The sequence below is a fragment of the Phyllobates terribilis genome, unplaced genomic scaffold, assembly GCF_046119375.1.
Source record: "Phyllobates terribilis strain yellow unplaced genomic scaffold, ASM4611937v1 Scaffold_75__1_contigs__length_6962009, whole genome shotgun sequence".
Taxonomy (NCBI): Eukaryota; Metazoa; Chordata; class Amphibia; order Anura; family Dendrobatidae; genus Phyllobates; species Phyllobates terribilis.
Window position 1 is genome coordinate 6,360,613 of NW_027362835.1, and position 144,179 is coordinate 6,504,791.

The following is a 144,179-nucleotide window of genomic DNA, read 5'->3' on the forward strand; positions in this document are numbered from 1 at the left end:
GTCGTCATGGCAATGGTGATGTCATAATGGTCGTCATGGCAACGTCATAATGGTCGTCATGGCAACGGTGATGTCATAATGGTCGTCATGGCAACGGTGATGTCATAATGGTCGTCATGGCAACGGTGATGTCATAATGGTCGTCATGGCAACGGTGATGTCATATTGGTCGTCATGGCAACAATGATGTCATAATGGTCGTCATGGCGACGTCATAATGGTCGTCATGGCAACGGTGATGTCATAATGGTCGTCATGGCATCGGTGATGTCATAATGGTCGTCATGGCAACGGTGATGTCATGGCAACGGTGATGTCATATTGGTCGTCATGGCAATGGTGATGTCATAATGGTCGTCATGGCGACGTCATAATGATCGTCATGGCAACGGTGATGTCATATTGGTCGTCATGGCAATGGTGATGTCATAATGGTCGTCATGGCAACGGTGATGTCATAATGGTCGTCATGGCAACGGTGATGTCATAATGGTCGTCATGGCAACGGTGATGTCATAATGTTCATCATGGCAACGGTGATGTCATAATGGTCGTCATGGCAACGGCGACGTCATTTTGGTCGTCATGGCAACGGTGATGTCATATTGGTCATCATGGCAACGGTGATGTCATATTGGTCGTCATGGCAACGGTGATGTCATATTGGTCGTCGTGGCAACGGTGATGTCATAATGGATGTCGTGGCAACGGTGATGTCATAATGGTCGTCATGGCAACGGTGATGTCATATTGGTCGTCATGGCAATGGTGATGTCATAATGGTCGTCATGGCGACGTCATAATGGTCGTCATGGCGACGTCATTATGGTCGTCATGGCAACGGTGATGTCATATTGGTCATCATGGCAATGGTGATGTCATAATGGTCGTCATGGCGACGTCATAATGGTCGTCATGGCAACGGTGATGTCATAATGGTCGTCATGGCAACAATGATGTCATAATGGATGTCATGGCAACGTCATAATGGTCGTCATGGCAACGGTGATGTCATAATGGTCGTCATGGCAACAATGATGTCATAATGGTCGTCATAGCAACGTTGATGTCATAATGGTCGTCATGGCAACGGTGATGTCATAATGGTCGTCATGGCAACGGTGATGTCATAATGGTCGTCATGGCAACGGTGATGGCATAATGGTCGTCATGGCAACGGTGATGTCATAATGGTCGTCATGGCGACGCCATAATGGTCGTCATGGCAACGGCGACGTCATAATGGTCGTCATGGCAACGGCGACGTCATAATGGTCGTCATGGCAACGGCGACGTCATAATGGTCGTCATGGCAACGACGACGTCATAATGGTCGTCATGGCAACGGCGACGTCATAATGGTCGTCATGGCAACGGCGACGTCATAATGGTCGTCATGGCAACGGCGACGTCATAATGGTCGTCATGGCAACGGCGATGTCATAATGGTCGTCATGGCAACGGTGATCTCATAATGGTCGTCATGTCAACGGTGATGTCATAATAGTCGTCATGGCAACAATGATGCCATAATGGTCGTCATGGCAACAATGATGCCATAATGGTCGTCATGGCAACGGTGATGTCATAATGGTCGTCATGGCAACGGTGATGTTATAATGGTCGTCATGGCAACGGTGATGTCATAATGGTCGTCATGGCAACAATGATGCCATAATGGTCGTCATGGCGACGTCATAATGGTCGTCATGGCAACGGTGATGTCATATTGGTCGTCATGGCAATGGTGATGTCATAATGGTCGTCATGGCGACGTCATAATGGTCGTCATAGCAACGGTGATGTCATAATGGTCGTCATGGCAACAATGATGTCATAATGGACGTCATGGCAACGTCATAATGGTCGTCATGGCAACGATGATGTCATATTGGTTGTCATGGCAATGGTGATGTCATAATGGTCGTCATGGCGACGTCATAATGGTCGTCATGGCAACGGTGATGTCATAATGGTCGTCATGGCAACAATGATGTCATAATGGACGTCATGGCAACGTCATAATGGTCGTCATGGCAACGGTGATGTCATAATGGTTGTCATGGCAACAATGATGTCATAATGGTCGTCATGGCAACGGTAATGCCATAATGGTCGTCATGGCAACGGTGATGCCATAATGGTCGTCATGGCAACGGTGATGCCATAATGGTCGTCATGGCAACGGTGATGCCATAATGGTCGTCATGGCAACGGTGATGCCATAATGGTCGTCATGGCAACGGTGATGCCATAATGGTCGTCATGGCAACGGTGATGCCATAATGGTCGTCATGGCAACGGTGATGCCATAATGGTCGTCATGGCAACGGTGATGCCATAATGGTCGTCATGGCAACGGTGATGCCATAATGGTCGTCATGGCAACGGTGATGCCATAATGGTCGTCATGGCAACGGTGATGCCATAATGGTCGTCATGGCAACGGTGATGCCATAATGGTCGTCATGGCAACGGTGATGCCATAATGGTCGTCATGGCAACGGTGATGTCATAATGGTCGTCATGGCAACGGTGATGTCATATTGGTCGTCAAGGCAACGATGATGCCATAATGGTCGTCATGGCGACGTCATAATGGTCGTCATGGCAACGGTGATGTCATAATGGTCGTCATGGCAACAATGATGCCATAATGGACGTCATGGCAACGTCATAATGGTCGTCATGGCAACGGTGATGTCATAATGGTCGTCATGGCAACGGTGATGTCATAATGGTCGTCATGGCAACGGTGATGTCATAATGGTCGTCATGGCAACGGTGATGTCATAATGGTCGTCATGGCAACGGTGATGTCATAATGGTCGTCATGGCAACGGTGATGTCATAATGGTCGTCATGGCAACGTCATAATGGTCGTCATGGCAACGGTGATGTCATATTGGTCATCATGGCAACGGTGATGTCATATTGGTCGTCATGGCAACGGTGATGTCATATTGGTCGTCATGGCAACGGTGATGTCATAATGGACGTCGTGGCAACGGTGATGTCATAATGGACATCGTGGCAACGGTGATGTCATAATCGTCGTCATGGCAACGGTGATGTCATAATGGTCGTCATGGCAACAATGATGTCATAATGGACGTCATGGCAACGTCATAATGGTCGTCATGGCAACGGTGATGTCATAATGGTCGTCATGGCAACAATGATGTCATAATGGTCGTCATAGCAACGGTGATGTCATAATGGTCGTCATGGCAACGGTGATGTCATAATGGTCGTCATGGCAACGGTGATGTCATAATGGTCGTCATGGCAACGGTGATGTCATAATGGTCGTCATGGCGACGCCATAATGGTCGTCATGGCAACGGCGACGCCATAATGGTCGTCATGGCAACGGCGGCGTCATAATGGTCGTCATGGCAACGGCGACGTCATAATGGTCGTCATGGCAACGGCGACGTCATAATGGTCGTCATGGCAACGGCGACGTCATAATGGTCGTCATGGCAACGGCGACGTCATAATGGTCGTCATGGCAACGGTGATGTCATAATGGTCGTCATGGCAACGGTGATGTCATAATGGTCGTCATGGCAACAATGATGCCATAATGGTCGTCATGGCAACAATGATGTCATAATGGTCGTCATGGCAACGGTGATGTCATAATGGTCGTCATGGCAACGGTGATGTCATAATGGTCGTCATGGCAACGGTGATGTCATAATGGTCGTCATGGCAACGGTGATGTCATATTGGTCGTCATGGCAATGGTGATGTCATAATGGTCGTCATGGCGACGTCATAATGGTCGTCATGGCGACGTCATTATGGTCGTCATGGCAACGGTGATGTCATATTGGTCATCATGGCAATGGTGATGTCATAATGGTCGTCATGGCGACGTCATAATGGTCGTCATGGCAACGGTGATGTCATAATGGTCGTCATGGCAACAATGATGTCATAATGGATGTCATGGCAACGTCATAATGGTCGTCATGGCAACGGTGATGTCATAATGGTCGTCATGGCAACAATGATGTCATAATGGTCGTCATAGCAACGTTGATGTCATAATGGTCGTCATGGCAACGGTGATGTCATAATGGTCGTCATGGCAACGGTGATGTCATAATGGTCGTCATGGCAACGGTGATGTCATAATGGTCGTCATGGCAACGGTGATGTCATAATGGTCGTCATGGCGACGCCATAATGGTCGTCATGGCAACGGCGACGTCATAATGGTCGTCATGGCAACGGCGACGTCATAATGGTCGTCATGGCAACGGCGACGTCATAATGGTCGTCATGGCAACGACGACGTCATAATGGTCGTCATGGCAACGGCGACGTCATAATGGTCGTCATGGCAACGGCGACGTCATAATGGTCGTCATGGCAACGGCGACGTCATAATGGTCGTCATGGCAACGGCGATGTCATAATGGTCGTCATGGCAACGGTGATCTCATAATGGTCGTCATGTCAACGGTGATGTCATAATAGTCGTCATGGCAACAATGATGCCATAATGGTCGTCATGGCAACAATGATGCCATAATGGTCGTCATGGCAACGGTGATGTCATAATGGTCGTCATGGCAACGGTGATGTTATAATGGTCGTCATGGCAACGGTGATGTCATAATGGTCGTCATGGCAACAATGATGCCATAATGGTCGTCATGGCGACGTCATAATGGTCGTCATGGCAACGGTGATGTCATATTGGTCGTCATGGCAATGGTGATGTCATAATGGTCGTCATGGCGACGTCATAATGGTCGTCATAGCAACGGTGATGTCATAATGGTCGTCATGGCAACAATGATGTCATAATGGACGTCATGGCAACGTCATAATGGTCGTCATGGCAACGATGATGTCATATTGGTTGTCATGGCAATGGTGATGTCATAATGGTCGTCATGGCGACGTCATAATGGTCGTCATGGCAACGGTGATGTCATAATGGTCGTCATGGCAACAATGATGTCATAATGGACGTCATGGCAACGTCATAATGGTCGTCATGGCAACGGTGATGTCATAATGGTTGTCATGGCAACAATGATGCCATAATGGTCGTCATGGCAACGGTGATGCCATAATGGTCGTCATGGCAACGGTGATGCCATAATGGTCGTCATGGCAACGGTGATGCCATAATGGTCGTCATGGCAACGGTGATGCCATAATGGTCGTCATGGCAACGGTGATGCCATAATGGTCGTCATGGCAACGGTGATGCCATAATGGTCGTCATGGCAACGGTGATGCCATAATGGTCGTCATGGCAACGGTGATGCCATAATGGTCGTCATGGCAACGGTGATGCCATAATGGTCGTCATGGCAACGGTGATGCCATAATGGTCGTCATGGCAACGGTGATGCCATAATGGTCGTCATGGCAACGGTGATGCCATAATGGTCGTCATGGCAACGGTGATGCCATAATGGTCGTCATGGCAACGGTGATGCCATAATGGTCGTCATGGCAACGGTGATGTCATAATGGTCGTCATGGCAACGGTGATGTCATATTGGTCGTCAAGGCAACGATGATGCCATAATGGTCGTCATGGCGACGTCATAATGGTCGTCATGGCAACGGTGATGTCATAATGGTCGTCATGGCAACAATGATGCCATAATGGACGTCATGGCAACGTCATAATGGTCGTCATGGCAACGGTGATGTCATAATGGTCGTCATGGCAACGGTGATGTCATAATGGTCGTCATGGCAACGGTGATGTCATAATGGTCGTCATGGCAACGGTGATGTCATAATGGTCGTCATGGCAACGTCATAATGGTCGTCATGGCAACGGTGATGTCATATTGGTCATCATGGCAACGGTGATGTCATATTGGTCGTCATGGCAACGGTGATGTCATATTGGTCGTCATGGCAACGGTGATGTCATAATGGACGTCGTGGCAACGGTGATGTCATAATGGACATCGTGGCAACGGTGATGTCATAATCGTCGTCATGGCAACGGTGATGTCATAATGGTCGTCATGGCAACAATGATGTCATAATGGACGTCATGGCAACGTCATAATGGTCGTCATGGCAACGGTGATGTCATAATGGTCGTCATGGCAACAATGATGTCATAATGGTCGTCATAGCAACGGTGATGTCATAATGGTCGTCATGGCAACGGTGATGTCATAATGGTCGTCATGGCAACGGTGATGTCATAATGGTCGTCATGGCAACGGTGATGTCATAATGGTCGTCATGGCGACGCCATAATGGTCGTCATGGCAACGGCGACGCCATAATGGTCGTCATGGCAACGGCGGCGTCATAATGGTCGTCATGGCAACGGCGACGTCATAATGGTCGTCATGGCAACGGTGATGTCATAATGGTCGTCATGGCAACAATGATGCCATAATGGTCGTCATGGCAACAATGATGTCATAATGGTCGTCATGGCAACGGTGATGTCATAATGGTCGTCATGGCAACGGTGATGTCATAATGGTCGTCATGGCAACGGTGATGTCATAATGGACGTCATGGCAACGGTGATGTCATAATGGTCGTCATGGCAACGGTGATGTCATAATGGTCGTCATGGCAACGTCATAATGGTCGTCATGTCAACGGTGATGTCATATTGGTCGTCATGGCAATGGTGATGTCATAATGGTCGTCATGGCAACGGTGATGTCATAATGGACGTCATGGCAACGGTGATGTCATAATGGTCGTCATGGCAACGGTGATGTCATAATGGTCGTCATGGCAACGTCATAATGGTCGTCATGTCAACGGTGATGTCATAATGGTCGTCATGGCGACGTCATAATGGTCGTCATGGCAACGGTGATGTCATAATGGTCGTCATGGCAACAATGATGTCATAATGGACGTCATGGCAACGTCATAATGGTCGTCATGGCAACGGTGATGTCATATTGGTTGTCATGGCAATGGTGATGTCATAATGGTCGTCATGGCGACGTCATAATGGTCGTCATGGCAACGGTGATGTCATAATGGTCGTCATGGCAACAATGATGTCATAATGGACGTCATGGCAACGTCATAATGGTCGTCATGGCAACGGTGATGTCATAATGGTTGTCATGGCAACAATGATGTCATAATGGTCGTCATGGCAAAGGTGATGCCATAATGGTCGTCATGGCAACGGTGATGTCATAATGGTCGTCATGGCAACGGTGATGTCATAATGGTCGTCATGGCAACAATGATGCCATAATGGTCGTCATGGCAACAATGATGCCATAATGGTCGTCATGGCGACGTCATATTGGTCGTCATGGCAACGGTGATGTCATAATGGACGTCATGGCAACAATGATGGTCGTCATGGCAACGGTGATGCCATTATGGTCGTCATGGCAACGGTGATGCCATTATGGTCGTCATGGCAACGATGATGTCAAAATGGTCATCATGGCGACGTCATAATGGTCATCATGGCGATGTCATAATGGTCATCATGGCGACGTCATAATGGTCATCATGGCGACGTCATAATGGTCATCATGGCGACGTCATAATGGTCATCATGGCGACGTCATAATGGTCGTCATGGCAATTGTGATGTCATAATGGTCGTCATGGCAACGTCATAATGGTCGTCATGGCAACGGTGATGTCATAATGGTCGTCATGGCAACGGTGATGTCATAATGGTCGTCATGGCAACGGTGATGTCATAATGGTCGTCATGGCAACGGTGATGTCATAATGGTCGTCATGGCGACGTCATAATGGTCGTCATGGCAACGGTGATGTCATAATGGTCGTCATGGCAACGGTGATGTCATAATGGTCGTCATAGCAACGGTGATGTCATGGCAACGGTGATGTCATATTGGTCGTCATGGCGACGTCATAATGATCGTCATGGCAACGGTGATGTCATATTGGTCGTCATGGCAATGGTGATGTCATAATGGTCGTCATGGCAACGGTGATGTCATAATGGTCGTCATGGCAACGGTGATGTCATAATGGTCGTCATGGCAACGGTGATGTCATAATGGTCATCATGGCAACGGTGATGTCATAATGGTCGTCATGGCAACGTCATAATGGTCGTCATGGCAACGGCGACGTCATTTTGGTCGTCATGGCAACGGTGATGTCATATTGGTCATCATGGCAACGGTGATGTCATATTGGTCGTCATGGCAACGGTGATGTCATATTGGTCGTCGTGGCAACGGTGATGTCATAATGGATGTCGTGGCAACGGTGATGTCATAATGGTCGTCATGTCAACGGTGATGTCATATTGGTCGTCATGGCGACGCCATAATGGTCGTCATGGCAACGGCGACGTCATAATGGTCGTCATGGCAACGGCGACGTCATAATGCTCGTCATGGCAACGGCGACGTAATAATGGTCGTCATGGCAACGGCGACGTCATAATGGTCGTCATGGCAACGGCGACGTCATAATGGTAGTCATGGCAACGGCGACGTCATAATGGTCGTCATGGCAACGGCGACGTCATAATGGTCGTCATGGCAACGGCGACGTCATAATGGTCGTCATGGCAACGGCGATGTCATAATGGTCATCATGGCAACGGTGATGTCATAATGGTCGTCATGTCAACGGTGATGTCATAATGGTCGTCATGGCAACAATGATGCCATAATGGTCGTCATGGCAACAATGATGCCATAATGGTCGTCATGGCAACAATGATGCCATAATGGTCGTCATGGCAACAATGATGCCATAATGGTCGTCATGGCAACAATGATGCCATAATGGTCGTCATGGCAACAATGATGCCATAATGGTCGTCATGGCAACGGTGATGTCATAATGGTCGTCATGGCAACGGTGATGTTATAATGGTCGTCATGGCAACGGTGATGTCATAATGGACGTCATGGCAACGGTGATGTCATAATGGTCGTCATGGCAACAATGATGCCATAATGGTCGTCATGGCGACGTCATAATGGTCGTCATGGCAACGGTGATGTCATATTGGTCGTCATGGCAATGGTGATGTCATAATGGTCGTCATGGCGACGTCATAATGGTCGTCATGGCAACGGTGATGTCATAATGGTCGTCATGGCAACAATGATGTCATAATGGACGTCATGGCAACGTCATAATGGTCGTCATGGCAACGGTGATGTCATATTGGTTGTCATGGCAATGGTGATGTCATAATGGTCGTCATGGCAACGGTGATGTCATAATGGTCGTCATGGCAACAATGATGTCATAATGGTCGTCATAGCAACGTTGATGTCATAATGGTCGTCATGGCAACGGCGACGTCATAATGGTCGTCATGGCAACGGCGACGTCATAATGGTCGTCATGGCAACGGCGACGTCATAATGGTCGTCATGGCAACGGCGACGTCATAATGGTCGTCATGGCAACGGCGATGTCATAATGGTCGTCATGGCAACGGCGATGTCATAATGGTCGTCATGGCAACGGTGATCTCATAATGGTCGTCACGTCAACGGTGATGTCATAATAGTCGTCATGGCAACAATGATGCCATAATGGTCGTCATGGCAACAATGATGCCATAATGGTCGTCATGGCAACGGTGATGTCATAATGGTCGTCATGGCAACGGTGATGTTATAATGGACGTCATGGCAACGGTGATGTCATAATGGTCGTCATGGCAACAATGATGCCATAATGGTCGTCATGGCGACGTCATAATGGTCGTCATGGCAACGGTGATGTCATATTGGTCGTCATGGCAATGGTGATGTCATAATGGTCGTCATGGCGACGTCATAATGGTCATCATGGCAACGGTGATGTCATAATGGTCGTCATGGCAACAATGATGTCATAATGGACGTCATGGCAACGTCATAATGGTCGTCATGGCAACGGTGATGTCATATTGGTTGTCATGGCAATGGTGATGTCATAATGGTCGTCATGGCGACGTCATAATGGTCGTCATGGCAACGGTGATGTCATAATGGTCGTCATGGCAACAATGATGTCATAATGGACGTCATGGCAACGTCATAATGGTCGTCATGGCAACGGTGATGTCATAATGGTTGTCATGGCAACAATGATGTCATAATGGTCGTCATGGCAACGGTGATGCCATAATGGTCGTCATGGCAACGGTGATGCCATAATGGTCGTCATGGCAACGGTGATGCCATAATGGTCGTCATGGCAACGGTGATGCCATAATGGTCGTCATGGCAACGGTGATGCCATAATGGTCGTCATGGCAACGGTGATGCCATAATGGTCGTCATGGCAACGGTGATGCCATAATGGTCGTCATGGCAACGGTGATGCCATAATGGTCGTCATGGCAACGGTGATGCCATAATGGTCGTCATGGCAACGGTGATGCCATAATGGTCGTCATGGCAACGGTGATGCCATAATGGTCGTCATGGCAACGGTGATGCCATAATGGTCGTCATGGCAACGGTGATGCCATAATGGTCGTCATGGCAACGGTGATGCCATAATGGTCGTCATGGCAACGGTGATGTCATAATGGTCGTCATGGCAACGGTGATGTCATATTGGTCGTCAAGGCAACGATGATGCCATAATGGTCGTCATGGCGACGTCATAATGGTCGTCATGGCAACGGTGATGTCATAATGGTCGTCATGGCAACAATGATGCCATAATGGACGTCATGGCAACGTCATAATGGTCGTCATGGCAACGGTGATGTCATAATGGTCGTCATGGCAACGGTGATGTCATATTGGTCGTCATGGCAATAGTAATGTCATAATGGTCGTCATGGCAACGGTGATGTCATAATGGTCGTCATGGCAACGGTGATGTCATAATGGTCGTCATGGCAACGGTGATGTCATAATGGTCGTCATGGCAACGTCATAATGGTCGTCATGGCAACGGTGATGTCATATTGGTCATCATGGCAACGGTGATGTCATATTGGTCGTCATGGCAACGGTGATGTCATATTGGTCGTCATGGAAACGGTGATGTCATAATGGACGTCGTGGCAACGGTGATGTCATAATGGACATCGTGGCAACGGTGATGTCATAATCGTCGTCATGGCAACGGTGATGTCATAATGGTCGTCATGGCAACAATGATGTCATAATGGACGTCATGGCAACGTCATAATGGTCGTCATGGCAACGGTGATGTCATAATGGTCGTCATGGCAACAATGATGTCATAATGGTCGTCATAGCAACGGTGATGTCATAATGGTCGTCATGGCAACGGTGATGTCATAATGGTCGTCATGGCAACGGTGATGTCATAATGGTCGTCATGGCAACGGTGATGTCATAATGGTCGTCATGGCAACGGTGATGTCATAGTGGTCGTCATGGCGACGCCATAATGGTCGTCATGGCAACGGCGACGCCATAATGGTCGTCATGGCAACGGCGGCGTCATAATGGTCGTCATGGCAACGGCGACGTCATAATGGTCGTCATGGCAACGGCGACGTCATAATGGTCGTCATGGCAACGGCGACGTCATAATGGTCGTCATGGCAACGGCGACGTCATAATGGTCGTCATGGCAACGGTGATGTCATAATGGTCGTCATGGCAACGGTGATGTCATAATGGTCGTCATGGCAACAATGATGCCATAATGGTCGTCATGGCAACAATGATGTCATAATGGTCGTCATGGCAACGGTGATGTCATAATGGTCGTCATGGCAACGGTGATGTCATAATGGTCGTCATGGCAACGGTGATGTCATAATGGTCGTCATGGCAACGGTGATGTCATAATGGTCGTCATGGCAACGGTGATGTCATAATGGTCGTCATGGCGACGTCATAATGGTCGTCATGGCAACGGTGATGTCATATTGGTCGTCATGGCAATGGTGTTGTCATAATGGTCGTCATGGCGACGTCATAATGGTCGTCATGGCAACGGTGATGTCATAATGGTCGTCATGGCAACAATGATGTCATAATGGACGTCATGGCAACGTCATAATGGTCGTCATGGCAACGGTGATGTCATAATGGTTGTCATGGCAACAATGATGTCATAATGGTCGTCATGGCAACGGTGATGCCATAATGGTCGTCATGGCAACGGTGATGTCATAATGGTCGTCATGGCAACGGTGATGTCATAATGGTCGTCATGGCAACAATGATGCCATAATGGTCGTCATGGCAACAATGATGCCATAATGGTCGTCATGGCGACGTCATATTGGTCGTCATGGCAACGGTGATGTCATAATGGACGTCATGGCAACAATGATGGTCGTCATGGCAACGGTGATGCCATTATGGTCGTCATGGCAACGATGATGTCAAAATTGTCATCATGGCGACGTCATAATGGTCATCATGGCGATGTCATAATGGTCATCATGGCGACGTCATAATGGTCATCATGGCGACGTCATAATGGTCATCATGGCGACGTCATAATGGTCATCATGGCGACGTCATAATGGTCGTCATGGCAATGGTGATGTCATAATGGTCGTCATGGCAACGTCATAATGGTCGTCATGGCAACGGTGATGTCATAATGGTCGTCATGGCAACGGTGATGTCATAATGGTCGTCATGGCAACGGTGATGTCATAATGGTCGTCATGGCAACGGTGATGTCATAATGGTCGTCATGGTGACGTCATAATGGTCGTCATGGCAACGGTGATGTCATAATGGTCGTCATGGCAACGGTGATGTCATAATGGTCGTCATAGCAACGGTGATGTCATGGCAACGGTGATGTCATATTGGTCGTCATGGCAATGGTGATGTCATAATGGTCGTCATGGCAACGGTGATGTCATAATGGTCGTCATGGCAACGGTGATGTCATAATGGTCGTCATGGCAACGGTGATGTCATAATGGTCATCATGGCAACGGTGATGTCATAATGGTCGTCATGGCAACGTCATAATGGTCGTCATGGCAACGGCGACGTCATTTTGGTCGTCATGGCAACGGTGATGTCATATTGGTCATCATGGCAACGGTGATGTCATATTGGTCGTCATGGCAACGGTAATGTCATATTGGTCGTCGTGGCAACGGTGATGTCATAATGGATGTCGTGGCAACGGTGATGTCATAATGGTCGTCATGTCAACGGTGATGTCATATTGGTCGTCATGGCGACGCCATAATGGTCGTCATGGCAACGGCGACGTCATAATGGTCGTCATGGCAACGGCGACGTCATAATGGTCGTCATGGCAACGGCGACGTCATAATGGTCGTCATGGCAACGGCGACGTCATAATGGTCGTCATGGCAATGGCGACGTCATAATGGTAGTCATGGCAACGGCGACGTCATAATGGTCGTCATGGCAACGGCGACGTCATAATGGTCGTCATGGCAACGGCGACGTCATAATGGTCGTCATGGCAACGGCGATGTCATAATGGTCGTCATGGCAACGGTGATGTCATAATGGTCGTCATGTCAACGGTGATGTCATAATGGTCGTCATGGCAACAATGATGCCATAATGGTCGTCATGGCAACAATGATGCCATAATGGTCGTCATGGCAACAATGATGCCATAATGGTCGTCATGGCAACAATGATGCCATAATGGTCGTCATGGCAACGGTGATGTCATAATGGTCGTCATGGCAACGGTGATGTTATAATGGTCGTCATGGCAACGGTGATGTCATAATGGACGTCATGGCAACGGTGATGTCATAATGGTCGTCATGGCAACAATGATGCCATAATGGTCGTCATGGCGACGTCATAATGGTCGTCATGGCAACGGTGATGTCATATTGGTCGTCATGGCAATGGTGATGTCATAATGGTCGTCATGGCGACGTCATAATGGTCGTCATGGCAACGGTGATGTCATAATGGGCGTCATGGCAACAATGATGTCATAATGGACGTCATGGCAACGTCATAATGGTCGTCATGGCAACGGTGATGTCATATTGGTTGTCATGGCAATGGTGATGTCATAATGGTCGTCATGGCGACGTCATAATGGTCGTCATGGCAACGGTGATGTCATAATGGTCGTCATGGCAACAATGATGTCATAATGGACGTCATGGCAACGTCATAATGGTCGTCATGGCAACGGTGATGTCATAATGGTTGTCATGGCAACAATGATGTCATAATGGTCGTCATGGCAACGGTGATGCCATAATGGTCGTCATGGCAACGGTGATGCCATAATGGTCGTCATGGCGACGGTGATGCCATAATGGTCGTCATGGCAACGGTGATGCCATAATGGTCGTCATGGCAACGGTGATGCCATAATGGTCGTCATGGCAACGGTGATGTCATAATGGTCGTCATGGCAACGGTGATGTCATATTGGTCGTCATGGCAATAGTAATGTCATAATGGTCGTCATGGCAACGGTGATGTCATAATGGTCGTCATGGCAACGGTGATGTCATAATGGTCGTCATGGCAACGGTGATGTCATAATGGTCGTCATGGCAACGTCATAATGGTCGTCATGGCAACGGTGATGTCATATTGGTCATCATGGCAACGGTGATGTCATATTGGTCGTCATGGCAACGGTGATGTCATATTGGTCGTCATGGCAACGGTGATGTCATAATGGACGTCGTGGCAACGGTGATGTCATAATGGACATCGTGGCAACGGTGATGTCATAATGGTCGTCATGGCAACGGTGATGTCATAATGGTCGTCATGGCAACAATGATGTCATAATGGACGTCATGGCAACGTCATAATGGTCGTCATGGCAATGGTGATGTCATAATGGTCGTCATGGCAACAATGATGTCATAATGGTCGTCATAGCAACGGTGATGTCATAATGGTCGTCATGGCAACGGTGATGTCATAATGGTCGTCATGGCAACGGTGATGTCATAATGGTCGTCATGGAAACGGTGATGTCATAATGGTCGTCATGGCGACGCCATAATGGTCGTCATGGCAACGGCGACGCCATAATGGTCGTCATGGCAACGGCGGCGTCATAATGGTCGTCATGGCAACGGCGATGTCATAATGGTCGTCATGGCAACGGCGACGTCATAATGGTCGTCATGGCAACGGCGACGTCATAATGGTCGTCATGGCAACGGCGATGTCATAATGGTCGTCATGGCAACGGTGATGTCATAATGGTCGTCATGGCAACGGTGATGTCATAATGGTCGTCATGGCAACAATGATGCCATAATGGTCGTCATGGCAACAATGATGTCATAATGGTCGTCATGGCAACGGTGATGTCATAATGGTCGTCATGGCAACGGTGATGTCATAATGGTCGTCATGGCAACGGTGATGTCATAATGGACGTCATGGCAACGGTGATGTCATAATGGTCGTCATGGCAACGGTGATGTCATAATGGTCGTCATGGCAACAATGATGTCATAATGGACGTCATGGCAACGTCATAATGGTCGTCATGGCAACGGTGATGTCATAATGGTTGTCATGGCAACAATGATGTCATAATGGTCGTCATGGCAACGGTGATGCCATAATGGTCGTCATGGCAACGGTGATGCCATAATGGTCGTCATGGCAACGGTGATGCCATAATGGTCGTCATGGCAACGGTGATGCCATAATGGTCGTCATGGCAACGGTGATGCCATAATGGTCGTCATGGCAACGGTGATGCCATAATGGTCGTCATGGCAACGGTGATGCCATAATGGTCGTCATGGCAACGGTGATGCCATAATGGTCGTCATGGCAACGGTGATGCCATAATGGTCGTCATGGCAACGGTGATGCCATAATGGTCGTCATGGCAACGGTGATGCCATAATGGTCGTCATGGCAACGGTGATGCCATAATGGTCGTCATGGCAACGGTGGTGCCATAATGGTCGTCATGGCAACGGTGATGCCATAATGGTCGTCATGGCAACGGTGATGTCATAATGGTCGTCATGGCAACGGTGATGTCATATTGGTCGTCAAGGCAACGATGATGCCATAATGGTCGTCATGGCGACGTCATAATGGTCGTCATGGCAACGGTGATGTCATAATGGTCGTCATGGCAACAATGATGCCATAATGGACGTCATGGCAACGTCATAATGGTCGTCATGGCAACGGTGATGTCATAATGGTCGTCATGGCAACGGTGATGTCATATTGGTCGTCATGGCAATAGTAATGTCATAATGGTCGTCATGGCAACGGTGATGTCATAATGGTCGTCATGGCAACGGTGATGTCATAATGGTCGTCATGGCAACGGTGATGTCATAATGGTCGTCATGGCAACGTCATAATGGTCGTCATGGCAACGGTGATGTCATATTGGTCATCATGGCAACGGTGATGTCATATTGGTCGTCATGGCAACGGTGATGTCATATTGGTCGTCATGGAAACGGTGATGTCATAATGGACGTCGTGGCAACGGTGATGTCATAATGGACATCGTGGCAACGGTGATGTCATAATCGTCGTCATGGCAACGGTGATGTCATAATGGTCGTCATGGCAACAATGATGTCATAATGGACGTCATGGCAACGTCATAATGGTCGTCATGGCAACGGTGATGTCATAATGGTCGTCATGGCAACAATGATGTCATAATGGTCGTCATAGCAACGGTGATGTCATAATGGTCGTCATGGCAACGGTGATGTCATAATGGTCGTCATGGCAACGGTGATGTCATAATGGTCGTCATGGCAACGGTGATGTCATAATGGTCGTCATGGCAACGGTGATGTCATAATGGTCGTCATGGCGACGCCATAATGGTCGTCATGGCAACGGCGACGCCATAATGGTCGTCATGGCAACGGCGGCGTCATAATGGTCGTCATGGCAACGGCGACGTCATAATGGTCGTCATGGCAACGGCGACGTCATAATGGTCGTCATGGCAACGGCGACGTCATAATGGTCGTCATGGCAACGGCGACGTCATAATGGTCGTCATGGCAACGGTGATGTCATAATGGTCGTCATGGCAACGGTGATGTCATAATGGTCGTCATGGCAACAATGATGCCATAATGGTCGTCATGGCAACAATGATGTCATAATGGTCGTCATGGCAACGGTGATGTCATAATGGTCGTCATGGCAACGGTGATGTCATAATGGTCGTCATGGCAACGGTGATGTCATAATGGTCGTCATGGCAACGGTGATGTCATAATGGTCGTCATGGCAACGGTGATGTCATAATGGTCGTCATGGCAACAATGATGTCATAATGGACGTCATGGCAACGTCATAATGGTCGTCATGGCAACGGTGATGTCATAATGGTTGTCATGGCAACAATGATGTCATAATGGTCGTCATGGCAACGGTGATGCCATAATGGTCGTCATGGCAACGGTGATGCCATAATGGTCGTCATGGCAACGGTGATGCCATAATGGTCGTCATGGCAACGGTGATGCCATAATGGTCGTCATGGCAACGGTGATGCCATAATGGTCGTCATGGCAACGGTGATGCCATAATGGTCGTCATGGCAACGGTGATGCCATAATGGTCGTCATGGCAACGGTGATGCCATAATGGTCGTCATGGCAACGGTGATGCCATAATGGTCGTCATGGCAACGGTGATGCCATAATGGTCGTCATGGCAACGGTGATGCCATAATGGTCGTCATGGCAACGGTGATGCCATAATGGTCGTCATGGCAACGGTGATGCCATAATGGTCGTCATGGCAACGGTGATGCCATAATGGTCGTCATGGCAACGGTGATGCCATAATGGTCGTCATGGCAACGGTGATGCCATAATGGTCGTCATGGCAACGGTGATGCCATAATGGTCGTCATGGCAACGGTGATGTCATAATGGTCGTCATGGCAACAATGATGTCATAATGGTCGTCATGGCAACAATGATGCCATAATGGTCGTCATGGCAACAATGATGCCATAATGGTCGTCATGGCGACGTCATATTGGTCGTCATGGCAACGGTGATGTCATAATGGACGTCATGGCAACAATGATGGTCGTCATGGCAACGGTGATGCCATTATGGTCGTCATGGCAACGGTGATGCCATTATGGTCGTCATGGCAACGATGATGTCATAATGGTCATCATGGCGACATCATAATGGTCATCATGGCGACGTCATAATGGTCATCATGGCGACGTCATAATGGTCATCATGGCGACGTCATAATGGTCATCATGGCGACGTCATAATGGTCGTCATGGCAATGGTGATGTCATAATGGTCGTCATGGCAACGTCATAATGGTCGTCATGGCAACGGTGATGTCATAATGGTCGTCATGGCAACGGTGATGTCATAATGGTCGTCATGGCAACGGTGATGTCATAATGGTCGTCATGGCAACGGTGATGTCATATTGGTCGTCATGGCAACAATGATGTCATAATGGTCGTCATGGCGACGTCATAATGGTCGTCATGGCAACGGTGATGTCATAATGGTCGTCATGGCATCGGTGATGTCATAATGGTCGTCATGGCAACGGTGATGTCATGGCAACGGTGATGTCATATTGGTCGTCATGGCAATGGTGATGTCATAATGGTCGTCATGGCGACGTCATAATGATCGTCATGGCAACGGTGATGTCATATTGGTCGTCATGGCAATGGTGATGTCATAATGGTCGTCATGGCAACGGTGATGTCATAATGGTCGTCATGGCAACGGTGATGTCATAATGGTCGTCATGGCAACGGTGATGTCATAATGTTCATCATGGCAACGGTGATGTCATAATGGTCGTCATGGCAACGGCGACGTCATTTTGGTCGTCATGGCAACGGTGATGTCATATTGGTCATCATGGCAACGGTGATGTCATATTGGTCGTCATGGCAACGGTGATGTCATATTGGTCGTCGTGGCAACGGTGATGTCATAATGGATGTCGTGGCAACGGTGATGTCATAATGGTCGTCATGGCAACGGTGATGTCATATTGGTCGTCATGGCAATGGTGATGTCATAATGGTCGTCATGGCGACGTCATAATGGTCGTCATGGCGACGTCATTATGGTCGTCATGGCAACGGTGATGTCATATTGGTCATCATGGCAATGGTGATGTCATAATGGTCGTCATGGCGACGTCATAATGGTCGTCATGGCAACGGTGATGTCATAATGGTCGTCATGGCAACAATGATGTCATAATGGATGTCATGGCAACGTCATAATGGTCGTCATGGCAACGGTGATGTCATAATGGTCGTCATGGCAACAATGATGTCATAATGGTCGTCATAGCAACGTTGATGTCATAATGGTCGTCATGGCAACGGTGATGTCATAATGGTCGTCATGGCAACGGTGATGTCATAATGGTCGTCATGGCAACGGTGATGTCATAATGGTCGTCATGGCAACGGTGATGTCATAATGGTCGTCATGGCGACGCCATAATGGTCGTCATGGCAACGGCGACGTCATAATGGTCGTCATGGCAACGGCGACGTCATAATGGTCGTCATGGCAACGGCGACGTCATAATGGTCGTCATGGCAACGACGACGTCATAATGGTCGTCATGGCAACGGCGACGTCATAATGGTCGTCATGGCAACGGCGACGTCATAATGGTCGTCATGGCAACGGCGACGTCATAATGGTCGTCATGGCAACGGCGATGTCATAATGGTCGTCATGGCAACGGTGATCTCATAATGGTCGTCATGTCAACGGTGATGTCATAATAGTCGTCATGGCAACAATGATGCCATAATGGTCGTCATGGCAACAATGATGCCATAATGGTCGTCATGGCAACGGTGATGTCATAATGGTCGTCATGGCAACGGTGATGTTATAATGGTCGTCATGGCAACGGTGATGTCATAATGGTCGTCATGGCAACAATGATGCCATAATGGTCGTCATGGCGACGTCATAATGGTCGTCATGGCAACGGTGATGTCATATTGGTCGTCATGGCAATGGTGATGTCATAATGGTCGTCATGGCGACGTCATAATGGTCGTCATAGCAACGGTGATGTCATAATGGTCGTCATGGCAACAATGATGTCATAATGGACGTCATGGCAACGTCATAATGGTCGTCATGGCAACGATGATGTCATATTGGTTGTCATGGCAATGGTGATGTCATAATGGTCGTCATGGCGACGTCATAATGGTCGTCATGGCAACGGTGATGTCATAATGGTCGTCATGGCAACAATGATGTCATAATGGACGTCATGGCAACGTCATAATGGTCGTCATGGCAACGGTGATGTCATAATGGTTGTCATGGCAACAATGATGTCATAATGGTCGTCATGGCAACGGTAATGCCATAATGGTCGTCATGGCAACGGTGATGCCATAATGGTCGTCATGGCAACGGTGATGCCATAATGGTCGTCATGGCAACGGTGATGCCATAATGGTCGTCATGGCAACGGTGATGCCATAATGGTCGTCATGGCAACGGTGATGCCATAATGGTCGTCATGGCAACGGTGATGCCATAATGGTCGTCATGGCAACGGTGATGCCATAATGGTCGTCATGGCAACGGTGATGCCATAATGGTCGTCATGGCAACGGTGATGCCATAATGGTCGTCATGGCAACGGTGATGCCATAATGGTCGTCATGGCAACGGTGATGCCATAATGGTCGTCATGGCAACGGTGATGCCATAATGGTCGTCATGGCAACGGTGATGCCATAATGGTCGTCATGGCAACGGTGATGTCATAATGGTCGTCATGGCAACGGTGATGTCATATTGGTCGTCAAGGCAACGATGATGCCATAATGGTCGTCATGGCGACGTCATAATGGTCGTCATGGCAACGGTGATGTCATAATGGTCGTCATGGCAACAATGATGCCATAATGGACGTCATGGCAACGTCATAATGGTCGTCATGGCAACGGTGATGTCATAATGGTCGTCATGGCAACGGTGATGTCATAATGGTCGTCATGGCAACGGTGATGTCATAATGGTCGTCATGGCAACGGTGATGTCATAATGGTCGTCATGGCAACGGTGATGTCATAATGGTCGTCATGGCAACGGTGATGTCATAATGGTCGTCATGGCAACGTCATAATGGTCGTCATGGCAACGGTGATGTCATATTGGTCATCATGGCAACGGTGATGTCATATTGGTCGTCATGGCAACGGTGATGTCATATTGGTCGTCATGGCAACGGTGATGTCATAATGGACGTCGTGGCAACGGTGATGTCATAATGGACATCGTGGCAACGGTGATGTCATAATCGTCGTCATGGCAACGGTGATGTCATAATGGTCGTCATGGCAACAATGATGTCATAATGGACGTCATGGCAACGTCATAATGGTCGTCATGGCAACGGTGATGTCATAATGGTCGTCATGGCAACAATGATGTCATAATGGTCGTCATAGCAACGGTGATGTCATAATGGTCGTCATGGCAACGGTGATGTCATAATGGTCGTCATGGCAACGGTGATGTCATAATGGTCGTCATGGCAACGGTGATGTCATAATGGTCGTCATGGCGACGCCATAATGGTCGTCATGGCAACGGCGGCGCCATAATGGTCGTCATGGCAACGGCGGCGTCATAATGGTCGTCATGGCAACGGCGACGTCATAATGGTCGTCATGGCAACGGCGACGTCATAATGGTCGTCATGGCAACGGCGACGTCATAATGGTCGTCATGGCAACGGCGACGTCATAATGGTCGTCATGGCAACGGTGATGTCATAATGGTCGTCATGGCAACGGTGATGTCATAATGGTCGTCATGGCAACAATGATGCCATAATGGTCGTCATGGCAACAATGATGTCATAATGGTCGTCATGGCAACGGTGATGTCATAATGGTCGTCATGGCAACGGTGATGTCATAATGGTCGTCATGGCAACGGTGATGTCATAATGGTCGTCATGGCAACGGTGATGTCATATTGGTCGTCATGGCAATGGTGATGTCATAATGGTCGTCATGGCGACGTCATAATGGTCGTCATGGCGACATCATTATGGTCGTCATGGCAACGGTGATGTCATATTGGTCATCATGGCAATGGTGATGTCATAATGGTCGTCATGGCGACGTCATAATGGTCGTCATGGCAACGGTGATGTCATAATGGTCGTCATGGCAACAATGATGTCATAATGGATGTCATGGCAACGTCATAATGGTCGTCATGGCAACGGTGATGTCATAATGGTCGTCATGGCAACAATGATGTCATAATGGTCGTCATAGCAACGTTGATGTCATAATGGTCGTCATGGCAACGGTGATGTCATAATGGTCGTCATGGCAACGGTGATGTCATAATGGTCGTCATGGCAACGGTGATGTCATAATGGTCGTCATGGCAACGGTGATGTCATAATGGTCGTCATGGCGACGCCATAATGGTCGTCATGGCAACGGCGACGTCATAATGGTCGTCATGGCAACGGCGACGTCATAATGGTCGTCATGGCAACGGCGACGTCATAATGGTCGTCATGGCAACGACGACGTCATAATGGTCGTCATGGCAACGGCGACGTCATAATGGTCGTCATGGCAACGGCGACGTCATAATGGTCGTCATGGCAACGGCGACGTCATAATGGTCGTCATGGCAACGGCGATGTCATAATGGTCGTCATGGCAACGGTGATCTCATAATGGTCGTCATGTCAACGGTGATGTCATAATAGTCGTCATGGCAACAATGATGCCATAATGGTCGTCATGGCAACAATGATGCCATAATGGTCGTCATGGCAACGGTGATGTCATAATGGTCGTCATGGCAACGGTGATGTTATAATGGTCGTCATGGCAACGGTGATGTCATAATGGTCGTCATGGCAACAATGATGCCATAATGGTCGTCATGGCGACGTCATAATGGTCGTCATGGCAACGGTGATGTCATATTGGTCGTCATGGCAATGGTGATGTCATAATGGTCGTCATGGCGACGTCATAATGGTCGTCATAGCAACGGTGATGTCATAATGGTCGTCATGGCAACAATGATGTCATAATGGACGTCATGGCAACGTCATAATGGTCGTCATGGCAACGATGATGTCATATTGGTTGTCATGGCAATGGTGATGTCATAATGGTCGTCATGGCGACGTCATAATGGTCGTCATGGCAACGGTGATGTCATAATGGTCGTCATGGCAACAATGATGTCATAATGGACGTCATGGCAACGTCATAATGGTCGTCATGGCAACGGTGATGTCATAATGGTTGTCATGGCAACAATGATGCCATAATGGTCGTCATGGCAACGGTGATGCCATAATGGTCGTCATGGCAACGGTGATGCCATAATGGTCGTCATGGCAACGGTGATGCCATAATGGTCGTCATGGCAACGGTGATGCCATAATGGTCGTCATGGCAACGGTGATGCCATAATGGTCGTCATGGCAACGGTGATGCCATAATGGTCGTCATGGCAACGGTGATGCCATAATGGTCGTCATGGCAACGGTGATGCCATAATGGTCGTCATGGCAACGGTGATGCCATAATGGTCGTCATGGCAACGGTGATGCCATAATGGTCGTCATGGCAACGGTGATGCCATAATGGTCGTCATGGCAACGGTGATGCCATAATGGTCGTCATGGCAACGGTGATGCCATAATGGTCGTCATGGCAACGGTGATGCCATAATGGTCGTCATGGCAACGGTGATGTCATAATGGTCGTCATGGCAACGGTGATGTCATATTGGTCGTCAAGGCAACGATGATGCCATAATGGTCGTCATGGCGACGTCATAATGGTCGTCATGGCAACGGTGATGTCATAATGGTCGTCATGGCAACAATGATGCCATAATGGACGTCATGGCAACGTCATAATGGTCGTCATGGCAACGGTGATGTCATAATGGTCGTCATGGCAACGGTGATGTCATAATGGTCGTCATGGCAACGGTGATGTCATAATGGTCGTCATGGCAACGGTGATGTCATAATGGTCGTCATGGCAACGTCATAATGGTCGTCATGGCAACGGTGATGTCATATTGGTCATCATGGCAACGGTGATGTCATATTGGTCGTCATGGCAACGGTGATGTCATATTGGTCGTCATGGCAACGGTGATGTCATAATGGACGTCGTGGCAACGGTGATGTCATAATGGACATCGTGGCAACGGTGATGTCATAATCGTCGTCATGGCAACGGTGATGTCATAATGGTCGTCATGGCAACAATGATGTCATAATGGACGTCATGGCAACGTCATAATGGTCGTCATGGCAACGGTGATGTCATAATGGTCGTCATGGCAACAATGATGTCATAATGGTCGTCATAGCAACGGTGATGTCATAATGGTCGTCATGGCAACGGTGATGTCATAATGGTCGTCATGGCAACGGTGATGTCATAATGGTCGTCATGGCAACGGTGATGTCATAATGGTCGTCATGGCGACGCCATAATGGTCGTCATGGCAACGGCGACGCCATAATGGTCGTCATGGCAACGGCGGCGTCATAATGGTCGTCATGGCAACGGCGACGTCATAATGGTCGTCATGGCAACGGCGACGTCATAATGGTCGTCATGGCAACGGCGACGTCATAATGGTCGTCATGGCAACGGCGACGTCATAATGGTCGTCATGGCAACGGTGATGTCATAATGGTCGTCATGGCAACGGTGATGTCATAATGGTCGTCATGGCAACAATGATGCCATAATGGTCGTCATGGCAACAATGATGTCATAATGGTCGTCATGGCAACGGTGATGTCATAATGGTCGTCATGGCAACGGTGATGTCATAATGGTCGTCATGGCAACGGTGATGTCATAATGGACGTCATGGCAACGGTGATGTCATAATGGTCGTCATGGCAACGGTGATGTCATAATGGTCGTCATGGCAACGTCATAATGGTCGTCATGTCAACGGTGATGTCATATTGGTCGTCATGGCAATGGTGATGTCATAATGGTCGTCATGGCAACGGTGATGTCATAATGGACGTCATGGCAACGGTGATGTCATAATGGTCGTCATGGCAACGGTGATGTCATAATGGTCGTCATGGCAACGTCATAATGGTCGTCATGTCAACGGTGATGTCATAATGGTCGTCATGGCGACGTCATAATGGTCGTCATGGCAACGGTGATGTCATAATGGTCGTCATGGCAACAATGATGTCATAATGGACGTCATGGCAACGTCATAATGGTCGTCATGGCAACGGTGATGTCATATTGGTTGTCATGGCAATGGTGATGTCATAATGGTCGTCATGGCGACGTCATAATGGTCGTCATGGCAACGGTGATGTCATAATGGTCGTCATGGCAACAATGATGTCATAATGGACGTCATGGCAACGTCATAATGGTCGTCATGGCAACGGTGATGTCATAATGGTTGTCATGGCAACAATGATGTCATAATGGTCGTCATGGCAAAGGTGATGCCATAATGGTCGTCATGGCAACGGTGATGTCATAATGGTCGTCATGGCAACGGTGATGTCATAATGGTCGTCATGGCAACAATGATGCCATAATGGTCGTCATGGCAACAATGATGCCATAATGGTCGTCATGGCGACGTCATATTGGTCGTCATGGCAACGGTGATGTCATAATGGACGTCATGGCAACAATGATGGTCGTCATGGCAACGGTGATGCCATTATGGTCGTCATGGCAACGGTGATGCCATTATGGTCGTCATGGCAACGATGATGTCAAAATGGTCATCATGGCGACGTCATAATGGTCATCATGGCGATGTCATAATGGTCATCATGGCGACGTCATAATGGTCATCATGGCGACGTCATAATGGTCATCATGGCGACGTCATAATGGTCATCATGGCGACGTCATAATGGTCGTCATGGCAATGGTGATGTCATAATGGTCGTCATGGCAACGTCATAATGGTCGTCATGGCAACGGTGATGTCATAATGGTCGTCATGGCAACGGTGATGTCATAATGGTCGTCATGGCAACGGTGATGTCATAATGGTCGTCATGGCAACGGTGATGTCATAATGGTCGTCATGGCAACGTCATAATGGTCGTCATGGCAACGGTGATGTCATAATGGTCGTCATGGCAACGGTGATGTCATAATGGTCGTCATAGCAACGGTGATGTCATGGCAACGGTGATGTCATATTGGTCGTCATGGCGACGTCATAATGATCGTCATGGCAACGGTGATGTCATATTGGTCGTCATGGCAATGGTGATGTCATAATGGTCGTCATGGCAACGGTGATGTCATAATGGTCGTCATGGCAACGGTGATGTCATAATGGTCGTCATGGCAACGGTGATGTCATAATGGTCATCATGGCAACGGTGATGTCATAATGGTCGTCATGGCAACGTCATAATGGTCGTCATGGCAACGGCGACGTCATTTTGGTCGTCATGGCAACGGTGATGTCATATTGGTCATCATGGCAACGGTGATGTCATATTGGTCGTCATGGCAACGGTGATGTCATATTGGTCGTCGTGGCAACGGTGATGTCATAATGGATGTCGTGGCAACGGTGATGTCATAATGGTCGTCATGTCAACGGTGATGTCATATTGGTCGTCATGGCGACGCCATAATGGTCGTCATGGCAACGGCGACGTCATAATGGTCGTCATGGCAACGGCGACGTCATAATGCTCGTCATGGCAACGGCGACGTAATAATGGTCGTCATGGCAACGGCGACGTCATAATGGTCGTCATGGCAACGGCGACGTCATAATGGTAGTCATGGCAACGGCGACGTCATAATGGTCGTCATGGCAACGGCGACGTCATAATGGTCGTCATGGCAACGGCGACGTCATAATGGTCGTCATGGCAACGGCGATGTCATAATGGTCATCATGGCAACGGTGATGTCATAATGGTCGTCATGTCAACGGTGATGTCATAATGGTCGTCATGGCAACAATGATGCCATAATGGTCGTCATGGCAACAATGATGCCATAATGGTCGTCATGGCAACAATGATGCCATAATGGTCGTCATGGCAACAATGATGCCATAATGGTCGTCATGGCAACAATGATGCCATAATGGTCGTCATGGCAACAATGATGCCATAATGGTCGTCATGGCAACGGTGATGTCATAATGGTCGTCATGGCAACGGTGATGTTATAATGGTCGTCATGGCAACGGTGATGTCATAATGGACGTCATGGCAACGGTGATGTCATAATGGTCGTCATGGCAACAATGATGCCATAATGGTCGTCATGGCGACGTCATAATGGTCGTCATGGCAACGGTGATGTCATATTGGTCGTCATGGCAATGGTGATGTCATAATGGTCGTCATGGCGACGTCATAATGGTCGTCATGGCAACGGTGATGTCATAATGGTCGTCATGGCAACAATGATGTCATAATGGACGTCATGGCAACGTCATAATGGTCGTCATGGCAACGGTGATGTCATATTGGTTGTCATGGCAATGGTGATGTCATAATGGTCGTCATGGCAACGGTGATGTCATAATGGTCGTCATGGCAACAATGATGTCATAATGGTCGTCATAGCAACGTTGATGTCATAATGGTCGTCATGGCAACGGTGATGTCATAATGGTCGTCATGGCAACGGTGATGTCATAATGGTCGTCATGGCAACGGTGATGTCATAATGGTCGTCATGGCAACGGTGATGTCATAATGGTCGTCATGGCGACGCCATAATGGTCGTCATGGCAACGGCGACGTCATAATGGTCGTCATGGCAACGGCGACGTCATAATGGTCGTCATGGCAACGACGACGTCATAATGGTCGTCATGGCAACGGCGACGTCATAATGGTCGTCATGGCAACGGCGACGTCATAATGGTCGTCATGGCAACGGCGACGTCATAATGGTCGTCATGGCAACGGCGACGTCATAATGGTCGTCATGGCAACGGCGATGTCATAATGGTCGTCATGGCAACGGCGATGTCATAATGGTCGTCATGGCAACGGTGATCTCATAATGGTCGTCACGTCAACGGTGATGTCATAATAGTCGTCATGGCAACAATGATGCCATAATGGTCGTCATGGCAACAATGATGCCATAATGGTCGTCATGGCAACGGTGATGTCATAATGGTCGTCATGGCAACGGTGATGTTATAATGGACGTCATGGCAACGGTGATGTCATAATGGTCGTCATGGCAACAATGATGCCATAATGGTCGTCATGGCGACGTCATAATGGTCGTCATGGCAACGGTGATGTCATATTGGTCGTCATGGCAATGGTGATGTCATAATGGTCGTCATGGCGACGTCATAATGGTCATCATGGCAACGGTGATGTCATAATGGTCGTCATGGCAACAATGATGTCATAATGGACGTCATGGCAACGTCATAATGGTCGTCATGGCAACGGTGATGTCATATTGGTTGTCATGGCAATGGTGATGTCATAATGGTCGTCATGGCGACGTCATAATGGTCGTCATGGCAACGGTGATGTCATAATGGTCGTCATGGCAACAATGATGTCATAATGGACGTCATGGCAACGTCATAATGGTCGTCATGGCAACGGTGATGTCATAATGGTTGTCATGGCAACAATGATGTCATAATGGTCGTCATGGCAACGGTGATGCCATAATGGTCGTCATGGCAACGGTGATGCCATAATGGTCGTCATGGCAACGGTGATGCCATAATGGTCGTCATGGCAACGGTGATGCCATAATGGTCGTCATGGCAACGGTGATGCCATAATGGTCGTCATGGCAACGGTGATGCCATAATGGTCGTCATGGCAACGGTGATGCCATAATGGTCGTCATGGCAACGGTGATGCCATAATGGTCGTCATGGCAACGGTGATGCCATAATGGTCGTCATGGCAACGGTGATGCCATAATGGTCGTCATGGCAACGGTGATGCCATAATGGTCGTCATGGCAACGGTGATGCCATAATGGTCGTCATGGCAACGGTGATGCCATAATGGTCGTCATGGCAACGGTGATGCCATAATGGTCGTCATGGCAACGGTGATGTCATAATGGTCGTCATGGCAACGGTGATGTCATATTGGTCGTCAAGGCAACGATGATGCCATAATGGTCGTCATGGCGACGTCATAATGGTCGTCATGGCAACGGTGATGTCATAATGGTCGTCATGGCAACAATGATGCCATAATGGACGTCATGGCAACGTCATAATGGTCGTCATGGCAACGGTGATGTCATAATGGTCGTCATGGCAACGGTGATGTCATATTGGTCGTCATGGCAATAGTAATGTCATAATGGTCGTCATGGCAACGGTGATGTCATAATGGTCGTCATGGCAACGGTGATGTCATAATGGTCGTCATGGCAACGGTGATGTCATAATGGTCGTCATGGCAACGTCATAATGGTCGTCATGGCAACGGTGATGTCATATTGGTCATCATGGCAACGGTGATGTCATATTGGTCGTCATGGCAACGGTGATGTCATATTGGTCGTCATGGAAACGGTGATGTCATAATGGACGTCGTGGCAACGGTGATGTCATAATGGACATCGTGGCAACGGTGATGTCATAATCGTCGTCATGGCAACGGTGATGTCATAATGGTCGTCATGGCAACAATGATGTCATAATGGACGTCATGGCAACGTCATAATGGTCGTCATGGCAACGGTGATGTCATAATGGTCGTCATGGCAACAATGATGTCATAATGGTCGTCATAGCAACGGTGATGTCATAATGGTCGTCATGGCAACGGTGATGTCATAATGGTCGTCATGGCAACGGTGATGTCATAATGGTCGTCATGGCAACGGTGATGTCATAATGGTCGTCATGGCAACGGTGATGTCATAGTGGTCGTCATGGCGACGCCATAATGGTCGTCATGGCAACGGCGACGCCATAATGGTCGTCATGGCAACGGCGGCGTCATAATGGTCGTCATGGCAACGGCGACGTCATAATGGTCGTCATGGCAACGGCGACGTCATAATGGTCGTCATGGCAACGGCGACGTCATAATGGTCGTCATGGCAACGGCGACGTCATAATGGTCGTCATGGCAACGGTGATGTCATAATGGTCGTCATGGCAACGGTGATGTCATAATGGTCGTCATGGCAACAATGATGCCATAATGGTCGTCATGGCAACAATGATGTCATAATGGTCGTCATGGCAACGGTGATGTCATAATGGTCGTCATGGCAACGGTGATGTCATAATGGTCGTCATGGCAACGGTGATGTCATAATGGTCGTCATGGCAACGGTGATGTCATAATGGTCGTCATGGCAACGGTGATGTCATAATGGTCGTCATGGCGACGTCATAATGGTCGTCATGGCAACGGTGATGTCATATTGGTCGTCATGGCAATGGTGTTGTCATAATGGTCGTCATGGCGACGTCATAATGGTCGTCATGGCAACGGTGATGTCATAATGGTCGTCATGGCAACAATGATGTCATAATGGACGTCATGGCAACGTCATAATGGTCGTCATGGCAACGGTGATGTCATAATGGTTGTCATGGCAACAATGATGTCATAATGGTCGTCATGGCAACGGTGATGCCATAATGGTCGTCATGGCAACGGTGATGTCATAATGGTCGTCATGGCAACGGTGATGTCATAATGGTCGTCATGGCAACAATGATGCCATAATGGTCGTCATGGCAACAATGATGCCATAATGGTCGTCATGGCGACGTCATATTGGTCGTCATGGCAACGGTGATGTCATAATGGACGTCATGGCAACAATGATGGTCGTCATGGCAACGGTGATGCCATTATGGTCGTCATGGCAACGATGATGTCAAAATTGTCATCATGGCGACGTCATAATGGTCATCATGGCGATGTCATAATGGTCATCATGGCGACGTCATAATGGTCATCATGGCGACGTCATAATGGTCATCATGGCGACGTCATAATGGTCATCATGGCGACGTCATAATGGTCGTCATGGCAATGGTGATGTCATAATGGTCGTCATGGCAACGTCATAATGGTCGTCATGGCAACGGTGATGTCATAATGGTCGTCATGGCAACGGTGATGTCATAATGGTCGTCATGGCAACGGTGATGTCATAATGGTCGTCATGGCAACGGTGATGTCATAATGGTCGTCATGGTGACGTCATAATGGTCGTCATGGCAACGGTGATGTCATAATGGTCGTCATGGCAACGGTGATGTCATAATGGTCGTCATAGCAACGGTGATGTCATGGCAACGGTGATGTCATATTGGTCGTCATGGCAATGGTGATGTCATAATGGTCGTCATGGCAACGGTGATGTCATAATGGTCGTCATGGCAACGGTGATGTCATAATGGTCGTCATGGCAACGGTGATGTCATAATGGTCATCATGGCAACGGTGATGTCATAATGGTCGTCATGGCAACGTCATAATGGTCGTCATGGCAACGGCGACGTCATTTTGGTCGTCATGGCAACGGTGATGTCATATTGGTCATCATGGCAACGGTGATGTCATATTGGTCGTCATGGCAACGGTAATGTCATATTGGTCGTCGTGGCAACGGTGATGTCATAATGGATGTCGTGGCAACGGTGATGTCATAATGGTCGTCATGTCAACGGTGATGTCATATTGGTCGTCATGGCGACGCCATAATGGTCGTCATGGCAACGGCGACGTCATAATGGTCGTCATGGCAACGGCGACGTCATAATGGTCGTCATGGCAACGGCGACGTCATAATGGTCGTCATGGCAACGGCGACGTCATAATGGTCGTCATGGCAATGGCGACGTCATAATGGTAGTCATGGCAACGGCGACGTCATAATGGTCGTCATGGCAACGGCGACGTCATAATGGTCGTCATGGCAACGGCGACGTCATAATGGTCGTCATGGCAACGGCGATGTCATAATGGTCGTCATGGCAACGGTGATGTCATAATGGTCGTCATGTCAACGGTGATGTCATAATGGTCGTCATGGCAACAATGATGCCATAATGGTCGTCATGGCAACAATGATGCCATAATGGTCGTCATGGCAACAATGATGCCATAATGGTCGTCATGGCAACAATGATGCCATAATGGTCGTCATGGCAACAATGATGCCATAATGGTCGTCATGGCAACAATGATGCCATAATGGTCGTCATGGCAACGGTGATGTCATAATGGTCGTCATGGCAACGGTGATGTTATAATGGTCGTCATGGCAACGGTGATGTCATAATGGACGTCATGGCAACGGTGATGTCATAATGGTCGTCATGGCAACAATGATGCCATAATGGTCGTCATGGCGACGTCATAATGGTCGTCATGGCAACGGTGATGTCATATTGGTCGTCATGGCAATGGTGATGTCATAATGGTCGTCATGGCGACGTCATAATGGTCGTCATGGCAACGGTGATGTCATAATGGGCGTCATGGCAACAATGATGTCATAATGGACGTCATGGCAACGTCATAATGGTCGTCATGGCAACGGTGATGTCATATTGGTTGTCATGGCAATGGTGATGTCATAATGGTCGTCATGGCGACGTCATAATGGTCGTCATGGCAACGGTGATGTCATAATGGTCGTCATGGCAACAATGATGTCATAATGGACGTCATGGCAACGTCATAATGGTCGTCATGGCAACGGTGATGTCATAATGGTTGTCATGGCAACAATGATGTCATAATGGTCGTCATGGCAACGGTGATGCCATAATGGTCGTCATGGCAACGGTGATGCCATAATGGTCGTCATGGCGACGGTGATGCCATAATGGTCGTCATGGCAACGGTGATGCCATAATGGTCGTCATGGCAACGGTGATGCCATAATGGTCGTCATGGCAACGGTGATGTCATAATGGTCGTCATGGCAACGGTGATGTCATATTGGTCGTCATGGCAATAGTAATGTCATAATGGTCGTCATGGCAACGGTGATGTCATAATGGTCGTCATGGCAACGGTGATGTCATAATGGTCGTCATGGCAACGGTGATGTCATAATGGTCGTCATGGCAACGTCATAATGGTCGTCATGGCAACGGTGATGTCATATTGGTCATCATGGCAACGGTGATGTCATATTGGTCGTCATGGCAACGGTGATGTCATATTGGTCGTCATGGCAACGGTGATGTCATAATGGACGTCGTGGCAACGGTGATGTCATAATGGACATCGTGGCAACGGTGATGTCATAATGGTCGTCATGGCAACGGTGATGTCATAATGGTCGTCATGGCAACAATGATGTCATAATGGACGTCATGGCAACGTCATAATGGTCGTCATGGCAATGGTGATGTCATAATGGTCGTCATGGCAACAATGATGTCATAATGGTCGTCATAGCAACGGTGATGTCATAATGGTCGTCATGGCAACGGTGATGTCATAATGGTCGTCATGGCAACGGTGATGTCATAATGGTCGTCATGGAAACGGTGATGTCATAATGGTCGTCATGGCGACGCCATAATGGTCGTCATGGCAACGGCGACGCCATAATGGTCGTCATGGCAACGGCGGCGTCATAATGGTCGTCATGGCAACGGCGATGTCATAATGGTCGTCATGGCAACGGCGACGTCATAATGGTCGTCATGGCAACGGCGACGTCATAATGGTCGTCATGGCAACGGCGATGTCATAATGGTCGTCATGGCAACGGTGATGTCATAATGGTCGTCATGGCAACGGTGATGTCATAATGGTCGTCATGGCAACAATGATGCCATAATGGTCGTCATGGCAACAATGATGTCATAATGGTCGTCATGGCAACGGTGATGTCATAATGGTCGTCATGGCAACGGTGATGTCATAATGGTCGTCATGGCAACGGTGATGTCATAATGGACGTCATGGCAACGGTGATGTCATAATGGTCGTCATGGCAACGGTGATGTCATAATGGTCGTCATGGCAACAATGATGTCATAATGGACGTCATGGCAACGTCATAATGGTCGTCATAGCAACGGTGATGTCATAATGGTTGTCATGGCAACAATGATGTCATAATGGTCGTCATGGCAACGGTGATGCCATAATGGTCGTCATGGCAACGGTGATGCCATAATGGTCGTCATGGCAACGGTGATGCCATAATGGTCGTCATGGCAACGGTGATGCCATAATGGTCGTCATGGCAACGGTGATGCCATAATGGTCGTCATGGCAACGGTGATGCCATAATGGTCGTCATGGCAACGGTGATGCCATAATGGTCGTCATGGCAACGGTGATGCCATAATGGTCGTCATGGCAACGGTGATGCCATAATGGTCGTCATGGCAACGGTGATGCCATAATGGTCGTCATGGCAACGGTGATGCCATAATGGTCGTCATGGCAACGGTGATGCCATAATGGTCGTCATGGCAACGGTGGTGCCATAATGGTCGTCATGGCAACGGTGATGCCATAATGGTCGTCATGGCAACGGTGATGTCATAATGGTCGTCATGGCAACGGTGATGTCATATTGGTCGTCAAGGCAACGATGATGCCATAATGGTCGTCATGGCGACGTCATAATGGTCGTCATGGCAACGGTGATGTCATAATGGTCGTCATGGCAACAATGATGCCATAATGGACGTCATGGCAACGTCATAATGGTCGTCATGGCAACGGTGATGTCATAATGGTCGTCATGGCAACGGTGATGTCATATTGGTCGTCATGGCAATAGTAATGTCATAATGGTCGTCATGGCAACGGTGATGTCATAATGGTCGTCATGGCAACGGTGATGTCATAATGGTCGTCATGGCAACGGTGATGTCATAATGGTCGTCATGGCAACGTCATAATGGTCGTCATGGCAACGGTGATGTCATATTGGTCATCATGGCAACGGTGATGTCATATTGGTCGTCATGGCAACGGTGATGTCATATTGGTCGTCATGGAAACGGTGATGTCATAATGGACGTCGTGGCAACGGTGATGTCATAATGGACATCGTGGCAACGGTGATGTCATAATCGTCGTCATGGCAACGGTGATGTCATAATGGTCGTCATGGCAACAATGATGTCATAATGGACGTCATGGCAACGTCATAATGGTCGTCATGGCAACGGTGATGTCATAATGGTCGTCATGGCAACAATGATGTCATAATGGTCGTCATAGCAACGGTGATGTCATAATGGTCGTCATGGCAACGGTGATGTCATAATGGTCGTCATGGCAACGGTGATGTCATAATGGTCGTCATGGCAACGGTGATGTCATAATGGTCGTCATGGCAACGGTGATGTCATAATGGTCGTCATGGCGACGCCATAATGGTCGTCATGGCAACGGCGACGCCATAATGGTCGTCATGGCAACGGCGGCGTCATAATGGTCGTCATGGCAACGGCGACGTCATAATGGTCGTCATGGCAACGGCGACGTCATAATGGTCGTCATGGCAACGGCGACGTCATAATGGTCGTCATGGCAACGGCGACGTCATAATGGTCGTCATGGCAACGGTGATGTCATAATGGTCGTCATGGCAACGGTGATGTCATAATGGTCGTCATGGCAACAATGATGCCATAATGGTCGTCATGGCAACAATGATGTCATAATGGTCGTCATGGCAACGGTGATGTCATAATGGTCGTCATGGCAACGGTGATGTCATAATGGTCGTCATGGCAACGGTGATGTCATAATGGTCGTCATGGCAACGGTGATGTCATAATGGTCGTCATGGCAACGGTGATGTCATAATGGTCGTCATGGCGACGTCATAATGGTCGTCATGGCAACGGTGATGTCATATTGGTCGTCATGGCAATGGTGTTGTCATAATGGTCGTCATGGCGACGTCATAATGGTCGTCATGGCAACGGTGATGTCATAATGGTCGTCATGGCAACAATGATGTCATAATGGACGTCATGGCAACGTCATAATGGTCGTCATGGCAACGGTGATGTCATAATGGTTGTCATGGCAACAATGATGTCATAATGGTCGTCATGGCAACGGTGATGCCATAATGGTCGTCATGGCAACGGTGATGTCATAATGGTCGTCATGGCAACGGTGATGTCATAATGGTCGTCATGGCAACAATGATGCCATAATGGTCGTCATGGCAACAATGATGCCATAATGGTCGTCATGGCGACGTCATATTGGTCGTCATGGCAACGGTGATGTCATAATGGACGTCATGGCAACAATGATGGTCGTCATGGCAACGGTGATGCCATTATGGTCGTCATGGCAACGATGATGTCAAAATTGTCATCATGGCGACGTCATAATGGTCATCATGGCGATGTCATAATGGTCATCATGGCGACGTCATAATGGTCATCATGGCGACGTCATAATGGTCATCATGGCGACGTCATAATGGTCATCATGGCGACGTCATAATGGTCGTCATGGCAATGGTGATGTCATAATGGTCGTCATGGCAACGTCATAATGGTCGTCATGGCAACGGTGATGTCATAATGGTCGTCATGGCAACGGTGATGTCATAATGGTCGTCATGGCAACGGTGATGTCATAATGGTCGTCATGGCAACGGTGATGTCATAATGGTCGTCATGGTGACGTCATAATGGTCGTCATGGCAACGGTGATGTCATAATGGTCGTCATGGCAACGGTGATGTCATAATGGTCGTCATAGCAACGGTGATGTCATGGCAACGGTGATGTCATATTGGTCGTCATGGCAATGGTGATGTCATAATGGTCGTCATGGCAACGGTGATGTCATAATGGTCGTCATGGCAACGGTGATGTCATAATGGTCGTCATGGCAACGGTGATGTCATAATGGTCATCATGGCAACGGTGATGTCATAATGGTCGTCATGGCAACGTCATAATGGTCGTCATGGCAACGGCGACGTCATTTTGGTCGTCATGGCAACGGTGATGTCATATTGGTCATCATGGCAACGGTGATGTCATATTGGTCGTCATGGCAACGGTAATGTCATATTGGTCGTCGTGGCAACGGTGATGTCATAATGGATGTCGTGGCAACGGTGATGTCATAATGGTCGTCATGTCAACGGTGATGTCATATTGGTCGTCATGGCGACGCCATAATGGTCGTCATGGCAACGGCGACGTCATAATGGTCGTCATGGCAACGGCGACGTCATAATGGTCGTCATGGCAACGGCGACGTCATAATGGTCGTCATGGCAACGGCGACGTCATAATGGTCGTCATGGCAACGGCGACGTCATAATGGTAGTCATGGCAACGGCGACGTCATAATGGTCGTCATGGCAACGGCGACGTCATAATGGTCGTCATGGCAACGGCGACGTCATAATGGTCGTCATGGCAACGGCGATGTCATAATGGTCGTCATGGCAACGGTGATGTCATAATGGTCGTCATGTCAACGGTGATGTCATAATGGTCGTCATGGCAACAATGATGCCATAATGGTCGTCATGGCAACAATGATGCCATAATGGTCGTCATGGCAACAATGATGCCATAATGGTCGTCATGGCAACAATGATGCCATAATGGTCGTCATGGCAACAATGATGCCATAATGGTCGTCATGGCAACAATGATGCCATAATGGTCGTCATGGCAACGGTGATGTCATAATGGTCGTCATGGCAACGGTGATGTTATAATGGTCGTCATGGCAACGGTGATGTCATAATGGACGTCATGGCAACGGTGATGTCATAATGGTCGTCATGGCAACAATGATGCCATAATGGTCGTCATGGCGACGTCATAATGGTCGTCATGGCAACGGTGATGTCATATTGGTCGTCATGGCAATGGTGATGTCATAATGGTCGTCATGGCGACGTCATAATGGTCGTCATGGCAACGGTGATGTCATAATGGGCGTCATGGCAACAATGATGTCATAATGGACGTCATGGCAACGTCATAATGGTCGTCATGGCAACGGTGATGTCATATTGGTTGTCATGGCAATGGTGATGTCATAATGGTCGTCATGGCGACGTCATAATGGTCGTCATGGCAACGGTGATGTCATAATGGTCGTCATGGCAACAATGATGTCATAATGGACGTCATGGCAACGTCATAATGGTCGTCATGGCAACGGTGATGTCATAATGGTTGTCATGGCAACAATGATGTCATAATGGTCGTCATGGCAACGGTGATGCCATAATGGTCGTCATGGCAACGGTGATGCCATAATGGTCGTCATGGCGACGGTGATGCCATAATGGTCGTCATGGCAACGGTGATGCCATAATGGTCGTCATGGCAACGGTGATGCCATAATGGTCGTCATGGCAACGGTGATGTCATAATGGTCGTCATGGCAACGGTGATGTCATATTGGTCGTCATGGCAATAGTAATGTCATAATGGTCGTCATGGCAACGGTGATGTCATAATGGTCGTCATGGCAACGGTGATGTCATAATGGTCGTCATGGCAACGGTGATGTCATAATGGTCGTCATGGCAACGTCATAATGGTCGTCATGGCAACGGTGATGTCATATTGGTCATCATGGCAACGGTGATGTCATATTGGTCGTCATGGCAACGGTGATGTCATATTGGTCGTCATGGCAACGGTGATGTCATAATGGACGTCGTGGCAACGGTGATGTCATAATGGACATCGTGGCAACGGTGATGTCATAATGGTCGTCATGGCAACGGTGATGTCATAATGGTCGTCATGGCAACAATGATGTCATAATGGACGTCATGGCAACGTCATAATGGTCGTCATGGCAACGGTGATGTCATAATGGTCGTCATGGCAACAATGATGTCATAATGGTCGTCATAGCAACGGTGATGTCATAATGGTCGTCATGGCAACGGTGATGTCATAATGGTCGTCATGGCAACGGTGATGTCATAATGGTCGTCATGGAAACGGTGATGTCATAATGGTCGTCATGGCGACGCCATAATGGTCGTCATGGCAACGGCGACGCCATAATGGTCGTCATGGCAACGGCGGCGTCATAATGGTCGTCATGGCAACGGCGATGTCATAATGGTCGTCATGGCAACGGCGACGTCATAATGGTCGTCATGGCAACGGCGACGTCATAATGGTCGTCATGGCAACGGCGACGTCATAATGGTCGTCATGGCAACGGTGATGTCATAATGGTCGTCATGGCAACGGTGATGTCATAATGGTCGTCATGGCAACAATGATGCCATAATGGTCGTCAAGGCAACAATGATGTCATAATGGTCGTCATGGCAACGGTGATGTCATAATGGTCGTCATGGCAACGGTGATGTCATAATGGTCGTCATGGCAACGGTGATGTCATAATGGACGTCATGGCAACGGTGATGTCATAATGGTCGTCATGGCAACGGTGATGTCATAATGGTCGTCATGGCGACGTCATAATGGTCGTCATGGCAACGGTGATGTCATATTGGTCGTCATGGCAATGGTGATGTCATAATGGTCGTCATGGCGACGTCATAATGGTCGTCATGGCAACGGTGATGTCATAATGGTCGTCATGGCAACAATGATGTCATAATGGACGTAATGGCAACGTCATAATGGTCGTCATGGCAACGGTGATGTCATATTGGTTGTCATGGCAATGGTGATGTCATAATGGTCGTCATGGCGACGTCATAATGGTCGTCATGGCAACGGTGATGTCATAATGGTCGTCATGGCAACAATGATGTCATAATGGACGTCATGGCAACGTCATAATGGTCGTCATGGCAACGGTGATGTCATAATGGTTGTCATGGCAACAATGATGTCATAATGGTCGTCATGGCAACGGTGATGCCATAATGGTCGTCATGGCAACGGTGATGCCATAATGGTCGTCATGGCAACGGTGATGCCATAATGGTCGTCATGGCAACGGTGATGCCATAATGGTCGTCATGGCAACGGTGATGCCATAATGGTCGTCATGGCAACGGTGATGCCATAATGGTCGTCATGGCAACGGTGATGCCATAATGGTCGTCATGGCAACGGTGATGCCATAATGGTCGTCATGGCAACGGTGATGCCATAATGGTCGTCATGGCAACGGTGATGCCATCATGGTCGTCATGGCAACGGTGATGCCATCATGGTCGTCATGGCATCGGTGATGCCATCATGGTCGTCATGGCATCGGTGATGCCATCATGGTCGTCATGGCAACGGTGATGCCATCATGGTCGTCATGGCGACGTCATAATGGTCGTCATGGTGACGTCATAATGGACGTCATGGCGACGTCATAATGGACGTCATGGCGACGTCATAATGGACGTCATGGCGACGTCATAATGGACGTCATGGCGACGTCATAATGGACGTCATGGCGACGTCATAATGGACGTCATGGCAACGGTGATGTCATAATGGACGTCATGGTAACGTCATAATGGTAGTCATGGCAACGGTGATGTCATAATGGTAGTCATGGCAACGGTGATGTCATAATGGTAGTCATGGCGACGTCATAATGGTAGTCATGGCAACGGTGATGTCATAATGGTAGTCATGGCAACATCATAATGGTCGTCATGGCAACGGTGATGTCATAATGGTCGTCATGGCAACGTCATAATGGTCGTCATGGCAACGGTGATGTCATAATGGTCGTCATGGCAACGGTGATGTCATAATGGTCGTCATGGCAACGGTGATGTCATAATGGTCGTCATGGCAACGGTGATGTCATAATGGTCGTCATGGCAACGGTGATGTCATAATGGTCGTCATGGCAACGGTGATGTCATAATGGTCGTCATGGCAACAATGATGTCATAATGGTCGTCATGGCAACGATGATGCCATAATGGTCGTCATGGCGACGTCATAATGGTCGTCATGGCAATGGTGATGTCATAATGGTCGTCATGGCAACAATGATGCCATAATGGACGTCATGGCAACGTCATAATGGTCGTCATGGCAACGGTGATGTCATAATGGTCGTCATGGCAACGGTGATGTCATAATGGTCGTCATGGCAACGGTGATGTCATAATGGTCGTCATGGCAACGGTGATGTCATAATGGTCGTCATGGCAACAATGATGTCATAATGGACGTCATGGCAACGTCATAATGGTCGTCATGGCATCGGTGATGTCATAATGGTTGTCATGGCAACAATGATGTCATAATGGTCGTCATGGCAACGGTGATGCCATAATGGTCGTCATGGCAACGGTGATGCCATAATGGTCGTCATGGCAACGGTGATGCCATAATGGTCGTCATGGCAACGGTGATGCCATAATGGTCGTCATGGCAACGGTGATGCCATAATGGTCGTCATGGCAACGGTGATGCCATAATGGTCGTCATGGCAACGGTGATGCCATAATGGTCGTCATGGCAACGGTGATGCCATAATGGTCGTCATGGCAACGGTGATGCCATAATGGTCGTCATGGCAACGGTGATGCCATAATGGTCGTCATGGCAACGGTGATGCCATAATGGTCGTCATGGCAACGGTGATGCCATAATGGTCGTCATGGCAACGGTGATGCCATAATGGTCGTCATGGCAACGGTGATGCCATAATGGTCGTCATGGCAACGGTGATGCCATAATGGTCGTCATGGCAACGGTGATGCCATAATGGTCGTCATGGCAACGGTGATGTCATAATGGTCGTCATGGCAACAATGATGTCATAATGGTCGTCATGGCAACAATGATGCCATAATGGTCGTCATGGCAACAATGATGCCATAATGGTCGTCATGGCGACGTCAAATTGGTCGTCATGGCAACGGTGATGTCATAATGGACGTCATGGCAACAATGATGGTCGTCATGGCAACGGTGATGCCATTATGGTCGTCATGGCAACGGTGATGCCATTATGGTCGTCATGGCAACGATGATGTCATAATGGTCATCATGGCGACGTCATAATGGTCATCATGGCGACGTCATAATGGTCATCATGGCGACGTCATAATGGTCATCATGGCGACGTCATAATGGTCATCATGGCGACGTCATAATGGTCGTCATGGCAATGGTGATGTCATAATGGTCGTCATGGCAACGTCATAATGGTCGTCATGGCAACGGTGATGTCATAATGGTCGTCATGGCAACGGTGATGTCATAATGGTCGTCATGGCAACGGTGATGTCATAATGGTCGTCATGGCAACGGTGATGTCATATTGGTCGTCATGGCAACAATGATGTCATAATGGTCGTCATGGCGACGTCATAATGGTCGTCATGGCAACGGTGATGTCATAATGGTCGTCATGGCATCGGTGATGTCATAATGGTCGTCATGGCAACGGTGATGTCATGGCAACGGTGATGTCATATTGGTCGTCATGGCAATGGTGATGTCATAATGGTCGTCATGGCGACGTCATAATGATCGTCATGGCAACGGTGATGTCATATTGGTCGTCATGGCAATGGTGATGTCATAATGGTCGTCATGGCAACGGTGATGTCATAATGGTCGTCATGGCAACGGTGATGTCATAATGGTCGTCATGGCAACGGTAATGTCATAATGTTCATCATGGCAACGGTGATGTCATAATGGTCGTCATGGCAACGGCGACGTCATTTTGGTCGTCATGGCAACGGTGATGTCATATTGGTCATCATGGCAACGGTGATGTCATATTGGTCGTCATGGCAACGGTGATGTCATATTGGTCGTCGTGGCAACGGTGATGTCATAATGGATGTCGTGGCAACGGTGATGTCATAATGGTCGTCATGGCAACGGTGATGTCATATTGGTCGTCATGGCAATGGTGATGTCATAATGGTCGTCATGGCGACGTCATAATGGTCGTCATGGCGACGTCATTATGGTCGTCATGGCAACGGTGATGTCATATTGGTCATCATGGCAATGGTGATGTCATAATGGTCGTCATGGCGACGTCATAATGGTCGTCATGGCAACGGTGATGTCATAATGGTCGTCATGGCAACAATGATGTCATAATGGACGTCATGGCAACGTCATAATGGTCGTCATGGCAACGGTGATGTCATAATGGTCGTCATGGCAACAATGATGTCATAATGGTCGTCATAGCAACGTTGATGTCATAATGGTCGTCATGGCAACGGTGATGTCATAATGGTCGTCATGGCAACGGTGATGTCATAATGGTCGTCATGGCAACGGTGATGTCATAATGGTCGTCATGGCAACGGTGATGTCATAATGGTCGTCATGGCAACGGTGATGTCATAATGGTCGTCTTGGCGACGCCATAATGGTCGTCATGGCAACGGCGACGCCATAATGGTCGTCATGGCAACGGCGACGTCATAATGGTCGTCATGGCAACGGCGACGTCATAATGGTCGTCATGGCAACGACGACGTCATAATGGTCGTCATGGCAACGGCGACGTCATAATGGTCGTCATGGCAACGGCGACGTCATAATGGTCGTCATGACAACGGCGACGTCATAATGGTCGTCATGGCAACGGCGACGTCATAATGGTCGTCATGGCAACGGCGATGTCATAATGGTCGTCATGGCAACGGTGATCTCATAATGGTCGTCATGTCAACGGTGATGTCATAATAGTCGTCATGGCAACAATGATGCCATAATGGTCGTCATGGCAACAATGATGCCATAATGGTCGTCATGGCAACGGTGATGTCATAATGGTCGTCATGGCAACGGTGATGTTATAATGGTCGTCATGGCAACGGTGATGTCATAATGGACGTCATGGCAACGGTGATGTCATAATGGTCGTCATGGCAACAATGATGCCATAATGGTCGTCATGGCGACGTCATAATGGTCGTCATGGCAACGGTGATGTCATATTGGTCGTCATGGCAATGGTGATGTCATAATGGTCGTCATGGCGACGTCATAATGGTCGTCATGGCAACGGTGATGTCATAATGGTCGTCATGGCAACAATGATGTCATAATGGACGTCATGGCAACGTCATAATGGTCGTCATGGCAACGGTGATGTCATATTGGTTGTCATGGCAATGGTGATGTCATAATGGTCGTCATGGCGACGTCATAATGGTCGTCATGGCAACGGTGATGTCATAATGGTCGTCATGGCAACAATGATGTCATAATGGACGTCATGGCAACGTCATAATGGTCGTCATGGCAACGGTGATGTCATAATGGTTGTCATGGCAACAATGATGTCATAATGGTCGTCATGGCAACGGTAATGCCATAATGGTCGTCATGGCAACGGTGATGCCATAATGGTCGTCATGGCAACGGTGATGCCATAATGGTCGTCATGGCAACGGTGATGCCATAATGGTCGTCATGGCAACGGTGATGCCATAATGGTCGTCATGGCAACGGTGATGCCATAATGGTCGTCATGGCAACGGTGATGCCATAATGGTCGTCATGGCAACGGTGATGCCATAATGGTCGTCATGGCAACGGTGATGCCATAATGGTCGTCATGGCAACGGTGATGCCATAATGGTCGTCATGGCAACGGTGATGCCATAATGGTCGTCATGGCAACGGTGATGCCATAATGGTCGTCATGGCAACGGTGATGCCATAATGGTCGTCATGGCAACGGTGATGCCATAATGGTCGTCATGGCAACGGTGATGCCATAATGGTCGTCATGGCAACGGTGATGTCATAATGGTCGTCATGGCAACGGTGATGTCATATTGGTCGTCAAGGCAACGATGATGCCATAATGGTCGTCATGGCGACGTCATAATGGTCGTCATGGCAACAGTGATGTCATAATGGTCGTCATGGCAACAATGATGCCATAATGGACGTCATGGCAACGTCATAATGGTCGTCATGGCAACGGTGATGTCATAATGGTCGTCATGGCAACGGTGATGTCATATTGGTCGTCATGGCAATAGTAATGTCATAATGGTCGTCATGGCAACCGTGATGTCATAATGGTCGTCATGGCAACGGTGATGTCATAATGGTCGTCATGGCAACGGTGATGTCATAATGGTCGTCATGGCAACGTCATAATGGTCGTCATGGCAACGGTGATGTCATATTGGTCATCATGGCAACGGTGATGTCATATTGGTCGTCATGGCAACGGTGATGTCATATTGGTCGTCATGGCAACGGTGATGTCATAATGGACGTCGTGGCAACGGTGATGTCATAATGGACATCGTGGCAACGGTGATGTCATAATCGTCGTCATGGCAACGGTGATGTCATAATGGTCGTCATGGCAACAATGATGTCATAATGGACGTCATGGCAACGTCATAATGCTCGTCATGGCAACGGTGATGTCATAATGGTCGTCATGGCAACAATGATGTCATAATGGTCGTCATAGCAACGGTGATGTCATAATGGTCGTCATGGCAACGGTGATGTCATAATGGTCGTCATGGCAACGGTGATGTCATAATGGTCGTCATGGCAACGTCATAATGGTCGTCATGGCAACGGTGATGTCATATTGGTCATCATGGCAACGGTGATGTCATATTGGTCGTCATGGCAACGGTGATGTCATATTGGTCGTCATGGCAACGGTGATGTCATAATGGACGTCGTGGCAACGGTGATGTCATAATGGACATCGTGGCAACGGTGATGTCATAATCGTCGTCATGGCAACGGTGATGTCATAATGGTCGTCATGGCAACAATGATGTCATAATGGACGTCATGGCAACGTCATAATGCTCGTCATGGCAACGGTGATGTCATAATGGTCGTCATGGCAACAATGATGTCATAATGGTCGTCATAGCAACGGTGATGTCATAATGGTCGTCATGGCAACGGTGATGTCATAATGGTCGTCATGGCAACGGTGATGTCATAATGGTCGTCATGGCAACGGTGATGTCATAATGGTCGTCATGGCAACGGTGATGTCATAATGGTCGTCATGGCGACGCCATAATGGTCGTCATGGCAACGGCGACGCCATAATGGTCGTCATGGCAACGGCGGCGTCATAATGGTCGTCATGGCAACGGCGACGTCATAATGGTCGTCATGGCAACGGCGACGTCATAATGGTCGTCATGGCAACGGCGACGTCATAATGGTCGTCATGGCAACGGTGATGTCATAATGGTCGTCATGGCAACGGTGATGTCATAATGGTCGTCATGGCAACAATGATGCCATAATGGTCGTCATGGCAACAATGATGTCATAATGGTCGTCATGGCAACGGTGATGTCATAATGGTCGTCATGGCAACGTGATGTCATAATGGTCGTCATGGCAACGGTGATGTCATAATGGACGTCATGGCAACGGTGATGTCATAATGGTCGTCATGGCAACGGTGATGTCATAATGGTCGTCATGGCGACGTCATAATGGTCGTCATGGCAACGGTGATGTCATATTGGTCGTCATGGCAATGGTGTTGTCATAATGGTCGTCATGGCGACGTCATAATGGTCGTCATGGCAACGGTGATGTCATAATGGTCGTCATGGCAACAATGATGTCATAATGGACGTCATGGCAACGTCATAATGGTCGTCATGGCAACGGTGATGTCATATTGGTTGTCATGGCAATGGTGATGTCATAATGGTCGTCATGGCGACGTCATAATGGTCGTCATGGCAACGGTGATGTCATAATGGTCGTCATGGCAACAATGATGTCATAATGGACGTCATGGCAACGTCATAATGGCCGTCATGGCAACGGTGATGTCATAATGGTTGTCATGGCAACAATGATGTCATAATGGTCGTCATGGCAACGGTGATGCCATAATGGTCGTCATGGCAACGGTGATGTCATAATGGTCGTCATGGCAACGGTGATGTCATAATGGTCGTCATGGCAACAATGATGCCATAATGGTCGTCATGGCAACAATGATGCCATAATGGTCGTCATGGCGACGTCATATTGGTCGTCATGGCAACGGTGATGTCATAATGGACGTCATGGCAACAATGATGGTCGTCATGGCAACGGTGATGCCATTATGGTCGTCATGGCAACGGTGATGCCATTATGGTCGTCATGGCAACGATGATGTCAAAATGGTCATCAGGGCGACGTCATAATGGTCATCATGGCGATGTCATAATGGTCATCATGGCGACGTCATGATGGTCATCATGGCGACGTCATAATGGTCATCATGGCGACGTCATAATGGTCATCATGGCGACGTCATAATGGTCGTCATGGCAATGGTGATGTCATAATGGTCGTCATGGCAACGTCATAATGGTCGTCATGGCAACGGTGATGTCATAATGGTCGTCATGGCAACGGTGATGTCATAATGGTCGTCATGGCAACGGTGATGTCATAATGGTCGTCATGGCAACGGTGATGTCATAATGGTCGTCATGGCGACGTCATAATGGTCGTCATGGCAACGGTGATGTCATAATGGTCGTCATGGCAACGGTGATGTCATAATGGTCGTCATAGCAACGGTGATGTCATGGCAACGGTGATGTCATATTGGTCGTCATGGCAATGGTGATGTCATAATGGTCGTCATGGCGACGTCATAATGATCGTCATGGCAACGGTGATGTCATATTGGTCGTCATGGCAATGGTGATGTCATAATGGTCGTCATGGCAACGGTGATGTCATAATGGTCGTCATGGCAACGGTGATGTCATAATGGTCGTCATGGCAACGGTGATGTCATAATGGTCATCATGGCAACGGTGATGTCATAATGGTCGTCATGGCAACGTCATAATGGTCGTCATGGCAACGGCGACGTCATTTTGGTCGTCATGGCAACGGTGATGTCATATTGGTCATCATGGCAACGGTGATGTCATATTGGTCGTCATGGCAACGGTGATGTCATATTGGTCGTCGTGGCAACGGTGATGTCATAATGGATGTCGTGGCAACGGTGATGTCATAATGGTCGTCATGTCAACGGTGATGTCATATTGGTCGTCATGGCGACGCCATAATGGTCGTCATGGCAACGGCGACGTCATAATGGTCGTCATGGCAACGGCGACGTCATAATGGTCGTCATGGCAACGGCGACGTCATAATGGTCGTCATGGCAACGGCGACGTCATAATGGTCGTCATGGCAACGGCGACGTCATAATGGTCGTCATGGCAACGGCGACGTCATAATGGTCGTCATGGCAACGGCGACGTCATAATGGTCGTCATGTCAACGGCGATGTCATAATGGTCGTCATGGCAACGGTGATGTCATAATGGTCGTCATGTCAACGGTGATGTCATAATGGTCGTCATGGCAACAATGATGCCATAATGGTCGTCATGGCAACAATGATGCCATAATGGTCGTCATGGCAACAATGATGCCATAATGGTCGTCATGGCAACAATGATGCCATAATGGTCGTCATGGCAACAATGATGCCATAATGGTCGTCATGGCAACAATGATGCCATAATGGTCGTCATGGCAACGGTGATGTCATAATGGTCGTCCTGGCAACGGTGATGTTATAATGGTCGTCATGGCAACGGTGATGTCATAATGGACGTCATGGCAACGGTGATGTCATAATGGTCGTCATGGCAACAATGATGCGATAATGGTCGTCATGGCGACGTCATAATGGTCGTCATGGCAACGGTGATGTCATATTGGTCGTCATGGCAATGGTGATGTCATAATGGTCGTCATGGCGACGTCATAATGGTCGTCATGGCAACGGTGATGTCATAATGGTCGTCATGGCAACAATGATGTCATAATGGACGTCATGGCAACGTCATAATGGTCGTCATGGCAACGGTGATGTCATATTGGTTGTCATGGCAATGGTGATGTCATAATGGTCGTCATGGCGACGTCATAATGGTCGTCATGGCAACGGTGATGTCATAATGGTCGTCATGGCAACAATGATGTCATAATGGACGTCATGGCAACGTCATAATGGTCGTCATGGCAACGGTGATGTCATAATGGTTGTCATGGCAACAATGATGTCATAATGGTCGTCATGGCAACGGTAATGCCATAATGGTCGTCATGGCAACGGTGATGCCATAATGGTCGTCATGGCAACGGTGATGCCATAATGGTCGTCATGGCAACGGTGATGCCATAATGGTCGTCATGGCAACGGTGATGCCATAATGGTCGTCATGGCAACGGTGATGCCATAATGGTCGTCATGGCAACGGTGATGCCATAATGGTCGTCATGGCAACGGTGATGCCATAATGGTCGTCATGGCAACGGTGATGCCATAATGGTCGTCATGGCAACGGTGATGCCATAATGGTCATCATGGCAACGGTGATGCCATAATGGTCGTCATGGCAACGGTGATGCCATAATGGTCGTCATGGCAACGGTGATGCCATAATGGTCGTCATGGCAACGGTGATGCCATAATGGTCGTCATGGCAACGGTGATGTCATAATGGTCGTCATGGCAACAATGATGTCATAATGGTCGTCATGGCAACAATGATGCCATAATGGTCGTCATGGCAACAATGATGCCATAATGGTCGTCATGGCGACGTCATATTGGTCGTCATGGCAACGGTGATGTCATAATGGACGTCATGGCAACAATGATGGTCGTCATGGCAACGGTGATGCCATTATGGTCGTCATGGCAACGGTGATGCCATTATGGTCGTCATGGCAACGATGATGTCATAATGGTCATCATGGCGACGTCATAATGGTCATCATGGCGACGTCATAATGGTCATCATGGCGACGTCATAATGGTCATCATGGCGACGTCATAATGGTCATCATGGCGACGTCATAATGGTCGTCATGGCAATGGTGATGTCATAATGGTCGTCATGGCAACGTCATAATGGTCGTCATGGCAACGGTGATGTCATAATGGTCGTCATGGCAACGGTGATGTCATAATGGTCGTCATGGCAACGGTGATGTCATAATGGTCGTCATGGCAACGGTGATGTCATATTGGTCGTCATGGCAACAATGATGTCATAATGGTCGTCATGGCGACGTCATAATGGTCGTCATGGCAACGGTGATGTCATAATGGTCGTCATGGCAACGGTGATGTCATAATGGTCGTCATGGCAACGGTGATGTCATGGCAACGGTGATGTCATATTGGTCGTCATGGCAATGGTGATGTCATAATGGTCGTCATGGCGACGTCATAATGATCGTCATGGCAACGGTGATGTCATATTGGTCGTCATGGCAATGGTGATGTCATAATGGTCGTCATGGCAACGGTGATGTCATAATGGTCGTCATGGCAACGGTGATGTCATAATGGTCGTCATGGCAACGGTGATGTCATAATGGTCATCATGGCAACGGTGATGTCATAATGGTCGTCATGGCAACGTCATAATGGTCGTCACGGCAACGGCGACGTCATTTTGGTCGTCATGGCAACGGTGATGTCATATTGGTCATCATGGCAACGGTGATGTCATATTGGTCGTCATGGCAACGGTGAGGTCATATTGGTCGTCGTGGCAACGGTGATGTCATAATGGATGTCGTGGCAACGGTGATGTCATAATGGTCGTCATGGCAACGGTGATGTCATATTGGTCGTCATGGCAATGGTGATGTCATAATGGTCGTCATGGCGACGTCATAATGGTCGTCATGGCGACGTCATTATGGTCGTCATGGCAACGGTGATGTCATATTGGTCATCATGGCAATGGTGATGTCATAATGGTCGTCATGGCGACGTCATAATGGTCGTCATGGCAACGGTGATGTCATAATGGTCGTCATGGCAACAATGATGTCATAATGGACGTCATGGCAACGTCATAATGGTCGTCATGGCAACGGTGATGTCATAATGGTCGTCATGGCAACAATGATGTCATAATGGTCGTCATAGCAACGGTGATGTCATAATGGTCGTCATGGCAACGGTGATGTCATAATGGTCGTCATGGCAACGGTGATGTCATAATGGTCGTCATGGCAACGGTGATGTCATAATGGTCGTCATGGCAACGGTGATGTCATAATGGTCGTCATGGCGACGCCATAATGGTCGTCATGGCAACGGCGACGCCATAATGGTCGTCATGGCAACGGCGACGTCATAATGGTCGTCATGGCAACGGCGACGTCATAATGGTCGTCATGGCAACGGCGACGTCATAATGGTCGTCATGGCAACGGCGACGTCATAATGGTCGTCATGGCAACGGCGACGTCATAATGGTCGTCATGGCAACGGCGACGTCATAATGGTCGTCATGGCAACGGCGACGTCATAATGGTCGTCATGGCAACGGCGATGTCATAATGGTCGTCATGGCAACGGTGATGTCATAATGGTCGTCATGTCAACGGTGATGTCATAATAGTCGTCATGGCAACAATGATGCCATAATGGTCGTCATGGCAACAATGATGCCATAATGGTCGTCATGGCAACGGTGATGTCATAATGGTCGTCATGGCAACGGTGATGTTATAATGGTCGTCATGGCAACGGTGATGTCATAATGGACGTCATGGCAACGGTGATGTCATAATGGTCGTCATGGCAACAATGATGCCATAATGGTCGTCATGGCGACGTCATAATGGTCGTCATGGCAACAATGATGGTCGTCATGGCAACGGTGATGCCATTATGGTCGTCATGGCAACGGTGATGCCATTATGGTCGTCATGGCAACGATGATGTCATAATGGTCATCATGGCGACGTCATAATGGTCATCATGGCGACGTCATAATGGTCATCATGGCGACGTCATAATGGTCATCATGGCGACGTCATAATGGTCATCATGGCGACGTCATAATGGTCGTCATGGCAATGGTGATGTCATAATGGTCGTCATGGCAACGTCATAATGGTCGTCATGGCAACGGTGATGTCATAATGGTCGTCATGGCAACGGTGATGTCATAATGGTCGTCATGGCAACGGTGATGTCATAATGGTCGTCATGGCAACGGTGATGTCATATTGGTCGTCATGGCAACAATGATGTCATAATGGTCGTCATGGCGACGTCATAATGGTCGTCATGGCAACGGTGATGTCATAATGGTCGTCATGGCAACGGTGATGTCATAATGGTCGTCATGGCAACGGTGATGTCATGGCAACGGTGATGTCATATTGGTCGTCATGGCAATGGTGATGTCATAATGGTCGTCATGGCGACGTCATAATGATCGTCATGGCAACGGTGATGTCATATTGGTCGTCATGGCAATGGTGATGTCATAATGGTCGTCATGGCAACGGTGATGTCATAATGGTCGTCATGGCAACGGTGATGTCATAATGGTCGTCATGGCAACGGTGATGTCATAATGGTCATCATGGCAACGGTGAAGTCATAATGGTCGTCATGGCAACGTCATAATGGTCGTCACGGCAACGGCGACGTCATTTTGGTCGTCATGGCAACGGTGATGTCATATTGGTCATCATGGCAACGGTGATGTCATATTGGTCGTCATGGCAACGGTGAGGTCATATTGTCGTCGTGGCAACGGTGATGTCATAATGGATGTCGTGGCAATGGTGATGTCATAATGGTCGTCATGGCAACGGTGATGTCATATTGGTCGTCATGGCAATGGTGATGTCATAATGGTCGTCATGGCAACGGTGATGTCATAATGGTCGTCATGGCAACGGTGATGTCATAATGGTCGTCATGGCAACGGTGATGTCATAATGGTCATCATGGCAACGGTGATGTCATAATGGTCGTCATGGCAACGTCATAATGGTCGTCATGGCAACGGCGACGTCATTTTGGTCGTCATGGCAACGGTGATGTCATATTGGTCATCATGGCAACGGTGATGTCATATTGGTCGTCATGGCAACGGTGATGTCATATTGGTCGTCGTGGCAACGGTGATGTCATAATGGATGTCGTGGCAACGGTGATGTCATAATGGTCGTCATGTCAACGGTGATGTCATATTGGTCGTCATGGCGACGCCATAATGGTCGTCATGGCAACGGCGACGTCATAATGGTCGTCATGGCAACGGCGACGTCATAATGGTCGTCATGGCAACGGCGACGTCATAATGGTCGTCATGGCAACGGCGACGTCATAATGGTCGTCATGGCAACGGCGACGTCATAATGGTCGTCATGGCAACGGCGACGTCATAATGGTCGTCATGGCAACGGCGACGTCATAATGGTCGTCATGGCAACGGCGACGTCATAATGGTCGTCATGGCAACGGCGATGTCATAATGGTCGTCATGGCAACGGTGATGTCATAATGGTCGTCATGTCAACGGTGATGTCATAATGGTCGTCATGGCAACAATGATGCCATAATGGTCGTCATGGCAACAATGATGCCATAATGGTCGTCATGGCAACAATGATGCCATAATGGTCGTCATGGCAACAATGATGCCATAATGGTCGTCATGGCAACAATGATGCCATAATGGTCGTCATGGCAACAATGATGCCATAATGGTCGTCATGGCAACGGTGATGTCATAATGGTCGTCATGGCAACGGTGATGTTATAATGGTCGTCATGGCAACGGTGATGTCATAATGGACGTCATGGCAACGGTGATGTCATAATGGTCGTCATGGCAACAATGATGCGATAATGGTCGTCATGGCGACGTCATAATGGTCGTCATGGCAACGGTGATGTCATATTGGTCGTCATGGCAATGGTGATGTCATAATGGTCGTCATGGCGACGTCATAATGGTCGTCATGGCAACGGTGATGTCATAATGGTCGTCATGGCAACAATGATGTCATAATGGACGTCATGGCAACGTCATAATGGTCGTCATGGCAACGGTGATGTCATATTGGTTGTCATGGCAATGGTGATGTCATAATGGTCGTCATGGCGACGTCATAATGGTCGTCATGGCAACGGTGATGTCATAATGGTCGTCATGGCAACAATGATGTCATAATGGACGTCATGGCAACGTCATAATGGTCGTCATGGCAACGGTGATGTCATAATGGTTGTCATGGCAACAATGATGTCATAATGGTCGTCATGGCAACGGTAATGCCATAATGGTCGTCATGGCAACGGTGATGCCATAATGGTCGTCATGGCAACGGTGATGCCATAATGGTCGTCATGGCAACGGTGATGCCATAATGGTCGTCATGGCAACGGTGATGCCATAATGGTCGTCATGGCAACGGTGATGCCATAATGGTCGTCATGGCAACGGTGATGCCATAATGGTCGTCATGGCAACGGTGATGCCATAATGGTCGTCATGGCAACGGTGATGCCATAATGGTCGTCATGGCAACGGTGATGCCATAATGGTCATCATGGCAACGGTGATGCCATAATGGTCGTCATGGCAACGGTGATGCCATAATGGTCGTCATGGCAACGGTGATGCCATAATGGTCGTCATGGCAACGGTGATGCCATAATGGTCGTCATGGCAACGGTGATGTCATAATGGTCGTCATGGCAACAATGATGTCATAATGGTCGTCATGGCAACAATGATGCCATAATGGTCGTCATGGCAACAATGATGCCATAATGGTCGTCATGGCGACGTCATATTGGTCGTCATGGCAACGGTGATGTCATAATGGACGTCATGGCAACAATGATGGTCGTCATGGCAACGGTGATGCCATTATGGTCGTCATGGCAACGATGATGTCATAATGGTCATCATGGCGACGTCATAATGGTCATCATGGCGACGTCATAATGGTCATCATGGCGACGTCATAATGGTCATCATGGCGACGTCATAATGGTCATCATGGCGACGTCATAATGGTCGTCATGGCAATGGTGATGTCATAATGGTCGTCATGGCAACGTCATAATGGTCGTCATGGCAACGGTGATGTCATAATGGTCGTCATGGCAACGGTGATGTCATAATGGTCGTCATGGCAACGGTGATGTCATAATGGTCGTCATGGCAACGGTGATGTCATATTGGTCGTCATGGCAACAATGATGTCATAATGGTCGTCATGGCGACGTCATAATGGTCGTCATGGCAACGGTGATGTCATAATGGTCGTCATGGCAACAGTGATGTCATAATGGTCGTCATGGCAACGGTGATGTCATGGCAACGGTGATGTCATATTGGTCGTCATGGCAATGGTGATGTCATAATGGTCGTCATGGCGACGTCATAATGATCGTCATGGCAACGGTGATGTCATATTGGTCGTCATGGCAATGGTGATGTCATAATGGTCGTCATGGCAACGGTGATGTCATAATGGTCGTCATGGCAACGGTGATGTCATAATGGTCGTCATGGCAACGGTGATGTCATAATGGTCATCATGGCAACGGTGATGTCATAATGGTCGTCATGGCAACGTCATAATGGTCGTCACGGCAACGGCGACGTCATTTTGGTCGTCATGGCAACGGTGATGTCATATTGGTCATCATGGCAACGGTGATGTCATATTGGTCGTCATGGCAACGGTGAGGTCATATTGGTCGTCGTGGCAACGGTGATGTCATAATGGATGTCGTGGCAACGGTGATGTCATAATGGTCGTCATGGCAACGGTGATGTCATATTGGTCGTCATGGCAATGGTGATGTCATAATGGTCGTCATGGCGACGTCATAATGGTCGTCATGGCGACGTCATTATGGTCGTCATGGCAACGGTGATGTCATATTGGTCATCATGGCAATGGTGATGTCATAATGGTCGTCATGGCGACGTCATAATGGTCGTCATGGCAACGGTGATGTCATAATGGTCGTCATGGCAACAATGATGTCATAATGGACGTCATGGCAACGTCATAATGGTCGTCATGGCAACGGTGATGTCATAATGGTCGTCATGGCAACAATGATGTCATAATGGTCGTCATAGCAACGGTGATGTCATAATGGTCGTCATGGCAACGGTGATGTCATAATGGTCGTCATGGCAACGGTGATGTCATAATGGTCGTCATGGCAACGGTGATGTCATAATGGTCGTCATGGCAACGGTGATGTCATAATGGTCGTCATGGCGACGCCATAATGGTCGTCATGGCAACGGCGACGCCATAATGGTCGTCATGGCAACGGCGACGTCATAATGGTCGTCATGGCAACGGCGACGTCATAATGGTCGTCATGGCAACGGCGACGTCATAATGGTCGTCATGGCAACGGCGACGTCATAATGGTCGTCATGGCAACGGCGACGTCATAATGGTCGTCATGGCAACGGCGACGTCATAATGGTCGTCATGGCAACGGCGACGTCATAATGGTCGTCATGGCAACGGCGATGTCATAATGGTCGTCATGGCAACGGTGATGTCATAATGGTCGTCATGTCAACGGTGATGTCATAATAGTCGTCATGGCAACAATGATGCCATAATGGTCGTCATGGCAACAATGATGCCATAATGGTCGTCATGGCAACGGTGATGTCATAATGGTCGTCATGGCAACGGTGATGTTATAATGGTCGTCATGGCAACGGTGATGTCATAATGGACGTCATGGCAACGGTGATGTCATAATGGTCGTCATGGCAACAATGATGCCATAATGGTCGTCATGGCGACGTCATAATGGTCGTCATGGCAACAATGATGGTCGTCATGGCAACGGTGATGCCATTATGGTCGTCATGGCAACGGTGATGCCATTATGGTCGTCATGGCAACGATGATGTCATAATGGTCATCATGGCGACGTCATAATGGTCATCATGGCGACGTCATAATGGTCATCATGGCGACGTCATAATGGTCATCATGGCGACGTCATAATGGTCATCATGGCGACGTCATAATGGTCGTCATGGCAATGGTGATGTCATAATGGTCGTCATGGCAACGTCATAATGGTCGTCATGGCAACGGTGATGTCATAATGGTCGTCATGGCAACGGTGATGTCATAATGGTCGTCATGGCAACGGTGATGTCATAATGGTCGTCATGGCAACGGTGATGTCATATTGGTCGTCATGGCAACAATGATGTCATAATGGTCGTCATGGCGACGTCATAATGGTCGTCATGGCAACGGTGATGTCATAATGGTCGTCATGGCAACGGTGATGTCATAATGGTCGTCATGGCAACGGTGATGTCATGGCAACGGTGATGTCATATTGGTCGTCATGGCAATGGTGATGTCATAATGGTCGTCATGGCGACGTCATAATGATCGTCATGGCAACGGTGATGTCATATTGGTCGTCATGGCAATGGTGATGTCATAATGGTCGTCATGGCAACGGTGATGTCATAATGGTCGTCATGGCAACGGTGATGTCATAATGGTCGTCATGGCAACGGTGATGTCATAATGGTCATCATGGCAACGGTGAAGTCATAATGGTCGTCATGGCAACGTCATAATGGTCGTCACGGCAACGGCGACGTCATTTTGGTCGTCATGGCAACGGTGATGTCATATTGGTCATCATGGCAACGGTGATGTCATATTGGTCGTCATGGCAACGGTGAGGTCATATTGGTCGTCGTGGCAACGGTGATGTCATAATGGATGTCGTGGCAACGGTGATGTCATAATGGTCGTCATGGCAACGGTGATGTCATATTGGTCGTCATGGCAATGGTGATGTCATAATGGTCGTCATGGCGACGTCATAATGGTCGTCATGGCGACGTCATTATGGTCGTCATGGCAACGGTGATGTCATATTGGTCATCATGGCAATGGTGATGTCATAATGGTCGTCATGGCGACGTCATAATGGTCGTCATGGCAACGGTGATGTCATAATGGTCGTCATGGCAACAATGATGTCATAATGGACGTCATGGCAACGTCATAATGGTCGTCATGGCAACGGTGATGTCATAATGGTCGTCATGGCAACAATGATGTCATAATGGTCGTCATAGCAACGGTGATGTCATAATGGTCGTCATGGCAACGGTGATGTCATAATGGTCGTCATGGCAACGGTGATGTCATAATGGTCGTCATGGCAACGGTGATGTCATAATGGTCGTCATGGCAACGGTGATGTCATAATGGTCGTCATGGCGACGCCATAATGGTCGTCATGGCAACGGCGACGCCATAATGGTCGTCATGGCAACGGCGACGTCATAATGGTCGTCATGGCAACGGCGACGTCATAATGGTCGTCATGGCAACGGCGACGTCATAATGGTCGTCATGGCAACGGCGACGTCATAATGGTCGTCATGGCAACGGCGACGTCATAATGGTCGTCATGGCAACGGCGACGTCATAATGGTCGTCATGGCAACGGCGACGTCATAATGGTCGTCATGGCAACGGCGATGTCATAATGGTCGTCATGGCAACGGTGATGTCATAATGGTCGTCATGTCAACGGTGATGTCATAATAGTCGTCATGGCAACAATGATGCCATAATGGTCGTCATGGCAACAATGATGCCATAATGGTCGTCATGGCAACGGTGATGTCATAATGGTCGTCATGGCAACGGTGATGTTATAATGGTCGTCATGGCAACGGTGATGTCATAATGGACGTCATGGCAACGGTGATGTCATATTGGTCGTCATGGCAATGGTGATGTCATAATGGTCGTCATGGCGACGTCATAATGGTCGTCATGGCAACGGTGATGTCATAATGGTCGTCATGGCAACAATGATGTCATAATGGACGTCATGGCAACGTCATAATGGTCGTCATGGCAACGGTGATGTCATATTGGTTGTCATGGCAATGGTGATGTCATAATGGTCGTCATGGCGACGTCATAATGGTCGTCATGGCAACGGTGATGTCATAATGGTCGTCATGGCAACAATGATGTCATAATGGACGTCATGGCAACGTCATAATGGTCGTCATGGCAACGGTGATGTCATAATGGTTGTCATGGCAACAATGATGTCATAATGGTCGTCATGGCAACGGTAATGCCATAATGGTCGTCATGGCAATGGTGATGCCATAATGGTCGTCATGGCAACGGTGATGCCATAATGGTCGTCATGGCAACGGTGATGCCATAATGGTCGTCATGGCAACGGTGATGCCATAATGGTCGTCATGGCAACGGTGATGCCATAATGGTCGTCATGGCAACGGTGATGCCATAATGGTCGTCATGGCAACGGTGATGCCATAATGGTCGTCATGGCAACGGTGATGCCATAATGGTCGTCATGGCAACGGTGATGCCATAATGGTCGTCATGGCAACGGTGATGCCATAATGGTCGTCATGGCAACGGTGATGCCATAATGGTCGTCATGGCAACGGTGATGCCATAATGGTCGTCATGGCAACGGTGATGCCATAATGGTCGTCATGGCAACGGTGATGTCATAATGGTCGTCATGGCAACGGTGATGTCATATTGGTCGTCAAGGCAACGATGATGCCATAATGGTCGTCATGGCGACGTCATAATGGTCGTCATGGCAACGGTGATGTCATAATGGTCGTCATGGCAACAATGATGCCATAATGGACGTCATGGCAACGTCATAATGGTCGTCATGGCAACGGTGATGTCATAATGGTCGTCATGGCAACGGTGATGTCATATTGGTCGTCATGGCAATAGTAATGTCATAATGGTCGTCATGGCAACGGTGATGTCATAATGGTCGTCATGGCAACGGTGATGTCATAATGGTCGTCATGGCAACGGTGATGTCATAATGGTCGTCATGGCAACGTCATAATGGCCGTCATGGCAACGGTGATGTCATATTGGTCATCATGGCAACGGTGATGTCATATTGGTCGTCATGGCAACGGTGATGTCATATTGGTCGTCATGGCAACGGTGATGTCATAATGGACGTCGTGGCAACGGTGATGTCATAATGGACATCGTGGCAACGGTGATGTCATAATGGTCGTCATGGCAACGGTGATGTCATAATGGCCGTCATGGCAACAATGATGTCATAATGGACGTCATGGCAACGTCATAATGGTCGTCATGGCAACGGTGATGTCATAATGGTCGTCATGGCAACAATGATGTCATAATGGTCGTCATAGCAACGGTGATGTCATAATGGTCGTCATGGCAACGGTGATGTCATAATGGTCGTCATGGCAACGGTGATGTCATAATGGTCGTCATGGCAACGGTGATGTCATAATGGTCGTCATGGCAACGGTGATGTCATAATGGTCGTCATGGCGACGCCATAATGGTCGTCATGGCAACGGCGACGCCATAATGGTCGTCATGGCAACGGCGGCGTCATAATGGTCGTCATGGCAACGGCGACGTCATAATGGTCGTCATGGCAACGGCGACGTCATAATGGTCGTCATGGCAACGGCGACGTCATAATGGTCGTCATGGCAACGGTGATGTCATAATGGTCGTAATGGCAACGGTGATGTCATAATGGTCGTCATGGCAACAATGATGCCATAATGGTCGTCATGGCAACAATGATGCCATATTGGTCGTCATGGCAACGGTGATGTCATAATGGTCGTCATGGCAACGGTGATGTCATAATGGTCGTCATGGCAACGGTGATGTCATAATGGACGTCATGGCAACGGTGATGTCATAATGGTCGTCATGGCAACGGTGATGTCATAATGGTCGTCATGGCGACGTCATAATGGTCGTCATGGCAACGGTGATGTCATATTGGTCGTCATGGCAATGGTGATGTCATAATGGTCGTCATGGCGACGTCATAATGGTCGTCATGGCAACGGTGATGTCATAATGGTCGTCATGGCAACAATGATGTCATAATGGACGTCATGGCAACGTCATAATGGTCGTCATGGCAACGGTGATGTCATATTGGTTGTCATGGCAATTATGATGTCATAATGGTCGTCATGGCGACGTCATAATGGTCGTCATGGCAACGGTGATGTCATAATGGTCGTCATGGCAACAATGATGTCATAATGGACGTCATGGCAACGTCATAATGGTCGTCATGGCAACGGTGATGTCATAATGGTTGTCATGGCAACAATGATGTCATAATGGTCGTCATGGCAACGGTGATGCCATAATGGTCGTCATGGCAACGGTGATGCCATAATGGTCGTCATGGCAACGGTGATGCCATAATGGTCGTCATGGCAACGGTGATGCCATAATGGTCGTCATGGCAACGGTGATGCCATAATGGTCGTCATGGCAACGGTGATGCCATATTGGTCGTCATGGCAACGGTGATGCCATAATGGTCGTCATGGCAACGGTAATGCCATAATGGTCGTCATGGCAACGGTGATGCCATAATGGTCGTCATGGCAACGGTGATGCCATAATGGTCGTCATGGCAACGGTGATGCCATAATGGTCGTCATGGCAACGGTGATGCCATAATGGTCGTCATGGCAACGGTGATGCCATAATGGTCGTCATGGCAACGTTGATGCCATAATGGTCGTCATGGCAACGGTGATGCCATAATGGTCGTCATGGCAACGGTGATGCCATCATGGTCGTCATGGCAACGGTGATGCCATCATGGTCGTCATGGCATCGGTGATGCCATCATGGTCGTCATGGCATCGGTGATGCCATCATGGTCGTCATGGCAACGGTGATGCCATCATGGTCGTTATGGCGACGTCATAATGGTCGTCATGGCGACGTCATAATGGACGTCATGGCGACGTCATATTGGACGTCATGGCGACGTCATAATGGACGTCATGGCGACGTCATAATGGACGTCATGGCGACGTCATAATGGACGTCATGGCAACGGTGATGTCATAATGGACGTCATGGTAACGTCATAATGGTAGTCATGGCAACGGTGATGTCATAATGGTAGTCATGGCAACGGTGATGTCATAATGGTAGTCATGGCGACGTCATAATGGTAGTCATGGCAACGGTGATGTCATAATGGTAGTCATGGCAACGTCATAATGGTCGTCATGGCAACGGTGATGTCATAATGGTCGTCATGGCAACGTCATAATGGTCGTCATGGCAACGGTGATGTCATAATGGTCGTCATGGCAACGGTGATGTCATAATGGTCGTCATGGCAACGGTGATGTCATAATGGTCGTCATGGCAACGGTGATGTCATAATGGTCGTCATGGCAACGGTGATGTCATAATGGTCGTCATGGCAACGGTGATATCATAATGGTCGTCATGGCAACGGTGATGTCATAATGGTCGTCATGGCAACAATGATGTCATAATGGTCGTCATGGCAACGATGATGCCATAATGGTCGTCATGGCGACGTCATAATGGTCGTCATGGCAATGGTGATGTCATAATGGTCGTCATGGCAACAATGATGCCATAATGGACGTCATGGCAACGTCATAATGGTCGTCATGGCAACGGTGATGTCATAATGGTCGTCATGGCAACGGTGATGTCATAATGGTCGTCATGGCAACGGTGATGTCATGGCAACGGTGATGTCATATTGGTCGTCATGGCAATGGTGATGTCATAATGGTCGTCATGGCGACGTCATAATGGTCGTCATGGCAACGGTGATGTCATATTGGTCGTCATGGCAACGGTGATGTCATATTGGTCGTCATGGCAATGGTGATGTCATAATGGTCGTCATGGCAACGGTGATGTCATAATGGTCGTCATGGCAACGTCATAATGGTCGTCATGGCAACGGCGACGTCATATTGGTCGTCATGGCAACGGTGATGTCATATTGGTCATCATGGCAACGGTGATGTCATATTGGTCGTCATGGCAACGGTGATGTCATAATGGACGTCGTGGCAACGGTGATGTCATAATGGACGTCGTGGCAACGGTGATGTCATAATGGTCGTCATGGCAACGGTGATGTCATATTGGTCGTCATGGCAATGGTGATGTCATAATGGTCGTCATGGCGACGTCATAATGGTCGTCATGGCGACGTCATAATGGTCGTCATGGCAACGGTGATGTCATATTGGTCATCATGGCAAGGGTGATGTCATAATGGTCGTCTTGGCGATGTCATAATGGTCGTCATGGCAACGGTGATGTCATAATGGTCGTCATGGCAACAATGATGTCATAATGGACGTCATGGCAACGTCATAATGGTCGTCATGGCAACGGTGATGTCATAATGGTCGTCATGGCAACAATGATGTCATAATGGTCGTCATAGCAACGGTGATGTCATAATGGTCGTCATGGCGACGGTGATGTCATAATGGTCGTCATGGCAACGGTGATGTCATAATGGTCGTCATGGCAACGGTGATGTCATAATGGTCGTCATGGCAACGGTGACGTCATAATGGCCCTCATGGCAACGGTGATGTCATAATGGTCGTCATGGCGACGCCATAATGGTCGTCATGGCAACGGCGACGCCATAATGGTCGTCATGGCAACGGCGACGTCATAATGGTCGTCATGGCAACGGCGACGTCATAATGGTCGTCATGGCAACGGCGACGTCATAATGGTCGTCATGGCAACGGCGACGTCATAATGGTCGTCATGGCAACGGCGACGTCATAATGGTCGTCATGGCAACGGTGATGTCATAATGGTCGTCATGGCAACGGTGATGTCATAATGGTCGTCATGGCAACGGCGACGTCATAATGGTCGTCATGGCAACGGCGACGTCATAATGGTCGTCATGGCAACGGCGACGTCATAATGGTCGTCATGGCAACGGTGATGTCATAATGGTCGTCATGGCAACGGTGATGTCATAATGGTCGTCATGGCAACGGTGATGTCATAATGGACGTCATGGCAACGGTGATGTCATAATGGTCGTCATGGCAACGGTGATGTCATAATGGTCGTCATGGCGACGTCATAATGGTCGTCATGGCAACGGTGATGTCATATTGGTCGTCATGGCAATGGTGATGTCATAATGGTCGTCATGGCGACGTCATAATGGTCGTCAAAGCAACGGTGATGTCATAATGGTCGTCATGGCAACAATGATGTCATAATGGACGTCATGGCAACGTCATAATGGTCGTCATGGCAACGGTGATGTCATAATGGTTGTCATGGCAACAATGATGCCATAATCGTCGTCATGGCAACGGTGATGCCATAATGGTCGTCATGGCAACGGTGATGCCATAATGGTCGTCATGGCAACGGTGATGCCATAATGGTCGTCATGGCAACGGTGATGCCATAATGGTCGTCATGGCAACGGTGATGTCATAATGGTCGTCATGGCAACGGTGATGCCATAATGGTCGTCATGGCAACGGTGATGTCATAATGGTTATCATGGCAACGGTGATGTCATAATGGTCGTCATGGCGACGCCATAATGGTCGTCATGGCAACGGCGACGCCATAATGGTCGTCATGGCAACGGCGACGTCATAATGGTCGTCATGGCAACGGCGACGTCATAATGGTCGTCATGGCAACGGCGACGTCATAATGGTCGTCATGGCAACGGCAACGTCATAATGGTCGTCATGGCAACGGTGATGTCATAATGGTCGTCATGGCAACGGTGATGTCATAATGGTCGTCATGGCAACGGTGATGTCATAATGGTCGTCATGGCAACGGTGATGTCATAATGGTCGTCATGGCAACGGTGATGTCATAATGGTCGTCATGGCGACGCCATAATGGTCGTCATGGCAACGGCGACGCCATAATGGTCGTCATGGCAACGGCGACGTCATAATGGTCGTCATGGCAACGGCGACGTCATAATGGTCGTCATGGCAACGGCGACGTCATAATGGTCGTCATGGCAACGGCGACGTCATAATGGTCGTCATGGCAACGGCGATGTCATAATGGTCGTCATGGCAACGGTGATGTCATAATGGTCGTCATGTCAACGGTGATGTCATAATGGTCGTCATGTCAACGGTGATGTCATAATGGTCGTCATGGCAACAATGATGCCATAATGGTCGTCATGGCAACGGTGATGCCATAATGGTCGTCATGGCAACGGTGATGCCATAATGGTCGTCATGGCAACGGTGATGCCATAATGGTCGTCATGGCAACGGTGATGCCATAATGGTCGTCATGGCAACGGTGATGCCATAATGGTCGTCATGGCAACGGTGATGCCATCATGGTCGTCATGGCAACGGTGATGCCATCATGGTCGTCATGGCAACGGTGATGCCATCATGGTCGTCATGGCAACGGTGATGCCATCATGGTCGTCATGGCATCGGTGATGCCATCATGGTCGTCATGGCATTGGTGATGCCATCATGGTCGTCATGGCGACGTCATAATGGACGTCATGGCGACGTCATAATGGACGTCATGGCGACGTCATAATGGACGTCATGGCGACGTCATAATGGACGTCATGGCAACGGTGATGTCATAATGGACGTCATGGTAACGTCATAATGGTAGTCATGGCAACGGTGATGTCATAATGGTAGTCATGGCAACGGTGATGTCATAATGGTAGTCATGGCGACGTCATAATGGTAGTCATGGCAACGGTGATGTCATAATGGTAGTCATGGCAACGGTGATGTCATAATGGTCGTCATGGTGACGTCATAATGGTCGTCATGGCAACGGTGATGTCATAATGGACGTCATGGCAACGTCATAATGGTCGTCATGGCAACGGTGATGTCATAATGGTCGTCATGGCAACAATGATGTCATAATGGACGTCATGGCAACGTCATAATTGTCGTCATGGCAACGGTGATGTCATAATGGTCGTCATGGCAACAATGATGTCATAATGGTCGTCATAGCAACGGTGATGTCATAATGGTCGTCATGGCAACGGTGATGTCATAATGGTCGTCATGGCAACAATGATGTCATAATGGACGTCATGGCAACGTCATAATGGTCGTCATGACAACGGTGATGTCATATTGGTCGTCGTGGCAACGGTGATGTCATAATGGATGTCGTGGCAACGGTGATGTCATAATGGTCGTCATGGCAACGGTGATGTCATATTGGTCGTCATGGCAATGGTGATGTCATAATGGTCGTCATGGCGACGTCATAATGGTCGTCATGGCGACGTCATTATGGTCGTCATGGCAACGGTGATGTCATATTGGTCATCATGGCAATGGTGATGTCATAATGGTCGTCATGGCGACGTCATAATGGTCGTCATGGCAACGGTGATGTCATAATGGTCGTCATGGCAACAATGATGTCATAATGGACGTCATGGCAACGTCATAATGGTCGTCATGGCAACGGTGATGTCATAATGGTCGTCATGGCAACAATGATGTCATAATGGTCGTCATAGCAACGGTGATGTCATAATGGTCGTCATGGCAACGGTGATGTCATAATGGTCGTCATGGCAACGGTGATGTCATAATGGTCGTCATGGCAACGGTGATGTCATAATGGTCGTCATGGCAACGGTGATGTCATAATGGTCGTCATGGCGACGCCATAATGGTCGTCATGGCAACGGCGACGCCATAATGGTCGTCATGGCAACGGCGACGTCATAATGGTCGTCATGGCAACGGCGACGTCATAATGGTCGTCATGGCAACGGCGACGTCATAATGGTCGTCATGGCAACGGCGACGTCATAATGGTCGTCATGGCAACGGTGATGTCATAATGGTCGTCATGGCAACGGTGATGTCATAATGGTCGTCATGGCAACGGTGATGTCATAATGGTCGTCATGGCAACGGTGATGTCATAATGGTCGTCATGGCAACGGTGATGTCATAATGGTCGTCATGGCGACGCCATAATGGTCGTCATGGCAACGGCGACGCCATAATGGTCGTCATGGCAACGGCGACGTCATAATGGTCGTCATGGCAACGGCGACGTCATAATGGTCGTCATGGCAACGGCGACGTCATAATGGTCGTCATGGCAACGGCGACGTCATAATGGTCGTCATGGCAACGGCGATGTCATAATGGTCGTCATGGCAACGGTGATGTCATAATGGTCGTCATGTCAACGGTGATGTCATAATGGTCGTCATGTCAACGGTGATGTCATAATGGTCGTCATGGCAACAATGATGCCATAATGGTCGTCATGGCAACGGTGATGCCATAATGGTCGTCATGGCAACGGTGATGCCATAATGGTCGTCATGGCAACGGTGATGCCATAATGGTCGTCATGGCAACGGTGATGCCATAATGGTCGTCATGGCAACGGTGATGCCATAATGGTCGTCATGGCAACGGTGATGCCATCATGGTCGTCATGGCAACGGTGATGCCATCATGGTCGTCATGGCAACGGTGATGCCATCATGGTCGTCATGGCAACGGTGATGCCATCATGGTCGTCATGGCATCGGTGATGCCATCATGGTCGTCATGGCATTGGTGATGCCATCATGGTCGTCATGGCGACGTCATAATGGACGTCATGGCGACGTCATAATGGACGTCATGGCGACGTCATAATGGACGTCATGGCGACGTCATAATGGACGTCATGGCAACGGTGATGTCATAATGGACGTCATGGTAACGTCATAATGGTAGTCATGGCAACGGTGATGTCATAATGGTAGTCATGGCAACGGTGATGTCATAATGGTAGTCATGGCGACGTCATAATGGTAGTCATGGCAACGGTGATGTCATAATGGTAGTCATGGCAACGGTGATGTCATAATGGTCGTCATGGTGACGTCATAATGGTCGTCATGGCAACGGTGATGTCATAATGGACGTCATGGCAACGTCATAATGGTCGTCATGGCAACGGTGATGTCATAATGGTCGTCATGGCAACAATGATGTCATAATGGACGTCATGGCAACGTCATAATTGTCGTCATGGCAACGGTGATGTCATAATGGTCGTCATGGCAACAATGATGTCATAATGGTCGTCATAGCAACGGTGATGTCATAATGGTCGTCATGGCAACGGTGATGTCATAATGGTCGTCATGGCAACAATGATGTCATAATGGACGTCATGGCAACGTCATAATGGTCGTCATGACAACGGTGATGTCATATTGGTCGTCGTGGCAACGGTGATGTCATAATGGATGTCGTGGCAACGGTGATGTCATAATGGTCGTCATGGCAACGGTGATGTCATATTGGTCGTCATGGCAATGGTGATGTCATAATGGTCGTCATGGCGACGTCATAATGGTCGTCATGGCGACGTCATTATGGTCGTCATGGCAACGGTGATGTCATATTGGTCATCATGGCAATGGTGATGTCATAATGGTCGTCATGGCGACGTCATAATGGTCGTCATGGCAACGGTGATGTCATAATGGTCGTCATGGCAACAATGATGTCATAATGGACGTCATGGCAACGTCATAATGGTCGTCATGGCAACGGTGATGTCATAATGGTCGTCATGGCAACAATGATGTCATAATGGTCGTCATAGCAACGGTGATGTCATAATGGTCGTCATGGCAACGGTGATGTCATAATGGTCGTCATGGCAACGGTGATGTCATAATGGTCGTCATGGCAACGGTGATGTCATAATGGTCGTCATGGCAACGGTGATGTCATAATGGTCGTCATGGCGACGCCATAATGGTCGTCATGGCAACGGCGACGCCATAATGGTCGTCATGGCAACGGCGACGTCATAATGGTCGTCATGGCAACGGCGACGTCATAATGGTCGTAATGGCAACGGCGACGTCATAATGGTCGTCATGGCAACGGCGACGTCATAATGGTCGTCATGGCAACGGTGATGTCATAATGGTCGTCATGGCAACGGTGATGTCATAATGGTCGTCATGGCAACGGTGATGTCATAATGGTCGTCATGGCAACGGTGATGTCATAATGGTCGTCATGGCAACGGTGATGTCATAATGGTCGTCATGGCGACGCCATAATGGTCGTCATGGCAACGGCGACGCCATAATGGTCGTCATGGCAACGGCGACGTCATAATGGTCGTCATGGCAACGGCGACGTCATAATGGTCGTCATGGCAACGGCGACGTCATAATGGTCGTCATGGCAACGGCGACGTCATAATGGTCGTCATGGCAACGGCGATGTCATAATGGTCGTCATGGCAACGGTGATGTCATAATGGTCGTCATGTCAACGGTGATGTCATAATGGTCGTCATGTCAACGGTGATGTCATAATGGTCGTCATGGCAACAATGATGCCATAATGGTCGTCATGGCAACAATGATGCCATAATGGTCGTCATGGCAACGGTGATGTCATAATGGTCGTCATGGCAACGGTGATGTTATAATGGTCGTCATGGCAACGGTGATGTCATAATGGACGTCATGGCAACGGTGATGTCATAATGGTCGTCATGGCAACAATGATGCCATAATGGTCGTCATGGCGACGTCATAATGGTCGTCATGGCAACGGTGATGTCATATTGGTCGTCATGGCAATGGTGATGTCATAATGGTCGTCATGGCGACGTCAGTATGGTCGTCATGGCAACGGTGATGTCATATTGGTCATCATGGCAATGGTGATGTCATAATGGTCGTCATGGCGACGTCATAATGGTCGTCATGGCAACGGTGATGTCATAATGGTCGTCATGGCAACAATGATGTCATAATGGACGTCATGGCAACGTCATAATGGTCGTCATGGCAACGGTGATGTCATAATGGTCGTCATGGCAACAATGATGTCATAATGGTCGTCATAGCAACGGTGATGTCATAATGGTCGTCATGGCAACGGTGATGTCATAATGGTCGTCATGGCAACGGTGATGTCATAATGGTCGTCATGGCAACGGTGATGTCATAATGGTCGTCATGGCAACGGTGATGTCATACTGGTCGTCATGGCGACGCCATAATGGTCGTCATGGCAACGGCGACGCCATAATGGTCGTCATGGCAACGGCGACGTCATAATGGTCGTCATGGCAACGGCGACGTCATAATGGTCGTCATGGCAACGGCGACGTCATAATGGTCGTCATGGCAACGGCGACGTCATAATGGTCGTCATGGCAACGGTGATGTCATAATGGTCGTCATGGCAACGGTGATGTCATAATGGTCGTCATGGCAACAATGATGTCATAATGGACGTCATGGCAACGTCATAATGGTCGTCATGGCAACGGTGATGTCATATTGGTTGTCATGGCAATGGTGATGTCATAATGGTCGTCATGGCGACGTCATAATGGTCGTCATGGCAACGGTGATGTCATAATGGTCGTCATGGCAACAATGATGTCATAATGGACGTCATTGCAACGTCATAATGGTCGTCATGGCAACGGTGATGTCATAATGGTTGTCATGGCAACAATGATGTCATAATGGTCGTCATGGCAACGGTAATGCCATAATGGTCGTCATGGCAACGGTGATGCCATAATGGTCGTCATGGCAACGGTGATGCCATAATGGTCGTCATGGCAACGGTGATGCCATAATGGTCGTCATGGCAACGGTGATGCCATAATGGTCGTCATGGCAACGGTGATGCCATAATGGTCGTCATGGCAACGGTGATGCCATAATGGTCGTCATGGCAACGGTGATGCCATAATGGTCGTCATGGCAACGGTGATGCCATAATGGTCGTCATGGCAACGGTGATGCCATAATGGTCGTCATGGCAACGGTGATGCCATAATGGTCGTCATGGCAACGGTGATGCCATAATGGTCGTCATGGCAACGGTGATGCCATCATGGTCGTCATGGCAACGGTGATGCCATCATGGTCGTCTTGGCAACGGTGATGCCATAATGGTCGTCACGGCAACGGTGATGCCATAATGGTCGTCATGGCAACGGTGATGTCATAATGGTCGTCATGGCAACGGTGATGTCATAATGGTCGTCATGGCAACGATGATGCCATAATGGTCGTCATGGCGACGTCATAATGGTCGTCATGGCAAAGGTGATGTCATAATGGTCGTCATGGCAACAATGATGCCATAATGGACGTCATGGCAACGTCATAATGGTCGTCATGGCAACGGTGATGTCATAATGGTCGTCATGGCAACGGTGATGTCATGGCAAGGGTGATGTCATATTGGTCGTCATGGCAATGGTGATGTCATAATGGTCGTCATGGCGACGTCATAATGGTCGTCATGGCAACGGTGATGTCATATTGGTCGTCATGGCAACGGTGATGTCATAATGGTCGTCATGGCAACGGTGATGTCATAATGGTCGTCATGGCAACGGTGATGTCATAATGGTCGTCATGGCAACGTCATAATGGTCGTCATGGCAACTGTGAAGTCATATTGGTCATCATGGCAACGGTGATGTCATATTGGTCGTCATGGCAACGGTGATGTCATATTGGTCGTCATGGCAACGGTGATGTCATAATGGACGTCGTGGCAACGGTGATGTCATAATGGACATCGTGGCAACGTTGATGTCATAATGGTCGTCATGGCAACGGTGATGTCATAATGGTCGTCATGACAACAATGATGTAATAATGGACGTCATGGCAACGTCATAATGGTCGTCATGGCAACGGTGATGTCATAATGGTCGTCATGGCAACGTCATAATGGTCGTCATGGCAACGGTGATGCCATAATGGTCGTCATGGCAACGGTGATGCCATAATGGTCGTCATGGCAACGGTGATGCCATAATGGTCGTCATGGCAACGGTGATGCCATAATGGTCGTCATGGCAACGGTGATGCCATAATGGTCGTCATGGCAACGGTGATGCCATAATGGTCGTCATGGCAACGGTGATGTCATAATGGTCGTCATGGCAACGGTGATGCCATAATGGTCGTCATGGCAACGGTGATGCCATAATGGTCGTCATGGCAACGGTGATGCCATAATGGTCGTCATGGCAACGGTGATGCCATATTGGTCGTCATGGCAACGGTGATGCCATAATGGTCGTCATGGCAACGGTGATGCCATCATGGTCGTCATGGCAACGGTGATGCCATCATGGTCGTCATGGCAACGGTGATGCCATCATGGTCGTCATGGCAACGGTGATGCCATCATGGTCGTCATGGCATCGGTGATGCCATCATGGTCGTCATGGCATTGGTGATGCCATCATGGTCGTCATGGCGACGTCATAATGGACGTCATGGCGACGTCATAATGGATGTCATGGCGACGTCATAATGGACGTCATGGCGACGTCATAATGGACGTCATGGCGACGTCATAATGGACGTCATGGCAACGGTGATGTCATAATGGACGTCATGGTAACGTCATAATGGTAGTCATGGCAACGGTGATGTCATAATGGTAGTCATGGCAACGGTGATGTCATAATGGTAGTCATGGCGACGTCATAATGGTAGTCATGGCAACGGTGATGTCATAATGGTAGTCATGGCAACGGTGATGTCATAATGGTCGTCATGGTGACGTCATAATGGTCGTCATGGCAACGGTGATGTCATAATGGACGTCATGGCAACGTCATAATGGTCGTCATGGCAACGGTGATGTCATAATGGTCGTCATGGCAACAATGATGTCATAATGGACGTCATGGCAACGTGATAATTGTCGTCATGGCAACGGTGATGTCATAATGGTCGTCATGGCAACAATGATGTCATAATGGTCGTCATAGCAACGGTGATGTCATAATGGTCGTCATGGCAACGGTGATGTCATAATGGTCGTCATGGCAACAATGATGTCATAATGGACGTCATGGCAACGTCATAATGGTCGTCATGACAACGGTGATGTCATATTGGTCGTCGTGGCAACGGTGATGTCATAATGGATGTCGTGGCAACGGTGATGTCATAATGGTCGTCATGGCAACGGTGATGTCATATTGGTCGTCATGGCAATGGTGATGTCATAATGGTCGTCATGGCGACGTCATAATGGTCGTCATGGCGACGTCATTATGGTCGTCATGGCAACGGTGATGTCATATTGGTCATCATGGCAATGGTGATGTCATAATGGTCGTCATGGCGACGTCATAATGGTCGTCATGGCAACGGTGATGTCATAATGGTCGTCATGGCAACAATGATGTCATAATGGACGTCATGGCAACGTCATGATGGTCGTCATGGCAACGGTGATGTCATAATGGTCGTCATGGCAACAATGATGTCATAATGGTCGTCATAGCAACGGTGATGTCATAATGGTCGTCATGGCAACGGTGATGTCATAATGGTCGTCATGGCAACGGTGATGTCATAATGGTCGTCATGGCAACGGTGATGTCATAATGGTCGTCATGGCAACGGTGATGTCATAATGGTCGTCATGGCGACGCCATAATGGTCGTCATGGCAACGGCGACGCCATAATGGTCGTCATGGCAACGGCGACGTCATAATGGTCGTCATGGCAACGGCGACGTCATAATGGTCGTCATGGCAATGGCGACGTCATAATGGTCGTCATGGCAACGGCGACGTCATGATGGTCGTCATGGCAACGGTGATGTCATAATGGTCGTCATGGCAACGGTGATGTGATAATGGTCGTCATGGCAACGGTGATGTCATAATGGTCGTCATGGCAACGGTGATGTCATAATGGTCGTCATGGCAACGGCGATGTCATAATGGTCGTCATGGCGACGCCATAATGGTCGTCATGGCAACGGCGACGCCATAATGGTCGTCATGGCAACGGCGACGTCATAATGGTCGTCATGGCAACGGCGACGTCATAATGGTCGTCATGGCAACGGCGACGTCATAATGGTCGTCATGGCAACGGCGACGTCATAATGGTCGTCATGGCAACGGCGATGTCATAATGGTCGTCATGGCAACGGTGATGTCATAATGGTCGTCATGTCAACGGTGATGTCATAATGGTCGTCATGTCAACGGTGATGTCATAATGGTCGTCATGGCAACAATGATGCCATAATGGTCGTCATGGCAACAATGATGCCATAATGGTCGTCATGGCAACGGTGATGTCATAATGGTCGTCATGGCAACGGTGATGTTATAATGGTCGTCATGGCAACGGTGATGTCATAATGGACGTCATGGCAACGGTGATGTCATAATGGTCGTCATGGCAACAATGATGCCATAATGGTCGTCATGGCGACGTCATAATGGTCGTCATGGCAACGGTGATGTCATATTGGTCGTCATGGCAATGGTGATGTCATAATGGTCGTCATGGCGACGTCAGTATGGTCGTCATGGCAACGGTGATGTCATATTGGTCATCATGGCAATGGTGATGTCATAATGGTCGTCATGGCGACGTCATAATGGTCGTCATGGCAACGGTGATGTCATAATGGTCGTCATGGCAACAATGATGTCATAATGGACGTCATGGCAACGTCATAATGGTCGTCATGGCAACGGTGATGTCATAATGGTCGTCATGGCAACAATGATGTCATAATGGTCGTCATAGCAACGGTGATGTCATAATGGTCGTCATGGCAACGGTGATGTCATAATGGTCGTCATGGCAACGGTGATGTCATAATGGTCGTCATGGCAACGGTGATGTCATAATGGTCGTCATGGCAACGGTGATGTCATAATGGTCGTTATGGCGACGCCATAATGGTCGTCATGGCAACGGCGACGCCATAATGGTCGTCATGGCAACGGCGACGTCATAATGGTCGTCATGGCAACGGCGACGTCATAATGGTCGTCATGGCAACGGCGACGTCATAATGGTCGTCATGGCAACGGCGACGTCATAATGGTCGTCATGGCAACGGTGATGTCATAATGGTCGTCATGGCAACGGTGATGTCATAATGGTCGTCATGGCAACGGTAATGTCATAATGGTCGTCATGTCAACGGTGATGTCATAATGGTCGTCATGGCAACAATGATGCCATAATGGTCGTCATGGCAACAATGATGCCATAATGGTCGTCATGGCAACGGTGATGTCATAATGGTCGTCATGGCAACGGTGATGTTATAATGGTCGTCATGGCAACGGTGATGTCATAATGGACGTCATGGCAACGGTGATGTCATAATGGTCGTCATGGCAACAATGATGCCATAATGGTCGTCATGGCGACGTCATAATGGTCGTCATGGCAACGGTGATGTCATATTGGTCGTCATGGCAATGGTGATGTCATAATGGTCGTCATGGCGACGTCATAATGGTCGTCATGGCAACGGTGATGTCATAATGGTCGTCATGGCAACAATGATGTCATAATGGACGTCATGGCAACGTCATAATGGTCGTCATGGCAACGGTGATGTCATATTGGTTGTCATGGCAATGGTGATGTCATAATGGTCGTCATGGCGACGTCATAATGGTCGTCATGGCAACGGTGATGTCATAATGGTCGTCATGGCAACAATGATGTCATAATGGACGTCATTGCAACGTCATAATGGTCGTCATGGCAACGGTGATGTCATAATGGTTGTCATGGCAACAATGATGTCATAATGGTCGTCATGGCAACGGTAATGCCATAATGGTCGTCATGGCAACGGTGATGCCATAATGGTCGTCATGGCAACGGTGATGCCATAATGGTCGTCATGGCAACGGTGATGCCATAATGGTCGTCATGGCAACGGTGATGCCATAATGGTCGTCATGGCAACGGTTATGCCATAATGGTCGTCATGGCAACGGTGATGCCATAATGGTCGTCATGGCAACGGTGATGCCATAATGGTCGTCATGGCAACGGTGATGCCATAATGGTCGTCATGGCAACGGTGATGCCATAATGGTCGTCATGGCAACGGTGATGCCATAATGGTCGTCATGGCAACGGTGATGCCATAATGGTCGTCATGGCAACGGTGATGCCATCATGGTCGTCATGGCAACGGTGATGCCATCATGGTCGTCTTGGCAACGGTGATGCCATAATGGTCGTCATGGCAACGGTGATGCCATAATGGTCGTCATGGCAACGGTGATGCCATAATGGTCGTCATGGCAACGGTGATGTCATAATGGTCGTCATGGCAACGATGATGCCATAATGGTCGTCATGGCGACGTCATAATGGTCGTCATGGCAAAGGTGATGTCATAATGGTCGTCTTGGCAACAATGATGCCATAATGGACGTCATGGCAACGTCATAATGGTCGTCATGGCAACGGTGATGTCATAATGGTCGTCATGGCAACGGTGATGTCATGGCAAGGGTGATGTCATATTGGTCGTCATGGCAATGGTGATGTCATAATGGTCGTCATGGCGACGTCATAATGGTCGTCATGGCAACGGTGATGTCATATTGGTCGTCATGGCAATAGTGATGTCATAATGGTCGTCATGGCAACGGTGATGTCATAATGGTCGTCATGGCAACGGTGATGTCATAATGGTCGTCATGGCAACGGTGATGTCATAATGGTCGTCATGGCAACGTCATAATGGTCGTCATGGCAACTGTGAAGTCATATTGGTCATCATGGCAACGGTGATGTCATATTGGTCGTCATGGCAACGGTGATGTCATATTGGTCGTCATGGCAACGGTGATGTCATAATGGACGTCGTGGCAACGGTGATGTCATAATGGACATCGTGGCAACGTTGATGTCATAATGGTCGTCATGGCAACGGTGATGTCATAATGGTCGTCATGACAACAATGATGTCATAATGGACGTCATGGCAACGTCATAATGGTCGTCATGGCAACGGTGATGTCATAATAGTCGTCATGGCAACAATGATGTCATAATGGTCGTCATAGCAACGGTGATGTCATAATGGTCGTCATGGCAACGGTGATGTCATAATGGTCGTCATGGTAACGGTGATGTCATAATGGTCGTCATGGCAACGGTGATGTCATAATGGTCGTCATGGCAACGGTGATGTCATAATGGTCGTCATGGCGACGCCATAATGGTCGTCATGGCAACGGCGACGCCATAATGGTCGTCATGGCAACGGCGACGTCATAATGGTCGTCATGACAACGGCGACGTCATAATGGTCGTCATGGCAACGGCGACGTCATAATGGTCGTCATGGCAACGGCGACGTCATAATGGTCGTCATGGCAACGGCGACGTCATAATGGTCGTCATGGCAACAATGATGCCATAATGGTCGTCATGGCAACAATGATGTCATAATGGTCGTCATGGCAACGGTGATGTCATAATGGTCGTCATGGCAACGGTGATGTCATAATGGTCGTCATGGCAACGGTGATGTCATAATGGACGTCATGGCAACGGTGATGTCATAATGGTCGTCATGGCAACGGTGATGTCATAATGGTCGTCATGGCGACGTCATAATGGTCGTCATGGCAACGGTGATGTCATATTGGTCGTCATGGCAATGGTGATGTCATAATGGTCGTCATGGCGACGTCATAATGGTCGTCATGGCAACGGTGATGTCATAATGGTCGTCATGGCAACAATGATGTCATAATGGACGTCATGGCAACGTCATAATGGTCGTCATGGCAACGGTGATGTCATATTGGTTGTCATGGCAATGGTGATGTCATAATGGTCATCATGGCGACGTCATAATGGTCGACATGGCAACGGTGATGTCATAATGGTCGTCATGGCAACAATGATGTCATAATGGACGTCATGGCAACGTCATAATGGTCGTCATGGCAACGGTGATGTCATAATGGTTGTCATGGCAACAATGATGTCATAATGGTCGTCATGGCAACGGTGAGGCCATAATGGTCGTCATGGCAACGGTGAGGCCATAATGGTCGTCATGGCAACGGTGATGCCATAATGGTCGTCATGGCAACGGTGATGCCATAATGGTCGTCATGGCAACGGTGATGCCATAATGGTCGTCATGGCAACGGTGATGCCATAATGGTCGTCATGGCAACGGTGATGCCATAATGGTCGTCATGGCAACGGTGATGCCATAATGGTCGTCATGGCAACGGTGATGCCATAATGGTCGTCATGGCAACGGTGATGCCATAATGGTCGTCATGGCAACGGTGATGCCATAATGGTCGTCATGGCAACGGTGATGCCATCATGGTCGTCATGGCAACGGTGATGCCATCATGGTCGTCATGGCAACGGTGATGCCATAATGGTCGTCATGGCAACGGTGATGCCATAATGGTCGTCATGGCAACGGTGATGCCATAATGGTCGTCATGGCAACGGTGATGCCATCATGGTCGTCATGGCAACGGTGATGCCATAATGGTCGTCATGGCAACGGTGATGCCATCATGGTCGTCATGGCAACGGTGATGCCATCATGGTCGTCATGGCAACGGTGATGCCATCATGGTTGTCATGGCAACGGTGATGCCATCATGGTCGTCATGGCATCGGTGATGCCATCATGGTCGTCATGGCAACGGTGATGCCATCATGGTCGTCATGGCGACGTCATAATGGTCGTCATGGCGACGTCATAATGGACGTCATGGCGACGTCATAATGGACGTCATGGCGACGTCATAATGGACGTCATGGCGACGTCATAATGGACGTCATGGCGACGTCATAATGGACGTCATGGCGACGTCATAATGGTCGTCATGGCAACAATGATGTCATAATGGACGTCATGGCAACGTCATAATGGTCGTCATGGCAACGGTGATGTCATAATGGTTGTCATGGCAACAATGATGTCATAATGGTCGTCATGGCAACGGTAATGCCATAATGGTCGTCATGGCAATGGTGATGCCATAATGGTCGTCATGGCAACGGTGATGCCATAATGGTCGTCATGGCAACGGTGATGCCATAATGGTCGTCATGGCAACGGTGATGCCATAATGGTCGTCATGGCAACGGTGATGCCATAATGGTCGTCATGGCAACGGTGATGCCATAATGGTCGTCATGGCAACGGTGATGCCATAATGGTCGTCATGGCAACGGTGATGCCATAATGGTCGTCATGGCAACGGTGATGCCATAATGGTCGTCATGGCAACGGTGATGCCATAATGGTCGTCATGGCAACGGTGATGCCATAATGGTCGTCATGGCAACGGTGATGCCATAATGGTCGTCATGGCAACGGTGATGCCATAATGGTCGTCATGGCAACGGTGATGCCATAATGGTCGTCATGGCAACGGTGATGCCATAATGGTCGTCATGGCAACGGTGATGTCATAATGGTCGTCATGGCAACGGTGATGTCATATTGGTCGTCAAGGCAACGATGATGCCATAATGGTCGTCATGGCGACGTCATAATGGTCGTCATGGCAACGGTGATGTCATAATGGTCGTCATGGCAACAATGATGCCATAATGGACGTCATGGCAACGTCATAATGGTCGTCATGGCAACGGTGATGTCATAATGGTCGTCATGGCAACGGTGATGTCATAATGGTCGTCATGGCAACGGTGATGTCATGGCAACGGTGATGTCATATTGGTCGTCATGGCAATGGTGATGTCATAATGGTCGTCATGGCGACGTCATAATGGTCGTCATGGCAACGGTGATGTCATATTGGTCTTCATGGCAATGGTGATGTCATAATGGTCGTCATGGCAACGGTGATGTCATAATGGTCGTCATGACAACTGTGATGTCATAATGGTCGTCATGGCAACGGTGATGTCATAATGGTCGTCATGGCAACGGTGATGTCATAATGGTCGTCATGACAACGTCATAATGGTCGTCATGGCAACGGCGACGTCATATTGGTCGTCATGGCAACGGTGATGTCATATTGGTCGTCATGGCAACGGTGATGTCATATTGGTCGTCATGGCAACGGTGATGTCATATTGGTCGTCATGGCAACGGTGATGTCATAATGGACGTCGTGGCAACGGTGATGTCATAATGGACGTCGTGGCAACGGTGATGTCATAATGGTCGTCATGGCAACGGTGATGTCATATTGGTCATCATGGCAATGGTGATGTCATAATGGTCGTCATGGCGACGTCATAATGGTCGTCATGGCAACGGTGATGTCATAATGGTCGTCATGGCAACAATGATGTCATAATGGACGTCATGGCAACGTCATAATGGTCGTCATGGCAACGGTGATGTCATAATGGTCGTCATGGCAACAATGATGTCATAATGGTCGTCATAGCAACGGTGATGTCATAATGGTCGTCATGGCAACGGTGATGTCATAATGGTCGTCATGGCAACGGTGATGTCATAATGGTCGTCATGGCAACGGTGATGTCATAATGGTCGTCATGGCAACGGTGATGTCATAATGGTCGTCATGGCGATGCCATAATGGTCGTCATGGCAACGGCGACGCCATAATGGTCGTCATGGCAACGGCGACGTCATAATGGTCGTCATGGCAACGGCGACGTCATAATGGTCGTCATGGCAACGGCGACGTCATAATGGTCGTTGTGGCAACGGCGACGTCATAATGGTCGTTGTGGCAACGGCGATGTCATAATGGTCGTCATGGCAACAGTGATGTCATAATGGTCGTCATGGCAACGGTGATGTCATAATGGTCGTCATGGCAACAATGATGCCATAATGGTCGTCATGGCAACAATGATGCCATAATGGTCGTCATGGCAACGGTGATGTCATAATGGTCGTCATGGCAACGGTGATGTCATAATGGTCGTCATGGCAACGGTGATGTCATAATGGACGTCATGGCAACGGTGATGTCATAATGGTCGTCATGGCAACAATGATGCCATAATGGTCGTCATGGCGACGTCATAATGGTCGTCATGGCAACGGTGATGTCATATTGGTCGTCATGGCAATGGTCATGTCATAATGGTCGTCATGGCGACGTCATAATGGTCGTCATGGCAACGGTGATGTCATAATGGTCGTCATGGCAACAATGATGTCATAATGGACGTCATGGCAACGTCATAATGGTCGTCATGGCAACGGTGATGTCATATTGGTTGTCATGGCATTGGTGATGTCATAATGGTCGTCATGGCGACGTCATAATGGTCGTCATGGCAACGGTGATGTCATAATGGTCGTCATGGCAACAATGATGTCATAATGGACGTCATGGCAACGTCATAATGGTCGTCATGGCAACGGTGATGTCATAATGGTCGTCATGGCAACAATGATGTCATAATGGTCGTCATGGCAACGGTGATGCCATAATGGTCGTCATGGCAACGGTGATGCCATAATGGTCGTCATGGCAACGGTGATGCCATAATGGTCGTCATGGCAACGGTGATGCCATAATGGTCGTCATGGCAACGGTGATGCCATCATGGTCGTCATGGCAACGGTGATGCCATCATGGTCGTCATGGCAACGGTGATGCCATCATGGTCGTCATGGCAACGGTGATGCCATCATGGTCGTCATGGCAACGGTGATGCCATCATGGTCGTCATGGCAACGGTGATGCCATCATGGTCGTCATGGCAACGGTGATGCCATCATGGTCGTCATGGCAACGGTGATGCCATCATGGTCGTCATGGCATCGGTGATGCCATCATGGTCGTCATGGCAACGGTGATGCCATCATGGTCGTCATGGCAACGGTGATGCCATCATGGTCGTCATGGCAACGGTGATGCCATCATGGTCGTCATGGCAACGGTGATGCCATCATGGTCGTCATGGCAACGGTGATGCCATCATGGTCGTCATGGCAACGGTGATGCCATCATGGTCGTCATGGCAACGGTGATGCCATAATGGTCGTCATGGCAACGGTGATGCCATCATGGTCGTCATGGCAACGGTGATGCCATAATGGTCGTCATGGCAGCGGTGATGCCATAATGGTCGTCATGGCAACGGTGATGCCATAATGGTCGTCATGGCAACGGTGATGCCATAATGGTCGTCATGGCAACGGTGATGCCATAATGGTCGTCATGGCAACGGCGATGCCATAATGGTCGTCATGGCAACGGTGATGCCATAATGGTCGTCATGGCGACGTCATAATGGTCATCATGGCGACGTTATAATGGTCGTCATGGCAACGGTGATGTCATAATGGTCGTCATGGCAACGTCATAATGGTCGTCATGGCAACGGTGATGTCATAATGGTCGTCATGGCAACGTCATAATGGTCGTCATGGCAACGGTGATGTCATAATGGTCGTCATGGCAACGGTGATGTCATAATGGTCGTCATGGCAACGGTGATGTCATAATGGTCGTCATGGCAACGGTGATGTCATAATGGTCGTCATGGCAACGGTGATGTCATAATGGTCGTCATGGCAACGGTGATGTCATAATGGTCGTCATGGCAACGGTGATGTCATATTGGTCGTCATGGCAACAATGATGTCATAATGGTCGTCATGGCAACGATGATGCCATAATGGTCGTCATGGCGACGTCATAATGGTCGTCATGGCAACGGTGATGTCATAATGGTCGTCATGGCAACAATGATGCCATAATGGACGTCATGGCAACGTCATAATGGTCGTCATGGCAACGGTGATGTCATAATGGTCGTCATGGCAACGGTGATGTCATAATGGTCGTCATGGCAACGGTGATGTCATGGCAACGGTGATGTCATATTGGTCGTCATGGCAATGGTGATGTCATAATGTTCGTCATGGCGACGTCATAATGGTCGTCATGGCAACGGTGATGTCATATTGGTCGTCATGGCAATGGTGATGTCATAATGGTCGTCATGGCAACGGTGATGTCATAATGGTCGTCATGGCAACGGTGATGTCATAATGGTCGTCATGACAACGTCATAATGGTCGTCATGGCAACGGCGACGTCATATTGGTCGTCATGACAACGTCATATTGGTCGTCATGGCAACGGTGATGTCATATTGGTCGTCATGGCAACGGTGATGTCATAATGGTAGTCATGGCAACGGTGATGTCATAATGGACGTCGTGGCAACGGTGATGTCATAATGGACGTCGTGGCAACGGTGATGTCATAATGGTCGTCATGGCAACGGTGATGTCATATTGGTCGTCATGGCAACGGTGATGTTATAATGGTCGTCATGGCGACGTCATAATGGTCGTCATGGCAACGGTGATGTCATAATGGTCGTCATGGCAACAATGATGTCATAATGGACGTCATGGCAAAGTCATAATGGTCGTCATGGCAACGGTGATGTCATAATGGTCGTCATGGCAACAATGATGTCATAATGGTCGTCATAGCAACGGTGATGTCATAATGGTCGTCATGGCAACGGTGATGTCATAATGGTCGTCATGGCAACGGTGATGTCATAATGGTCGTCATGGCAACGGTGATGTCATAATGGTCGTCATGGCGACGCCATAATGGTCGTCATGGCAACGGCGACGCCATAATGGTCGTCATGGCAACGGCGACGTCATAATGGTCGTCATGGCAACGGCGACGTCATAATGGTCGTCGTGGCAATGGCGACGTCATAATGGTCGTTGTGGCAACGGCGATGTCATAATGGTCGTCATGGCAACAGTGATGTCATAATGGTCGTCATGGCAACGGTGATGTCATAATGGTCGTCATGGCAACAATGATGCCATAATGGTCGTCATGGCAACAATGATGCCAAAATGGTCGTCATGGCAACGGTGATGTCATAATGGTCGTCATGGCAACGGTGATGTCATAATGGTCGTCATGACAACGTCATAATGGTCGTCATGGCAACGGCGACGTCATATTGGTCGTCATGACAACGTCATATTGGTCGTCATGGCAACGGTGATGTCATATTGGTCGTCATGGCAACGGTGATGTCATATTGGTCGTCATGGCAACGGTGATGTCATAATGGACGTCGTGGCAACGGTGATGTCATAATGGACGTCGTGGCAACGGTGATGTCATAATGGTCGTCATGGCAACGGTGATGTCATATTGGTCGTCATGGCAACGGTGATGTTATAATGGTCGTCATGGCGACGTCATAATGGTCGTCATGGCAACGGTGATGTCATATTGGTCATCATGGCAATGGTGATGTCATAATGGTCGTCATGGCGACGTCATAATGGTCGTCATGGCAACGGTGATGTCATAATGGTCGTCATGGCAACAATGATGTCATAATGGACGTCATGGCAAAGTCATAATGGTCGTCATGGCAACGGTGATGTCATAATGGTCGTCATGGCAACAATGATGTCATAATGGTCGTCATAGCAACGGTGATGTCATAATGGTCGTCATGGCAACGGTGATGTCATAATGGTCGTCATGGCAACGGTGATGTCATAATGGTCGTCATGGCAACGGTGATGTCATAATGGTCGTCATGGCAACGGTGATGTCATAATGGTCGTCATGGCGACGCCATAATGGTCGTCATGGCAACGGCGACGCCATAATGGTCGTCATGGCAACGGCGACGTCATAATGGTCGTCATGGCAACGGCGACGTCATAATGGTCGTCGTGGCAACGGCGACGTCATAATGGTCGTTGTGGCAACGGCGATGTCATAATGGTCGTCATGGCAACAGTGATGTCATAATGGTCGTCATGGCAACGGTGATGTCATAATGGTCGTCATGGCAACAATGATGCCATAATGGTCGTCATGGCAACAATGATGCCATAATGGTCGTCATGGCAACGGTGATGTCATAATGGTCGTCATGGCAACGGTGATGTCATAATGGTCGTCATGGCAACGGTGATGTCATAATGGACGTCATGGCAACGGTGATGTCATAATGGTCGTCATGGCAACAATGATGCCATAATGGTCGTCATGGCGACGTCATAATGGTCGTCATGGCAACGGTGATGTCATATTGGTCGTCATGGCAATGGTCATGTCATAATGGTCGTCATGGCGACGTCATAATGGTCGTCATGGCAACGGTGATGTCATAATGGTCGTCATGGCAACAATGATGTCATAATGGACGTCATGGCAACGTCATAATGGTCGTCATGGCAACGGTGATGTCATATTGGTTGTCATGGCAACAATGATGTCATAATGGTCGTCATGGCGACGTCATAATGGTCGTCATGGCAACGGTGATGTCATAATGGTCGTCATGGCAACAATGATGTCATAATGGACGTCATGGCAACGTCATAATGGTCGTCATGGCAACGGTGATGTCATAATGGTCGTCATGGCAACAATGATGTCATAATGGTCGTCATGGCAACGGTGATGCCATAATGGTCGTCATGGCAACGGTGATGCCATAATGGTCGTCATGGCAACGGTGATGCCATAATGGTCGTCATGGCAACGGTGATGCCATAATGGTCGTCATGGCAACGGTGATGCCATAATGGTCGTCATGGCAACGGTGATGCCATAATGGTCGTCATGGCAACGGTGATGCCATAATGGTCGTCATGGCAACGGTGATGCCATAATGGTCGTCATGGCAACGGTGATGCCATCATGGTCGTCATGGCAACGGTGATGCCATCATGGTCGTCATGGCAACGGTGATGCCATCATGGTCGTCATGGCAACGGTGATGCCATCATGGTCGTCATGGCAACGGTGATGCCATCATGGTCGTCATGGCAACGGTGATGCCATCATGGTCGTCATGGCAACGGTGATGCCATCATGGTCGTCATGGCAACGGTGATGCCATCATGGTCGTCATGGCAACGGTGATGCCATCATGGTCGTCATGGCAACGGTGATGCCATCATGGTCGTCATGGCAACGGTGATGTCATAATGGTCGTCATGGCAACGGTGATGTTATAATGGTCGTCATGGCAACGGTGATGTCATAATGGACGTCATGGCAACGGTGATGTCATAATGGTCGTCATGGCAACAATGATGCCATAATGGTCGTCATGGCGACGTCATAATGGTCGTCATGGCAACGGTGATGTCATATTGGTCGTCATGGCAATGGTGATGTCATAATGTTCGTCATGGCGACGTCATAATGGTCGTCATGGCAACGGTGATGTCATAATGGTCGTCATGGCAACAATGATGTCATAATGGACGTCATGGCAACGTCATAATGGTCGTCATGGCAACGGTGATGTCATATTGGTTGTCATGGCAATGGTAATGTCATAATGGTAGTCATGGCGACGTCATAATGGTCGTCATGGCAACGGTGATGTCATAATGGTCGTCATGGCAACAATGATGTCATAATGGACGTCATGGCAACGTCATAATGGTCGTCATGGCAACGGTGATGTCATAATGGTTGTCATGGCAACAATGATGTCATAATGGTTGTCATGGCAACGGTGATGCCATAATGGTCGTCATGGCAACGGTGATGCCATAATGGTCGTCATGGCAACGGTGATGCCATAATGGTCGTCATGGCAACGGTGATGCATAATGGTCGTCATGGCAACGGTGATGCCATAATGGTCGTCATGGCAACGGTGATGCCATAATGGTCGTCATGGCAACGGTGATGCCATAATGGTCGTCATGGCAACGGTGATGTCATAATGGACGTCGTGGCAACGGTGATGTCATAATGGACGTCGTGGCAACGGTGATGTCATAATGGTCGTCATGGCAACGGTGATGTCATATTGGTCGTCATGGCAACGGTGATGTTATAATGGTCGTCATGGCGACGTCATAATGGTCGTCATGGCAACGGTGATGTCATATTGGTCATCATGGCAATGGTGATGTCATAATGGTCGTCATGGCGACGTCATAATGGTCGTCATGGCAACGGTGATGTCATAATGGTCGTCATGGCAACAATGATGTCATAATGGACGTCATGGCAAAGTCATAATGGTCGTCATGGCAACGGTGATGTCATAATGGTCGTCATGGCAACAATGATGTCATAATGGTCGTCATAGCAACGGTGATGTCATAATGGTCGTCATGGCAACGGTGATGTCATAATGGTCGTCATGGCAACGGTGATGTCATAATGGTCGTCATGGCAACGGTGATGTCATAATGGTCGTCATGGCGACGCCATAATGGTCGTCATGGCAACGGCGACGCCATAATGGTCGTCATGGCAACGGCGACGTCATAATGGTCGTCATGGCAACGGCGACGTCATAATGGTCGTCGTGGCAACGGCGACGTCATAATGGTCGTTGTGGCAACGGCGATGTCATAATGGTCGTCATGGCAACAGTGATGTCATAATGGTCGTCATGGCAACGGTGATGTCATAATGGTCGTCATGGCAACAATGATGCCATAATGGTCGTCATGGCAACAATGATGCCATAATGGTCGTCATGGCAACGGTGATGTCATAATGGTCGTCATGGCAACGGTGATGTCATAATGGTCGTCATGACAACGTCATAATGGTCGTCATGGCAACGGCGACGTCATATTGGTCGTCATGACAACGTCATATTGGTCGTCATGGCAACGGTGATGTCATATTGGTCGTCATGGCAACGGTGATGTCATATTGGTCGTCATGGCAACGGTGATGTCATAATGGACGTCGTGGCAACGGTGATGTCATAATGGACGTCGTGGCAACGGTGATGTCATAATGGTCGTCATGGCAACGGTGATGTCATATTGGTCGTCATGGCAACGGTGATGTTATAATGGTCGTCATGGCGACGTCATAATGGTCGTCATGGCAACGGTGATGTCATATTGGTCATCATGGCAATGGTGATGTCATAATGGTCGTCATGGCGACGTCATAATGGTCGTCATGGCAACGGTGATGTCATAATGGTCGTCATGGCAACAATGATGTCATAATGGACGTCATGGCAAAGTCATAATGGTCGTCATGGCAACGGTGATGTCATAATGGTCGTCATGGCAACGGTGATGTCATAATGGTCGTCATGGCAACGGTGATGTTATAATGGTCGTCATGGCAACGGTGATGTCATAATGGTCGTCATGGCGACGCCATAATGGTCGTCATGGCAACGGCGACGCCATAATGGTCGTCATGGCAACGGCGACGTCATAATGGTCGTCATGGCAACGGCGACGTCATAATGGTCGTCGTGGCAACGGCGACGTCATAATGGTCGTTGTGGCAACGGCGATGTCATAATGGTCGTCATGGCAACAGTGATGTCATAATGGTCGTCATGGCAACGGTGATGTCATAATGGTCGTCATGGCAACAATGATGCCATAATGGTCGTCATGGCAACAATGATGCCATAATGGTCGTCATGGCAACGGTGATGTCATAATGGTCGTCATGGCAACGGTGATGTCATAATGGTCGTCATGGCAACGGTGATGTCATAATGGACGTCATGGCAACGGTGATGTCATAATGGTCGTCATGGCAACAATGATGCCATAATGGTCGTCATGGCGACGTCATAATGGTCGTCATGGCAACGGTGATGTCATATTGGTCGTCATGGCAATGGTCATGTCATAATGGTCGTCATGGCGACGTCATAATGGTCGTCATGGCAACGGTGATGTCATAATGGTCGTCATGGCAACAATGATGTCATAATGGACGTCATGGCAACGTCATAATGGTCGTCATGGCAACGGTGATGTCATATTGGTTGTCATGGCAACAATGATGTCATAATGGTCGTCATGGCGACGTCATAATGGTCGTCATGGCAACGGTGATGTCATAATGGTCGTCATGGCAACAATGATGTCATAATGGACGTCATGGCAACGTCATAATGGTCGTCATGGCAACGGTGATGTCATAATGGTCGTCATGGCAACGGTGATGTCATAATGGTCGTCATGGCAACGGTGATGCCATAATGGTCGTCATGGCAACGGTGATGCCATAATGGTCGTCATGGCAACGGTGATGCCATAATGGTCGTCATGGCAACGGTGATGCCATAATGGTCGTCATGGCAACGGTGATGCCATAATGGTCGTCATGGCAACGGTGATGCCATAATGGTCGTCATGGCAACGGTGATGCCATAATGGTCGTCATGGCAACGGTGATGCCATCATGGTCGTCATGGCAACGGTGATGCCATCATGGTCGTCATGGCAACGGTGATGCCATCATGGTCGTCATGGCAACGGTGATGCCATCATGGTCGTCATGGCAACGGTGATGCCATCATGGTCGTCATGGCAACGGTGATGCCATCATGGTCGTCATGGCAACGGTGATGCCATCATGGTCGTCATGGCAACGGTGATGCCATCATGGTCGTCATGGCAACGGTGATGCCATCATGGTCGTCATGGCAACGGTGATGCCATCACGGTCGTCATGGCAACGGTGATGTCATAATGGTCGTCATGGCAACGGTGATGTTATAATGGTCGTCATGGCAACGGTGATGTCATAATGGACGTCATGGCAACGGTGATGTCATAATGGTCGTCATGGCAACAATGATGCCATAATGGTCGTCATGGCGACGTCATAATGGTCGTCATGGCAACGGTGATGTCATATTGGTCGTCATGGCAATGGTGATGTCATAATGTTCGTCATGGCGACGTCATAATGGTCGTCATGGCAACGGTGATGTCATAATGGTCGTCATGGCAACAATGATGTCATAATGGACGTCATGGCAACGTCATAATGGTCGTCATGGCAACGGTGATGTCATATTGGTTGTCATGGCAATGGTAATGTCATAATGGTAGTCATGGCGACGTCATAATGGTCGTCATGGCAACGGTGATGTCATAATGGTCGTCATGGCAACAATGATGTCATAATGGACGTCATGGCAACGTCATAATGGTCGTCATGGCAACGGTGATGTCATAATGGTTGTCATGGCAACAATGATGTCATAATGGTTGTAATGGCAACGGTGATGCCATAATGGTCGTCATGGCAACGGTGATGCCATAATGGTCGTCATGGCAACGGTGATGCCATAATGGTCGTCATGGCAACGGTGATGCATAATGGTCGTCATGGCAACGGTGATGCCATAATGGTCGTCATGGCAACGGTGATGCCATAATGGTCGTCATGGCAACGGTGATGCCATAATGGTCGTCATGGCAACGGTGATGTCATAATGGACGTCGTGGCAACGGTGATGTCATAATGGACGTCGTGGCAACGGTGATGTCATAATGGTCGTCATGGCAACGGTGATGTCATATTGGTCGTCATGGCAACGGTGATGTTATAATGGTCGTCATGGCGACGTCATAATGGTCGTCATGGCAACGGTGATGTCATATTGGTCATCATGGCAATGGTGATGTCATAATGGTCGTCATGGCGACGTCATAATGGTCGTCATGGCAACGGTGATGTCATAATGGTCGTCATGGCAACAATGATGTCATAATGGACGTCATGGCAAAGTCATAATGGTCGTCATGGCAACGGTGATGTCATAATGGTCGTCATGGCAACAATGATGTCATAATGGTCGTCATAGCAACGGTGATGTCATAATGGTCGTCATGGCAACGGTGATGTCATAATGGTCGTCATGGCAACGGTGATGTCATAATGGTCGTCATGGCAACGGTGATGTCATAATGGTCGTCATGGCGACGCCATAATGGTCGTCATGGCAACGGCGACGCCATAATGGTCGTCATGGCAACGGCGACGTCATAATGGTCGTCATGGCAACGGCGACGTCATAATGGTCGTCGTGGCAACGGCGACGTCATAATGGTCGTTGTGGCAACGGCGATGTCATAATGGTCGTCATGGCAACAGTGATGTCATAATGGTCGTCATGGCAACGGTGATGTCATAATGGTCGTCATGGCAACAATGATGCCATAATGGTCGTCATGGCAACAATGATGCCATAATGGTCGTCATGGCAACGGTGATGTCATAATGGTCGTCATGGCAACGGTGATGTCATAATGGTCGTCATGACAACGTCATAATGGTCGTCATGGCAACGGCGACGTCATATTGGTCGTCATGACAACGTCATATTGGTCGTCATGGCAACGGTGATGTCATATTGGTCGTCATGGCAACGGTGATGTCATATTGGTCGTCATGGCAACGGTGATGTCATAATGGACGTCGTGGCAACGGTGATGTCATAATGGACGTCGTGGCAACGGTGATGTCATAATGGTCGTCATGGCAACGGTGATGTCATATTGGTCGTCATGGCAACGGTGATGTTATAATGGTCGTCATGGCGACGTCATAATGGTCGTCATGGCAACGGTGATGTCATATTGGTCATCATGGCAATGGTGATGTCATAATGGTCGTCATGGCGACGTCATAATGGTCGTCATGGCAACGGTGATGTCATAATGGTCGTCATGGCAACAATGATGTCATAATGGACGTCATGGCAAAGTCATAATGGTCGTCATGGCAACGGTGATGTCATAATGGTCGTCATGGCAACAATGATGTGATAATGGTCGTCATAGCAACGGTGATGTCATAATGGTCGTCATGGCAACGGTGATGTCATAATGGTCGTCATGGCAACGGTGATGTCATAATGGTCGTCATGGCAACGGTGATGTCATAATGGTCGTCATGGCAACGGTGATGTCATAATGGTCGTCATGGCGACGCCATAATGGTCGTCATGGCAACGGCGACGCCATAATGGTCGTCATGGCAACGGCGACGTCATAATGGTCGTCGTGGCAACGGCGACGTCATAATGGTCGTTGTGGCAACGGCGATGTCATAATGGTCGTCATGGCAACAGTGATGTCATAATGGTCGTCATGGCAACGGTGATGTCATAATGGTCGTCATGGCAACAATGATGCCATAATGGTCGTCATGGCAACAATGATGCCATAATGGTCGTCATGGCAACGGTGATGTCATAATGGTCGTCATGGCAACGGTGATGTCATAATGGTCGTCATGGCAACGGTGATGTCATAATGGACGTCATGGCAACGGTGATGTCATAATGGTCGTCATGGCAACAATGATGCCATAATGGTCGTCATGGCGACGTCATAATGGTCGTCATGGCAACGGTGATGTCATATTGGTCGTCATGGCAATGGTCATGTCATAATGGTCGTCATGGCGACGTCATAATGGTCGTCATGGCAACGGTGATGTCATAATGGTCGTCATGGCAACAATGATGTCATAATGGACGTCATGGCAACGTCATAATGGTCGTCATGGCAACGGTGATGTCATATTGGTTGTCATGGCATTGGTGATGTCATAATGGTCGTCATGGCGACGTCATAATGGTCGTCATGGCAACGGTGATGTCATAATGGTCGTCATGGCAACAATGATGTCATAATGGACGTCATGGCAACGTCATAATGGTCGTCATGGCAACGGTGATGTCATAATGGTCGTCATGGCAACAATGATGTCATAATGGTCGTCATGGCAACGGTGATGCCATAATGGTCGTCATGGCAACGGTGATGCCATAATGGTCGTCATGGCAACGGTGATGCCATAATGGTCGTCATGGCAACGGTGATGCCATAATGGTCGTCATGGCAACGGTGATGCCATCATGGTCGTCATGGCAACGGTGATGCCATCATGGTCGTCATGGCAACGGTGATGCCATCATGGTCGTCATGGCAACGGTGATGCCATCATGGTCGTCATGGCAACGGTGATGCCATCATGGTCGTCATGGCAACGGTGATGCCATCATGGTCGTCATGGCAACGGTGATGCCATCATGGTCGTCATGGCAACGGTGATGCCATCATGGTCGTCATGGCAACGGTGATGCCATCATGGTCGTCTTGGCAACGGTGATGCCATCATGGTCGTCATGGCAACGGTGATGCCATCATGGTCGTCATGGCAACGGTGATGCCATCATGGTCGTCATGGCAACGGTGATGCCATCATGGTCGTCATGGCAACGGTGATGCCATCATGGTCGTCATGGCAACGGTGATGCCATCATGGTCGTCATGGCAACGGTGATGCCATAATGGTCGTCATGGCAACGGTGATGCCATCATGGTCGTCATGGCAACGGTGATGCCATCATGATCGTCATGGCAACGGTGATGCCATCATGGTCGTCATGGCAACGGTGATGCCATCATGGTCGTCATGGCAACGGTGATGCCATCATGGTCGTCATGGCAACGGTGATGCCATCATGGTCGTCATGGCATCGGTGATGCCATCATGGTCGTCATGGCAACGGTGATGCCATCATGGTCGTCATGGCAACGGTGATGCCATCATGGTCGTCATGGCAACGGTGATGCCATCATGGTCGTCATGGCAACGGTGATGCCATCATGGTCGTCATGGCAACGGTGATGCCATCATGGTCGTCATGGCAACGGTGATGCCATCATGGTCGTCATGGCAACGGTGATGCCATAATGGTCGTCATGGCAACGGTGATGCCATAATGGTCGTCATGGCAACGGTGATGCCATAATGGTCGTCATGGCAGCGGTGATGCCATAATGGTCGTCATGGCTACGGTGATGCCATAATGCTCGTCATGGCAACGGTGATGCCATAATGGTCGTCATGGCAACGGCGATGCCATAATGGTCGTCATGGCAACGGTGATGCCATAATGGTCGTCATGGCGACGTCATAATGGTCATCATGGCGACGTTATAATGGTCGTCATGGCAACGGTGATGTCATAATGGTCGTCATGGCAACGTCATAATGGTCGTCATGGCAACGGTGATGTCATAATGGTCGTCATGGCAACGTCATAATGGTCGTCATGGCAACGGTGATGTCATAATGGTCGTCATGGCAACGGTGATGTCATAATGGTCGTCATGGCAACGGTGATGTCATAATGGTCGTCATGGCAACGGTGATGTCATAATGGTCGTCATGGCAACGGTGATGTCATAATGGTCGTCATGGCAACGGTGATGTCATAATGGTCGTCATGGCAACGGTGATGTCATAATGGTCGTCATGGCAACGGTGATGTCATAATGGTCGTCATGGCAACGGTGATGTCATATTGGTCGTCATGGCAACAATGATGTCATAATGGTCGTCATGGCAACGATGATGCCATAATGGTCGTCATGGCGACGTCATAATGGTCGTCATGGCAACGGTGATGTCATAATGGTCGTCATGGCAACAATGATGCCATAATGGACGTCATGGCAACGTCATAATGGTCATCATGGCAACGGTGATGTCATAATGGTCGTCATGGCAACGGTGATGTCATAATGGTCGTCATGGCAACGGTGATGTCATGGCAACGGTGATGTCATATTGGTCGTCATGGCAATGGTGATGTCATAATGTTCGTCATGGCGACGTCATAATGGTCGTCATGGCAACGGTGATGTCATATTGGTCGTCATGGCAATGGTGATGTCATAATGGTCGTCATGGCAACGGTGATGTCATAATGTTCGTCATGGCAACGGTGATGTCATATTGGTCGTCATGGCAACGGTGATGTCATATTGGTCGTCGTGGCAACGGTGATGTCATAATGGACGTCGTGGCAACGGTGATGTCATAATGGACGTCGTGGCAACGGTGATGTCATAATGGTCGTCATGGCAACGGTGATGTCATATTGGTCGTCATGGCAATGGTGATGTCATAATGGTCGTCATGGCGACGTCATAATGGTCGTCATGGCGACGTCATAATGGTCGTCATGGCAACGGTGATGTCATATTGGTCATCATGGCAATGGTGATGTCATAATGGTCGTCATGGCGACGTCATAATGGTCGTCATGGCAACGGTGATGTCATAATGGTCGTCATGGCAACAATGATGTCATAATGGACGTCATGGCAACGTCATAATGGTCGTCATGGCAACGGTGATGTCATAATGGTCGTCATGGCAACAATGATGTCATAATGGTCGTCATGGCAACGGTGATGCCATAATGGTCGTCATGGCAACGGTGATGCCATAATGGTCGTCATGGCAACGGTGATGCCATAATGGTCGTCATGGCAACGGTGATGCCATAATGGTCGTCATGGCAACGGTGATGCCATCATGGTCGTCATGGCAACGGTGATGCCATCATGGTCGTCATGGCAACGGTGATGCCATCATGGTCGTCATGGCAACGGTGATGCCATCATGGTCGTCATGGCAACGGTGATGCCATCATGGTCGTCATGGCAACGGTGATGCCATCATGGTCGTCATGGCAACGGTGATGCCATCATGGTCGTCATGGCAACGGTGATGCCATCATGGTCGTCATGGCAACGGTGATGTCATAATGGTCGTCATGGCGATGCCATAATGGTCGTCATGGCAACGGCGACGCCATAATGGTCGTCATGGCAACGGCGACGTCATAATGGTCGTCATGGCAACGGCGACGTCATAATGGTCGTCATGGCAACGGCGACGTCATAATGGTCGTTGTGGCAACGGCGACGTCATAATGGTCGTCGTGGCAACGGCGATGTCATAATGGTCGTCATGGCAACAGTGATGTCATAATGGTCGTCATGGCAACGGTGATGTCATAATGGTCGTCATGGCAACAATGATGCCATAATGGTCGTCATGGCAACAATGATGCCATAATGGTCGTCATGGCAACGGTGATGTCATAATGGTCGTCATGGCAACGGTGATGTCATAATGGTCGTCATGGCAACGGTGATGTCATAATGGACGTCATGGCAACGGTGATGTCATAATGGTCGTCATGGCAACAATGATGCCATAATGGTCGTCATGGCGACGTCATAATGGTCGTCATGGCAACGGTGATGTCATATTGGTCGTCATGGCAATGGTCATGTCATAATGGTCGTCATGGCGACGTCATAATGGTCGTCATGGCAACGGTGATGTCATAATGGTCGTCATGGCAACAATGATGTCATAATGGACGTCATGGCAACGTCATAATGGTCGTCATGGCAACGGTGATGTCATATTGGTTGTCATGGCATTGGTGATGTCATAATGGTCGTCATGGCGACGTCATAATGGTCGTCATGGCAACGGTGATGTCATAATGGTCGTCATGGCAACAATGATGTCATAATGGACGTCATGGCAACGTCATAATGGTCGTCATGGCAACGGTGATGTCATAATGGTCGTCATGGCAACAATGATGTCATAATGGTCGTCATGGCAACGGTGATGCCATAATGGTCGTCATGGCAACGGTGATGCCATAATGGTCGTCATGGCAACGGTGATGCCATAATGGTCGTCATGGCAACGGTGATGCCATAATGGTCGTCATGGCAACGGTGATGCCATAATGGTCGTCATGGCAACGGTGATGCCATCATGGTCGTCATGGCAACGGTGATGCCATAATGGTCGTCATGGCAACGGTGATGCCATCATGGTCGTCATGGCAACGGTGATGCCATCATGGTCGTCATGGCAACGGTGATGCCATCATGGTCGTCATGGCAACGGTGATGCCATCATGGTCGTCATGGCAACGGTGATGCCATCATGGTCGTCATGGCAACGGTGATGCCATCATGGTCGTCATGGCATCGGTGATGCCATCATGGTCGTCATGGCAACGGTGATGCCATCATGGTCGTCATGGCAACGGTGATGCCATCATGGTCGTCATGGCAACGGTGATGCCATCATGGTCGTCATGGCAACGGTGATGCCATCATGGTCGTCATGGCAACGGTGATGCCATCATGGTCGTCATGGCAACGGTGATGCCATCATGGTCGTCATGGCAACGGTGATGCCATAATGGTCGTCATGGCAACGGTGATGCCATCATGGTCGTCATGGCAACGGTGATGCCATAATGGTCGTCATGGCAGCGGTGATGCCATAATGGTCGTCATGGCAACGGTGATGCCATAATGGTCGTCATGGCAACCGTGATGCCATAATGGTCGTCATGGCAACGGCGATGCCATAATGGTCGTCATGGCAACGGTGATGCCATAATGGTCGTCATGGCGACGTCATAATGGTCATCATGGCGACGTTATAATGGTCGTCATGGCAACGGTGATGTCATAATGGTCGTCATGGCAACGTCATAATGGTCGTCATGGCAACGGTGATGTCATAATGGTCGTCATGGCAACGTCATAATGGTCGTCATGGCAACGGTGATGTCATAATGGTCGTCATGGCAACGGTGATGTCATAATGGTCGTCATGGCAACGGTGATGTCATAATGGTCGTCATGGCAACGGTGATGTCATAATGGTCGTCATGGCAACGGTGATGTCATAATGGTCGTCATGGCAACGGTGATGTCATAATGGTCGTCATGGCAACGGTGATGTCATATTGTTCGTCATGGCAACAATGATGTCATAATGGTCGTCATGGCAACGATGATGCCATAATGGTCGTCATGGCGACGTCATAATGGTCGTCATGGCAACGGTGATGTCATAATGGTCGTCATGGCAACAATGATGCCATAATGGACGTCATGGCAACGTCATAATGGTCGTCATGGCAACGGTGATGTCATAATGGTCGTCATGGCAACGGTGATGTCATAATGGTCGTCATGGCAACGGTGATGTCATGGCAACGGTGATGTCATATTGGTCGTCATGGCAATGGTGATGTCATAATGTTCGTCATGGCGACGTCATAATGGTCGTCATGGCAACGGTGATGTCATATTGGTCGTCATGGCAATGGTGATGTCATAATGGTCGTCATGGCAACGGTGATGTCATAATGGTCGTCATGGCAACGGTGATGTCATAATGGTCGTCATGACAACGTCATAATGGTCGTCATGGCAACGGCGACGTCATATTGGTCGTCATGACAACGTCATATTGGTCGTCATGGCAACGGTGATGTCATATTGGTCGTCATGGCAACGGTGATGTCATATTGGTAGTCATGGCAACGGTGATGTCATAATGGACGTCGTGGCAACGGTGATGTCATAATGGACGTCGTGGCAACGGTGATGTCATAATGGTCGTCATGGCAACGGTGATGTCATATTGGTCGTCATGGCAACGGTGATGTTATAATGGTCGTCATGGCGACGTCATAATGGTCGTCATGGCAACGGTGATGTCATAATGGTCGTCATGGCAACAATGATGTCATAATGGACGTCATGGCAAAGTCATAATGGTCGTCATGGCAACGGTGATGTCATAATGGTCGTCATGGCAACAATGATGTCATAATGGTCGTCATAGCAACGGTGATGTCATAATGGTCGTCATGGCAACGGTGATGTCATAATGGTCGTCATGGCAACGGTGATGTCATAATGGTCGTCATGGCAACGGTGATGTCATAATGGTCGTCATGGCGACGCCATAATGGTCGTCATGGCAACGGCGACGCCATAATGGTCGTCATGGCAACGGCGACGTCATAATGGTCGTCATGGCAACGGCGACGTCATAATGGTCGTCGTGGCAATGGCGACGTCATAATGGTCGTTGTGGCAACGGCGATGTCATAATGGTCGTCATGGCAACAGTGATGTCATAATGGTCGTCATGGCAACGGTGATGTCATAATGGTCGTCATGGCAACAATGATGCCATAATGGTCGTCATGGCAACAATGATGCCAAAATGGTCGTCATGGCAACGGTGATGTCATAATGGTCGTCATGGCAACGGTGATGTCATAATGGTCGTCATGACAACGTCATAATGGTCGTCATGGCAACGGCGACGTCATATTGGTCGTCATGACAACGTCATATTGGTCGTCATGGCAACGGTGATGTCATATTGGTCGTCATGGCAACGGTGATGTCATATTGGTCGTCATGGCAACGGTGATGTCATAATGGACGTCGTGGCAACGGTGATGTCATAATGGACGTCGTGGCAACGGTGATGTCATAATGGTCGTCATGGCAACGGTGATGTCATATTGGTCGTCATGGCAACGGTGATGTTATAATGGTCGTCATGGCGACGTCATAATGGTCGTCATGGCAACGGTGATGTCATATTGGTCATCATGGCAATGGTGATGTCATAATGGTCGTCATGGCGACGTCATAATGGTCGTCATGGCAACGGTGATGTCATAATGGTCGTCATGGCAACAATGATGTCATAATGGACGTCATGGCAAAGTCATAATGGTCGTCATGGCAACGGTGATGTCATAATGGTCGTCATGGCAACAATGATGTCATAATGGTCGTCATAGCAACGGTGATGTCATAATGGTCGTCATGGCAACGGTGATGTCATAATGGTCGTCATGGCAACGGTGATGTCATAATGGTCGTCATGGCAACGGTGATGTCATAATGGTCGTCATGGCAACGGTGATGTCATAATGGTCGTCATGGCGACGCCATAATGGTCGTCATGGCAACGGCGACGCCATAATGGTCGTCATGGCAACGGCGACGTCATAATGGTCGTCATGGCAACGGCGACGTCATAATGGTCGTCGTGGCAACGGCGACGTCATAATGGTCGTTGTGGCAACGGCGATGTCATAATGGTCGTCATGGCAACAGTGATGTCATAATGGTCGTCATGGCAACGGTGATGTCATAATGGTCGTCATGGCAACAATGATGCCATAATGGTCGTCATGGCAACAATGATGCCATAATGGTCGTCATGGCAACGGTGATGTCATAATGGTCGTCATGGCAACGGTGATGTCATAATGGTCGTCATGGCAACGGTGATGTCATAATGGACGTCATGGCAACGGTGATGTCATAATGGTCGTCATGGCAACAATGATGCCATAATGGTCGTCATGGCGACGTCATAATGGTCGTCATGGCAACGGTGATGTCATATTGGTCGTCATGGCAATGGTCATGTCATAATGGTCGTCATGGCGACGTCATAATGGTCGTCATGGCAACGGTGATGTCATAATGGTCGTCATGGCAACAATGATGTCATAATGGACGTCATGGCAACGTCATAATGGTCGTCATGGCAACGGTGATGTCATATTGGTTGTCATGGCAACAATGATGTCATAATGGTCGTCATGGCGACGTCATAATGGTCGTCATGGCAACGGTGATGTCATAATGGTCGTCATGGCAACAATGATGTCATAATGGACGTCATGGCAACGTCATAATGGTCGTCATGGCAACGGTGATGTCATAATGGTCGTCATGGCAACAATGATGTCATAATGGTCGTCATGGCAACGGTGATGCCATAATGGTCGTCATGGCAACGGTGATGCCATAATGGTCGTCATGGCAACGGTGATGCCATCATGGTCGTCATGGCAACGGTGATGCCATCATGGTCGTCATGGCAACGGTGATGCCATCATGGTCGTCATGGCAACGGTGATGCCATCATGGTCGTCATGGCAACGGTGATGCCATCATGGTCGTCATGGCAACGGTGATGCCATCATGGTCGTCATGGCAACGGTGATGCCATCATGGTCGTCATGGCAACGGTGATGCCATCATGGTCGTCATGGCAACGGTGATGCCATCATGGTCGTCATGGCAACGGTGATGCCATCATGGTCGTCATGGCAACGGTGATGCCATCATGGTCGTCATGGCAACGGTGATGCCATCATGGTCGTCATGGCAACGGTGATGCCATCATGGTCGTCATGGCAACGGTGATGCCATCATGGTCGTCATGGCAACGGTGATGTCATAATGGTCGTCATGGCAACGGTGATGTTATAATGGTCGTCATGGCAACGGTGATGTCATAATGGACGTCATGGCAACGGTGATGTCATAATGGTCGTCATGGCAACAATGATGCCATAATGGTCGTCATGGCGACGTCATAATGGTCGTCATGGCAACGGTGATGTCATATTGGTCGTCATGGCAATGGTGATGTCATAATGTTCGTCATGGCGACGTCATAATGGTCGTCATGGCAACGGTGATGTCATAATGGTCGTCATGGCAACAATGATGTCATAATGGACGTCATGGCAACGTCATAATGGTCGTCATGGCAACGGTGATGTCATATTGGTTGTCATGGCAATGGTAATGTCATAATGGTAGTCATGGCGACGTCATAATGGTCGTCATGGCAACGGTGATGTCATAATGGTCGTCATGGCAACAATGATGTCATAATGGACGTCATGGCAACGTCATAATGGTCGTCATGGCAACGGTGATGTCATAATGGTTGTCATGGCAACAATGATGTCATAATGGTTGTCATGGCAACGGTGATGCCATAATGGTCGTCATGGCAACGGTGATGCCATAATGGTCGTCATGGCAACGGTGATGCCATAATGGTCGTCATGGCAACGGTGATGCATAATGGTCGTCATGGCAACGGTGATGCCATAATGGTCGTCATGGCAACGGTGATGCCATAATGGTCGTCATGGCAACGGTGATGCCATAATGGTCGTCATGGCAACGGTGATGTCATAATGGACGTCGTGGCAACGGTGATGTCATAATGGACGTCGTGGCAACGGTGATGTCATAATGGTCGTCATGGCAACGGTGATGTCATATTGGTCGTCATGGCAACGGTGATGTTATAATGGTCGTCATGGCGACGTCATAATGGTCGTCATGGCAACGGTGATGTCATATTGGTCATCATGGCAATGGTGATGTCATAATGGTCGTCATGGCGACGTCATAATGGTCGTCATGGCAACGGTGATGTCATAATGGTCGTCATGGCAACAATGATGTCATAATGGACGTCATGGCAAAGTCATAATGGTCGTCATGGCAACGGTGATGTCATAATGGTCGTCATGGCAACAATGATGTCATAATGGTCGTCATAGCAACGGTGATGTCATAATGGTCGTCATGGTAACGGTGATGTCATAATGGTCGTCATGGCAACGGTGATGTCATAATGGTCGTCATGGCAACGGTGATGTCATAATGGTCGTCATGGCGACGCCATAATGGTCGTCATGGCAACGGCGACGCCATAATGGTCGTCATGGCAACGGCGACGTCATAATGGTCGTCATGGCAACGGCGACGTCATAATGGTCGTCGTGGCAACGGCGACGTCATAATGGTCGTTGTGGCAACGGCGATGTCATAATGGTCGTCATGGCAACAGTGATGTCATAATGGTCGTCATGGCAACGGTGATGTCATAATGGTCGTCATGGCAACAATGATGCCATAATGGTCGTCATGGCAACAATGATGCCATAATGGTCGTCATGGCAACGGTGATGTCATAATGGTCGTCATGGCAACGGTGATGTCATAATGGTCGTCATGACAACGTCATAATGGTCGTCATGGCAACGGCGACGTCATATTGGTCGTCATGACAACGTCATATTGGTCGTCATGGCAACGGTGATGTCATATTGGTCGTCATGGCAACGGTGATGTCATATTGGTCGTCATGGCAACGGTGATGTCATAATGGACGTCGTGGCAACGGTGATGTCATAATGGACGTCGTGGCAACGGTGATGTCATAATGGTCGTCATGGCAACGGTGATGTCATATTGGTCGTCATGGCAACGGTGATGTTATAATGGTCGTCATGGCGACGTCATAATGGTCGTCATGGCAACGGTGATGTCATATTGGTCATCATGGCAATGGTGATGTCATAATGGTCGTCATGGCGACGTCATAATGGTCGTCATGGCAACGGTGATGTCATAATGGTCGTCATGGCAACAATGATGTCATAATGGACGTCATGGCAAAGTCATAATGGTCGTCATGGCAACGGTGATTTCATAATGGTCGTCATGGCAACAATGATGTCATAATGGTCGTCATAGCAACGGTGATGTCATAATGGTCGTCATGGCAACGGTGATGTCATAATGGTCGTCATGGCAACGGTGATGTCATAATGGTCGTCATGGCAACGGTGATGTTATAATGGTCGTCATGGCAACGGTGATGTCATAATGGTCGTCATGGCGACGCCATAATGGTCGTCATGGCAACGGCGACGCCATAATGGTCGTCATGGCAACGGCGACGTCATAATGGTCGTCATGGCAACGGCGACGTCATAATGGTCGTCGTGGCAACGGCGACGTCATAATGGTCGTTGTGGCAACGGCGATGTCATAATGGTCGTCATGGCAACAGTGATGTCATAATGGTCGTCATGGCAACGGTGATGTCATAATGGTCGTCATGGCAACAATGATGCCATAATGGTCGTCATGGCAACAATGATGTCATAATGGTCGTCATGGCAACGGTGATGCCATAATGGTCGTCATGGCAACGGTGATGCCATAATGGTCGTCATGGCAACGGTGATGCCATAATGGTCGTCATGGCAACGGTGATGCCATAATGGTCGTCATGGCAACGGTGATGCCATAATGGTCGTCATGGCAACGGTGATGCCATAATGGTCGTCATGGCAACGGTGATGCCATAATGGTCGTCATGGCAACGGTGATGCCATCATGGTCGTCATGGCAACGGTGATGCCATCATGGTCGTCATGGCAACGGTGATGCCATCATGGTCGTCATGGCAACGGTGATGCCATCATGGTCGTCATGGCAACGGTGATGCCATCATGGTCGTCATGGCAACGGTGATGCCATCATGGTCGTCATGGCAACGGTGATGCCATCATGGTCGTCATGGCAACGGTGATGCCATCATGGTCGTCTTGGCAACGGTGATGCCATCATGGTCGTCATGGCAACGGTGATGCCATCATGGTCGTCATGGCAACGGTGATGCCATCATGGTCGTCATGGCAACGGTGATGCCATCATGGTCGTCATGGCAACGGTGATGCCATCATGGTCGTCATGGCAACGGTGATGCCATAATGGTCGTCATGGCAACGGTGATGCCATAATGGTCGTCATGGCAACGGTGATGCCATCATGGTCGTCATGGCAACGGTGATGCCATCATGATCGTCATGGCAACGGTGATGCCATCATGGTCGTCATGGCAACGGTGATGCCATCATGGTCGTCATGGCAACGGTGATGCCATCATGGTCGTCATGGCAACGGTGATGCCATCATGGTCGTCATGGCATCGGTGATGCCATCATGGTCGTCATGGCAACGGTGATGCCATCATGGTCGTCATGGCAACGGTGATGCCATCATGGTCGTCATGGCAACGGTGATGCCATCATGGTCGTCATGGCAACGGTGATGCCATCATGGTCGTCATGGCAACGGTGATGCCATCATGGTCGTCATGGCAACGGTGATGCCATCATGGTCGTCATGGCAACGGTGATGCCATAATGGTCGTCATGGCAACGGTGATGCCATAATGGTCGTCATGGCAACGGTGATGCCATAATGGTCGTCATGGCAGCGGTGATGCCATAATGGTCGTCATGGCAACGGTGATGCCATAATGCTCGTCATGGCAACGGTGATGCCATAATGGTCGTCATGGCAACGGCGATGCCATAATGGTCGTCATGGCAACGGTGATGCCATAATGGTCGTCATGGCGACGTCATAATGGTCATCATGGCGACGTTATAATGGTCGTCATGGCAACGGTGATGTCATAATGGTCGTCATGGCAACGTCATAATGGTCGTCATGGCAACGGTGATGTCATAATGGTCGTCATGGCAACGTCATAATGGTCGTCATGGCAACGGTGATGTCATAATGGTCGTCATGGCAACGGTGATGTCATAATGGTCGTCATGGCAACGGTGATGTCATAATGGTCGTCATGGCAACGGTGATGTCATAATGGTCGTCATGGCAACGGTGATGTCATAATGGTCGTCATGGCAACGGTGATGTCATAATGGTCGTCATGGCAACGGTGATGTCATAATGGTCGTCATGGCAACGGTGATGTCATAATGGTCGTCATGGCAACGGCGATGTCATATTGGTCGTCATGGCAACAATGATGTCATAATGGTCGTCATGGCAACGATGATGCCATAATGGTCGTCATGGCGACGTCATAATGGTCGTCATGGCAACGGTGATGTCATAATGGTCGTCATGGCAACAATGATGCCATAATGGACGTCATGGCAACGTCATAATGGTCGTCATGGCAACGGTGATGTCATAATGGTCGTCATGGCAACGGTGATGTCATAATGGTCGTCATGGCAACGGTGATGTCATGGCAACGGTGATGTCATATTGGTCGTCATGGCAATGGTGATGTCATAATGTTCGTCATGGCGACGTCATAATGGTCGTCATGGCAACGGTGATGTCATATTGGTCGTCATGGCAATGGTGATGTCATAATGGTCGTCATGGCAACGGTGATGTCATAATGTTCGTCATGGCAACGGTGATGTCATATTGGTCGTCATGGCAACGGTGATGTCATATTGGTCGTCGTGGCAACGGTGATGTCATAATGGACGTCGTGGCAACGGTGATGTCATAATGGACGTCGTGGCAACGGTGATGTCATAATGGTCGTCATGGCAACGGTGATGTCATATTGGTCGTCATGGCAATGGTGATGTCATAATGGTCGTCATGGCGACGTCATAATGGTCGTCATGGCGACGTCATAATGGTCGTCATGGCAACGGTGATGTCATATTGGTCATCATGGCAATGGTGATGTCATAATGGTCGTCATGGCGACGTCATAATGGTCGTCATGGCGACGGTGATGTCATAATGGTCGTCATGGCAACAATGATGTCATAATGGACGTCATGGCAACGTCATAATGGTCGTCATGGCAACGGTGATGTCATAATGGTCGTCATGGCAACAATGATGTCATAATGGTCGTCATGGCAACGGTGATGCCATAATGGTCGTCATGGCAACGGTGATGCCATAATGGTCGTCATGGCAACGGTGATGCCATAATGGTCGTCATGGCAACGGTGATGCCATAATGGTCGTCATGGCAACGGTGATGCCATCATGGTCGTCATGGCAACGGTGATGCCATCATGGTCGTCATGGCAACGGTGATGCCATCATGGTCGTCATGGCAACGGTGATGCCATCATGGTCGTCATGGCAACGGTGATGCCATCATGGTCGTCATGGCAACGGTGATGCCATCATGGTCGTCATGGCAACGGTGATGCCATCATGGTCGTCATGGCAACGGTGATGCCATCATGGTCGTCATGGCAACGGTGATGCCATCATGGTCGTCTTGGCAACGGTGATGCCATCATGGTCGTCATGGCAACGGTGATGCCATCATGGTCGTCATGGCAACGGTGATGCCATCATGGTCGTCATGGCAACGGTGATGCCATCATGGTCGTCATGGCAACGGTGATGCCATAATGGTCGTCATGGCAACGGTGATGCCATAATGGTCGTCATGGCAACGGTGATGCCATAATGGTCGTCATGGCAACGGTGATGCCATCATGGTCGTCATGGCAACGGTGATGCCATCATGGTCGTCATGGCAACGGTGATGCCATCATGGTCGTCATGGCAACGGTGATGCCATCATGGTCGTCATGGCAACGGTGATGCCATCATGGTCGTCATGGCAACGGTGATGCCATCATGGTCGTCATGGCATCGGTGATGCCATCATGGTCGTCATGGCAACGGTGATGCCATCATGGTCGTCATGGCAACGGTGATGCCATCATGGTCGTCATGGCAACGGTGATGCCATCATGGTCGTCATGGCAACGGTGATGCCATCATGGTCGTCATGGCAACGGTGATGCCATCATGGTCGTCATGGCAACGGTGATGCCATCATGGTCGTCATGGCAACGGTGATGCCATAATGGTCGTCATGGCAACGGTGATGCCATAATGGTCGTCATGGCAACGGTGATGCCATAATGGTCGTCATGGCAGCGGTGATGCCATAATGGTCGTCATGGCAACGGTGATGCCATAATGCTCGTCATGGCAACGGTGATGCCATAATGGTCGTCATGGCAACGGCGATGCCATAATGGTCGTCATGGCAACGGTGATGCCATAATGGTCGTCATGGCGACGTCATAATGGTCATCATGGCGACGTTATAATGGTCGTCATGGCAACGGTGATGTCATAATGGTCGTCATGGCAACGTCATAATGGTCGTCATGGCAACGGTGATGTCATAATGGTCGTCATGGCAACGTCATAATGGTCGTCATGGCAACGGTGATGTCATAATGGTCGTCATGGCAACGGTGATGTCATAATGGTCGTCATGGCAACGGTGATGTCATAATGGTCGTCATGGCAACGGTGATGTCATAATGGTCGTCATGGCAACGGTGATGTCATAATGGTCGTCATGGCAACGGTGATGTCATAATGGTCGTCATGGCAACGGTGATGTCATAATGGTCGTCATGGCAACGGTGATGTCATAATGGTCGTCATGGCAACGGTGATGTCATATTGGTCGTCATGGCAACAATGATGTCATAATGGTCGTCATGGCAACGATGATGCCATAATGGTCGTCATGGCGACGTCATAATGGTCGTCATGGCAACGGTGATGTCATAATGGTCGTCATGGCAACAATGATGCCATAATGGACGTCATGGCAACGTCATAATGGTCGTCATGGCAACGGTGATGTCATAATGGTCGTCATGGCAACGGTGATGTCATAATGGTCGTCATGGCAACGGTGATGTCATGGCAACGGTGATGTCATATTGGTCGTCATGGCAATGGTGATGTCATAATGTTCGTCATGGCGACGTCATAATGGTCGTCATGGCAACGGTGATGTCATATTGGTCGTCATGGCAATGGTGATGTCATAATGGTCGTCATGGCAACGGTGATGTCATAATGTTCGTCATGGCAACGGTGATGTCATATTGGTCGTCATGGCAACGGTGATGTCATATTGGTCGTCGTGGCAACGGTGATGTCATAATGGACGTCGTGGCAACGGTGATGTCATAATGGACGTCGTGGCAACGGTGATGTCATAATGGTCGTCATGGCAACGGTGATGTCATATTGGTCGTCATGGCAATGGTGATGTCATAATGGTCGTCATGGCGACGTCATAATGGTCGTCATGGCGACGTCATAATGGTCGTCATGGCAACGGTGATGTCATATTGGTCATCATGGCAATGGTGATGTCATAATGGTCGTCATGGCGACGTCATAATGGTCGTCATGGCAGCGGTGATGTCATAATGGTCGTCATGGCAACAATGATGTCATAATGGTCGTCATAGCAACGGTGATGTCATAATGGTCGTCATGGCAACGGTGATGTCATAATGGTCGTCATGGCAACAGTGATGTCATAATGGTCGTCATGGCAACGGTGATGTCATAATGGTCGTCATGGCGACGCCATAATGGTCGTCATGGCAACGGCGACGCCATAATGGTCGTCATGGCAACGGCGACGTCATAATGGTCGTCATGGCAACGGCGACGTCATAATGGTCGTCATGGCAACGGTGATGTCATAATGGTCGTCATGGCAACAATGATGTCATAATGGTCGTCATAGCAACGGTGATGTCATAATGGTCGTCATGGCAACGGTGATGTCATAATGGTCGTCATGGCAACGGTGATGTCATAATGGTCGTCATGGCAACGGTGATGTCATAATGGTCTTCATGGCGACGCCATAATAGTCGTCATGGCAACGGCGACGCCATAATGGTCGTCATGGCAACGGCGACGTCATAATGGTCGTCATGGCAACGGCGACGTCATAATGGTCGTCATGGCAACGGCGACGTCATAATGGTCGTCATGGCAACGGCGACGTCATAATGGTCGTCATGGCAACGGCGACGTCATAATGGTCGTCATGTCAACGGTGATGTCATAATGGTCGTCATGTCAACGGTGATGTCATAATGGTCGTCATGGCAACAATGATGCCATAATGGTCGTCATGGCAACGGTGATGTCATAATGGTCGTCATGGCAACGGTGATGTTATAATGGTCGTCATGGCAACGGTGATGTCATAATGGACGTCATGGCAACGGTGATGTCATATTGGTCGTCATGGCAATGGTGATGTCATAATGTTCGTCATGGCGACGTCATAATGGTCGTCATGGCAACGGTGATGTCATAATGGTCGTCATGGCAACAATGATGTCATAATGGACGTCATGGCAACGTCATAATGGTCGTCATGGCAACGGTGATGTCATATTGGTTGTCATGGCAATGGTAATGTCATAATGGTCGTCATGGCAACAATGATGTCATAATGGACGTCATGGCAACGTCATAATGGTCGTCATGGCAACGGTGATGTCATAATGGTTGTCATGGCAACAATGATGTCATAATGGTTGTCATGGCAACGGTGATGCCATAATGGTCGTCATGGCAACGGTGATGCCATAATGGTCGTCATGGCAACGGTGATGCCATAATGGTCGTCATGGCAACGGTGATGCATAATGGTCGTCATGGCAACGGTGATGCCATAATGGTCGTCATGGCAACGGTGATGCCATAATGGTCGTCATGGCAACGGTGATGCCATAATGGTCGTCATGGCAACGGTGATGCCATAATGGTCGTCATGGCAACGGTGATGCCATAATGGTCGTCATGGCAACGGTGATGCCATAATGGTCGTCATGGCAACGGTGATGCCATAATGGTCGTCATGGCAACGGTGATGCCATAATGGTCGTCATGGCAACGGTGATGCCATAATGGTCGTCATGGCAACGGTGATGCCATAATGGTCGTCATGGCAACGGTGATGTCATAATGGTCGTCATGGCAACGGTGATGTCATTTTGGTCGTCAAGGCAACGATGATGTCATAATGGTCGTCATGGCAACGATGATGCCATAATGGTCGTCATGGCGACGTCATAATGGTCGTCATGGCAACGGTGATGTCATAATGGTCGTCATGGCAACAATGATGCCATAATGGTCGTCATGGCGACGTCATAATGGTCGTCATGGCAACGGTGATGTCATAATGGTCGTCATGGCAACAATGATGCCATAATGGACGTCATGGCAACGTCATAATGGTCGTCATGGCAACGGTGATGTCATAATGGTCGTCATGGCAACGGTGATGTCATAATGGTCGTCATGGCAACGGTGATGTCATGGCAACGGTGATGTCATATTGGTCGTCATGGCAATGGTGATGTCATAATGGTCGTCATGGCGACGTCATAATGGTCGTCATGGCAACGGTGATGTCATATTGGTCGTCATGGCAATGGTGATGTCATAATGGTCGTCATGGCAACGGTGATGTCATAATGGTCGTCATGGCAACGGCGATGTCATAATGGTCGTCATGTCAACGGTGATGTCATAATGGTCGTCATGTCAACGGTGATGTCATAATGGTCGTCATGGCAACAATGATGCCATAATGGTCGTCATGGCAACGGTGATGTCATAATGGTCGTCATGGCAACGGTGATGTCATAATGGACGTCATGTCAACGGTGATGTCATAATGGTCGTCATGGCAACAATGATGCCATAATGGTCGTCATGGCGACGTCATAATGGTCGTCATGGCAACGGTGATGTCATATTGGTCGTCATGGCAATGGTGATGTCATAATGGTCGTCATGGCGACGTCATAATGGTCGTCATGGCAACGGTGATGTCATAATGGTCGTCATGGCAACAATGATGTCATAATGGACGTCATGGCAACGTCATAATGGTCGTCATGGCAACGGTGATGTCATATTGGTTGTCATGGCAATGGTGATGTCATAATGGTCGTCATGGCGACGTCATAATGGTCGTCATGGCAACGGTGATGTCATAATGGTCGTCATGGCAACAATGATGTCATAATGGACGTCATGGCAACGTCATAATGGACGTCATGGCAACGGTGATGTCATAATGGTTGTCATGGCAACAATGATGTCATAATGGTCGTCATGGCAACGGTGATGCCATAATGGTCGTCATGGCAACGGTGATGCCATAATGGTCGTCATGGCAACGGTGATGCCATAATGGTCGTCATGGCAACGGTGATGCCATAATGGTCGTCATGGCAACGGTGATGCCATAATGGTCGTCATGGCAACGGTGATGCCATAATGGTCGTCATGGCAACGGTGATGCCATAATGGTCGTCATGGCAACGGTGATGCCATAATGGTCGTCATGGCAACGGTGATGCCATAATGGTCGTCATGGCAACGGTGATGCCATAATGGTCGTCATGGCAACGGTGATGCCATAATGGTCGTCATGGCAACGGTGATGCCATAATGGTCGTCATGGCAACGGTGATGCCATAATGGTCGTCATGGCAACGGTGATGCCATAATGGTCGTCATGGCAACGGTGATGTCATAATGGTCGTCATGGCAACGGTGATGTCATATTGGTCGTCAAGGCAACGATGATGTCATAATGGTCGTCATGGCAACGATGATGCCATAATGGTCGTCATGGCGACGTCATAATGGTCGTCATGGCAACGGTGATGTCATAATGGTCGTCATGGCAACAATGATGCCATAATGGTCGTCATGGCGACGTCATAATGGTCGTCATGGCAACGGTGATGTCATAATGGTCGTCATGGCAACAATGATGCCATAATGGACGTCATGGCAACGTCATAATGGTCGTCATGGCAACGGTGATGTCATAATGGTCATCATGGCAACGGTGATGTCATAATGGTCGTCATGGCAACGGTGATGTCATGGCAACGGTGATGTCATATTGGTCGTCATGGCAATGGTGATGTCATAATGGTCGTCATGGCGACGTCATAATGGTCGTCATGGCAACGGTGATGTCATATTGGTCGTCATGGCAATGGTGATGTCATAATGGTCGTCATGGCAACGGTGATGTCATAATGGTCGTCATGGCAACGGCGATGTCATAATGGTCGTCATGTCAACGGTGATGTCATAATGGTCGTCATGTCAACGGTGATGTCACAATGGTCGTCATGGCAACAATGATGCCATAATGGTCGTCATGGCAACGGTGATGTCATAATGGTCGTCATGGCAACGGTGATGTCATAATGGACGTCATGGCAACGGTGATGTCATAATGGTCGTCATGGCAACAATGATGCCATAATGGTCGTCATGGCGACGTCATAATGGTCGTCATGGCAACGGTGATGTCATATTGGTCGTCATGGCAATGGTGATGTCATAATGGTCGTCATGGCGACGTCATAATGGTCGTCATGGCAACGGTGATGTCATAATGGTCGTCATGGCAACAATGATGTCATAATGGACGTCATGGCAACGTCATAATGGTCGTCATGGCAACGGTGATGTCATATTGGTTGTCATGGCAATGGTGATGTCATAATGGTCGTCATGGCGACGTCATAATGGTCGTCATGGCAACGGTGATGTCATAATGGTCGTCATGGCAACAATGATGTCATAATGGACGTCATGGCAACGTCATAATGGACGTCATGGCAACGGTGATGTCATAATGGTTGTCATGGCAACAATGATGTCATAATGGTTGTCATGGCAACGGTGATGCCATAATGGTCGTCATGGCAACGGTGATGCCATAATGGTCGTCATGGCAACGGTGATGCCATAATGGTCGTCATGGCAACGGTGATGCCATAATGGTCGTCATGGCAACGGTGATGCCATAATGGTCGTCATGGCAACGGTGATGCCATAATGGTCGTCATGGCAACAATGATGCCATAATGTTCGTCATGGCAACGGTTATGTCATAATGGTCGTCATGGCAACGGTGATGTTATAATGGTCGTCATGGCAACGGTGATGTCATAATGGACGTCATGGCAACGGTGATGTCATAATGGTCGTCATGGCAACAATGATGCCATAATGGTCGTCATGGCGACGTCATAATGGTCGTCATGGCAACGGTAATGTCATATTGGTCGTCATGGCAATGGTGATGTCATAATGTTCGTCATGGCGACGTCATAATGGTCGTAATGGCAACGGTGATGTCATAATGGTCGTCATGGCAACAATGATGTCATAATGGACGTCATGGCAACGTCATAATGGTCGTCATGGCAACGGTGATGTCATATTGGTTGTCATGGCAATGGTGATGTCATAATGGTCGTCATGGCGACGTCATAATGGTCGTCATGGCAACGGTGATGTCATAATGGTCGTCATGGCAACAATGATGTCATAATGGACGTCATGGCAACGTCATAATGGTCGTCATGGCAACGGTGATGTCATAATGGTTGTCATGGCAACAATGATGTCATAATGGTTGTCATGGCAACGGTGATGTCATAATGGTCGTCATGGCAACGGCGATGTCATAATGGTCGTCATGTCAACGGTGATGTCATAATGGTCGTCATGTCAACGGTGATTTCATAATGGTCGTCATGGCAACAATGATGCCATAATGGTCGTCATGGCAACGGTGATGTCATAATGGTCGTCATGGCAACGGTGATGTTATAATGGTCGTCATGGCAACGGTGATGTCATAATGGACGTCATGGCAACGGTGATGTCATAATGGTCGTCATGGCAACAATGATGCCATAATGGTCGTCATGGCGACGTCATAATGGTCGTCATGGCAACGGTGATGTCATATTGGTCGTCATGGCAATGGTGATGTCATAATGGTCGTCATGGCGACGTCATAATGGTCGTCATGGCAACGGTGATGTCATAATGGTCGTCATGGCAACAATGATGTCATAATGGACGTCATGGCAACGTCATAATGGTTGTCATGGCAACGGTGATGTCATATTGGTTGTCATGGCAATGGTGATGTCATAATGGTCGTCATGGCGACGTCATAATGGTCGTCATGGCAACGGTGATGTCATAATGGTCGTCATGGCAACAATGATGTCATAATGGACGTCATGGCAACGTCATAATGGACGTCATGGCAACGGTGATGTCATAATGGTTGTCATGGCAACAATGATGTCATAATGGTTGTCATGGCAACGGTGATGCCATAATGGTCGTCATGGCAACGGTGATGCCATAATGGTCGTCATGGCAACGGTGATGCCATAATGGTCGTCATGGCAACGGTGATGCCATAATGGTCGTCATGGCAACGGTGATGCCATAATGGTCGTCATGGCAACGGTGATGCCATAATGGTCGTCATGGCAACGGTGATGCCATAATGGTCGTCATGGCAACGGTGATGCCATAATGGTCGTCATGGCAACGGTGATGCCATAATGGTCGTCATGGCAACGGTGATGCCATAATGGTCGTCATGGCAACGGTGATGCCATAATGGTCGTCATGGCAACGGTGATGCCATAATGGTCGTCATGGCAACGGTGATGCCATAATGGTCATCATGGCAACGGTGATGCCATAATGGTCGTCATGGCAACGGTGATGCCATAATGGTCGTCATGGCAACGGTGATGCCATAATGGTCGTCATGGCAACGGTGATGCCATAATGGTCGTCATGGCAACGGTGATGTCATAATGGTCGTCATGGCAACGGTGATGTCATATTGGTCGTCAAGGCAACAATGATGTCATAATGGTCGTCATGGCAACGATGATGCCATAATGGTGGTCATGGCGACGTCATAATGGTCGTCATGGCAACGGTGATGTCATAATGGTCGTCATGGCAACAATGATGCCATAATGGTCGTCATGGCGACGTCATAATGGTCGTCATGGCAACGGTGATGTCATAATGGTCGTCATGGCAACAATGATGCCATAATGGACGTCATGGCAACGTCATAATGGTCGTCATGGCAACGGTGATGTCATAATGGTCGTCATGGCAACGGTGATGTCATAATGGTCGTCATGGCAACGGTGATGTCATATTGGTCGTCATGGCAATGGTGATGTCATAATGGTCGTCATGGCGACGTCATAATGGTTGTCATGGCAACGGTGATGTCATATTGGTCTTCATGGCAATGGTGATGTCATAATGGTCGTCATGGCAACGGTGATGTCATAATGGTCGTCATGGCAACGGTGATGTCATAATGGTCGTCATGGCAACGGTGATGTCATAATGGTCGTCATGACAACGTCATAATGGTCGTCATGGCAACGGCGACGTCATATTGGTCGTCATGGCAACGGTGATGTCATATTGGTCGTCATGGCAACGGTGATGTCATATTGGTCGTCATGGCAACGGTGATGTCATATTGGTCGTCATGGCAACGGTGATGTCATAATGGACGTCGTGGCAACGGTGATGTCATAATGGACGTCGTGGCAACGGTGATGTCATAATGGACGTCGTGGCAACGGTGATGTCATAATGGTCGTCATGGCAACGGTAATGTCATATTGGTCGTCATGGCAACGGTGATGTTATAATGGTCGTCATGGTGACGTCATAATGGTCGTCATGGCAACGGTGATGTCATATTGGTCATCATGGCAATGGTGATGTCATAATGGTCGTCATGGCGACGTCATAATGGTCGTCATGGCAACGGTGATGTCATATTGGTCATCATGGCAATGGTGATGTCATAATGGTCGTCATGGCAACGTCATAATGGTCGTCATGGCAACGGTGATGTCATAATGGTCGTCATGGCAACAATGATGTCATAATGGTCGTCATAGCAACGGTGATGTCATATGGTCGTCATGGCAACGGTGATGTCATAATGGTCGTCATGGCAACGGTGATGTCATAATGGTCGTCATGGCAACGGTGATGTCATAATGGTCGTCATGGCAACGGTGATGTCATAATGGTCGTCATGGCGACGCCATAATGGTCGTCATGGCAACGGCGACGCCATAATGGTCGTCATGGCAACGGCGACGTCATAATGGTCGTCATGGCAACGGCGACGTCATAATGGTCGTCATGGCAACGGCGACGTCATAATGGTCGTCGTGGCAACGGCGACGTCATAATGGTCGTTGTGGCAACGGCGATGTCATAATGGTCGTCATGGCAACAGTGATGTCATAATGGTCGTCATGGCAACGGTGATGTCATAATGGTCGTCATGGCAACAATGATGCCATAATGGTCGTCATGGCAACAATGATGCCATAATGGTCGTCATGGCAACAATGATGCCATAATGGTCGTCATGGCAACGGTGATGTCATAATGGTCGTCATGGCAACGGTGATGTCATAATGGTCGTCATGGCAACGGTGATGTCATAATGGACGTCATGGCAACGGTGATGTCATAATGGTCGTCATGGCAACAATGATGCCATAATGGTCGTCATGGCGACGTCATAATGGTCGTCATGGCAACGGTGATGTCATATTGGTCGTCATGGCAATGGTCATGTCATAATGGTCGTCATGGCGACGTCATAATGGTCGTCATGGCAACGGTGATGTCATAATGGTCGTCATGGCAACAATGATGTCATAATGGACGTCATGGCAACGTCATAATGGTCGTCATGGCAACGGTGATGTCATATTGGTTGTCATGGCATTGGTGATGTCATAATGGTCGTCATGGCGACGTCATAATGGTCGTCATGGCAACGGTGATGTCATAATGGTCGTCATGGCAACAATGATGTCATAATGGACGTCATGGCAACGTCATAATGGTCGTCATGGCAACGGTGATGTCATAATGGTCGTCATGGCAACAATGATGTCATAATGGTCGTCATGGCAACGGTGATGCCATAATGGTCGTCATGGCAACGGTGATGCCATAATGGTCGTCATGGCAACGGTGATGCCATAATGGTCGTCATGGCAACGGTGATGCCATAATGGTCGTCATGGCAACGGTGATGCCATAATGGTCGTCATGGCAACGGTGATGCCATAATGGTCGTCATGGCAACGGTGATGCCATAATGGTCGTCATGGCAACGGTGATGCCATAATGGTCGTCATGGCAACGGTGATGCCATAATGGTCGTCATGGCAACGGTGATGCCATAATGGTCGTCATGGCAACGGTGATGCCATAATGGTCGTCATGGCAACGGTGATGCCATCATGGTCGTCATGGCAACGGTGATGCCATCATGGTCGTCATGGCAACTGTGATGCCATCATGGTCGTCATGGCAACGGTGATGCCATCATGGTCGTCATGGCAACGGTGATGCCATCATGGTCGTCATGGCATCGGTGATGCCATCATGGTCGTCATGGCAACGGTGATGCCATCATGGTCGTCATGGCAACGGTGATGCCATCATGGTCGTCATGGCAACGGTGATGCCATCATGGTCGTCATGGCAACGGTGATGCCATCATGGTCGTCATGGCAACGGTGATGCCATCATGGTCGTCATGGCAACGGTGATGCCATCATGGTCGTCATGGCAACGGTGATGCCATCATGGTCGTCATGGCAACGGTGATGCCATCATGGTCGTCATGGCAACGGTGATGCCATCATGGTCGTCATGGCAACGGTGATGCCATAATGGTCGTCATGGCAACGGTGATGCCATAATGGTCGTCATGGCAGCGGTGATGCCATAATGGTCGTCATGGCAACGGTGATGCCATAATGGTCGTCATGGCAACGGTGATGCCATAATGGTCGTCATGGCAACGGCGATGCCATAATGGTCGTCATGGCAACGGTGATGCCATAATGGTCGTCATGGCGACGTCATAATGGTCATCATGGCGACGTTATAATGGTCGTCATGGCAACGGTGATGTCATAATGGTCGTCATGGCAACGTCATAATGGTCGTCATGGCAACGGTGATGTCATAATGGTCGTCATGGCAACGTCATAATGGTCGTCATGGCAACGGTGATGTCATAATGGTCGTCATGGCAACGGTGATGTCATAATGGTCGTCATGGCAACGGTGATGTCATAATGGTCGTCATGGCAACGGTGATGTCATAATGGTCGTCATGGCAACGGTGATGTCATAATGGTCGTCATGGCAACGGTGATGTCATAATGGTTGTCATGGCAACGATGATGTCATAATGGTCGTCATGGCAACGGTGATGTCATAATGGTCGTCATGGCAACGGTGATGTCATATTGGTCGTCATGGCAACAATGATGTCATAATGGTCGTCATGGCAACGATGATGCCATAATGGTCGTCATGGCGACGTCATAATGGTCGTCACGGCAACGGTGATGTCATAATGGTCGTCATGGCAACAATGATGCCATAATGGACGTCATGGCAACGTCATAATGGTCGTCATGGCAACGGTGATGTCATAATGGTCGTCATGGCAACGGTGATGTCATAATGGTCGTCATGGCAACGGTGATGTCATGGCAACGGTGATGTCATATTGGTCGTCATGGCAATGGTGATGTCATAATGTTCGTCATGGCGACGTCATAATGGTCGTCATGGCAACGGTGATGTCATATTGGTCGCCATGGCAATGGTGATGTCATAATGGTCGTCATGGCAATGGTGATGTCATAATGGTCGTCATGGCAACGATGATGTCATAATGGTCGTCATGACAACGTCATAATGGTCGTCATGGCAACGGAGACGTCATATTGGTCGTCATGGCAACGGTGATGTCATATTGGTCGTCATGGCAACGGTGATGTCATATTGGTCGTCATGGCAACGGTGATGTCATATTGGTCGTCATGGCAACGGTGATGTCATAATGGACGTCGTGGCAACGGTGATGTCATAATGGACGTCGTGGCAACGGTGATGTCATAATGGTCGTCATGGCAACGGTGATGTCATATTGGTCATCATGGCAACGGTGATGTTATAATGGTCGTCATGGCGACGTCATAATGGTCGTCATGGCAACGGTGATGTCATATTGGTCATCATGGCAATGGTGATGTCATAATGGTCGTCATGGCGACGTCATAATGGTCGTCATGGCAACGGTGATGTCATAATGGTCGTCATGGCAACAATGATGTCATAATGGACGTCATGGCAACGTCATAATGGTCGTCATGGCAACGGTGATGTCATAATGGTCGTCATGGCAACAATGATGTCATAATGGTCGTCATGGCAACGGTGATGTCATAATGGTCGTCATGGCAACGGTGATGTCATAATGGTCGTCATGGCAACGGTGATGTCATAATGGTCGTCATGGCAACGGTGATGTCATAATGGTCGTCATGGCGACGCCATAATGGTCGTCATGGCAACGGCGACGTCATAATGGTCGTCATGGCAACGGCGACGTCATAATGGTCGTCATGGCAACGGCGAAGTCATAATGGTCGTCGTGGCAACGGCGACGTCATAATGGTCGTTGTGGCAACGGCGATGTCATAATGGTCGTCATGGCAACAGTGATGTCATAATGGTCGTCATGGCAACGGTGATGTCATAATGGTCGTCATGGCAACAATGATGCCATAATGGTCGTCATGGCAACAATGATGCCATAATGGTCGTCATGGCAACGGTGATGTCATAATGGTCGTCATGGCAACGGTGATGTCATAATGGTCGTCATGGCAACGGTGATGTCATAATGGTCGTCATGGCAACGGTGATGTCATAATGGACGTCATGGCAACGGTGATGTCATAATGGTCGTCATGGCAACAATGATGCCATAATGGTCGTCATGGCGACGTCATAATGGTCGTCATGGCAACGGTGATGTCATATTGGTCGTCATGGCAATGGTCATGTCATAATGGTCGTCATGGCGACGTCATAATGGTCGTCATGGCAACGGTGATGTCATAATGGTCGTCATGGCAACAATGATGTCATAATGGACGTCATGGCAACGTCATAATGGTCGTCATGGCAACGGTGATGTCATATTGGTTGTCATGGCATTGGTGATGTCATAATGGTCGTCATGGCGACGTCATAATGGTCGTCATGGCAACGGTGATGTCATAATGGTCGTCATGGCAACAATGATGTCATAATGGACGTCATGGCAACGTCATAATGGTCGTCATGGCAACGGTGATGTCATAATGGTCGTCATGGCAACAATGATGTCATAATGGTCGTCATGGCAACGGTGATGCCATAATGGTCGTCATGGCAACGGTGATGCCATAATGGTCGTCATGGCAACGGTGATGTCATATTGGTTGTCATGGCAATGGTGATGTCATAATGGTCGTCATGGCGACGTCATAATGGTCGTCATGGCAACGGTGATGTCATAATGGTCGTCATGGCAACAATGATGTCATAATGGACGTCATGGCAACGTCATAATGGACGTCATGGCAACGGTGATGTCATAATGGTTGTCATGGCAACAATGATGTCATAATGGTTGTCATGGCAACGGTGATGCCATAATGGTCGTCATGGCAACGGTGATGCCATAATGGTCGTCATGGCAACGGTGATGCCATAATGGTCGTCATGGCAACGGTGATGCCATAATGGTCGTCATGGCAACGGTGATGCCATAATGGTCGTCATGGCAACGGTGATGCCATAATGGTCGTCATGGCAACAATGATGCCATAATGTTCGTCATGGCAACGGTTATGTCATAATGGTCGTCATGGCAACGGTGATGTTATAATGGTCGTCATGGCAACGGTGATGTCATAATGGACGTCATGGCAACGGTGATGTCATAATGGTCGTCATGGCAACAATGATGCCATAATGGTCGTCATGGCGACGTCATAATGGTCGTCATGGCAACGGTAATGTCATATTGGTCGTCATGGCAATGGTGATGTCATAATGTTCGTCATGGCGACGTCATAATGGTCGTAATGGCAACGGTGATGTCATAATGGTCGTCATGGCAACAATGATGTCATAATGGACGTCATGGCAACGTCATAATGGTCGTCATGGCAACGGTGATGTCATATTGGTTGTCATGGCAATGGTGATGTCATAATGGTCGTCATGGCGACGTCATAATGGTCGTCATGGCAACGGTGATGTCATAATGGTCGTCATGGCAACAATGATGTCATAATGGACGTCATGGCAACGTCATAATGGTCGTCATGGCAACGGTGATGTCATAATGGTTGTCATGGCAACAATGATGTCATAATGGTTGTCATGGCAACGGTGATGTCATAATGGTCGTCATGGCAACGGCGATGTCATAATGGTCGTCATGTCAACGGTGATGTCATAATGGTCGTCATGTCAACGGTGATTTCATAATGGTCGTCATGGCAACAATGATGCCATAATGGTCGTCATGGCAACGGTGATGTCATAATGGTCGTCATGGCAACGGTGATGTTATAATGGTCGTCATGGCAACGGTGATGTCATAATGGACGTCATGGCAACGGTGATGTCATAATGGTCGTCATGGCAACAATGATGCCATAATGGTCGTCATGGCGACGTCATAATGGTCGTCATGGCAACGGTGATGTCATATTGGTCGTCATGGCAATGGTGATGTCATAATGGTCGTCATGGCGACGTCATAATGGTCGTCATGGCAACGGTGATGTCATAATGGTCGTCATGGCAACAATGATGTCATAATGGACGTCATGGCAAAGTCATAATGGTTGTCATGGCAACGGTGATGTCATATTGGTTGTCATGGCAATGGTGATGTCATAATGGTCGTCATGGCGACGTCATAATGGTCGTCATGGCAACGGTGATGTCATAATGGTCGTCATGGCAACAATGATGTCATAATGGACGTCATGGCAACGTCATAATGGACGTCATGGCAACGGTGATGTCATAATGGTTGTCATGGCAACAATGATGTCATAATGGTTGTCATGGCAACGGTGATGCCATAATGGTCGTCATGGCAACGGTGATGCCATAATGGTCGTCATGGCAACGGTGATGCCATAATGGTCGTCATGGCAACGGTGATGCCATAATGGTCGTCATGGCAACGGTGATGCCATAATGGTCGTCATGGCAACGGTGATGCCATAATGGTCGTCATGGCAACGGTGATGCCATAATGGTCGTCATGGCAACGGTGATGCCATAATGGTCGTCATGGCAACGGTGATGCCATAATGGTCGTCATGGCAACGGTGATGCCATAATGGTCGTCATGGCAACGGTGATGCCATAATGGTCGTCATGGCAACGGTGATGCCATAATGGTCGTCATGGCAACGGTGATGCCATAATGGTCATCATGGCAACGGTGATGCCATAATGGTCGTCATGGCAACGGTGATGCCATAATGGTCGTCATGGCAACGGTGATGCCATAATGGTCGTCATGGCAACGGTGATGCCATAATGGTCGTCATGGCAACGGTGATGTCATAATGGTCGTCATGGCAACGGTGATGTCATATTGGTCGTCAAGGCAACAATGATGTCATAATGGTCGTCATGGCAACGATGATGCCATAATGGTGGTCATGGCGACGTCATAATGGTCGTCATGGCAACGGTGATGTCATAATGGTCGTCATGGCAACAATGATGCCATAATGGTCGTCATGGCGACGTCATAATGGTCGTCATGGCAACGGTGATGTCATAATGGTCGTCATGGCAACAATGATGCCATAATGGACGTCATGGCAACGTCATAATGGTCGTCATGGCAACGGTGATGTCATAATGGTCGTCATGGCAACGGTGATGTCATAATGGTCGTCATGGCAACGGTGATGTCATGGCAACGGTGATGTCATATTGGTCGTCATGGCAATGGTGATGTCATAATGGTCGTCATGGCGACGTCATAATGGTCGTCATGGCAACGGTGATGTCATATTGGTCTTCATGGCAATGGTGATGTCATAATGGTCGTCATGGCAACGGTGATGTCATAATGGTCGTCATGGCAACGGTGATGTCATAATGGTCGTCATGGCAACGGTGATGTCATAATGGTCGTCATGACAACGTCATAATGGTCGTCATGGCAACGGCGACGTCATATTGGTCGTCATGGCAACGGTGATGTCATATTGGTCGTCATGGCAACGGTGATGTCATATTGGTCGTCATGGCAACGGTGATGTCATATTGGTCGTCATGGCAACGGTGATGTCATAATGGACGTCGTGGCAACGGTGATGTCATAATGGACGTCGTGGCAACGGTGATGTCATAATGGACGTCGTGGCAACGGTGATGTCATAATGGTCGTCATGGCAACGGTAATGTCATATTGGTCGTCATGGCAACGGTGATGTTATAATGGTCGTCATGGTGACGTCATAATGGTCGTCATGGCAACGGTGATGTCATATTGGTCATCATGGCAATGGTGATGTCATAATGGTCGTCATGGCGACGTCATAATGGTCGTCATGGCAACGGTGATGTCATATTGGTCATCATGGCAATGGTGATGTCATAATGGTCGTCATGGCAACGTCATAATGGTCGTCATGGCAACGGTGATGTCATAATGGTCGTCATGGCAACAATGATGTCATAATGGTCGTCATAGCAACGGTGATGTCATATGGTCGTCATGGCAACGGTGATGTCATAATGGTCGTCATGGCAACGGTGATGTCATAATGGTCGTCATGGCAACGGTGATGTCATAATGGTCGTCATGGCAACGGTGATGTCATAATGGTCGTCATGGCGACGCCATAATGGTCGTCATGGCAACGGCGACGCCATAATGGTCGTCATGGCAACGGCGACGTCATAATGGTCGTCATGGCAACGGCGACGTCATAATGGTCGTCATGGCAACGGCGACGTCATAATGGTCGTCGTGGCAACGGCGACGTCATAATGGTCGTTGTGGCAACGGCGATGTCATAATGGTCGTCATGGCAACAGTGATGTCATAATGGTCGTCATGGCAACGGTGATGTCATAATGGTCGTCATGGCAACAATGATGCCATAATGGTCGTCATGGCAACAATGATGCCATAATGGTCGTCATGGCAACAATGATGCCATAATGGTCGTCATGGCAACGGTGATGTCATAATGGTCGTCATGGCAACGGTGATGTCATAATGGTCGTCATGGCAACGGTGATGTCATAATGGACGTCATGGCAACGGTGATGTCATAATGGTCGTCATGGCAACAATGATGCCATAATGGTCGTCATGGCGACGTCATAATGGTCGTCATGGCAACGGTGATGTCATATTGGTCGTCATGGCAATGGTCATGTCATAATGGTCGTCATGGCGACGTCATAATGGTCGTCATGGCAACGGTGATGTCATAATGGTCGTCATGGCAACAATGATGTCATAATGGACGTCATGGCAACGTCATAATGGTCGTCATGGCAACGGTGATGTCATATTGGTTGTCATGGCATTGGTGATGTCATAATGGTCGTCATGGCGACGTCATAATGGTCGTCATGGCAACGGTGATGCCATAATGGTCGTCATGGCAACAATGATGTCATAATGGACGTCATGGCAACGTCATAATGGTCGTCATGGCAACGGTGATGTCATAATGGTCGTCATGGCAACAATGATGTCATAATGGTCGTCATGGCAACGGTGATGCCATAATGGTCGTCATGGCAACGGTGATGCCATAATGGTCGTCATGGCAACGGTGATGCCATAATGGTCGTCATGGCAACGGTGATGCCATAATGGTCGTCATGGCAACGGTGATGCCATAATGGTCGTCATGGCAACGGTGATGCCATAATGGTCGTCATGGCAACGGTGATGCCATAATGGTCGTCATGGCAACGGTGATGCCATAATGGTCGTCATGGCAACGGTGATGCCATAATGGTCGTCATGGCAACGGTGATGCCATAATGGTCGTCATGGCAACGGTGATGCCATAATGGTCGTCATGGCAACGGTGATGCCATCATGGTCGTCATGGCAACGGTGATGCCATCATGGTCGTCATGGCAACTGTGATGCCATCATGGTCGTCATGGCAACGGTGATGCCATCATGGTCGTCATGGCAACGGTGATGCCATCATGGTCGTCATGGCATCGGTGATGCCATCATGGTCGTCATGGCAACGGTGATGCCATCATGGTCGTCATGGCAACGGTGATGCCATCATGGTCGTCATGGCAACGGTGATGCCATCATGGTCGTCATGGCAACGGTGATGCCATCATGGTCGTCATGGCAACGGTGATGCCATCATGGTCGTCATGGCAACGGTGATGCCATCATGGTCGTCATGGCAACGGTGATGCCATCATGGTCGTCATGGCAACGGTGATGCCATCATGGTCGTCATGGCAACGGTGATGCCATAATGGTCGTCATGGCAACGGTGATGCCATAATGGTCGTCATGGCAGCGGTGATGCCATAATGGTCGTCATGGCAACGGTGATGCCATAATGGTCGTCATGGCAACGGTGATGCCATAATGGTCGTCATGGCAACGGCGATGCCATAATGGTCGTCATGGCAACGGTGATGCCATAATGGTCGTCATGGCGACGTCATAATGGTCATCATGGCGACGTTATAATGGTCGTCATGGCAACGGTGATGTCATAATGGTCGTCATGGCAACGTCATAATGGTCGTCATGGCAACGGTGATGTCATAATGGTCGTCATGGCAACGTCATAATGGTCGTCATGGCAACGGTGATGTCATAATGGTCGTCATGGCAACGGTGATGTCATAATGGTCGTCATGGCAACGGTGATGTCATAATGGTCGTCATGGCAACGGTGATGTCATAATGGTCGTCATGGCAACGGTGATGTCATAATGGTCGTCATGGCAACGGTGATGTCATAATGGTCGTCATGGCAACGGTGATGTCATAATGGTCGTCATGGCAACGGTGATGTCATAATGGTCGTCATGGCAACGGTGATGTCATATTGGTCGTCATGGCAACAATGATGTCATAATGGTCGTCATGGCAACGATGATGCCATAATGGTCGTCATGGCGACGTCATAATGGTCGTCACGGCAACGGTGATGTCATAATGGTCGTCATGGCAACAATGATGCCATAATGGACGTCATGGCAACGTCATAATGGTCGTCATGGCAACGGTGATGTCATAATGGTCGTCATGGCAACGGTGATGTCATAATGGTCGTCATGGCAACGGTGATGTCATGGCAACGGTGATGTCATATTGGTCGTCATGGCAATGGTGATGTCATAATGTTCGTCATGGCGACGTCATAATGGTCGTCATGGCAACGGTGATGTCATATTGGTCGCCATGGCAATGGTGATGTCATAATGGTCGTCATGGCAACGGTGATGTCATAATGGTCGTCATGGCAACGATGATGTCATAATGGTCGTCATGACAACGTCATAATGGTCGTCATGGCAACGGAGACGTCATATTGGTCGTCATGGCAACGGTGATGTCATATTGGTCGTCATGGCAACGGTGATGTCATATTGGTCGTCATGGCAACGGTGATGTCATATTGGTCGTCATGGCAACGGTGATGTCATAATGGACGTCGTGGCAACGGTGATGTCATAATGGACGTCGTGGCAACGGTGATGTCATAATGGTCGTCATGGCAACGGTGATGTCATATTGGTCATCATGGCAACGGTGATGTTATAATGGTCGTCATGGCGACGTCATAATGGTCGTCATGGCAACGGTGATGTCATATTGGTCATCATGGCAATGGTGATGTCATAATGGTCGTCATGGCGACGTCATAATGGTCGTCATGGCAACGGTGATGTCATAATGGTCGTCATGGCAACAATGATGTCATAATGGACGTCATGGCAACGTCATAATGGTCGTCATGGCAACGGTGATGTCATAATGGTCGTCATGGCAACAATGATGTCATAATGGTCGTCATGGCAACGGTGATGTCATAATGGTCGTCATGGCAACGGTGATGTCATAATGGTCGTCATGGCAACGGTGATGTCATAATGGTCGTCATGGCGACGCCATAATGGTCGTCATGGCAACGGCGACGTCATAATGGTCGTCATGGCAACGGCGACGTCATAATGGTCGTCATGGCAACGGCGAAGTCATAATGGTCGTCGTGGCAACGGCGACGTCATAATGGTCGTTGTGGCAACGGCGATGTCATAATGGTCGTCATGGCAACAGTGATGTCATAATGGTCGTCATGGCAACGGTGATGTCATAATGGTCGTCATGGCAACAATGATGCCATAATGGTCGTCATGGCAACAATGATGCCATAATGGTCGTCATGGCAACGGTGATGTCATAATGGTCGTCATGGCAACGGTGATGTCATAATGGTCGTCATGGCAACGGTGATGTCATAATGGTCGTCATGGCAACGGTGATGTCATAATGGACGTCATGGCAACGGTGATGTCATAATGGTCGTCATGGCAACAATGATGCCATAATGGTCGTCATGGCGACGTCATAATGGTCGTCATGGCAACGGTGATGTCATATTGGTCGTCATGGCAATGGTCATGTCATAATGGTCGTCATGGCGACGTCATAATGGTCGTCATGGCAACGGTGATGTCATAATGGTCGTCATGGCAACAATGATGTCATAATGGACGTCATGGCAACGTCATAATGGTCGTCATGGCAACGGTGATGTCATATTGGTTGTCATGGCATTGGTGATGTCATAATGGTCGTCATGGCGACGTCATAATGGTCGTCATGGCAACGGTGATGTCATAATGGTCGTCATGGCAACAATGATGTCATAATGGACGTCATGGCAACGTCATAATGGTCGTCATGGCAACGGTGATGTCATAATGGTCGTCATGGCAACAATGATGTCATAATGGTCGTCATGGCAACGGTGATGCCATAATGGTCGTCATGGCAACGGTGATGCCATAATGGTCGTCATGGCAACGGTGATGCCATAATGGTCGTCATGGCAACGGTGATGCCATAATGGTCGTCATGGCAACAATGATGTCATAATGGACGTCATGGCAACGTCATAATGGTCGTCATGGCAACGGTGATGTCATATTGGTTGTCATGGCAATGGTAATGTCATAATGGTCGTCATGGCGACGTCATAATGGTCGTCATGGCAACGGTGATGTCATAATGGTCGTCATGGCAACAATGATGTCATAATGGACGTCATGGCAACGTCATAATGGACGTCATGGCAACGGTGATGTCATAATGGTTGTCATGGCAACAATGATGTCATAATGGTCGTCATGGCAACGGTGATGCCATAATGGTCGTCATGGCAACGGTGATGCCATAATGGTCGTCATGGCAACGGTGATGCCATAATGGTCGTCATGGCAACGGTGATGCCATAATGGTCGTCATGGCAACGGTGATGACATAATGGTCGTCATGGCAACGGTGATGCCATAATGGTCGTCATGGCAACGGTGATGCCATAATGGTCGTCATGGCAACGGTGATGCCATAATGGTCGTCATGGCAACGGTGATGCCATAATGGTCGTCATGGCAACGGTGATGCCATAATGGTCGTCATGGCAACGGTGATGCCATAATGGTCGTCATGGCAACGGTGATGCCATAATGGTCGTCATAGCAACGGTGATGCCATAATGGTCGTCATGGCAACGGTGATGCCATAATGGTCGTCATGGCAACGGTGATGTCATAATGGTCGTCATGGCAACGGTGATGTCATATTGGTCGTCAAGGCAACGATGATGTCATAATGGTCGTCATGGCAACGATGATGCCATAATGGTCGTCATGGCGACGTCATAATGGTCGTCATGGCAACGGTGATGTCATAATGGTCGTCATGGCAACAATGATGCCATAATGGTCGTCATGGCGACGTCATAATGGTCGTCATGGCAACGGTGATGTCATAATGGTCGTCATGGCAACAATGATGCCATAATGGACGTCATGGCAACGTCATAATGGTCGTCATGGCAACGGTGATGTCATAATGGTCATCATGGCAACGGTGATGTCATAATGGTCGTCATGGCAACGGTGATGTCATGGCAACGGTGATGTCATATTGGTCGTCATGGCAATGGTGATGTCATAATGGTCGTCATGGCGACGTCATAATGGTCGTCATGGCAACGGTGATGTCATATTGGTCGTCATGGCAATGGTGATGTCATAATGGTCGTCATGGCAACGGTGATGTCATAATGGTCGTCATGGCAACGGCGATGTCATAATGGTCGTCATGTCAACGGTGATGTCATAATGGTCGTCATGTCAACGGTGATGTCATAATGGTCGTCATGGCAACAATGATGCCATAATGGTCGTCATGGCAACGGTGATGTCATAATGGTCGTCATGGCAACGGTGATGTCATAATGGACGTCATGGCAACGGTGATGTCATAATGGTCGTCATGGCAACAATGATGCCATAATGGTCGTCATGGCGACGTCATAATGGTCGTCATGGCAACGGTGATGTCATATTGGTCGTCATGGCAATGGTGATGTCATAATGGTCGTCATGGCGACGTCATAATGGTCGTCATGGCAACGGTGATGTCATAATGGTCGTCATGGCAACAATGATGTCATAATGGACGTCATGGCAACGTCATAATGGTCGTCATGGCAACGGTGATGTCATATTGGTTGTCATGGCAATGGTGATGTCATAATGGTCGTCATGGCGACGTCATAATGGTCGTCATGGCAACGGTGATGTCATAATGGTCGTCATGGCAACAATGATGTCATAATGGACGTCATGGCAACGTCATAATGGACGTCATGGCAACGGTGATGTCATAATGGTTGTCATGGCAACAATGATGTCATAATGGTTGTCATGGCAACGGTGATGCCATAATGGTCGTCATGGCAACGGTGATGCCATAATGGTCGTCATGGCAACGGTGATGCCATAATGGTCGTCATGGCAACGGTGATGCCATAATGGTCGTCATGGCAACGGTGATGCCATAATGGTCGTCATGGCAACAATGATGCCATAATGGTCGTCATGGCGACGTCATAATGGTCGTCATGGCAACGGTGATGTCATATTGGTCGTCATGGCAATGGTGATGTCATAATGGTCGTCATGGCGACGTCATAATGGTCGTCATGGCAACGGTGATGTCATAATGGTCGTCATGGCAACAATGATGTCATAATGGACGTCATGGCAACGTCATAATGGTCGTCATGGCAACGGTGATGTCATATTGGTTGTCATGGCAATGGTGATGTCATAATGGTCGTCATGGCGACGTCATAATGGTCGTCATGGCAACGGTGATGTCATAATGGTCGTCATGGCAACAATGATGTCATAATGGACGTCATGGCAACGTCATAATGGACGTCATGGCAACGGTGATGTCATAATGGTTGTCATGGCAACAATGATGTCATAATGGTTGTCATGGCAACGGTGATGCCATAATGGTCGTCATGGCAACGGTGATGCCATAATGGTCGTCATGGCAACGGTGATGCCATAATGGTCGTCATGGCAACGGTGATGCCATAATGGTCGTCATGGCAACGGTGATGCCATAATGGTCGTCATGGCAACGGTGATGCCATAATGGTCGTCATGGCAACAATGATGCCATAATGTTCGTCATGGCAACGGTTATGTCATAATGGTCGTCATGGCAACGGTGATGTTATAATGGTCGTCATGGCAACGGTGATGTCATAATGGACGTCATGGCAACGGTGATGTCATAATGGTCGTCATGGCAACAATGATGCCATAATGGTCGTCATGGCGACGTCATAATGGTCGTCATGGCAACGGTAATGTCATATTGGTCGTCATGGCAATGGTGATGTCATAATGTTCGTCATGGCGACGTCATAATGGTCGTCATGGCAACGGTGATGTCATAATGGTCGTCATGGCAACAATGATGTCATAATGGACGTCATGGCAACGTCATAATGGTCGTCATGGCAACGGTGATGTCATATTGGTTGTCATGGCAATGGTGATGTCATAATGGTCGTCATGGCGACGTCATAATGGTCGTCATGGCAACGGTGATGTCATAATGGTCGTCATGGCAACAATGATGTCATAATGGACGTCATGGCAACGTCATAATGGTCGTCATGGCAACGGTGATGTCATAATGGTTGTCATGGCAACAATGATGTCATAATGGTTGTCATGGCAACGGCGATGTCATAATGGTCGTCATGGCAACGGCGATGTCATAATGGTCGTCATGTCAACGGTGATGTCATAATGGTCGTCATGTCAACGGTGATTTCATAATGGTCGTCATGGCAACAATGATGCCATAATGGTCGTCATGGCAACGGTGATGTCATAATGGTCGTCATGGCAACGGTGATGTTATAATGGTCGTCATGGCAACGGTGATGTCATAATGGACGTCATGGCAACGGTGATGTCATAATGGTCGTCATGGCAACAATGATGCCATAATGGTCGTCATGGCGACGTCATAATGGTCGTCATGGCAACGGTGATGTCATATTGGTCGTCATGGCAATGGTGATGTCATAATGGTCGTCATGGCGACGTCATAATGGTCGTCATGGCAACGGTGATGTCATAATGGTCGTCATGGCAACAATGATGTCATAATGGACGTCATGGCAACGTCATAATGGTTGTCATGGCAACGGTGATGTCATATTGGTTGTCATGGCAATGGTGATGTCATAATGGTCGTCATGGCGACGTCATAATGGTCGTCATGGCAACGGTGATGTCATAATGGTCGTCATGGCAACAATGATGTCATAATGGACGTCATGGCAACGTCATAATGGACGTCATGGCAACGGTGATGTCATAATGGTTGTCATGGCAACAATGATGTCATAATGGTTGTCATGGCAACGGTGATGCCATAATGGTCGTCATGGCAACGGTGATGCCATAATGGTCGTCATGGCAACGGTGATGCCATAATGGTCGTCATGGCAACGGTGATGCCATAATGGTCGTCATGGCAACGGTGATGCCATAATGGTCGTCATGGCAACGGTGATGCCATAATGGTCGTCATGGCAACGGTGATGCCATAATGGTCGTCATGGCAACGGTGATGCCATAATGGTCGTCATGGCAACGGTGATGCCATAATGGTCGTCATGGCAACGGTGATGCCATAATGGTCGTCATGGCAACGGTGATGCCATAATGGTCGTCATGGCAACGGTGATGCCATAATGGTCGTCATGGCAACGGTGATGCCATAATGGTCGTCATGGCAACGGTGATGCCATAATGGTCGTCATGGCAACGGTGATGCCATAATGGTCGTCATGGCAACGGTGATGCCATAATGGTCGTCATGGCAACGGTGATGCCATAATGGTCGTCATGGCAACGGTGATGCCATAATGGTCGTCATGGCAACGGTGATGTCATATTGGTCGTCAAGGCAACAATGATGTCATAATGGTCGTCATGGCAACGATGATGCCATAATGGTCGTCATGGCGACGTCATAATGGTCGTCATGGCAACGGTGATGTCATAATGGTCGTCATGGCAACAATGATGCCATAATGGTCGTCATGGCGACGTCATAATGGTCGTCATGGCAACGGTGATGTCATAATGGTCGTCATGGCAACAATGATGCCATAATGGACGTCATGGCAACGTCATAATGGTCGTCATGGCAACGGTGATGTCATAATGGTCGTCATGGCAACGGTGATGTCATAATGGTCGTCATGGCAACGGTGATGTCATGGCAACGGTGATGTCATATTGGTCGTCATGGCAATGGTGATGTCATAATGGTCGTCATGGCGACGTCATAATGGTCGTCATGGCAACGGTGATGTCATATTGGTCTTCATGGCAATGGTGATGTCATAATGGTCGTCATGGCAACGGTGATGTCATAATGGTCGTCATGGCAACGGTGATGTCATAATGGTCGTCATGGCAACGGTGATGTCATAATGGTCGTCATGGCAACGGTGATGTCATAATGGTCGTCATGACAACGTCATAATGGTCGTCATGGCAACGGCGACGTCATATTGGTCGTCATGGCAACGGTGATGTCATATTGGTCGTCATGGCAACGGTGATGTCATATTGGTCGTCATGGCAACGGTGATGTCATATTGGTCGTCATGGCAACGGTGATGTCATAATGGACGTCGTGGCAACGGTGATGTCATAATGGACGTCGTGGCAACGGTGATGTCATAATGGTCGTCATGGCAACGGTGATGTCATATTGGTCGTCATGGCAACGGTGATGTTATAATGGTCGTCATGGCGACGTCATAATGGTCGTCATGGCAACGGTGATGTCATATTGGTCATCATGGCAATGGTGATGTCATAATGGTCGTCATGGCGACGTCATAATGGTCGTCATGGCAACGGTGATGTCATATTGGTCATCATGGCAATGGTGATGTCATAATGGTCGTCATGGCAACGTCATAATGGTCGTCATGGCAACGGTGATGTCATAATGGTCGTCATGGCAACAATGATGTCATAATGGTCGTCATAGCAACGGTGATGTCATAATGGTCGTCATGGCAACGGTGATGTCATAATGGTCGTCATGGCAACGGTGATGTCATAATGGTCGTCATGGCAACGGTGATGTCATAATGGTCGTCATGGCAACGGTGATGTCATAATGGTCGTCATGGCGACGCCATAATGGTCGTCATGGCAACGGCGACGCCATAATGGTCGTCATGGCAACGGCGACGTCATAATGGTCGTCATGGCAACGGCGACGTCATAATGGTCGTCATGGCAACGGCGACGTCATAATGGTCGTCGTGGCAACGGCGACGTCATAATGGTCGTTGTGGCAACGGCGATGTCATAATGGTCGTCATGGCAACGGTGATGTCATAATGGTCGTCATGGCAACGGTGATGTCATAATGGTCGTCATGGCAACAATGATGCCATAATGGTCGTCATGGCAACAATGATGCCATAATGGTCGTCATGGCAACAATGATGCCATAATGGTCGTCATGGCAACGGTGATGTCATAATGGTCGTCATGGCAACGGTGATGCCATCATGGTCGTCATGGCAACGGTGATGCCATCATGGTCGTCATGGCAACGGTGATGCCATCATGGTCGTCATGGCAACGGTGATGCCATCATGGTCGTCATGGCAACGGTGATGCCATAATGGTCGTCATGGCAACGGTGATGCCATAATGGTCGTCATGGCAGCGGTGATGCCATAATGGTCGTCATGGCAACGGTGATGCCATAATGGTCGTCATGGCAACGGTGATGCCATAATGGTCGTCATGGCAACGGCGATGCCATAATGGTCGTCATGGCAACGGTGATGCCATAATGGTCGTCATGGCGACGTCATAATGGTCATCATGGCGACGTTATAATGGTCGTCATGGCAACGGTGATGTCATAATGGTCGTCATGGCAACGTCATAATGGTCGTCATGGCAACGGTGATGTCATAATGGTCGTCATGGCAACGTCATAATGGTCGTCATGGCAACGGTGATGTCATAATGGTCGTCATGGCAACGGTGATGTCATAATGGTCGTCATGGCAACGGTGATGTCATAATGGTCGTCATGGCAACGGTGATGTCATAATGGTCGTCATGGCAACGGTGATGTCATAATGGTCGTCATGGCAACGGTGATGTCATAATGGTCGTCATGGCAACGGTGATGTCATAATGGTCGTCATGGCAACGGTGATGTCATAATGGTCGTCATGGCAACGGTGATGTCTTATTGGTCGTCATGGCAACAATGATGCCATAATGGTCGTCATGGCGACGTCATAATGGTCGTCACGGCAACGGTGATGTCATAATGGTCGTCATGGCAACAATGATGCCATAATGGACGTCATGGCAACGTCATAATGGTCGTCATGGCAACGGTGATGTCATAATGGTCGTCCTTGCAACGGTGATGTCATAATGGTCGTCATGGCAACGGTGATGTCATGGCAACGGTGATGTCATATTGGTCGTCATGGCAATGGTGATGTCATAATGTTCGTCATGGCGACGTCATAATGGTCGTCATGGCAACGGTGATGTCATATTGGTCGCCATGGCAATGGTGATGTCATAATGGTCGTCATGGCAACGGTGATGTCATAATGGTCGTCATGGCAACGGTGATGTCATAATGGTCGTCATGACAACGTCATAATGGTCGTCATGGCAACGGAGACGTCATATTGGTCGTCATGGCAACGGTGATGTCATATTGGTCGTCATGGCAACGGTGATGTCATATTGGTCGTCATGGCAACGGTGATGTCATAATGGACGTCGTGGCAACGGTGATGTCATAATGGACGTCGTGGCAACGGTGATGTCATAATGGTCGTCATGGCAACGGTGATGTCATATTGGTCGTCATGGCAACGGTGATGTTATAATGGTCGTCATGGCGACGTCATAATGGTCGTCATGGCAACGGTGATGTCATATTGGTCATCATGGCAATGGTGATGTCATAATGGTCGTCATGGCGACGTCATAATGGTCGTCATGGCAACGGTGATGTCATAATGGTCGTCATGGCAACAATGATGTCATAATGGACGTCATGGCAACGTCATAATGGTCGTCATGGCAACGGTGATGTCATAATGGTCGTCATGGCATCAATGATGTCATAATGGTCGTCATAGCAACGGTGATGTCATAATGGTCGTCATGGCAACGGTGATGTCATAATGGTCGTCATGGCAACGGTGATGTCATAATGGTCATCATGGCAACGGTGATGTCATAATGGACGTCGTGGCAACGGTGATGTCATAATGGACGTCGTGGCAACGGTGATGTCATAATGGTCGTCATGGCAACGGTGATGTCATATTGGTCGTCATGGCAACGGTGATGTTATAATGGTCGTCATGGCGACGTCATAATGGTCGTCATGGCAACGGTGATGTCATATTGGTCATCATGGCAATGGTGATGTCATAATGGTCGTCATGGCGACGTCATAATGGTCGTCATGGCAACGGTGATGTCATATTGGTCATCATGGCAATGGTGATGTCATAATGGTCGTCATGGCAACGTCATAATGGTCGTCATGGCAACGGTGATGTCATAATGGTCGTCATGGCAACAATGATGTCATAATGGTCGTCATAGCAACGGTGATGTCATAATGGTCGTCATGGCAACGGTGATGTCATAATGGTCGTCATGGCAACGGTGATGTCATAATGGTCGTCATGGCAACGGTGATGTCATAATGGTCGTCATGGCAACGGTGATGTCATAATGGTCGTCATGGCGACGCCATAATGGTCGTCATGGCAACGGCGACGCCATAATGGTCGTCATGGCAACGGCGACGTCATAATGGTCGTCATGGCAACGGCGACGTCATAATGGTCGTCATGGCAACGGCGACGTCATAATGGTCGTCGTGGCAACGGCGACGTCATAATGGTCGTTGTGGCAACGGCGATGTCATAATGGTCGTCATGGCAACAGTGATGTCATAATGGTCGTCATGGCAACGGTGATGTCATAATGGTCGTCATGGCAACAATGATGCCATAATGGTCGTCATGGCAACAATGATGCCATAATGGTCGTCATGGCAACAATGATGCCATAATGGTCGTCATGGCAACGGTGATGTCATAATGGTCGTCATGGCAACGGTGATGCCATCATGGTCGTCATGGCAACGGTGATGCCATCATGGTCGTCATGGCAACGGTGATGCCATCATGGTCGTCATGGCAACGGTGATGCCATCATGGTCGTCATGGCAACGGTGATGCCATAATGGTCGTCATGGCAACGGTGATGCCATAATGGTCGTCATGGCAGCGGTGATGCCATAATGGTCGTCATGGCAACGGTGATGCCATAATGGTCGTCATGGCAACGGTGATGCCATAATGGTCGTCATGGCAACGGCGATGCCATAATGGTCGTCATGGCAACGGTGATGCCATAATGGTCGTCATGGCGACGTCATAATGGTCATCATGGCGACGTTATAATGGTCGTCATGGCAACGGTGATGTCATAATGGTCGTCATGGCAACGTCATAATGGTCGTCATGGCAACGGTGATGTCATAATGGTCGTCATGGCAACGTCATAATGGTCGTCATGGCAACGGTGATGTCATAATGGTCGTCATGGCAACGGTGATGTCATAATGGTCGTCATGGCAACGGTGATGTCATAATGGTCGTCATGGCAACGGTGATGTCATAATGGTCGTCATGGCAACGGTGATGTCATAATGGTCGTCATGGCAACGGTGATGTCATATTGGTCGTCATGGCAACAATGATGCCATAATGGTCGTCATGGCGACGTCATAATGGTCGTCACGGCAACGGTGATGTCATAATGGTCGTCATGGCAACAATGATGCCATAATGGACGTCATGGCAACGTCATAATGGTCGTCATGGCAACGGTGATGTCATAATGGTCGTCCTTGCAACGGTGATGTCATAATGGTCGTCATGGCAACGGTGATGTCATGGCAACGGTGATGTCATATTGGTCGTCATGGCAATGGTGATGTCATAATGTTCGTCATGGCGACGTCATAATGGTCGTCATGGCAACGGTGATGTCATATTGGTCGCCATGGCAATGGTGATGTCATAATGGTCGTCATGGCAACGGTGATGTCATAATGGTCGTCATGGCAACGGTGATGTCATAATGGTCGTCATGACAACGTCATAATGGTCGTCATGGCAACGGAGACGTCATATTGGTCGTCATGGCAACGGTGATGTCATATTGGTCGTCATGGCAACGGTGATGTCATATTGGTCGTCATGGCAACGGTGATGTCATAATGGACGTCGTGGCAACGGTGATGTCATAATGGACGTCGTGGCAACGGTGATGTCATAATGGTCGTCATGGCAACGGTGATGTCATATTGGTCGTCATGGCAACGGTGATGTTATAATGGTCGTCATGGCGACGTCATAATGGTCGTCATGGCAACGGTGATGTCATATTGGTCATCATGGCAATGGTGATGTCATAATGGTCGTCATGGCGACGTCATAATGGTCGTCATGGCAACGGTGATGTCATAATGGTCGTCATGGCAACAATGATGTCATAATGGACGTCATGGCAACGTCATAATGGTCGTCATGGCAACGGTGATGTCATAATGGTCGTCATGGCATCAATGATGTCATAATGGTCGTCATAGCAACGGTGATGTCATAATGGTCGTCATGGCAACGGTGATGTCATAATGGTCGTCATGGCAACGGTGATGTCATAATGGTCATCATGGCAACGGTGATGTCATAATGGTCGTCATGGCGACGCCATAATGGTCGTCATGGCAACGGCGACGCCATAATGGTCGTCATGGCAACGGCGACGTCATAATGGTCGTCATGGCGACGCCATAATGGTCGTCGTGGCAACGGCGACGTCATAATGGTCGTTGTGGCAACGGCAATGTCATAATGGTCGTCATGGCAACAGTGATGTCATAATGGTCGTCATGGCAACGGTGATGTCATAATGGTCGTCATGGCAACAATGATGCCATAATGGTCGTCATGGCAACAATGATGCCATAATGGTCGTCATGGCAACGGTGATGTCATAATGGTCGTCATGGCAACGGTGATGTCATAATGGTCGTCATGGCAACGGTGATGTCATAATGGACGTCATGGCAACGGTGATGTCATAATGGTCGTCATGGCAACAATGATGCCATAATGGTCGTCATGGCGACGTCATAATGGTCGTCATGGCAACGGTGATGTCATATTGGTCGTCATGGCAATGGTCATGTCATAATGGTCGTCATGGCGACGTCATAATGGTCGTCATGGCAACGGTGATGTCATAATGGTCGTCATGGCAACAATGATGTCATAATGGACGTCATGGCAACGTCATAATGGTCGTCATGGCAACGGTGATGTCATATTGGTTGTCATGGCATTGGTGATGTCATAATGGTCGTCATGGCGACGTCATAATGGTCGTCATGGCAACGGTGATGTCATAATGGTCGTCATGGCAACAATGATGTCATAATGGACGTCATGGCAACGTCATAATGGTCGTCATGGCAACGGTGATGTCATAATGGTCGTCATGGCAACAATGATGTCATAATGGTCGTCATGGCAACGGTGATGCCATAATGGTCGTCATGGCAACGGTGATGCCATAATGGTCGTCATGGCAACGGTGATGCCATAATGGTCGTCATGGCAACGGTGATGCCATAATGGTCGTCATGGCAACGGTGATGCCATAATGGTCGTCATGGCAATGGTGATGCCATAATGGTCGTCATGGCAACGGTGATGCCATAATGGTCGTCATGGCAACGGTGATGCCATCATGGTCGTCATGGCAACGGTGATGCCATCATGGTCGTCATGGCAACGGTGATGCCATCATGGTCGTCATGGCAACGGTGATGCCATCATGGTCGTCATGGCAACGGTGATGCCATCATGGTCGTCATGGCAACGGTGATGCCATCATGGTCGTCATGGCATCGGTGATGCCATCATGGTCGTCATGGCAACGGTGATGCCATCATGGTCGTCATGGCAACGGTGATGCCATCATGGTCGTCATGACAACGGTGATGCCATCATGGTCGTCATGGCAACGGTGATGCCATCATGGTCGTCATGGCAACGGTGATGCCATCATGGTCGTCATGGCAACGGTGATGCCATCATGGTCGTCATGGCAACGGTGATGCCATCATGGTCGTCATGGCAACGGTGATGCCATCATGGTCGTCATGGCAACGGTGATGCCATAATGGTCGTCATGGCAACGGTGATGCCATAATGGTCGTCATGGCAGCGGTGATGCCATAATGGTCGTCATGGCAACGGTGATGCCATAATGGTCGTCATGGCAACGGCGATGCCATAATGGTCGTCATGGCAACGGCGATGCCATAATGGCCGTCATGGCAACGGTGATGCCATAATGGTCGTCATGGCGACGTCATAATGGTCATCATGGCGACGTTATAATGGTCGTCATGGCAACGGTGATGTCATAATGGTCGTCATGGCAACGTCATAATGGTCGTCATGGCAACGGTGATGTCATAATGGTCGTCATGGCAACGTCATAATGGTCGTCATGGCAACGGTGATGTCATAATGGTCGTCATGGCAACGGTGATGTCATAATGGTCGTCATGGCAACGGTGATGTCATAATGGTCGTCATGGCAACGGTGATGTCATAATGGTCGTCATGGCAACGGTGATGTCATAATGGTCGTCATGGCAACGGTGATGTCATAATGGTCGTCATGGCAACGGTGATGTCATAATGGTCGTCATGGCAACGGTGATGTCATATTGGTCGTCATGGCAACAATGATGTCATAATGGTCGTCATGGCAACGATGATGCCATAATGGTCATCATGGCGACGTCATAATGGTCGTCATGGCAACGGTGATGTCATAATGGTCGTCATGGCAACAATGATGCCATAATGGACGTCATGGCAACGTCATAATGGTCGTCATGGCAACGGTGATGTCATAATGGTCGTCATGGCAACGGTGATGTCATAATGGTCGTCATGGCAACGGTGATGTCATGGCAACGGTGATGTCATATTGGTCGTCATGGCAATGGTGATGTCATAATGTTCGTCATGGCGACGTCATAATGGTCGTCATGGCAACGGTGATGTCATATTGGTCGTCATGGCAATGGTGATGTCATAATGGTCGTCATGGCAACGGTGATGTCATAATGGTCGTCATGGCAACGGTGATGTCATATTGGTCGTCATGGCAACGGTGATGTCATATTGGTCGTCATGGCAACGGTGATGTCATAATGGACGTCGTGGCAACGGTGATGTCATAATGGACGTCGTGGCAACGGTGATGTCATAATGGTCGTCATGGCAACGGTGATGTCATATTGGTCGTCATGGCAATGGTGATGTCATAATGGTCGCCATGGCGACGTCATAATGGTCATCATGGCGACGTCATAATGGTCGTCATGGCAACGGTGATGTCATATTGGTCATCATGGCAATGGTGATGTCATAATGGTCGTCATGGCGACGTCATAATGGTCGTCATGGCAACGGTGATGTCATAATGGTCGTCATGGCAACAATGATGTCATAATGGTCGTCATAGCAACGGTGATGTCATAATGGTCGTCATGGCAACGGTGATGTCATAATGGTCGTCATGGCAACGGTGATGTCATAATGGTTGTCATGGCAACGGTGATGTCATAATGGTCGTCATGGCAACGGTGATGTCATAATGGTCGTCATGGCAACGGTGATGTCATAATGATCTTCATGGCGACGCCATAATGGTCGTCATGGCAACGGCGACGCCATAATGGTCGTCATAGCAACGGCGACGTCATAATGGTCGTCATGGCAACGGCGACGTCATAATGGTCGTCATGGCAACGGCGATGTCATAATGGTCGTCATGGCAACGGCGATGTCATAATGGTCGTCATGGCAACAGCGATGTCATAATGGTCGTCATGTCAACGGTGATGTCATAATGGTCGTCATGTCAACGGTGATGTCATAATGGTCGTCATGGCAACAATGATGCCATAATGGTCGTCATGGCAACGGTGATGTCATAATGGTCGTCATGGCAACGGTGATGTTATAATGGTCGTCATGGCAACGGTGATGTCATAATGGACGTCATGGCAACGGTGATGTCATAATGGTCGTCATGGCAACAATGATGCCATAATGGTCGTCATGGCGACGTCATAATGGTCGTCATGGCAACGGTGATGTCATATTGGTCGTCATGGCAATGGTGATGTCATAATGTTCGTCATGGCAACGTCATAATGGTCGTCATGGCAACGGTGATGTCATATTGGTTGTCATGGCAATGGTGATGTCATAATGGTCGTCATGGCGACGTCATAATGGTCGTCATGGCAACGGTGATGTCATAATGGTCGTCATGGCAACAATGATGTCATAATGGACGTCATGGCAACGTCATAATGGTCGTCATGGCAACGGTGATGTCATAATGGTTGTCATGGCAACAATGATGTCATAATGGTTGTCATGGCAACGGTGATGCCATAATGGTCGTCATGGCAACGGTGATGCCATAATGGTCGTCATGGCAACGGTGATGCCATAATGGTCGTCATGGCAACGGTGATGCATAATGGTCGTCATGGCAACGGTGATGCCATAATGGTCGTCATGGCAACGGTGATGCCATAATGGTCGCCATGGCAACGGTGATGCCATAATGGTCGTCATGGCAACGGTGATGCCATAATGGTCGTCATGGCAACGGTGATGCCATAATGGTCGTCATGGCAACGGTGATGCCATAATGGTCGTCATGGCAACGGTGATGCCATAATGGTCGTCATGGCAACGGTGATGCCATAATGGTCGTCATGGCAACGGTGATGCCATAATGGTCGTCATGGCAACGGTGATGCCATAATGGTCGTCATGGCAACGGTGATGCCATAATGGTCGTCATGGCAACGGTGATGCCATAATGGTCGTCATGGCAACGGTGATGTCATAATGGTCGTCATGGCAACGGTGATGTCATATTGGTCGTCAAGGCAACGATGATGTCATAATGGTCGTCATGGCAACGATGATGCCATAATGGTCGTCATGGCGACGTCATAATGGTCGTCATGACAACGGTGATGTCATAATGGTCGTCATGGCAACAATGATGCCATAATGGTCGTCATGGCGACGTCATAATGGTCGTCATGGCAACGGTGATGTCATAATGGTCGTCATGGCAACAATGATGCCATAATGGACGTCATGGCAACGTCATAATGGTCGTCATGGCAACGGTGATGTCATAATGGTCGTCATGGCAACGGTGATGTCATAATGGTCGTCATGGCAACGGTGATGTCATGGCAACGGTGATGTCATATTGGTCGTCATGGCAATGGTGATGTCATAATGTTCGTCATGGCGACGTCATAATGGTCGTCATGGCAACGGTGATGTCATATTGGTCGTCATGGCAATGGTGATGTCATAATGGTCGTCATGGCAACGGTGATGTCATAATGGTCGTCATGGCAACGGCGATGTCATAATGGTCGTCATGTCAACGGTGATGTCATAATGGTCGTCATGTCAACGGTGATGTCATAATGGTCGTCATGGCAACAATGATGCCATAATGGTCGTCATGGCAACGGTGATGTCATAATGGTCGTCATGGCAACGGTGATGTCATAATGGACGTCATGGCAACGGTGATGTCATAATGGTCGTCATGGCAACAATGATGCCATAATGGTCGTCATGGCGACGTCATAATGGTCGTCATGGCAACGGTGATGTCATATTGGTCGTCATGGCAATGGTGATGTCATAATGGTCGTCATGGCGACGTCATAATGGTCGTCATGGCAACGGTGATGTCATAATGGTCGTCATGGCAACAATGATGTCATAATGGACGTCATGGCAACGTCATAATGGTCGTCATGGCAACGGTGATGTCATATTTTTTGTCATGGCAATGGTGATGTCATAATGGTCGTCATGGCGACGTCATAATGGTCGTCATGGCAACGGTGATGTCATAATGGTCGTCATGGCAACAATGATGTCATAATGGACGTCATGGCAACGTCATAATGGACGTCATGGCAACGGTGATGTCATAATGGTTGTCATGGCAACAATTATGTCATAATGGTTGTCATGGCAACGGTGATGCCATAATGGTCGTCATGGCAACGGTGATGCCATAATGGTCGTCATGGCAACGGTGATGCCATAATGGTCGTCATGGCAACGGTGATGCCATAATGGTCGTCATGGCAACGGTGATGCCATAATGGTCGTCATGGCAACGGTGATGCCATAATGGTCGTCATGGCAACGGTGATGCCATAATGGTCGTCATGGCAACGGTGATGCCATAATGGTCGTCATGGCAACGGTGATGCCATAATGGTCGTCATGGCAACGGTGATGCCATAATGGTCGTCATGGCAACGGTGATGCCATAATGGTCGTCATGGCAACGGTGATGCCTTAATGGTCGTCATGGCAACGGTGATGCCATAATGGTCGTCATGGCAACGGTGATGCCATAATGGTCGTCATGGCAACGGTGATGCCATAATGGTCGTCATGGCAACGGTGATGTCATAATGGTCGTCATGGCAACGGTGATGTCATATTGGTCGTCATGGCAACGGTGATGTCATAATGGTCGTCATGGCAACGATGATGCCATAATGGTCGTCATGGCGACGTCATAATGGTCGTCATGGCGACGTCATAATGGTCGTCATGGCAACGGTGATGTCATAATGGTCGTCATGGCAACAATGATGCCATAATGGTCGTCATGGCGACTTCATAATGGTCGTCATGGCAATGGTGATGTCATAATGGTCGTCATGGCAACAATGATGCCATAATGGACGTCATGGCAACGTCATAATGGTCGTCATGGCAACGGTGATGTCATAATGGTCGTCATGGCAACGGTGATGTCATAATGGTCGTCATGGCAACGGTGATGTCATGGCAACGGTGATGTCATATTGGTCGTCATGGCAATGGTGATGTCATAATGGTCGTCATGGCGACGTCATAATGGTCGTCATGGCAACGGTGATGTCATATTGGTCGTCATGGCAATGGTGATGTCATAATGGTCGTCATGGCAACGGTGATGTCATAATGGTCGTCATGGCAACGGTGATGTCATAATGGTCGTCATGGCAACGGTGATGTCATAATGGTCGTCATGGCAACGGTGATGTCATAATGGTCGTCATGACAACGTCATAATGGTCGTCATGGCAACGGCGACGTCATATTGGTCGTCATGGCAACGGTGATGTCATATTGGTCATCATGGCAACGGTGATGTCATATTGGTCGTCATGGCAACGGTGATGTCATATTGGTCGTCATGGCAACGGTGATGTCATAATGGACGTCGTGGCAACGGTGATGTCATAATGGACGTCGTGGCAACGGTGATGTCATAATGGTCGTCATGGCAACGGTGATGTCACATTGGTCGTCATGGCAATGGTGATGTTATAATGGTC